At 49.1% G+C, this 144179-nt stretch overlaps 1 protein-coding gene across 1 annotated transcript; it reads left to right on the top strand.

The window, feature by feature from the left end:
• Positions 1-48303: 48303 nt before the first annotated feature.
• On the top strand, positions 48304-137623 carry LOC142295484 (arylacetamide deacetylase-like). The gene is made up of 5 exons (XM_075338589.1): positions 48304-48606; positions 83236-83458; positions 89475-89544; positions 108389-108560; positions 136849-137623. Exons 1-5 carry the CDS (start codon positions 48469-48471, stop codon positions 137455-137457), a joined length of 1212 nt encoding a protein of 403 aa, XP_075194704.1. The 5' UTR covers positions 48304-48468; the 3' UTR covers positions 137458-137623.
• Positions 137624-144179: the final 6556 nt, after the last annotated feature.

The raw sequence follows: 144179 nt of genomic DNA, 5'->3' as shown, positions 1-144179 counted from the left end.
GGGCTGTTGTCCACACCAGGGGGTGGAGCCAGGTGGTTGATCTCCACCCACCAAGCAGTTCACAGTCCTGGAGGAGGGAAAACACAGGCAGTGAGAGTTAAGCTAAGGAAGTGGAAGGAGGAAAGTAGTAGAGAGGAGAAAAGTGACAGCAAAGAGCCTGAAGTTGGTCCGGGTGTGTGGCCCGGACAGGACAGCGAGGTTGGCAGGATGTGGTGACCGTCTGCAGTGGAGGCCGATTGGAGTCTGCCGTAAGGACCGTGGACGGGTGGTGACCCGGCGGTACTGGACCGGTATACAAAGAGAAGCCAGCACCATTGGCAGAGGACTTTCGGATCCCGGCAAGGCTTGGTGTCGCCGTGAATTTGCCAAATCCGTTAGTGAAGGGGACCTCCGGGTTTCCAAACAGCCAAGTCCCGATAGAAGGCAACCGTCCAACCATGAAGGGGAGACACCGCCACCGCCAAGGGCAACCGTCTCCCAGGGCCAGCGCCTGTGGGCAAAAGGGGCTCCTCCGGCCCATATCCAGGTCGGGGAGCGGGTTACTGGTGGGAAACCATCACTACCAACACTGAACTTAGGTGCAGGGAAAGACAGTCATCACTAACCTACAGGGAGGAACAACCGCAGCCGTCCGAGGGACCCGTCCATCCAGCCGCTTGTTTTACCGTGAACTGTGTCATCATCATTGGGCTGAGTGAGTACCTCTGTGCCGTGCGGCACAGCGCTGCCCCTGCGACCCTGCACCTCATCAGGCCCCGCAACCCGCCTGTCATCCATCTCTACCCCATCACCGGGCCCCGGGACAACCAACCCCCCTACCCACGGAGGGGAGAAATAACAACAAAGCTGCTCCCTGTCACAGGCTCCCGGGATCCCCGTCCAGAGCAGCGGTGGTGTCCACACAATCACCACAACCGTGGGTGGCGTCACGGACAATATCCCCAAAACCCAAACCACCCCTTTTCACTCACGGGCGAGGAGCGCCACTCGAGTCCCCGGGATCCGGCCATCGCTCGAGCCACCGAGCAGCAGCAGCCATAGAGCAGCGGCAGCCGGACCCGAGCAGTTGGAGAGCGCAGCGTCCCCTCCTCCGCCCACGACACTTCCAGCTTGGGACTGGTGTGGAGGGTAAAGTGGATGAGGATGCGCAGGAGGAGGAGGAGGCTGAGGAGCATGACATTCCGGAGCTGTAGAGTGTGGGTGAAACCCTGACTGAGGTAGGGCCTGCAAAACTTGGTGTGGGAAGGACGTGTTCCGTCCCTCGCTCAGACTGGGTCCCAGCTTCCACAATATTAACCCAGTGTGCCATCAACGAGATGTAGCGGCCTTGCCCACAAGCACTTGTCCACGTGTCTGTGGTTAGGTGGACTTTGGCTGAAACAGCGTTGTTCAGGGCACGTGTGATGTTTTGTGACACGTGGTTATGCAATGTGGGGACGGCACACCGGGAGAAATAGTTGCGGCTGGGGACTGAGTAACGTGGGACAGCTGCCACCATCAGGTTGCGGAATGCTTCTGTCTCCACCAGCCTAAAAGGCAACATTTCCAGCGCAAGCAATCGCGAAATGTTAGCATTTAGAAGTGTGGCATGTGGGGCGTTGGCAGTATATTTGCGCCTGCGTTCAAAGGTTTGCTGAATGGATAACTGAATGCTGCGCTGGGACAAGGACATGCTTGATGATGGTGTTATTTCTGCATGGGCAACTGCAGGTGCAGGGCTGGAGGAGGCTTGTTCGCGGGCAGCATAGACAGGGGATTGGCTCGCATGCACAACAAGCGAAGACGTAGCAGTGACATCAGCAAGCACTGCTCCTCGACTCTGTTGTACATCCCACAAAGTCGGGTGCTTGGCTGACATGTGCCTGATCATGCTGGTGGTGGTCAGGCTGCTAGTTTTGGTACCCCTGCTGATGCTGGCATGGCAGGTGTTTCAAATGGCCTTTTTAGAATCATCTGGAGCCAACGTAAAAAACTGTCAGACTCGGGAAGACCTAACATTTGTACAGGCACCTTGTGTCGTGTTGTTGTTCCGGAGAACGGTTGCCTGACGTCTGCCTGGGGCCACCACCCTGCTTCTTGCTGCCTGTTGGGATGCTACGCCTCCCTCCCCCTGTGCACTGCTGTCCTCGCTCTGCATATCCTCCTGCCCGGTTGGATCAGTTACTGGATCATCCACCACGTCGTCTTCCTCTTCCGCACCCTGCTCCTCCTCCTGACTTCCTGACAATTGTGTCTCATCATCGTCCACCCCTTGTTGAGACACGTTGCCAACTTCGTGAGAACGTGGCTGCTCAAATATTTGGGCATCTGTACATACAATCTCGTCATGGCCCACTTCAACAGGAGCTGGCGAGAGGCCAGAATGTGTGAATGGAAACGTGAACAGCTCTTCCGAGTGTCCAAGTGTGGGATCAGTAATGTCCGTGGACGTGTACTCGGCCTGGTGGTAGGAAGGAGGATCAGGTTCTGAAATGTGCGGTGCAGTATCACGGCTACTGACACTTTACCGTGTGGAAGACAGAGTGTTTGTGGTGGTGCCAATCTGACTGGAAGCATTATCCGCTATCCAACTAACAACTTGTTGACACTGGTCTTGGTTCAAGAGCGGTGTACTGCTGCGGTCCCCAAGAATTTGGGACAGGACGTGCGAGCGAGTAGATGTGGCCCTTTGTTGTGGCGAAATTAGAGCTTGCACACGACCTCGGTCTCTGCCTGCACCACCATCACGTCCACTTCCTTGTTCGTTGCCAACGCCCTTGCGCATTTTGCAATGCTGTGCTGATGTGTATTCACTAGACTTGTGCGTTATATCCAAGTTTTTGCAAAACGCACACAAGTGCACCTGAACGCTGCCACCAACAGGCACACACTTGCGGTTTTTAAATGCAAGCACGGATGCACTAAGAACCTAACAGGTCTCTATCCAGGGACAATGTGGAGCCTCCCAATTTTTGGCTGCCCTACCAAAGGGCTATACTACAATAGACCCACTTCCTTACAATGGGCACTTCAGGTTTACAGGCCCTCATGCACGTCTCTATCGAGGGACAATGTGGAGCCTCCCAATTTTTGGCTGCCCTGCCAAAGGGCTATACTACAAAAGACCCACTTTCTTACAAGGGGCACTTCAGGTTTACAGGCCCTCATGCACGTCTCTATCCAGGGACAATGTGGAGCCTCCCAATTTTTGGCTGCCCTGCCTAAGGGCTATACTACAATAGACCCACTTCCTGACAATGGACACTTCAGGTTTACAGGCCCTCATGCACGTCTCTATCCAGGGACAATGTGGAGCCTCCCAATTTTTGGCTGCCCTGCCAAAGGGCTATACTACAATAGACCCACTTCCTTACAATGGGCACTTCAGGTTTACAGGCCCTCATGCACGTCTGTATGCAGGGGCATTGGTGAACCTCACAATTGTGGACTGCCCTGGCAAAGGAAAATACTACAAAGACTCACTTCCTCAAAATGGGCACATTAGACTCAAGAGGCCTTCATGTACGTCTCTTCTCAGGGACATCGGAGTGCCACACAATGTTTTACGTAAAATCTTTCATGTATTAATCTCAAAAAGTAACATACACCAGCTCTATCTCACTATTGGGTATGTGCCCTTAATATTTCCGCCATGAAAATTCATTTTGGTGTCATTTTGAAGGTTTTCTGGTGAGTCCGTAAAAATGGCGTAAAACGCGGACAAAATTGTTCACAGCTGTGACTTTTGAGTGATAAATGCTTCAAGGGGTCTTCCCCATGCTGTTGCCATGTCATTTGAGCACTCTTCTGAGACTTTTGTGACATTTTTAGGGTTTCTACATGCTGCCGGGGGTCATTTCATAAAAATACTCGGGTCTCCCATAGGATAACATTGGGCTCGGTGCTCGGGCCAAGTACACGAGTATCTTGGGATGCTCGGCCCGAGCCTCGAGCACCCGAGCTTTTTAGTACTCGCTCATCACTAGTGGTGATATGAATTGCAGTCAGTAGAGGGTTACCAATACGGTAATGTATTAAATATGTATTGTGAGAAACTCTTGATAATTCTTGGTAAGGTAAAGGTGGAGACAAGCATATCAGTTATACTGTGCATTACAATAAAAAAACGAGAACCTGCTATGGCAATGCGTGATGTCACTGCCATGCATACCAATGCCAAGCACGCCACTATCAGCTGCCAGCCTCTGATTGGCTGAAAATGTATATTGCGATGAAGGAATCTTATGGATCTCTGCACCGAATTACACTTCACCTAAATGAATGTTTGTAGACACACATCCATCTGATGTAAGCACTGGGGTTGACAGGCATTGTCTCCCACAAGTGGCTGGTGGTGGTTTTATTTAACAATGAGTCCAGCCGTCGTTTTGGAGACAGTAGCTGATAAATTGGTCTGGAGACAATGAGGACAATGGTATGGAGTAGAGATGAGCGAGTTCGGTTCGGTTCGTCGAACGGAGGCCGCGTTCGAGTTCGGTTTGGCGAACCGTTCGACAAACCTCTCGAACCCCATAGAAAACAATGGGAAGCAATCATAAACACATAAAAACACCTAGAAAACACCTTCAAAGGTGTCCAAAAGGTGACAAACAACTCCCAAGACACCACAAACACATGGGAAAGTTACAAGGACATATACTCATGTGAAAACAAAACAGCTGGACGAGGAAAAAGAGGAGGATGCACAGATCTATGAGTATATGCAAGTGAACATCGATGCCATTACTGTGCAACTTGAGCCTTGCTCATTTTAGGCTTCCAATCTGGATAAATTGCCTGAGCTCGCCACGTACCCCTTTCGTGATCTTTTCGTGTCACGCAGCCAGCGTTCTCTCGGAACGTGTCTTCAGTGCTGCTGGGGGTGTGCTGACAGATAAGCGCACGCATCTGTCCACTGACAATGTGGATAGACTAACGTTCATCAAGATGAACAAATCATGGATCACAGAGGACTTTTCTACCCCTGTGTCATCCAGGGGAGGCAAAAGGCTTGTGTATTTTTGAGAGTGCTTCATGCAAAGCATCTTTTTAACATTGCAACTGGGGGACAACTGATGCCAGTCAAGTGGTGTGTGTGTGTGTGTGTGTGTGTGTGTGGCCCAAGTTTTGGAAACGAGGGAGACTGTGGTTGGAGTCCCCTTGCTTTTGAAAAAAGAACAAAGATGAACAAGTCATGGATCACAGAGGACTTTTCTACCCCTGTGTCATCCAGGGGAGGCGAAAGGCTGGTGTATTTTTATGAGTGCTTCATGCAAAGCATCTTTTTAACATTGCAACTGGGGGACAACTGATGCCAGTCAAGTGGTGTGTGTGGCCCATTTTTTGGAAACGTGGGAGACTGTGGTTGGAGTCCCCTTGTTGTGTTTTACATGATTTTTGCAGGGCATGACATGGCTTACAGGTTTACTTTCAGCGTCTGAAAATGGTTGGGTACAGAAATGCTGCCTTTCCAACCATTTTTACAGAGGATTTTTGAGACCTTATGCCCATCGCAGTGCCCCAAGAGCCGATGCCCAGTCGCCATTCCTTCTCCAAGAAAGTTGTGCCCGCGCTATACCAGCATGTCGCACACAACATCACCACTTCCTTGAGAAAGTCTGTGTGTGACAGGGTGCATTTCACCACAGATACTTGGACCAGTAAGCATGGATAGGGGCGTTACATGTCGCTAACTGGGCACTGGGTAACTATGGTGAGAGATGGAGAAGGGTCTGCTGTACAAGTCTTTCTGTCCCCACGAGTAGTGTGTCAATCCTTCCTCTGTATGTAGAAGTTCCTCCACTGCTTCTGCCTCCTCAACCTCCACTCAAAACCTGTATTGTAAGGCCACCGGCGTTGTAACTGTGCACAAGGAATCACGCATACCTCCTTACTATGCTGGCCGCAGAGCTCAACGGCATCAGGTGGTAGACTCTTTACTTTGAAATGTCTGTGAAATGTGAGTCACACCGCTGATGAGTTGTGGACAGTAAGCTCTGGAGAGTGAGACTGAGTTTCATCAATGGTTGTCTCCACTCAACCAGCAGGCAGGGAAGGCCGGGTGCGACAATCATGCAAACCTGGGTGCAGCCCTTCGCCGTGACAATGTGACACACGTGCCTTGTATAGCTCACGTGTTGAACCTGGTTGCGATGTGCCGACAAGCTGGAATTTGAATCTGCACATGTTGCAGCGTCTGTGGCAGCATCGGCGAGCCCTGCTGCAATACGTTATGACGTATAGCCTGGGCTGAAAAGATCCAGAGGTGGGGCAGATCACGCTGCTGGAGTGGTCTCAGATCAAGGACTTATGTACCCTTCTTCGAAGTTTACAAATGGCGACAAAGATGTTTAGAGCTGACGTTGCCATCATCGGCATGACAATTCCGGTCATCTACATGCTGGAGCACACTATAAACAGCATTCATAGTCAGGTGATGGGACAAGAGGAGGGGGATGAAGTACAGGAGAATTCATATGCGGAAGGGATACCAAGATCTACAAGGTCCAGACGGTCAGCAGCACCAAGGCGGCAGGCATGGGATGGTGGGGGAGAGGGATTAACAAGGGCGCATGGTAGCAGCCAAACTCTTGAGGAAGGTGCAGGAGCCCAGGAAGAAATGGAGGTCGAACTGGCGATGGGCATGGAAGACTCAGCAGATGAGGGAGACCTTGATCACATTTCTGTTGTGCAAGGTTGGGGGGAGAGGGCAGAGGAAGGAAGCATGATTCTCACCGCCACCAACACAGCAAGGACTTGGTCCTCCTGGATGCGCAAGACACATGAGCGCCTTCTTGCTGCACTACCCACAACATGAACCTCTGATTGTCCTAATTCGAAGTAATGCTGACTAGTGGGTTGCCACTAGTGGGTTAGATTCCCCGGTACAAGACAAAATTTGGCAAAAGAAATCCTGCCATACAAAGGGACGCAAAGAAGGGAGGAGTATCAGCAGAAGCAGGTACGCAATCTTAGCTCGGCTTTTCCACTAAACACCAGTGCTGCACAGAGTGAATCACAACGCTTTGTCATGGCTAGTAGCAAAGGGTCTTTTACTTGTCTACATCTGAAGGACCGAGGGCTGGCTGCTGTGCTGAGATGGCGTTGACTATGGTGTCCCTGCAGAGTTGCAAATTAGTAAATATACAAAATGAGTGGCAAAAGGCCATATGCTGGTGGAAAGGGGAACAGGTGTGTTGAAAAGTAGAAAAAAGTTTGTGTCCGTGAGTTTGGTGGTTAAGCAACAGTAACATCTGCTGAAGAAACACCATCTGTTACGGGGGGAAATGCCAGATTAGGATAAGGTGTTATATATCCCAATCGCCAGTCATGGTCACCGTGGAAAAGGAGATGCTGGCAACATGAAGGTTAGGCGGAGGATACAGAGCTGGGTGGCTCTGAAACTAATAGTAGCCTGAACCGAGTTAGATGACACTCGGATCTGGAGACTGGGAGTCCTGTTAGCGTCACAGGGAAAACACACACCCACCCAGCCCAGGAACTCCCTTTTAACAACACAGGGGCCATTGGGTACGCTGTCCGTGTGCATAGGGGCCACACCTATGGAAACCAGGCGCATCAGCGGCAGCCGCCTAGTTAATGTCACTGGGCTGCACTAGCAGGACTGGTAGGACAGGAGCTGGTCTTAACCGTTCTGCGTTACCAACTGTGGTGGCAGCCTGCATCGACGCCCTATCCCTGCCTACCTGTGGCCTAAAGCCGCAATGGGTTCAACACCTGGAGATGTGCTCTTTCTGAGCATAATAGAAGACTGCGCACCTCCTTGTTGGCTCCAGCCCATTTTATAACCTGGGTCCGCCACAACCCAGGGTGGACCACAATATTCCTTTTGGAGACAAAAGCAGAGTGACACGTCATCAGGGGCATAACCAGCGACCTATTCTGAACCGCCACTTCAATGATGACCTCATGGCAGCCACGACCCAAACACCTCACCAGTCATCGTCTGACCAACAATAATGAGGTGACAAGTCATAGGGGCAGGCCTCTGCAAGCCAGTCCAGAGTGGCCTGGACACATCATCAGGACACTTGATGCCCTGTGGTTTATATGGGCCTGCCACGTCAGGGGCAGGGCCAAAGAGTTCATTACCGGACCTAGCCTCTGATGTACTAAGTGCCTGAGCATGCTCAGTAGCCTGAACAACAGTCTCATGCTGTCTAGGCACAAGACAGGACTGAAACACGACACGGAGTCTAAGTACCTGTGCAAAGTTTTTTTTCGCAGTAAGTGTGGGATCATGAGATGTTGCCCGAACTGAGGACTTAAGGCTACTTTACACACTGCGATATCGGTCCCGATATCGCTAGTGTGCGTACCCGCCCCCATCTGTTGCGCGACACGGGCATATCGCTGCCCGTGCCGCACAACATCGCCCAGAGCCGTCACACATACTTACCTGTCCGGCGACGTCGCTGTGACCGGCGAACCGCCTCCTTTCTAAGGGGGCGGTCCGTGCGACGTCACAGCGATGTCACTGAACCGCCGCCCAATCGCAGCGGAGGGGCGGAGATGAGCGGGACGTAACATCCCGCCCACCTCCTTCCTTCCGCATAGCGGCCGGGAGGCAGGTAGGGAGACGTTCATCGCTCCTGCGGCGTCACACGCAGCGATGTGTGATGCCGCAGGAACGAGGAACAACCTCGTTACTGCTGAAGTAACGATAATTGGGAATGGACCCCCGTGTCGCCGATTAGCGATTTTTCACTGTTTTGCAACGATGCAAAATCGCTAATCGATGTCACACGCAACGGCATCGCTAATGCGGCCGGATGTGCGTCACGAATTCCGTGACCCCAACGACTCCGCATTAGCGATGTCGTAGCGTGTAAAGCCCGCTTTAGCCTCAGTCAGGAATGGCACAGTCAGACTGAGCATACTCACTAGGTGAAACACTGGACTTAGGCTGCAGCTGGGGTAAATCAGCACAAGCATGTGTACTAGCCGCCTCTCCACACTTAGACGTGGAGGAGAAAGCAGCCAGCTGGATGACCCGAGGCCCAGCACAAAATGGCAGCTTACGCTTGGGCGCAACTGGAACGCAAGCAGGCTGCTTGCGTTTACGGTGGCACCGATTCGTAACACCAACTACCAGCCAAAATAACAGGTGTACTTCTTCCCGTGAATAATCTGATATGATCCCTTTTTTCCCGGACTCGACCATCGCTAACAAATGTAGATGAGCCAGCAAAACAGCAGCTGCTTCAATGGATCTCAAGTGCTCCATGAAGTGGCCTCTCCTCCACCTCAAGTTCAATATCCCAAATACTACATTCCTCTGTGGTGTCAACCCAATCGCACTTGCTTCCTAACAGCTCTCAAGTTTCCACCAGCCCTGCTGAGTATGGGGTAACAGAGATGGTTGAGTCTGCAGAGCTGTTCAGTCTCACTATAGCCTCGGAATCAGAGGTCCGCTCCAAAGCTGCTGTGAGTCCAGACAAGGAAATGATCTGCACTGATGCCCAGAAGCTTTGTGAGTCGGATCCAGGCCCCGATGAAGAAGGTGCAGAGCATAATGTGCACCCTCATTCCCAAACTGTAAATCCTCCTGGTGGAGACAATGGGGAACATGCTTAGAAGACTCAGATACCTGATTGGAACGACAACTTTACTATTTGGTCAGGGCAGGAAGAGGTTGTCTCGGAGAACTCAGGACGAGGGGAATGAAAACACACTGGGTGATGATGAGGTTGGAGACCCCACTTACTGTCAAACCAAAGTCACCCAGTCGATGAGGTCAGCAGAGGAGGTGGAGGAGGATGCGACTGATGATGATGTTACGTTGCATCTTCCTGGACACAGACAAAGTACTGGAAGCACGCCAACAACTGAATCCTCAGACACAACTCTGCCTATGAGCAGAAGTCGTGGTGGCTTTGCAGGTCGCATGGGCTGTAAGCCTTGCCTAGCCTGGGGCTTTTTTGACATCGCAAAGGATCACCCAAGTCATGTAATCTGTCAGATTAGTCACCAATCTCTAAGTAGAGCCGAAAAACTCACAACTTTCAGTACTTCATCCATGAAGTATCACATGGATATGAATTAATAGCGTGAGGGTGTATTGATCAGCTTTGATCATCCATTGTCTATGCAACATGCTTATTTGCCATTCATTGCATGCATTGTTGCAGACTACACACAAGGGGCTGCTGTTTTTTTGCATCTGCCTTTGTCTGTTTGGTCACTATAGCAATAGCAAAAGGTTATTCAGCTGTGGACTTGGAGAGCGGAGGAGATTCTGTGTATGAAAATAAGGAAAAGCTAAATGTGTGCATTACAGCAAGGAGCCACCGCGGAAACACTTTGGTCAATTGTGAGTGGAGTCGTGTTGGAGTTGAGTGAGGAGGACTGTAACGCCTGTGAGCAGCATCCTGGGCCAGAGACCAACATTCTTCCTGTGCTGTCTATACTGTTTACCGTGAGAGTAGCGTAAAGTCTGTATTTATGGCAACTGGACACCACAGTACCCAGGTACGGTAGGTTTGGCCCATACGGTAATGCGTGCATGCAACACTTTGTTTAATTAGCAAAACAAATATCTGATCTGGTTAGGCCGACTATATAGACAATAAGACTTGCTGCCTCACAGCAGTCACACATGCTTTTTCACGCTGACCTTCAAACCCTTTACCCGCAACAGGGAGTGTGATTGACAGGTCGTCAGTTGTTTTAGAAGTGGAAACAGCTGGTCGTGATGAGCTCTGTCAGACATCGAGAGAACCACCTTTGGATGAAGGCAACTTTATATCCACGCCTGCACCTTCGTCACAGATTGGATGGACTACCTGCAGTTAATAATTACGCAGCAGTAATGGAGAGGAGTGTAGAAGGCACATGTGGTGTACCTTGATTGGCAGCACAGCAACACTAAGGTGGTATCACAGACAACTGGAGTATGCCCCTAACAGTGGCCGCACTTAAATTGCGTAGCAGTAATGGAGAGGAGTGTAGAAGGCACATGTGGTGTACCTTGATTGGCAGCACAGGAACACTAAATTTGTATTCCAGACACTTTTAGGATGGCACAAAAAGTGTCAGCTCTTTGGGCAAATAAAAAAGCGTGGCAAAACTGGGCAGGTGGGTAGAGTGCCCTGGTTCTGTGGGTCAGTGGACAGGAAAGGAACACTAACTTAGTATTCCAGACACTTTTAGGATGGCACAAAAAGTGTCAGCTCTTTGGGCAAATAAAATAGCGTGGTAAAACTGGGCAGGTGGGTAGAGTGTCTTGTTCTGTGGGTACCAGAACAGGAAAGGAAGCCTCACTTTCCTATCCCTGCTAATGAAAAAATGCAGCAAGGAATTTCCTGAGCTGAGGTAGGCAGATGCCGTTATCTAAAGCTGTATACAACGTTTGCACGGACCTGCCTAGCAGCTATGGCTATGAACGCCTGTAAATCAGCCCTGAAAAGGGCTGAAATAACCAGCAGTCCCTAATCCCTACAGCGCGGTGTAGATTGCACTATGTCTATAGCGCACACAGCAAGAGCGGGAGCAGCAGCGGGAGCGGTGACTGTCACCCACACACAAAAGGCAGATAATGGCGGCGACGGGGAAAATGGCCGTATATTATAAGGCAAGGACATGTGACATGCACAGCCTATGATACATGCCTTTGCTTGTCTGGCAAAAATCCACTTAGCTGTGTGTGTGTCTGTGATTGGCTGACATCCTGGCCCGCCCCACTGCACACGTGGTTAGGAAAAAAAAAATGGCGATCGGCATTATATCAGCACTCAGCAGCAGCACAGATCTAAACCGCATCCCCCCCCGCACACTATACGCTGAAATTTGATTATATCATGAATCACAGTGACTCACACTATTACAGTGAAAAGCCAGCTAGTAACTAGCTAGGCTTTTTGTTGATCAAACCGTTTTCGAATGTAACTCGAACTGTCGAGCTTTTAGAAAAAAGCTCGAGTTCGATCTCGAGCACCCCCCAAAATCACTCGAACATGAAATTGGCGAACCTCGAACATCGCTCAACTCTAGTATGGAGAGATCTTTGACAGTTAAAAAGTCCCAGGAGTAGTTTTTCTACATCACTCCAGGCTGCAATTCACTTCTGCTACTGAGAGCAGCCTGTGTGGCTAAAATTTGCTAGCATAGCCTGCAGCATCTCTCATCAAACAACTTCTCTCCCATGGAGCGCATCTCTGATGTTATTGTTCAACATGGCAGACACTTGTATGCAGCAGATCTGGATGACTTGCTTGCCCAGTGCGAAAAAGTCCTGAGACAACCATTAAAATAACGTCATTGATTACATAACATGCAGAGGTCTATAAATGCACTTATACTTGATAATGAATAATGTGATGTTTTAAAAATTTGGTTTCCTTTTTTTATCAGTGGTATATAATTAACATGTCTACAGATCCTGTATTTTTCAACATTCTACTATTTATCTGTCTTGGTGTTGCAATTTAAATGTTAAGGAGTGAATTATTATGATACATATTGTTATAGATTAGATGCAGTAGTCTGTAGCACATCAAGTGGTTAAATGGAAAAAAAAACAAAACAGCACATACTTTAGTTAGAAGAAAATTAAAGCAGTTGCTGGTTTCTTATCTGATCTAGCAGAATATTTCCGAGGTATTGATGTCTGCAGCTGCTGCTCGGGTATAAGAAAAACATTAAATTGTGTAATTAAAATAATTTATTTCAAAGCTGATATGTTATTGTTTAGAATGAAAGCGTATACTACAGAGGATATTCATGGCATATGGCTAGCTTAAAGCAGACAGTAACACAGAGATATATGGCCTATTTTAATGTAATTTAGTCCTCCCTTAAATTATGCTGTCCTTTATTATCCAGTCTTCACATTCTGAAGAACTTATATATTATTGGTATTAAATATAATCCAAATTTTGCACTCACTGTTCTGTGTTCTGCAGAATTTGCACTCTGAATATACAGTTAGGTCCAGAAATATTTGGACAGTGACACAAGTTTTGTTATTTTAGCTGTTTACAAAAACATGTTCAGAAATACAATTATATATATATAATATGGGCTGAAAGTGCACACTCCCAGCTGCAATATGAGAGTTTTCACATCCAAATCGGAGAAAGGGTTTAGGAATCATAGCTCTGTAATACATAACCTCCTCTTTTTAAAGGGACCAAAAGTAATTGGACAAGGGACTCTAAGGGCTGCAATTAACTCTGAAGGCATCTCCCTCGTTAACCTGTAATCAATGAAGTAGTTAAAAGGTCTGGGGTTGATTACAGGTGTGTGGTTTTGCATTTGGAAGCTGTTGCTGTGACCAGACAACATGCGGTCTAAGGAACTCTCAATTGAGGTGAAGCAGAACATCCTGAGGCTGAAAAAAAAGAAAAAATCCATCAGAGAGATAGCAGACATGCTTGGAGTAGCAAAATCAACAGTCGGGTACATTCTGAGAAAAAAGGAATTGACTGGTGAGCTTGGGAACTCAAAAAGGCCTGGGCGTCCACGGATGACAACAGTGGTGGATGATCGCCGCATACGTTCTTTGGTGAAGAAGAACCCGTTCACAACATCAACTGAAGTCCAGGACACTCTCAGTGAAGTAGGTGTATCTGTCTCTAAGTCAACAGTAAAGAGAAGACTCCATGAAAGTAAATACAAAGGGTTCACATCTAGATGCAAACCATTCATCAATTCCAAAAATAGACAGGCCAGAGTTAAATTTGCTGAAAAACACCTCATGGAGCCAGCTCAGTTCTGGAAAAGTATTCTATGGACAGATGAGACAAAGATCAACCTGTACCAGAATGATGGGAAGAAAAAAGTTTGGAGAAGAAAGGGAACGGCACATGATCCAAGGCACACCACATCCTCTGTAAAACATGGTGGAGGCAACGTGATGGCATGGGCATGCATGGCTTTCAATGGCACTAGGTCACTTGTGTTTATTGATGACATAACAGCAGACAAGAGTAGCCGGATGAATTCTGAAGTGTACCGGGATATACTTTCAGCCCAAATTCAGCCAAATGCTGCAAAGTTGATCGGACGGCGCTTCATAGTACAGATAGACAATGACCCCAAGCATACAGCCAAAGCTACCCAGGAGTTCATGAGTGCAAAAAAGTGGAACATTCTGCAATGGCCAAGTCAATCACCAGATCTTAACCCAATTGAGCATGCATTTCACTTGCTCAAATCCAGACTTAAGACGGAAAGACCCACAAACAAGCAAGACCTGAAGGCTGCGGCTGTAAAGGCCTGGCAAAGCATTAAGAAGGAGGAAACCCAGCGTTTGGTGATGTCCATGGGTTCCAGACTTAAGGCAGTGATTGCCTCCAAAGGATTTGCAACAAAATATTGAAAATAAAAATATTTTGTTTGGGTTTGGTTTATTTGTCCAATTACTTTTGACCTCCTAAAATGTGGAGTGTTTGTAAAGAAATGTGTACTATTCCTACAATTTCTATCAGATATTTTTGTTCAAACCTTCAAATTAAACATTACAATCTGCACTTGAATTCTGTTGTAGAGGTTTCATTTCAAATCCAATGTGGTGGCATGCAGAGCCCAACTCGCGAAAATTGTGTCACTGTCCAAATATTTCTGGACCTAACTGTATGTTGTGTTGGACCTTGTGCAAAGTATGAGATGTCAACTCTTCATCGCTTGACCCCTATTATTTATGAATTCTCTTTACAAGTGCTGCATACAGTAGATTTTCAAATATACCCATCTACAAAAAGGACAGATCAACTGGAAAACTAATTACAAAGTCATGCTTTTGGAAATACTTTAGAGCTTATCTTTTTTAGTCTAATGGGTTTGAAAGAAGGTCTCAATTTTAAAATAAAGGTCTATGTAATTGGTTTTCCCCAGGGGTAGGAGAAGGGTTAACGTGGAGGCACGCGGCAATGAAGCAGTCCAAACAAAGAGGGCAGTTTGATGGTTTTTACTCACTGGGTTCACGCCCTGGGGACGTACTGGAACCCAGGTGCACCCGTGTCCCTGATGGCTGTGTTTGCCAACCTGGTGCCGCTCTCCACCTGTGAACTCTGGTGTATGTGCCAGGGTCCTCCCTGGCGTGGAGCACTTGGAGATCCTCCTAGTGTCTGGGTCCTGCCGCAGGCAGCTTGGACTATTTAAGGGAATATGTCCCGGTCCCCTCTTTGCTGCTGATGCCTCGGACGTTAGTGGTGTCAGATGATTCCAGAAAACCCACCTGCCTGGCAGACTGAACAGATGACTTGAAGTCCTGATCTGTTCTGGGATCTGCAACCCGTGCATGCAAAGTTATGTGAGCCCTGGCTGATCTTTCTCCTCAGGTCTTTGCAGTGTCTTTACTACCACTCCGCCGACTTTCTTACTCCTCACTTTCCTTTTTGGTTCCTTCCACTTTCTCTCTGTGTCTCAAGAGTCTCTGGTCTCTCTTGACACCTTTCTTACTACTCCTCTCCTCACAACCTACTACCCCCTCCTCTTAAACTCTTCTCACAACCTTCCACTTTCACTACCTTTCTCCGATTGACTAGCCACACTCCCCAGGTCATTTTCACCTCCCCCAGGTTTGGTCTCTTCCTCCTAGTTGGCTGCCTGTTATCTAACAGTGCCCAGCCTTGTCATCTGGCTAAGTGAGTCTCCCAGCTGGGTACAGCGAGTGTAAATGTCCTGGTGTGCTAGTGTGTGTGTGTGATGACTGGCACAGTCACGTTGGACCCGAGCTGTTGCCTTGTTGTTACCTTGTTTTGTGACACCTGGTTACCGCAGGGGCATTACAAGGGGCGGGCCGGCTCTGTGGAGGGGAGGGCCGGCTGTAGTCGGCTATTGCCATTCTTGCCCTGCACTAGCGGTACAATAGTGTTCTGCGAGTGCAGTGCGATTTTTCTCTCGCCCTATAGACTTGAATGGGTGCGAGACAAAGAGACTCGCATTACAAATGCAGCATGCTGCCATTGTTTTCTCGGTCTGATTAGGGCTGAGAAAATAATCGCTCATGGGTGCTGGCACATAGGCTAATATTGGCCGAGTGGAATGCGATGTTTTATCGCATTCCACTCGCTCTGATTTTCATACCATGTGTTTTAGGCATAACAATAGAACTGAGCGAACCTGTTTGACAAGGGTTCACCAATTTCAAATTTGGTACAAGCATTATCCTGTTCAGTTTGGGCTCGCTAACACAAGTATTTTCCCCAAAAGTCAGCAATGTTCCGTTTTATTTGATAACTTATCGCATTTTCCGAAAGTGCTTTTCTAATAACAGGTTATGCTTTTGGATAGGTTTGTGGTGCTGTAGGACGAATGGGGAATTGTTACGTGGGAACCGTCAGATTAGGACCAGGGGGTATATATCCCAATCGCCAGTCGGGGCCCACCGTGCTCCAGATGGCAATGGAGCTGCTGGCACCCTGTGGGTTAGGCGGAGACTATAGAGCTGATGACTCAGAGATAACCCAGGAGACCTGGGAACCGGTCACGTGTGTAGGGACACGTCAAACCAGATGACAACCCAGTTAGCGTTTTGGTGGAGCGGGCGCTACTCCGACCACGTGTGTAGGGAACACGTCAGGCCAGATGGTAACCAGTTAGCTTTGACCGAGAAGATCGCTGCGACAGCGCCCTGTCGGCCACGTGTGTAAGACACGTCAGGCCGAGCGGTCCTTCGATTAGCGTTTCTGGTCACCACTCGACTGGCCACATGTGTGAAGGACACGTCAGACCACGTAGTCACACCAGTAGCATTTGACTGGGAAGCCGAGGAGAGAAATAGGGTTCACACACCCAATCCAGGAACACCCTGTTAACTCCACAGGGGTTCTGGAATACGCTGTCTGTGCGCATAGAGGGAACAACCGGACAAGTGATGCAGCAGGTATGCTGTCCGTGTGCGTAGAGAACACAACCGGACAAGTAATGCAACAGATATGCTGTCCGTGTGCGTAGGAGGCACAAACGGACAGGTGACACAGCAGCCGCAGTCCAGTTAATGCCACTGGACTGCTATAGCACTACTGGAACGGCAGCAAGGAAGCACGGCGCCTGACCCTGATGTGCCGAGCCACGAATCTTGGCGTGACAGGCACCGTTCACCTAGCCCTACCTACCGCTTCCAACAAAGCTTATGCCACCATGAATTCTAAAAGAAGACTGCGCACCTCCATGTTGTCTCCAGCCCCTTTTATAACCTGGGTCCACCCCAAACCTAGGGTGGAACCACCAAGGTTCAATAGCAGAGTGCCATGTCAGCAGCGACGTCACCAGCGGCCTATCCGGAACCTCTACGTCATTGATGACCTCATGGCAGCCACGCCCCAAACACTTCACCAGTCATCGTCTGACGACCAATGGTGAGGTGCCAGATCATAGGGGCGGGCCTCTGCGAGCCAGTCCAGACTGGCCACATCATCAGGACACCTGACACCCTCTGCCTTGTCAGGGCCTGCCACCTCACGGACATGCTCAGTGAGGTCCTTACCGGACCTAGCCTCTGATGTACTAAGTGCCTGAGCATGCTCAGTAGCCTGAGCAACAGACTCAGAAATCAGACTATCTGCCTGAGCATGCTCAGTAGGAACATCCCAGAACTTAGACACAGCACGAAGTCCAAGTACCTGTGCAAAGAGGCTGTTAGGATTAATTGTGGGAGCATGCTCAGTAGCCTGAAATGAGGACTTAGTCTCAGAAATGACTCAATCAGGCTGAGCATGCTCAGTAGGCAAAACACCAGACTTAGACTCTGGCTGGGGTAAATCGGCGCACGCATGCGCACTAGCCGCCTCTCCACAATTAGACGTGATGGAAGGAGCAGCCAACTGGACGACCCGAGGCACGGCCAAGAACGGCAGCCGGCGCCTGGGCGCAACAGGAACCGCAGCAGGCTGCTTGCGGCTATGGCGGCGCCAGTTCGTAACAGGGATGTATTTAATGAGTGGAGGTGGTGGGGACTCAGGAGAAGCCGGAGGTTTGCAGTGCCTTTTTTTTCCCTCAACTTTATTTGCAGATGTTCCTGCAGCAAATCACGGAGCGCAAACATCCACAAGATTTTGACACAACGACTTGTGTCATTGGCTGCCTAAGTCACATGTCCCACTGCATATAAAATGATGACATGCATCAGTGCCATTTTGTGAATGTTAACTGAAGCCGGTTCTGCTACACAGTTAGCTTAGCTAGGGGTTTAATAGTAGGTAGTTGAGATAGGAGATCGATAGTGTAGAATAGGGATATTTTAAGGTTCAAAGTGTCGTATTGCTTCACACAATAGATATATACAGCCAAGCAATTGTAGTGTATGGACTGTGGTAACAATTAAAATATAACCTTTATTGGTTAGTAATTAAAAATATCAAACCACACAACAGTTACGGTTGTAAAAAACAACCCAATAAAATTGGAGCAGATGTAAAGCTCCTAGTATCACCAAGGAAGGACAAACTTCACACGGGGGGGGGTGGGGGGGGGAGTTTGTCCTTCCTTGGTGATACCAGGAGCTTTACATCTGCTCCAATTTTATTGGGTTTTTACAACCGTAACTGTTGTGTGGTTTGATATTTTTAATTACTAACCAATAAAGGTTATATTTTAATTGTTACCACAGTCCATACACTACAATTGCTTGGCTGTATATATAGAATAGGGACATGCAGTGGGTAAAAAGTGTGTGCCACAAATTGGCATTTCATGATATAAGGTTTTCTGGTTAGCCTATAAAGGTATCACTCCTAAAATACTTTTGTCATTCTTGAGACATAGTATTTCAATTGGCATTTCATGATAGAAATAGGGATTGCTACTTGTGAGGGCCTGCTAAAGAGTTGCCAGTTAACCATCTAAATAGGTATTGCTACCTATTACTTATTGATCCAAAATAGCCAGTGCTCTGCTTGTGGGCCTCTTCTGGACTGCGGGTTCCCAGGTGACATACATTCTGGGGATTGTGATGGTCAGCGCTTGATCCTCAGCGGGGGACGTCGGGCTCTCTTCATCCCAGCGGGAGTACGGTAGCATTTCTGTCTCTGGGACTCCCTCAATTCTGTAGGGTGCTGCATCCTCCTCTGGCTGTTCAGGAGCTTGCTCTTCAGCCTTCAGGCCTCTCCTCCCCCTTAGTGCTCTTGAGCACTCCTCCGGCAGCAGCGCTGTGGACAGGCTCTCATTAGAGGGCCAGGGTGGTGGGCTCACCTTAGCCAACATAGCTGCTGGGACCATGAAATGTCTGGGTAACTGCCTGGGGACGATGTACCAGTCCACCAGTTCCTTGGAGTAGCGGGCACTCAGCTCTTCTTTCAGCTGCAGAAAAACTGGGTCTTCTCCCAACGGGGACGTAGAACCTGATTTTCTGAGTGGTGGCTGGGGTGTGGCGGCTATTTCTGCCTTGCAGGCTGAGGTAGATGACCTTGCAGCCTGGTCTTGGCGGGCCAAGCCTGGCGTGCCTGCGGCCTGGTCTTGGCGGGCTGGGCGTCGCTGCTGCGGCTTGGTCTTGGCGGGCCGAGCCTAGAGTGGCTGCGGCCTGGTCTTGGTGGGCCGAGCCTGGCGTGGCTGTGGCCTGGTCTTGGCGGGCCGAGCCTGGCGTGGCTGCGGCCTGGTCTTGGCGAGCTGAGCCTGGCGTGGCGTGGCTGCGGCCTGGTCTTGGCGGGCTGGGCGTCATTGCTCCAGGCGTCTCTGCAGGGACCGCGGGCTTCTCAGCGTGGGTCGTAGCAGGCGTCGCCTCCGGGATCGCAGCAGGGATCTTCGTGGGCGTGGCAGCGTGGCACGCCGCGGGCATCGCAGAGGGGATCGGTGCACTTGTGCGGGCAGGAGCAACACAGGACTCACCCATCGGCAGCATCATCGGAGTCTGGGTGGTCGCTGCCCGGTGTGGCACTTGTCGCGCGGTCCACCTCTAGTAGGCCCGAACCACTATAGCCATCTCCCGGAGCTCGGTGCGTCCCTCTCTGATCTGCTGCATGATCCTGGCCTCCAGCCAGTCGCAGAACTGGGCAAGCTCCCAGTCCCACCAGGCAGCGAAGCCTGGCTCCGGATCGCTGTGTGCAGGCGCCATCCTCTCTTCTCTCTCTGCACGACCTTCCACCTTCACTTTCTGCAGCCGACTCGTGACTTCTTCTTCCCGCCATCTCTGGACAGATCCGCCACCATCACTTGCGAGGTCAGAACGCAGCAGGGGTTCTCTGGGTAGCCACACCTCTTCGTGGGTGGCTACTTCTTTTAGCGCAGGCTGCTTTTGTTTCTTGGCGGGCTTTTCATGGTGGCAATATGGCGGCGCTTCAAACTTTTTAAAAGGACCGTCAAGGCACATGGTCACCTGTCTGAACAGGTCTAGTCCTTATCCTGTTTCTGACACCAGAGTTGTGCCACCCCGTGGCCCCGTTACCTTCAAGTCGTCTCAGGGTCTTCAGGGATGGCGCGTCCTGGATTCTTCTTGTCACAGGTAGGTTGACTTCTATAGTATTCGTGACGCCACTCTTGGTATTGCGGTCAGGGCGACCGCCACTGCAGTTTAGGGGACACCTGGGGCTGATGGTAAGTGCAGTTAGATGTGGTGGCCTCCCAAGAGTGAGGCTGGCCCTAGGGCCCAGTGTAGATGTGTAGTACCACAGGTCGCAGAAGAACTCACACACAAAACGGCAATGTCTTTCAGGGTTTTACTTACTTCAGATGGCAGGGGTGAGTTAGCCCGGATGATGCTTCGGTAGACCAGGAAGAACCAGATATTCCTTTGGCTGTTATAGGGGTGACTGCTGACTCGCCTTCCTAGCCCCTTGTGTTTGTGGTGACCCAAACTTGAAGTCCTAAGGGGTCACCCAGGGAAGTTGCTTCTGCCTGTTCTCCCCTCTTCGGCCCGTTTGCTTGTAGCCAGGACCAGCAAATTCCGGCTGCTTGCCTCTTGTAACCTATGGGCCCTCTCGTTGCTACGTGGCTGCGGACTCTGTTGTGTTTTGGAGGAGGGTATGAAGTAACCCCACCTTCAGGTTGAGCAGGCCAACTGAATGGGCCCCTGCTCTGGGGACCTGTACCCTGTGCGGGCAGGGTCTACTGGCAGTCCCCGTACTCAGCCACCCCTCTGCACTCCGGCCTTAGGTGGTTTTTGAGCGGCACTACCAAGTAGCCCTTTCTCCCCCGCCAGCAGCCACGAACGGTGCAGTGTCTGTAAGGGCTCTGCTCTGTGCTCTGCCCTAAAGACGCGACTCCTCCACTCCACTTCCTCTGACTGACTGCCTCTGCACACCTCTTGTTCCCAGTGACACCACCCACCACTAGCTGAGAGGTGAGGGCCACACCCCCTCCCTGAGTCTGCTCAGGGGTCCCCTCTAGCTGTGTGTGTGTTACTAGTGTTACTAGTGTTCTGTGTGTCCACACCCTATTCAGCCTCTGGGATTACCTGTATTGTACTGACCCCAGCATGGGTGCAGTACTCAGTGGTGCCTGACCAGGTCAGGGGCGCCACAAGGTCATATAGTCAAAATCATTTATGTGGGAATTGATCCTACTTACTATATAATGATCTATTGTGTGGGCTTACATGGTTTCCAGATATTAATAAACTATATGGGCTAATGTTCGTTAATTATAAACAGGTGATACTTAAAAACTGTTTATTTATAATTAAAGATCTGAAGATATGGCTATTTATCCTATGGATTGTTAATGAATTGTATTAATTCCTTGTGAATATCTTAATTGTAAATCAACTTCATTGGTTGTTGTCCTGGGATCATGTGTCCCACTTGGTGGTTTCCTGTTTTAATTGTTTGCTAGAAATTAATGAATTAAAGTTTTTTTTACTTTTCTAAACAATTGAATGCACTTTCACTTCATATCCAACCAAGTATAAGAGGTTGGTTTTGGTAGTATCTGTATGGTTTGAAGTGTGTGCTATATAATAGGACAATTGGTATATAATCGAGTTTCTGCAATGGCTGTCTCCACTGAACCTAGAGCCAGGGAAGGCTGTGTGTGATAACCGTGCAAACCTGGTGACAGCACTACGTCTGTGCGACATCACACATGTGCTTTGCATGGTTGTACAGAAGTTTCTAGGACACTATTTCAGCCTGGATGCACTGCTGCAGAAGGCACAGTCGCTGTTTGCTCACATTAAAAATGTAAATACCAGGCCATATACTGTGTGTTTCATGGACTACATGTGGGAGCAAAAGGCCTAATCCTGTCCCTCATTCCCTTTTGATTTTCAAATTTGAAATGCCAGGCCACATCCTGTGTGTTGCATGAACCACACCTCACTGCTTTGCACAGACACTTAGGGGAAATAGGGGGGACACAATTGATTCCATTGTCCTGCTGTCTGTCTGTCAAGACTCCAAGATGGGTCTCCAATTTGTTTCTTGTCTGTACTGGCAGGGGTGTGGGAGCACCAGCTCTATACCTCTCTCTCATCCACCTCAATGTTTCTTATATCAGTCTAGGAAGCTAATGACTATGTGTGAATGTAGCATTTGTCTGGTAAGGCTCGGAGAACCAAACTTTGAAAGGTTCGCTCATCTCTAGTTAGCAATTACCTGTCTGTAAATTCTTAAGGTCCAGTCACACTAAACAACTTACCAGCGATCCCAACAACGATAGGGATCGCTGGTAAGTTGCTAGGAGGTTGCTGGTGAGATGTCACACTGCGACGCTCCAGCGATCCCACCAGCAACCTGACCTGGCAGGGATCGCTGGAGCGTCGCTACACGAGTTGCTGGTGAGCTCACCAGCAACCAGTGACCAGCCCCCAGCGCCGCGTGGAACATGCTGCGCTTGGTAACTAAGGTAAATATCGGGTAACCAACCCGATATTTACCTTGGTTACCAGCGCACGCAGCTACACGTGCAGAGAGCAGCGCACACTGAGCGCTGGCTCCCTGCTCTCCTAGTTACAGCACACATTGGGTTAATTACCCGATGTGTGCTGCAGCTACATGTGCACAGAGCAGGGAGCAGCGCACACCGGGTGCAGCTGCACAGGGTACATATATAGGGTATAGAGTACAGGGTGCAGCTGCACAGAGCAGGGAGCAGCGCACACCGCTTAGCGCTGGCTCCTTGCTCTCCTAGTTACAGCACACATCGGGTTAATTACCCGATGTGTACTGCAGCTAAATGTGCACAGAGCAGGGAGCAGCGCACAATGCTTAGCGCTGGCTCCCTGCTCTCCTAGCTACAGCACACATCGGGTTAATTAACCCGATGTGTCCTGCAGCTACATGTGCACAGAGCAGGAGACGGCACTGACAGTGAGAGTGGCGGAGGCTGGTAACAAAGGTAAATATCGGGTAACCAAGGACAGGGCTTCTTGGTTACCCGATGTTTACATTGGTTACCAGCCTCCGCAGAAGCCGGCTCCTGCTGCCTGCACATTTAGTTGTTGCTGTCTCGCTGTCACACACAGCGATCTGTGCTTCACAGCGGGACAGCAACAACTAAAAAATGGCCCAGGACATTCAGCAACAACCAACGACCTCACAGCAGGGGCCAGGTTGTTGCTGGATGTCACACACAACGACATCACTAGCAACATCGCTGCTACGTCACAAAAGTTGTTCGTTAGCAGCGATGTTGCTAGCGATGTTGCTTAGTGTGACGGGGCCTTTAGCCTCATAGGAAAAAAAAGAAACACAAAGTCTTGGATAATCCCTTGTTATCCCTCAGATTTTATCAGGTGGCCTCCTGTGATGTGCTGTTTCCCTCTCCACTGGACCATAGGCAGATGTGGTTGTTGTTTGGGTTATGAACGATTCATCTCATTTTTAACACGTTTTGTATTCATTGCCTTTCTTGCAAGTGTTTTATATTGCAATTTGGTTCACCCTATCAGTCGGCAAGTGTAACTATTTAAAGCTTCGCTAGGCTTCCATTCTCCACTGGTGATATTTGTCAATTGTATCCTGCTTGGAACTACAGCCTGCTGGTTTTCTGTTTCTTCTTAATTGTTGTTGTTTTTGATTTGCCTTTTTTTACTCTGCATCTTCCCCAGGTTTCATAAAGAGGTATAGTAAATGGAACCCTAGTTCATCATTTAGGGTGCTATTGGTCAAAGTGGTCATCTGAGTTCTTTGGATAGGGTTGTCTCAGTCTGCACAGGGGCCTTTAGGGTTTGCGCAGCTGGGACATTTAGTCTGTGCAAGAGCCAGACGGGTAAGGTGCAGTGTGCAGTAGTTAAAGTAAAACGCTATCTTGTCATTACTTGCACTTTTATGTGCTTAATACCCCTTTTACTGTGTATGAAACAATATTACATGGGGATTTATTTGTCAAAGAACATTGTTTAATAGACATGAATGATACTGAAAATTTGTTTAAAGGGGTTCTCAAAATTATATTATGGACGACATTTTCTCATTTTCTAACTGCAGCTCGTCCTAATCCCATTGCAGGATTAGTTGCAGACTGAAGATATACATCTCATGAGACCTGTGACACATATACCTTAAATTATCATTAGAACGGCTATGATATGTGAAGAAACATATCTTCTTCAGAGGTTATCTCCACCTTCATCCGCCTCTTCCTTCATCAGTCTTTCATCTTTAGTGTAGTGCACTGAGACTGATTGTACAATACAGGAAATCAAATAAACATTGAAGCGGATGAAAATGTGTCGGGGGCGGGGAGGAGGGTGTCGGCAAACCGCGCTCACCCCCTTCTGCTCGGGTCCGGCGGCCGCTGCTCAGTGGTGGCTCGAGCCGTAGGCCGGATCCCGGGGGTTTCTCGAGCGGCACTCCTCGCCCGTGAGTGAAAGGGGGTTGTTGGGTGCGGAGATGATTATTGTCCGTGACGCCACCCACGGTTGTGGTGATTGCACCACCGCTGCTCAATACGGGGATCCCGGGGATGGTGATGCGGAGCAGCCAGGTGTTGTGTTGCCCCTCCGTGGGCAGGGGTTGGTGATCCCGGGGCCCGGTGAAGGTTTGTGAGGTGCGGGGCCTGGTGGGCGCAGGGACGCGGGGGGCAGCGTTGTGCCTTGCGGCACTGTGGTACTCACTCAGCCTGAGACGTGGACACAGTTTTACGGTAAACCAAACGGCTGGTAGGACGGTCCCACAGACGGCTGCACCTGCACTCCCGATAGGTGACGGTGATGTCCCTCTTCCTTGCACCTATGGTTGACTTGTGGTAGCGGTGGATTCCCTCCGGTTACCCGCTCCCCGGCTTCAATCTGGGCCGGAGGAGCCCTACACTTTGCCCGCAGGCGCTGGCCCTGAGAAACTGGTGCCGTGGCGGTGGCGGTGTCTCTCCGATTCGGGTTGGGCTGTTGCCTTCAATCGGGACTTGGTTGTTGGGGGATCTACGTCCCCTTCACTGACGGATTCGGCAAATTTGGCGACTCCTAGCCTTGCCGGGGTCCGAGAGGCCCCTGCCCTGGTGCTGACTGTCCTTCGGAACACTGCTCCAGACCACCGGGCACACAGCCAACGGGGTCCTTCCAGGAACTTCCAAACGGTCCCCCTCCAGACAGTCACCGCCGTCGCTGACCTTGCTGATCTGGCCCTACACAAAGCTGGACCCTTCAGGCTTTCCTTCCTTCTTGTCACCTCACTTGCTTTTCTCCTTTTCACTTTTCTACTTTCACTCTTTTCACTTAGTTGTTTACTCCTTCACTCCCCTGTTCTTTACTCGAGCCCTGCCTGGGCTAATCTGCCTGGTTTCTCCCGCCTCCAGAGCTGTGTCCTCCTTGGTGGGCGGAGCCAACCACCTGGCCCACCCCCTGGTGTGAATCAGCAGCCTCTGGAGGAAGGCAACAAGGATTTGTAGTTTAGCTGTGATGTGCCTACCTGGGGTGTGGGGTGTGGTGATGTTGTGACCTGTGACCCCTGGCTTGCCCAGGGCGTCACAAATGCATAACCTTGTTGTGCTCAGCTAGGACATATATATTTCCATATATTTCTTCACATGTCACAGCCCTGCTCTAGGTCGAATGGGATATGTTTGATAAAGTGTTTGTCAGTTGAGACACAGGTCTCATGAGCTGTTGGTCTTTAATCTGTAGCCCATCCTAGCAGATGACTAGGATTGGCTGCCATTCTAATTATATCACAGATGCCATTTTGCCTCATTCTTGAAGAACTTTTTTAAGTCATGTATCTTTGAGCAGTCAACACAAATAGCTAAGTACCAATAACTAAAAACTATGTAAAGGGGTTTAAATAAGGTTTTTGGGGTTTTTGTTTTCAAAGAAAATGTGAATTTCAGATGTAAGAGTAGTTATTCAAACTTATTTACTAGAGGAGATTTAAATCAGAAGTATCAAGCCTATGCAGATTAAAAAAAATATATGTAATTGAATAACATACCACTTGCTATATTGGTTTGCAAAATTGATATCACATGTGGTTAGCACTAAGTCATTGCTTGAATCATTACATCATGTGTGCAACTAAAAGGTTGGATGGAAACTGATTTTGTTTGCAATGTGATTGCTTCCACCTGTCTGCTGCATGAGTTATTGCAGTGATTGCCCTTCCAAGTGATTGCCCTTCCTTGATCCAGCGTCTGGTAACTCCAATGCGACTCATGTACAATGGAAGTCAGTGAATGGGAAACTCAAGCATTTTCAAACTCAGATGCTCAAGGCTAGATCAAGTAACGAGCAGTGGCGAGCATGCTCGACGTTCACTAGTGCAGACACCAATCCAATAACTGGATGTCACATTAAAATATGGCCTTGGACCAGCACCAAATAGTATAATGGTAAAAAATCCTGATGGCAACTGATCCATTTTTACATCAGCTTTGGTACTTTGCAAGGAGTTGCATCTGGTTAAAACAAATAGCCTGATATAGAGGATATTGTTAGGGCCAGGTGGACGGGCAGACTCAGGAGGTGGATCCACTGGGCTGAACACCTCACCGAGGGCAAGGTGCCCGGTAGCCGGAGCACTACAGGTAGCAGGACAGTCCGTTCAGAGGAGTGTAGAAGTCCCTGGGACCACGGAGTCACTGAATGTAGTCCGGGTGACGGAGCTCAGGTTCGGAGGCCGAGATGACGTCAGGCAGAGTCTGGAACCGACGGAGCGAGAAGACGGGTCACCACAGGGATCGGAGATGGTATGAACTGACGGGATGGCAGACTGTCACCGTTCGGGGTTCGGGTATCGTCAGAACCGGTTGGCGAGGCAGGAGCGGCTCTAGGAGAGAGATAGGTAAGTATACCACAAAACACAAGGAGACCTGACTCCTAGCTTAGCAAAACACGAAGAACAGGCCCCGCCCACTTGGAAAGGATCTCCCTATATACCCTGTACCTGATTCTTCAATATCCTGTTGGAGGACACTGGCCCTTTAAGAGAGGGTCAATGACCGCGCGCGCACCCTAATGCGCATGCGCGAGGCCCGGGTGCCAGAAGCCAGAGCAGGGAGCGGTGAACAGGAGGCAGGAGAGCCGGGCTGGAGCAGAGTTGCCGACGGGCGCCGGGAGCGGGGACCAGGCTGCCTGGGGACCGCAGGTGATGGGGCATGGAGGCTGTGGAGCGGGGGACGCCTGGCACAGGAGCCGGGAAGCGAGGCAGGGGAACCGGGGAGCGTGGCAGGGGAGCCGGGGAGCTTGGCAGGGGAGCCGGAGAGCGTGGCCGGGGAGCCGGGGAGCGTGACAGTACCCCCTCCCCCACGCCCCCCTCCCCGCAACCGGGACAGGAAGGCACGTATCAGGGGAGTACCCACATTCTCCCGGGGTTCCCAGGACCTATCCTCAGGACCATACCCTGCCCAGTCCACCAGGAAGAACTGTCGGCCCCGCACGGTTTTCATGGCCACGACATCCCTTACCGCATAGATGTCATCATCAGCAATAGGAGGAGGAGCAGAACTGGCAGCAGCGGAGAAGGGACCAAGGACAACCGGCTTGAGCAGGGAGACGTGGAAGGAGTTGGGTATCCTCATCGTGGCCGGGAGCTGCAGCTTGTAGGAGACCTCATTTATTTTGCTGAGGACTTTAAACGGCCCGATGTAGCGAGGACCCAGCTTGTATGATGGTAGCTTCAATCGGACGTACTTGGAAGCAAGCCAGACCAGATCTCCTGGAGAAAAACACGGAGGATTCAGACGCCTCTTGTCTGCGTGTCTCTTCATCCGCAGGGAATCACGTCCAAGGGACGTCTTGACAGAGTCCCAAATTGTCGTAAAGTCACGGACTACAGCATCAGCAGCAGGGACATCCGAGGAAGAGGATACAGGTAAAGGGACGGAAGGCTGAAGTCCGTAAATGACGTGGAAGGGAGAGCTGGAGGAGGACTCACTGACGTGGTGGTTATGGGAGAATTCAGCCCAAGGAAGAAGCGTGGACCAGTCGTCGTGATGGGCGTTAACGTAGTGACGTAAGAAGGAGGTCAAGATCTGATTGACTCGTTCCACTTGGCCATTCGACTGAGGATGGTAGGCTGAAGAAAAGTCCAGAGTCACTCCCAGATGTTTGCAGAGGGCCCTCCAGAAGCGGGAGGTAAACTGAGTTCCTCTGTCGGACACAATGTGTGATGGAAAGCCATGCAACCGGAAGATGTGCTGTATGTAAGCGTCAGCGAGTTCCTGGGCAGAGGGCAGTCCAGCCATAGGGACGAAATGAGCCATTTTGGAGAACCGATCCACCACGACCCATATGACTGTGTGTCCGGAGGACAGGGGCAAGTCCGTAATAAAGTTCATTGCAATGTGTTGCCACGGAACGGAGGGTATAGGCAGAGGCAGAAGACGACCATATGGCAGGTGTTTGGGCGTCTTGTTCCTGGCACAAGAGGAGCAGGCTGAGACAAAAGAAGCGACGTCCGTGCGAAGGGATGGCCACCAGTAGTGACGTACAATTGTACTCCATGTTTTCTTCTAACCAGCATGGCCGGCTATTTTCGAGGCATGGCCCCAGTGCAACACTTTTTGTCTGTCAGTCTCAGAGACATAGGTCTTCCCGGGCGGTATCTGGGCCAGGGTGACAGGGGCCACCGGAATGATTTTACTAGGGCAGATGATGGGCTGGGATGTCTCCTCCTCCTGCTCCATGGGCATAAATGACCTGGACAAGGCATCTCCTCATACATTCTTGTCAGCGGGTCGAAAATGGAGCTGAAAATCGAACCTGGCAAAGAACAAGGACCACCTGGCTTGCTGTGGGTTCAGTCGCTGAGCGGACCGCAGGTATTCCAGGTTCTTGTGGTCCGTGTAAATGATCACGGGGTACACTGCTCCCTCCAGAAGGTAGCGCCATTCCTCCAGAGCCAGTTTGACTGCCAATAGCTCTCGGTCACCGATGGTATAGTTGCGTTCAGGCGCTGAGAAGCCCTTGGAGTAGAAACCGCAAGTAACCATCTTCCCGGAGGAGGACTTCTGCATGAGCACTGCTCCGGCTCCTGAGGAGGAGGCATCCACCTCCAAGGTGAACTGTTGGTTTAACTCAGGACGGTGGAGCACAGGGGAAGAAGCAAATGCCTGTTTCAGGGAGCCAAACGCGGCGTCGGCCGCAGGTGACCAGTCCTTTGGATTACCCCCCTTCTTAGTCAAGGCGGAGAGAGGTGCAGTCAGAGCAGAGAAGTGAGGGATGAACTGACGGTAATATTTTGCGAATCCCAGAAAGCGTTGGATTGCCTTCAGTCCGGAAGGAGGGGGCCAGTTGAGAATGGAAGAGACCTTCTCCGGGTCCATCTGCAGACCGGTATCGGAGATTACATAACCCAGGAAGGGAAGGGAAGACTGCTCAAAGACACACTTCTCATACTTGGCGTACAGACGATTCTCTCTCTCGTCTTTGTAGTACCAGCTGCACGTTCTCTCTGTGGGTCTGGAGGTCCGGAGAGAAGACCAGGATATCATCAAGATACACCACCACACAGACGTAGAGAAGGTCCCGGAACACGTCGTTCACCAATTCCTGAAAGACTGCTGGTGCGTTACACAGGCCGAAGGGCATCACACAGTATTCATAGTGCCCATCGCGAGTATTGAATGCGGTCTTCCATTCGTCCCCAGAGCGGATGCGGACCAGGTTGTAGGCACCCCGAAGATCCAATTTGGTAAACACACGAGCTCCTCTAAGCTGATCAAACAATTCGGGGATGAGCGGCAGGGGGTATTTATTTTTCACGGTGATTTTGGTTCAATCCCCGGTAGTCAATGCATGGGCGTAGGTCGCCCTCTTTCTTCTTAACGAAGAAGAAGCCTGCTCCCGCAGGAGAGGAGGATCTCCGAATGAATCCCCTTGCCAGGTTCTCCGTGATGTAGGCAGACATGGCCCTTGTTTCAGCAGGAGACAGCGGATATATCCGTCCTCGAGGTGGTGTAGTTCCCGGGAGTAGGTCGATGGCACAGTCATAAGGACGATGTGGCGGAAGTACCTCTGACTCCTTTTTATCAAAGACGTCCGCGAAGGACCAATAGGCCGAGGGCAGTCCCGGTAGGGACTCCGGAACCGGAGGTCGTCGGATGGGCTGTATAGTCTTCAGACAGTTCTCTTGGCAAGAGGAGCCCCATCGGGTGATTTCACCAGTACACCAGCTGACTGACGGTTCGTGTGTCCGTAACCAGGGGAGTCTCAGCAGGATTTGATGAGACATGTGTGGGAGGACGTAGAGAGCGATGTTCTCGGTGTGCAGGGCACCGATACGTAGTTCCACCGGCTTGGTGATCCACGAGATAGTGTCAGAGAGGGGTCTCCCATCTACAGAGGCAATCACGAGGGGTTTGTCGAGTGGAGTAACAGGCACCTGGTACTTGTCCACCGTGGCCTGCTGGATGAAATTGCCTGCTGCCCCGAAATCGAGGTACGCCTCGTCCGTGAACCGTGTCTCTCCCGTTGTCACTTGAACAGTCCACGTAACCGGGTCTGAGAGAGTCCCAGCACCTAGGGTGGCCTCTCCTACCAACCCTAGGCTTTGGAGTTTCCCGGCCTCTCTGGACAGGAGCGTAGAAGGTGTGTGCCCTCTCCGCAGTAGAAGCAGAGGCCCTTGGCGAGCCGTTCTGCTCGGCGTTGTTCGGACTGCCGCAAACGGTCAATCTGCATGGGCTCGTGGACAGAGACACCAGACGACGCTGACTGAAGTACGGCGGGCTTCTGCAGAGGAGAGGAATGCCGTATCGGACGTCTCTCACGGGACACCTCTTTGGATCGTTCCTGGAATCTGAGGTCAACGCGGGTGGCTAGTGCGATCAGGGCATCCAGGGTGGAAGGAACATCGCGGCCTGCCAGCTCGTCCTTAATACGGCTGGAGAGTCCTTCCCAGAAGGCGACGGTGAGGGCTTCATTGTTCCACCCCAATTCTGAGGCCAAAGTGCGGAAGCGGATGGCATACTGCCCCACCGTCATGGTCCCCTGATGTAGCCTGAGGAGTGATGAGGCGGATGCGGCGGCACGTCCGGGTTCGTCAAAGGTGGTTCTAAATGCCTGCAGGAAGTCCTGGATGTTAGTGGTCACAGGGTCCTCCTTCTCCCACAAGGGGTTCATCCAGGCCAGTGCCTCACCCTCTAGATGGGACATCACAAACGCCACCTTGGCTTGGTCGGAGGCAAACAATTGCGGAAGCAGCTTGAAATGGAGGGAGCACTGGTTTAAGAATCCTCTGCAGGTCTTGGGATCTCCGGCATATCGGGGTGGAGAGGCCAAGCGGAGTTTAGAAGCTTCCGAGGTAGCCGCCACGGGAACCGTGGCCGTGGACTGTGCAGTAGTAACCTGAGATGCCAGGGACGTGGCAGATGCTTGCAGCGTGTGCAGGCGGGTATCCACCGAGGACATGAAGGCCAGCATGCGGGACTGGGTCTCGCGCTGTCGTACGAGTTCCTGCTGCAAGGTGCCCAGCTGGGCCGCTAGTGCTTCAGCGGGATCCAAGGCCTGTTCTTACTGTTAGGGCCAGGTGGACGGGCAGACTCAGGAGGTGGATCCACTGGGCTGAACACCTCACCGAGGGCAAGGTGCCCGGTAGCCGGAGCACTACAGGTAGCAGGACAGTCCGTTCAGAGGAGTGTTGAAGTCCCTGGGACCACGGAGTCACTTAAGGTAGTCCGGGTGACGGAGCTCAGGTTCGGAGGCCGAGATGACGTCAGGCAGAGTCCGGAACCGACAGAGCGAGAAAACGGGTCACCACAGGGATCGGAGATGGTATGAACTGACGGGATGGCAGACCGTCACCGTTCGGGGTTCGAGTATCGTCAGAACCGGTTGGCGAGGCAAGGAGTGGCTCTAGGAGAGAGATAGGTAAGTATACCACAAAACACAAGGAGACCTGACTCCTAGCTTAGCAAAACACGAAGAACAGGCCCCGCCCACTTGGAAAGGATCTCCCTATATACCCTGTACCTGATTCTTCAATATCCTGTTGGAGGACACTTGCCCTTTAAGAGAGGGTCAATGACCGCGCGCGCCCTAATGTGCATGCGCGAGGCCCGGGTGCCAGAAGCCAGAGCAGGGAGCGGTGAACAGGAGGCAGGAGCAGAGCCGGGCTGGAGCAGAGTTGCCGACGGGCGCCGGGAGCGGGGACCAGGCTGCCTGGGGACCGCAGGTGATGGGGCATGGAGGCTGTGGAGCGGGGGACGCCTGGCAGAGGAGCCGGGAAGCGAGGCAGGGGAGGCGGGGAGCGTGGCAGGGGATCCGGGGATCGTGGCAGGGGAGCCGGAGAGCGTGGTCGGAGAGCCGGGGAGCATGACAGATATTTGTGAAACCAGACAAAAAGGAATTTATAAACCAAACACACTCACAGGTGATGCTCCCATAACTAGTTTTTGACACTAATTTAGCAAAAAAAATGCAGCATATTCAAATTCCAGTAAGGTGGATGGAATTGGTAGAAATCTCATGTCCTCTGCTATTTTTATACAGCGTAAATTAACCTCCGGTACGTTTTTGAAATCCACAGTATGTACGTTTTTCTAGCAAGTACACTAAGGTTTTCTCCATAGAATTATTGAAAAAACAAAATAAAAATGTATACTATGTTTATTGTGTGGATTCAAGCTCTTTGGTAGCCTCTAAGATCCACACAGGTATGAGTTTCTTGGTCAAAAAGGTTAAAGTTTATTTTCTTGCATAAACTTTGAACATAACATAAACTGCTTTTCTTGCTAGTCTCAGTTTGGTCACACAAAAATACTATTGTCCATTGTAACCACTAAGGCTAGTTTCACAGTTGCGTTGGACGGCATCCGTTGCATTGCGTTGTGTGACGGATGCAACGGATGTGTTGCATATAGTGGTAGCTGATCGCTCACAGCAGCCGGTCGCCGGGTGATCAGCTGATGGGTGGGCGGAGTGCGGGGTGGGTGGAGCCGAGCGGGGCCATGGCGCTGAGGACAGGTGAGTGTGTGTGCGCGCGTGTGTGTGTGTGCGCACGTGTGTACATGCGGAGTGGAGTGCGGGAGGGGGCGGAGCCAAGCGGGGAAGTGTCGAGCTCCCTGTATGCGTAGCCAGGGTAAATATCGGGTAACTAGGCGAAGCACTATGCTTGGTTACCTGATATATACCTTGGTTACCAGCGTACACCGCTTAGCACTGGCTCCTTGCACACATAGTCAGGGTACATATCGGGTAACTAGGCAAAGCACTTTGCTTGGTTACCCGATGTGTATCCTGGGTGCAGGGAGCCAGAGAGAGCATGCGGAGTGAAATCCTAAGGATTCCACTGCTCAAAAAAAGTTACATGCTGCGTCGCTTCCGCCCGGCGGAAGCAACGGAGTGTCGGTTAGCGGAAGCAACGCAGGTACTTTTGGCACAATCCATCCTCCATACAAGTCTATGGGAAACAGCAGAATCCGTTGACGGATTCCGCTGTTTTCCAAAAGGGCGGATTGTGACGGAAGGAAAACAACGCAAGTGTGAAAGTACCCTAATACTTGCAGTTTGGTGTACCCTGCCTGTGCAGTCTCTTTTAAGAGTGATTCTGGCTTGGATCTCTCCAGCACAACACACTACATTCTGCTCAGCTTATCTGACCAACCAATCCATTTATGGTTTGGTTGGTTCTAGTCATAGCTATCCAGGTGCACCTAATTAGGATCTGTAGTGCTAGAATTTAACTGTAGACTACCTGGCTTTCCTACAGCTTCAACACTAAAAACACATAAGCCACACATGACTGTATCAGTATAGTTTTGTCAAAACCAAGTACCAGGCAGTATCAAAAAGCAAAGCAACTTTATTTTTAAAAAAGACAAATATACAACGTAAAAAAAAATGTGATTAAACGTGTAAAAAAAACCTCTCTGCAATGAAAAACCCAAGTATCCTAATTTGGCTAGTAGGTGCAGAAATGTATAAAATCTGCAACCTCTAACAACTTACCAAATACCTTCATCATGGGAATTTAGCCATATTGAAATATATTGGTCAGACTAGAGTAAGATATGTGGCAAGACCTTTTAATCCCTGCTATCATTTTAGATTACTGTAATTAATGTCATACTTACAATGGTTACCAAATGTATTATTTTTTTTAATACTAGAAGTCCCAGAAATTTCAAGGTCCCCCCTGAAGTACCGAAAGAGGGTCAAATGACCCTTAGTCCAAACTGAATAGAACTAACTAGAAACTAAATGGCTAAATTCAATGGAAGACAACAACCTCCTGTGGTGCGACAGTAATGACCTTAATTACAGAACAAAAGACAGTGATTATAGGATGTTAGCTAAAATCCCTCAGGTCATTCGACCCGTCTCTGGGTTCCAAAGGTAGAAATGTTAAATGACCCATCTCTGGGACTTCTAGTGTTAAAACTGGAGAAAAATGACTCCAATATTATCCTCTAGACATGGGCAAATAGTAAAATATTCGGGTTTGGATTAACGAGCTGAATAATTTCTACTATTCGTGTATTAGTCACTAGAGATGAGTGAACTTCCCAATGTTCGATTTGGTTCATGTCAGTCCACTTCACCTGTGTTCCCTGAATGGCTCGACGAATGGTTGAACAAACATCCAAACCCAATTGAATTTAATGGGAAGCAAAAAAATAGCATAGACAACACCTTTAGGGGGGCCCAAAACCTGCCAAAACAACTCAAATCATTCTACAGTTGAGCCACACTGTTGTGGCCCAGCCATTTACTTCCTAGACCAAAAATATAAGAAATATTGAAGTGGATGAGCCCTCATACCTCATGCAACAACTCAAATTGCTTTTCTACTCAGCCACACTTAGGTGGCTGCAATATTAGCTTCATAGACTGTTACTGGTAGACACATTTAAAGAGGTGGTTAACTACCTAGCATAAGTGGCCACATAAATGTAAAATTCATAGGGAAGGCTTTCTTCAAATACCTTGTGTAGTAGAGTCTGCCTCTGAGCAATACTATTGCGGTTCACTCATCTCCATCAATTGACTCCTGGGCTCCATGACGTCTGAGATCCGATGATGTCACCTCAACTTCCAGTTGACCTGACATTACAGAGGTGGTCCCATTCTCCCTGAGTGACTGGGTTATGGGTGGAGTTTAACCACACATCACAGCCTAGCATTGCTCCTGCTTGTGGCACTTTGCAGCGAAGGAGAAAGTGTGCGAGGTGCTGGGCTGTGATGAGCAGTGAAACCTGAAAAACCTGCCTTGGTGATGTAGGGTCAACTGGAAGTTAACGTGACATCACCGGATCTCAGAGGTTACGGAGCCCAGGAGTCACGTGATGGGGATGAGCGGACCACAATAGCGCCGCTCAGAGGCAGAATGTACTACACAATATATTTGAGAAAAGCATTCCCTATGAGTTTTACAGCGATGGGGCCACTAATGTGGAGTAGTGAACCACCCCTTTAAGGATACTAAGAGAGGTAGATGAGTGAAAGGTAGCTGCATTCCTGTCAGTCTGGGAGCCCTACTGCTACATGCAACACACAACATGGAGACCCAATCAGCATTAGTGTGAGAATCTTATTACACTAAAATGAACAGTACATAAAGCACGAGTGGAAAATACCAAGGTCGTGGGGGAAGGGACAATAGGCATGGTGTTGTGATACTCTATTGACGCTATAGACAAATCTGTGAATTAAATAGATGGGTTGTTACATCAGGAGTAGTGGTGACATTCAAGGATGGTTATCATGGAATTACATTTCTGCTACACACGTAAGGAGCCACACTTCTAGAGACAAGCACAGACCTCGGGAAATCAAATGTTTGGAATACCATGGTCATGGTGGAATGGAAGGGGGAATAAGCATGGTGTATGTGGGGTAGGTGCTAATGTTGCTGAAACCTCTATGAGACCGCGAGACCCCCGGGTCCGGAGACCCTCGAGCCACCCACAGAAGGTCCGGATCCGAGCAGCCCGGCTGCTGAGAGCGGGGCGGTACACCAACATGGAGGCAGCCCTGCGCCGGGGCAACCTCAAACATGTGCCTTGTATATCTCACGCCCTCAACCTTGTTGTACAGGAATTTCTAGGACACTATCCTGGCCTGGATGTGCTGCTGCAAAGGCATGGTGGCTGTGTGCTCAAATCTGCCTTTCGCACCCAACAGCCCATCGACTTGCATTGTTTTTCTGCTTGCAATATCATGTCATGATTTCCAAATCTTCCTATATCTTTTGATAGAGGTAATAGCTCACTGGTAGAGCTGCTGCCTATGGACAATGTGTTCATGAGTTTGATTCCTGGTAAACCAGAGCAGATAAGAATTTAATTTATGCACTGAACTGAGTTAATTTATTTACTTCACTGAGTGGTGGAGCGGGACAACAGCTGTGAGCAGTGGGACCGCAGGAGAAAGCCCTCAAATCAGGACGGTTGGGAGGTAGGCATCTGCAAAGTTTCAAAAAGGCTACTAAGATGATCAGCATCACTATTCTGGTCATCTACATGCTCGAGCACACTTTAAATAGTCTGAGGGAGGAGGTAGTGGTCCCAGGGGAAGAGGAGAAAGCAGGGCAGAATACAGAAGGGATACCAATATCTCTAACGTCCGGACTGTCGTCGCACAGGTGGGTGGCAGGGAGGGTGGAGTACAGTGATCAAGTGGGGTTCATGGTACCAGACAAACTGTAAGTGAAGCTGCAGAAGCCGACGAATTAATGGAAGAGGATGAGGAGGAAAAGGTGATGGGTGCGTAACAGCCAGGAGATGAAGATATTGTTTCCCACTCTGTTGTCCATGGTTGGTGTGAGGGGACAGAGGAAGCAAGCTTGTGTAACCCCACCAATTAACACACCATGGACTTTGACCTCACGGAAGTGCCCGACACATGAACGCCTTCTTGTTGCACTATCTACAACATGATACCCGTATTGTTACGATTAGCAAAAGTGCTGACTGCTGGGTTGCCACTCTGTTTGTTCCACTGTACAAGAGTAAATTTTGTAAGATGCTTCCCACCCCAGAAAGGGATGTGCGTATGCTGCGGTATCTAAAGAAGCTTGTACACAATCTTAAGAGTGTTTGTTCCCCAAGGCAGGAATAAGGTACACAGTGTGCATGGCTGACTGCTGCTCCACAACACAATAAGTACTCTGGGGCAATTAATGCCACTTTCATGTTGCTGCCCCTAATGTTTGGAAAGATTACACTAGGCAACAAAATTTCAAAAGTTGTCTGGTTCAGAAATCAAATTAGCCATTTCTTAATGATTTTGATGTGTTGAATTCAAATATGACAAGGAAAAAAACTGTTATTTGGCTCAAGTTTCCATGGAATCGAAGACTTTGCATTTTACTGTTACATAAATTAATGAATAATTATAAGATGTGTAGTTATCACTTCTACAAATATAAAACTGCACATGTATTGTCAAAGAAATTTTATTAGCTGTATTCAGAGGAAACTGAAATGTATTTAAATCTACAGTACTATGTAATTAATTAATTCACATGTCGAAGCACTTTGAGCAATTATAATTTTAACTCTTAATATACGTTATTGCATAGTACAAAATATGTCCTTAGTCACTGGATACTCGTCTGCCTTTTACTTGTCTCTTGTATTCAAACATTGGATTATATCTCTGGTGATTGTCCAACAGTAGTCTGCAAGCATCCAAGGGTTCCAATTACCCTGATATCTTTTTTCCATAGTCATAATTTCCTGGTGATATTGTGACACCCTGGCAAAATCAGATAGTCACAGTTAGGCCCCTGCATAACACCTTCCCTTATTAGGAAACACACAGCCAACCATTACACCCTAGTCACCCCCCCTTAGGGAGAGAGAGAGACACCAGTGGGCATTACCAGGCAGTTGGGATACACCCATCCAGGGGTCCAGACAGCCCGGGGCGGGAAAAGCAGCAGATCAGTTTGAGAGTTCAAGGTCAGAGGAGTGGAGTGGACGTCAGGCCTGTGTGTCAGGCCTGAAGCTGACTGACAGGTATCAGGGTAGGAGCCCTGGTGCCGCTGGCTAGGAGGCAGACGGTGGTCTCCGTCATCAGGTGACAGGAAGATGGCTCGGTGGAACCGAGGTGGACCAGGACAGGATTGTAGCCCGCCGGTACCGACACGGGGAACTGACCCGGAAACCATAGCACAAAGGGGGGTACCCGGACCCTGAAACCAGGACCAGAACCTACTGGAGCTGGTTAATTAACCGATTGAGGCCAGGACTAGAGGTCCTGTCCCACCCAAAGTCCCTCATAGAAGACAACAGCCCACCGATTAGGGATAAGAGGTCACCACCAGGGCCCATAGATCCCACGGGCCAGCGTCTGCGGGCACGGCTCCTTAGGCCACATCCAGCCGGGAGCGGACTCCTGAGTTTCAAGCTAGGAAGTCTAATTCACACAAAAAGGGTGCAGTAAAAGGATAGAGACCACCAGCCGGGTGGGGGATCCCGAATGCAACCGGCCTCGGCACCGGCCACCACCACCTTGGTTTACCAGAGACTTGTGTGTTTTACTAACAGTGAGTACACCAGCACCCCCTATGGTAGTCATTTCCCTTGTACCGGAGCCATCGGGTCCCGGGGCCACCATCCCTGCTGACGGAGGGGTTAACAACTTGCTGTACAACATCTCCCCCAGGTGCCCCGTAACAGCAGCGGTGGTGTCCCACCACACCACACACCGTGGGTGGCGTCACAAACTTAATACGGCCCAGCCCATACATATACGTCTCCCCATTTATTCGGCGTGTCCGGAAGACCCCCGGGTCTGGAGACCCTCGAGCCACCACCCCTCAAGGTCCGGGCCTGAGCAGCGACCGGCTGCTGGCACGGGGGTGGAACAATATCGCTCACCATGCTCGTCACTCACTGCTCTGCAGTTTGGTGCAAAGAAGTCTAGATGAGAATGCAAAAGATGAATCTTTAATGACATGTTGCAGCCAAGATTATTATGATACGCCTGAAGAAGATTTTCCACCAGCTCTTTATAGTTGTCTGACTTGGTGACTTCAAGGAAATTTGTTACCACTAACTGGAATGCTACCCATTCAGCCTTTTCCTTGCCATGCAGTAAGCATTGAAACTCCTCATCTTGCAGAAGCACATGAATCTGAGGAGGACCAATGAAGACTCCTTCCTTTATCTTTGCTTCATTCAACCTTGGAAATTTACAAATGAGATACTTGAATGCTTCTGCATTTTTGTCCATTGCTTTTATGAAGTTCTTCATAAGACCCAACTTGATATGCAATGGAGGTAACAGAATTTTCTGTGGTTTGACAAGTGCTGGATGAAAAACATTTTTAGTTCCTGGCTGCAGTGCATTTCTGAGGGGCCAGTCTCTTTTCTTGTAGTGTTCTTGTCTTTCTCGACTGTCCCATTTACATAGGAAACAACAGTACTTTGTGTAACCAACCTGGAGATCAAGCTCGAGGGCAATCATCTTTAAGTCACCACAGAGGCACTGATCCAGATCCTTGTCCTGATCTCCTATTTTACAACCAAAATACAGGTTGTAAGTAGTGTTGAGCGGACCCGGATCCGCAAAATCTGGATCCGCACGGTTTGAGTGCCCGATCCGAGTTTGTTGGGGTTTTTTTTCTCTCCCACCCCCCCCCCGCCGGACCCAGATTATGACCGATCCACTCAACTCTAGTTGTAAGCTTTCTTAACCGTATGTCAAGTTTAGCTTTTGTTCATATTTGACACTATTTAGACATTGAAATAGCAATGTTAAGCTGGAGAACAGATTTTGCACTATTGAGATGATGAAATAGCAATTTAGAGCCGGTGAACAGAATTTTCACTATATAGGTGCTGAAATAGCAATTTGGACCTGGAGAACAGATTTTGCACTATTTAGATGCTAAAATAGCATTTTAGAGCTGTAGAACAGATTATGCACTATTTAGATGCTGAAATAGCAATTTGGAGCTGGAGAACAGAATTTGAAAAATGTAGATGCTGAAGTAGCAATGTTGAGCTGGACAACAGATTTTGCACTAATTTGATGCTGAAATAGCAATTTTAATAGTGCCAAATAAAAACTGCTTGTGTGCTTATAAAAATCAAAATAGATGGAATAAGAGTGTACAGTCAATATCCTTAAGTCATTGTGGTTTCACTAATAATATAATAGAAAATACACAGAACCATATTGCTTTTGGAGATTACGACTATAAAATAACTCGTCCGCAATCGGATAAATCATAGTTTTGTTATTGGCCTAGAATAAAGAGGTACTTAGCCAGCAAAGCCCTCAAACTGATCACGACACATTTCTCCTTCTTTTTGTCACTGGGGTTCATCAGGGGATTTATAAACAACTAAGGATTAGTCCATTAGATATTGGCCGTCTATAAAAGAAACAAGAAGAAAAGACCAGATCAGCTCATGCTCATGCTTAATTATAAGTAACTGCCACTTAAGACAAGTAGTAAAATTAAGACACTGTCATAATATATTATCCTGTCGGTATATTGTCCATAGTATGGCTGTGTTAATAATAGGACATGTCATTTCCTAGACAAATCGTTGCTGTGGAGTGTGGCCCTCCTCCACGTGTGAATGAAACATGGAGAGAAGAGGTAGTGACGCCCTTAACATGCGATTTTTCTGACAGCGAATCCGAAATTTATTAATTGGAATGCAAACTCTACTCCACCGATCATTTGACTTTCTGGCCACGATCACGGACCTGAACTCCACAACAACTCCAAGCACCACACAATATAATCACCAGTAGGACTTGGACACAATTATGTCGCCCCTGCAGCAGTCGAACTGCTCAGATCCGAAGGTTTTGCGGTGGCTCGAGGGTCCCTGGACCCGGAACTCAGCGACCACTCAAATAAAAAGGGGGTAGTTATTTACAAGGGACAGTTTGCGACGCCACCCGTGGTGTGCGGTAAGGGAGTACTGCCACTGCCGATGGGATTACCCGGGGTGAATTTAGTGGGGCAGCGAGATGGTGGTCCCTCCACGGGTAGGGAAGGCCCCGGGGCTCCATAGGGATGGAGAATAGGATGGTGGCGGTGATTTGGGCAGGTCAGGAGCCGGGGAGGCAAGTGTACTCACTTAGGCGGTGCAGTTGTTAGTGCGGCCAATAAGCAGACTCTGACACCGAAGAAAACCAAGTCTCTGGGTTCCGCTGCCACTCTGGGGAGCCCATCCAGGTGTCCGTTCCCGCTGGTATTGCTTAGTAATCTGGAACCTGCTTCCATGCACAATTGTGTAGATGTTCCGGAGTGACCCTTCAGCCTGAAGCTGTCAGGGTCCTGCACCTTATAGTGAAATAGTGGAGCTGCGCTCTCGATGGCTGACACTTGGGATTTCAGTGGGCTGCATAAGTGGGAAAGCCCTATCCCCCTCGTTGTGTTGCTGCCTTTCGATCTCTGAGCTCTTGGGGAAAGTTCATAAAGAGACTATTGTCCACAGGTGAATTATCAGATTGCGTGAAGCTACTCCCTGATCTAGGGTCCTGTACCCCGCCATGCTCTGTACTGGTCCGGTTACTGGACTTCTGGTACCGACCGTTCTCTAAAACTAAGTTTGCTGCCCCTCCTTCAATACCCTGCGATCGGGTCTCCGACTCCACTGGTCCCAGACCACCGTCTGCAACCCAACTAAGGTCACACAGGGAGCTCCAACTCCTTTAGCTCCTCATTCTCTGAGGGCCACTGCTCAACTCAAGGGTGCTGCTACTCCCAGCTCTTCACTCTTTGGGAGCTACTGCTGAACTCACTATCTCCCTCCCACCAGTCTGTCTGACTCGTAGGTGGGTGGCCCTTTTCCTATTAGACCACCTACTGGTGTGCCTGACAGTGTGTGGTTTGAGGTGAGGTTAGGATTTGAGAGGTGATGGAAGCAATACCAGTAGTTAGGATCCCAGAACCATGGAGGGTGGTTTCTGCACTAAGAGAAAGGAAAGTGCAGTTCCCTGTGACACCCTGATAGAGTCAGAGGCGTCACACAACAGCACACAGATCAGCACAGTAATAAACTATAGTTGGCATGGTAGACAGATTCCACCATTTTTAAAAGGCAGAGAGGAAATGTGATAGAATTCCAACAACATGTGATCCCAGAGGTAAGGTCGGAGTCACACAAAGCTACATGAGCCACCCCCCAGAGCTGTAAGGGCCCCCTAGAGCTGTATGAGCTGCCCTCAGAGCTGTATAGGCTCCCCCAGAGTTGTACATCCCCCACCCCAGTAATATGTATGTGCCCCGGTAAGTGCATGTGACCACAACAACGTCTATGCCCTTCAGTAATGTCTATGCCCCTCAAGTAATGTCTATGCCTACAGTAAAGCCTATGCCACCCAGTAACATCTATGCCTCCCAGTAATGTCTATGTCCCCTAGAAACATCCATGCCTTCTAGTAGCATCCATGCATCCCACTAATATATATGTCCCTCAGTAATGTGTATAGCCCCTAGTAATGTATATGCCCCCCAGTAATGTGTATGCCCCGCTATTAATGTGTATGCCCCCAGTAATGTGTATGCACCACTAGTAATATGGATACCCCCCAGTAGTGTGTATTCTCCCCAGTGATGTGTATGTCCCCAGTAATGTGTATGCCCCTCAGTAACGTGTATGCCCCTAGTAATGTCTATGCCCCCGCCTCCCTTGTGATGTATACACTATAGGCCCCAGCTACCCCTGTGATGTATATACTGTAGCCCACAGCCTCCCCTGTGATGAATATACTGTAGCCCCCAGTCCCCCTGTGATGTCTATACTGCAGCCCCCAGCCTCCACAGTTATTTATATACTGTAACCCCTCTCGTCATGTACAGTGGAACCTTGGTTTAAGAGTAACTTGGTTTGAGAGCATTTTGCAAGACAAGCAAATCTTTTTAAAAATTTGTAACTTGGTTTAAGAGCAATGCTTTGCAATAAGAGCAAATTCCCACCGTGCACACTTGCGGTTCTATCCTTTCATCGCACTCTGACCCGCTCTGGAGGTAATTTTCTGTCCATATGTACTGTATACAGTATACAGTATACCATGGCACAGTATAGTATATACTATATAGCATTTCTATCAATTTGCATTTTTGGATACAGTATTGTACTCTCTTTCGGCTTACAAGTACAGCACATTGCTTATACTGTACCTCCCGCACACCAACAATTCTATTGGAAGCTAATATGCAGTTTAATTTGTTTCTATTTTTTTTACTGTACAGTGCTTTGTAATAGTGTACTGTAATAATTTTATATGAATACAGTACATTATTTTGTATTACTGTAATAAGTTTGTATAAATACTGTAAATATTGTTGGGTTGTGGAACAAATTGTCTGCATTTCAATTATTTACTATGGGAAAATTTGCTTTGATATAAAAGTAACTTGGTTTAAGAGCACACTCCCGTAACCAATTATGCTCATAATCCAAGGTTCCACTGTATATCCCTTTCACAACCGTCGGCCATACTGGTACATCCTAAATCATGTCCGGGTAATCACTGCCGGCTGCTGGGATGAGCCTGTAGCAATCCCGGCACATGCCTACTGATTTGATGTAGACATGTGTACCTTGCAGGTGCAAGTTAACCCTATTCTGTCAAAATGTGACAGTGCAATTTAAATGCCCGCCGTGGTAAACATGCACTTACCTCCATCGGTGGCACCATGACATGATCACTGTGAGACGATGGTTGCCATGGTAGTACAGGATCATGCGATGACTCCTGTAGCTCAAATGACTCACTTCCTGTAACAGGCGGCCGAGTGCTGTCTGTTACAAGACATGAGCATTTCTGGTTATACACAGGAACTCTGCATATAGGGTATAGTAAACAGGTTATACAGTGATCACAAGTGACGACATACACAGGAGCTCTGTATATAGTGTATAAGTGTTTAGTGTGTGTACATGTAATACACCCGTGACATCTCTAGCTGAAGTTATTCATCTTTGCTTTTTCTCTTCGTCCACCACTGACCGCTATCACTTCTTCCTGCCATGACTCGACTTTTGGTCCCCCATTGAAGACAGTATCCTCAAAATTAACTTATATTCCATCAGTAATAATGTCTCCTAATTTGCCCGTACAGTAATTATGTCCCTACTTGCCACCATAAACCAATAATGTATGACCCTCATTCTGGCCCCATATAGTAATAATGTCTCTAATCCTGGCCCCCTTTATTTAACCCCTTCAGCCCCCGGGCACTTTCCGTTTTTGCATTTTTGTTATTTGCTCCCCTTCTTCCGAGAGCCGTAACTTTTTTATTTTTCCCTCAATCTTGCCATATGGGGGCTTGTTTTTTGTGGGACAAGTTGTACTTTTAAATGAAATCATAAGTTTTACCATATGGTGTACTGAAAAACAGAAAACAAATTCTAAGTGTGGAAAAACTGCAAAAAAAGTGTGATGGCACAATAGTTTTTGGGATGTTTTATTCACCATGTTCACTATATGGTAAAACAGATGTATGGGTGTGATGTCTGAGATCGGTGCGAGTTTGTAGACACCAAATATGTATAGGTTTACTTGTATCTAAGGGGTTAAAAAAATTCACAAGCTTGTCCAATAAAAGGGGCGTACGTTTTGCGCCATTTTCCGAAACCCATAGCGTTCTCATTTTTTGGGATCTATGGCTTAGTGATGGCTTATTTTTTGCGTCTCGGGCTGATGTTTCTAATGGTACCATTTTTGCGCAGATGCTACGTTTTGCTAGCTTGTTATTGCATTTTGCGTAAAACTTGCGGCGACCAAAAAAGGTAATTTTGGAGTTTGGAATTTTTTTGCCACTACGCCGTTTACCAATCAGATTAATTGATTTTATATTTTGATAGATCAGGCATTTCTGAACGCGGCGATACCAAATATGTGTATATTTTTTTTAACTCTTTAATTTTCAATCGGGTGAAAGGGGGGTGATTTGAACTTTTAGGTTTTTTTTTTATTTTTATTTTTTAAAACTTTTTAACTTTTTTTTATTTTACTAGTTCCCCTAGGGTGCTATAGCAATCAGCAATCCCATTGCTCTGCACTATCTGCTGATCACAGCTATACAGCTGTAAACAGCAGATTTTATCACTTCCTGATTCATTCGACTTCGGGCCGAGTGAAAACGAAAGTGATTTGCCATAGCTGCAGGCATCATCACATGACCCTTTGCTACCATGGTACCCACCGAAAGTCACGTGATCACTCACGTGACTTCCGGTAGGGGCGGCGGTAAGTGAAAATCATCACCGTGCGTATATACATCTCGCTGCCAGACTTTGGCAGCGAGATGTAAGGGGTTAATGTACGGGGGGAATGCAATTCCACTCGTAACATGCAGGAACACATGTCAGCTGTTGAAAACAACTGATATGTGTGCTGATTGCCACATCCTGCCTGCGGCAGGGGGCGGGGCTTAACCTCACACTATCCATGACGGAAAGATCCGTCAAAGGTCGTGAAGGGGTTAATAATGTCTGCACAAAATATCCCCCCACAGTGCTTCTCTCCAAAAAAGCCCCACAAAGTGACCCTTTCTATAATGTATCCCCAAAACTTGCTCTTTCTATAATATCCCCCTATACTATATCTCTGCATAAAGTCCCCCCCGCTCCTCATTATAGTATTTCCACCTTTTACAATCCCCTTCCTAATTTACTCATAATAACCCTCATTGCCCCATAATGTCCCCATTTCCTTCATAATTTCCTCCATTGCCCCATAATGTCCCCCATTACCGCATAATGCCCCATAATCTTCCTAATTAATTTGCTCCATAATGTTTCCATTACCTCTAAATGTACCAATTTACTCTATAATGTCCCTCACTGCCCCATAATGTTCTCATTTTCTTCATAATGTTTCCCATTTTTCCATAATGCCCCAATATGCTTCATAATGTCAATTTCAACTTAATATCCCAATTTGCTTCATAATGTCCCACACTGCTCCATCATGTCCCAATTTGTTCCATAATGTGTCCATATTGCCCTATAAAGTCCCCCACTGTCCCATAATGTCCCTTGTAAAGTAATACTGTTATGGACATGCATCACCGTAAAATTATGCCCCCCTTAACAATACTCCTCCTCCCCTACCATGGCCCCCCTAATCTAAAATTATCCTACATGTCATCTTCAGCTCCTACTGGAGCGCTTACCGGTGCCTGTGCCTTCTCTTCTTCTCTGCAGCTGATGATGGTATGTTGGTGCGGAGCTGAGGAGCGCTCCTCTGGCTCAGTCCTGTCACCGCACTGTTCAAATTTATGTGCATCTAAAAGACCTGTTCAGACTGTATGTTTGGAAAGCCATCAGTTTTTGTCTAGATTATGGAGTCATGTCCTCTGACTGTCCACCCCTCCCTCATTAGCCACAGGGGATTTTATTCTCTAGTAGCAGGTTCCTACTTGCTCATAAACAGGAGGTTATTAACCTAGAGAGAGGCATTAGAGTAGGTACCCAGTATACGAACTATGCCTGGACGTGGCAACTGGGCAGATATAGAAATGGCCATTTTTGTATGCTAAATATCTAAATTTTTCCTAGATTTCCTTAACCCCTTAACGACCGCGGGCCGTAAAATTACGTCCTAAATGACATAATCTTACTGCCCGCGGTCCTCCGGCGGCAGCATGCCGCGATCGGCACACATCTCAGCTGATTTTCACAGCTGAGATGTGTGCCTGCTAGGCACGAGCAGAATCGTTATCTGCTCGTGCCGATTAACCCCTTATAATGGCGCTGTCAATACATGACAGCGCCATTATAAGCGCAATCGCGGTAAAGTTTTACTTACCGCCGAAACCGGAAGTCACGTGACGCGATCACGTGACTCCCGATAGTTGTCATGGTAGTACAGGGTCATGTGATGACTCCTGTACTACACATGAATTGGTTTCACTTTCGCTGTGCCCGGGGCACAGCAAAAGAGAAAGACAGCGTATCTGCTGTTTACAGCCTTCCAGCTGTGATCAGCAGATACTGCAAAGCGATCGGAATGCTGATCGCAATAGCCCCCTAGGGGGACTAGTAAAATAAAAAAAAAAAGTAAAAAAATAAGTTTTAAAAAATTAAAAAAAAACAAAAAAACCTAAAAGTTCAAATCACCCCCCATTCGCCCCATTGAAAATTAAAGGGTTAAAAAAATAAAAAATATACACACATTTGGTATCGCCGCGTTCAGAAACGCCCGATCTATCAAAATATAAAATCAATTAATCTGATCAGTAAACGGCGTAGCGGCAAAAAAATTCCAAACGCCAAAACGACGTTTTTTTGTCGCCACAACTTTTGCGCAAAATGCAATAAGAGGCGATCAAAACGTAGCATCTGCGCAAAAATGGTACCGTTAAAAACGTCAGCTCGAGACGCAAAAAATAAGCCGTCATTGAGCCTAAGATCCCGAAAAATGAGAACGCTACGGGTCACGGAATATGGCGTAAAACGTGCGCCACTTTTTTCGGACAAACTTCCGATTTTTTTTTAACCCCTTATATAAAAGTAAACCTATACATGTTTGGTGTCTACGAACTCGCACTGACCTGAGGCATCACACCCACACATCAGTTTTACCATATAGTGAACACAGTGAATAAAATATCTCAAAAATCATAGTGCTATCGCACTTTTTTTGCAATTTTTCAGCATTTGGAATTTTTTTGCCATTTTCTAGTACACAATATGGTAAAACTGATGGTTTCATTTAAAAGTACAGCTCGTTCCGCAAAAAATGAGCCCTCACATGACCATATTGACTGAAAAATAAAAAAGTTACGTCTCTCAGAAAAAGAATGGCGAAAAAAAAAAACGGAAAGCGAAAAATCGGCCGGTCGTGAAAGGGTTAAGCAGTAATGAATGTATATATCCTTACATTCATGGTTTGCATGCTTTAGCATTTCAGAGTGCAACTGTCTTTCTTTGTTATATGTAGTCATGTATAGTCAAGTCATATATAGTTATGTAATGTTATTAAGTCATTTAATGATCTATGTAATTACATATTATTAAACTATTTGACATATTCCCACATTGTACACTTCTTGCATTATCTTACTTTGGCTCCTTTCCAGGAAAAGGATTAAGATTGTATTTTCCTGTTTGAGGTAAGCGTATAGGAGAAACACAACTGCATGTTTCAGTTCCACTGACGACTGCATAGGAGATCAGATGACGACTAGGCTCGGGTCCAACATTAACTTCGGGCTATCGGTGTCTGCAGCTGACTTGTATCACAGTGGGTGCGAGGGAGCTATAATCACTTGAGAGAAGACGGTTCTCCTGGTAGACATGGCAATGAAATCCCTGTGCTTCGTGCTTCTATCTGTGCTAGTGGCATATTATGTATATAAACCTTTACCAGATAACATGGAAGAAAAATGGAAAATTATGTTGATTGATGCCACTTTTAGAAGTCTTGGACATTTGGTAAGATAAATATTTACTTTTTTTTTAATTCTTGTTTAATTGCTTTCTTGATCATGATATTCTATATGCATTCAGAAGCTGTTGAAAATACAAAGTATAAGGACGTATATATAGGATGATTTAGAAAAGCCTGCAGACTTGTTTCATGCATATGAGTTGGTGGTAGGAAATCTGTTTACTATGTTGTATCAATAAATACCAAGAGACGCACAGGTATTTACACGCTAGTCTATGAATAATTATCCATAGTGAACTTATGTTACAAAGGTAATCTATGTAAACTGTAGCTGCCACTCCTCTTTATGTACTGAGCTAAAATGTAAAAGAATGCAACATACTCATGGCCAGATCTAGAAACCGTAAAAGCTATTTCAGAGTCACCTAATAAGTTATCGTATAACACTAGACCTAGACTCATTAAATCTTGATATTATTAATTTAAATAATAATAATATAATATAATATTCCCTTGACATGAGGATTGTTGTCATACTTCAGAGTTGCAAAGATTTTTAATAGTGGAAAATGCAAAAAGCCTCGCCAACTCTGCTACTATGTCTAGGATACTTATAGAAAAAAAACCTTCTCAGATCTTCTACGATGAGCTTGCAGATTTCCCAGAGACTCTATGTTCTGATAAAACCTCAGCTCTCCACATTACAGTGCTCCTTGCTTCAGGACACTACAAGATTATATGCACGCGTTGCATTTTTACTGCTTTTTTCATGCGTTTTTCCTTGCAGATTTTAATCAATACGGCAAGGAAAAACACATCCCAGCAAAGTCTATGAGAATCCTGACTTGCTGTGCACGTTACTTCTTTTTTTTTTTCTTTGCAGATTTTGTTGTTGAAAAAAAGAAGCAGCATGTCAATTCTTTTAGCATTTTCCCCCCTGCATTTATATAATCCATTGCAGTGCTGGACCACTACAGTTACTTGCAGCACTAACACTTTGCCTCATGGTCTGTGAGGCGATTCGTAGCTCAGTTACCCGGGATTGTCATGGTAAAGACCTAGGGTTGCCATGGCAGCGATCAGGTCCTTGTGATCGCATTACAGGGACCTGATCACCAGGGGGAGATAAGCAATTCCTCTCCCTGCCTTATGAATGCTGCATTGACTGCAGCATTCAGGGGGTTAAACCGCTGGGAGTGACATGGGCACCATTCCGGGCAGTAAGAGCTGGGTCCCGGGTGTAACATCAGCTATCAGGAGTTATGGTGCAGGAACCCTTGCGATTGCCATGACTAAAAAAAAAAAGTATAAAAACTCGAAAATTAAATAAAAATGCGCGTTTTTCCTGCCAAAACATGCAGAAAATCTGCACACAAATCTGCTGTGTGAACATTCCCTTACAGACAATGTCCTGACATTGGAGCCAGCATTATGATTTTGTCTACATAGGTGCCAAGTAGCAAAGAATTATAATCTACAGAGAAATTAGAGTTAGGGCTCTTTTCCACTTGCGTACCGCTTCCGATGCGGGAGCATCGGAAGCGATATGCTAATGACCCTCTGCTTGCGGGTGTCAGCCGAGGGTCATGCGACTGTGATGTGATCTTGAGATCACATCACATCACAGGAGCAGAGAAGATGGAGGGTGCACTTTCTCCCATCTCTTCTGTTGTCTGTCTCTGCGTGCACCGCACTGCCATCACGTAACATGCGAGTGCAGTGCAATTTTACACACACGTGAGCTGAGACTCGGTGCAAAATGCAGCATGCTGCGATTGTACCGAGAGTCCTATTTGTGTGGAGAAAAAACGGGACAGGGGAAGCTGCCTCATTGATTAACACTGGTGCGAGTGCAATCAGATTTTTTTTTTTATCAGATCGCACTCGCACCAGGAGATCACAGATGGAAAAGCGCCCTTAAGGCGGCATCACACGCAATCTAACAATATACAGTGCCTACAAGTAGTATTCAACCCCCTGCAGAATTAGCAGGTTTACACATTCGGAATTAACTTGCCATTGTGACATTTGGACTGTAGATCAGCCTGGAAGTGTGAAATGCACTACAGCAAAAAAGAATGTTATTTCTTTTTTTATTTTTTTTTTTTTTAAATTGTGAAAAGTTTATTCAGAGGGTCATTTATTATTCAACCCCTCAAACCACAAGAATTCTGTTTGGTTCCCCTAAAGTATTAAGAAGTATTTCAGGCACAAAGAACAATGAGCTTCACATGTTTGGATTAATTATCTCTTTTTCCAGCCTTTTCTGACTAATTAAGACCCTCCCCAAACTTGTGAACAGCACTCATACTTGGTCAACTTGGGAAAGACAAAGGAGCATTTCAAGGCCATCAGAGACAAGATCGTGGAGGGTCACAAGGCTGGCAAGGGGTACAAAACCCTTTCCAAGGAGTTGGGCCTACCTGTCTCCACTGTTGGGAGCATCATCCGGAAGTGGAAGGCTTATGGAACTACTGTTAGCCTTCCACGGCCTGGACAGCCTTTGAAAGTTTCCACCCGTGCCGAGGCCAGGCTTGTCCGAAGAGTCAAGGCTAACCCACGGACAACAAGGAAGGAGCTCCGGGAAGATCTCATGGCAGTGGGGACATTGGTTTCAGTCAATACCATAAGTAACGTACTCCACCGCAATGGTCTCCATTCCAGACGAGCCCGTAAGGTACTTTCAAAGCGTCATGTCAAGGCTCGTCTACAGTTTGCTCATGATCACTTGGAGGACTCTGAGACAGACTGGTTCAAGGTTCTCTGGTCTGATGAGAACAAGATCGAGATCTTTGGTGCCAACCACACACGTGACATTTAGAGACTGGATGGCACTGCATACAACCCCAAGAATACCATCCCTACAGTCAAGGATGGTGGTGGCAGCATCATGCTGTGGGGCTGTTTCTCAGCCAAGGGGCCTGGCCATCTGGTCCGCATCCATGGGAAGATGGATAGCACGGCCTACCTGGAGAGTTTGGCCAAGAACCTCCGCTCCTCCATCAAGGATCTTAAGATGGGTCGTCATTTCATCTTCCAACAAGACAACGACCCAAAGCACACAGCCAAGAAAACCAAGGCCTGGTTCAAGAGGGAAAAAATCAAGGTGTTACAGTGGCCTAGTCAGTCTCCTGACCTTAACCCAATTGAAAACTTGTGGAAGGAGCTCAAGATTAAAGTCCACATGAGACACCCAAAGAACCTAGATAACTTGGAGAAGATCTGCATGGAGGAGTGGGCCAAGATAACTCCAGAGACCTGTGCCGGCCTGATCAGGTCTTATAAAAGACGATTATTAGCTGTAATTGCAAACAAGGGTTATTCCACAAAATATTAAACCTAGGGGTTGAATAATAATTGACCCACACTTTTATGTTGAAAATTTATTAAAATTTAACTGAGCAACATAACTTGTTGGTTTGTAAGATTTATGCATCTGTTAATAAATTCTGCTCTTGTTTGAAGTTTGCAGGCTCTAACTTATTTGCATCTTATCAAACCTGCTAAATCTGCAGGGGTTGAATACTACTTGTAGGCACTGTATCGCCAGGGTCACGGATTCCGTGACGCTCATTAGGCAACGTTAGCGTCGTCGTTGCGTGTGACAGCAAGGAAACCGTTAACGATGGAAAATACTCACCTTATCGTCCATTGTTGACACATCGTTCCTTTTCAAAATATCGTTGATTGTAGAGGACGTACGTTGTTCGTCGTTCCCAAGGCAGCACACATCGCTACGTGCGACACCTCGGGAGCGACGAAGTACAGCTTACCTGCGGCCGCCGGCAATGAGGAAGGAAGGAGGTGGGCAAGATGTTAAGGCCGCTCATCTCCGCCCCTCCGCTTCTATTGGGCGGCCGCTTAGTGACGCCGCTGTGACGCTGCATGGACTGCCTCCTTAGAAAGTGGGCGGTTCGCCGGCAATAGCGACGTCGCAGGGAAGGTAAGTATGTGTGACGGCTTCAACCGATTTTGTGCACCACAGGCAGCGATTTGCCCGTGATGCACAAACGATGGGGGTGGGTGCTTACACCAGCGATATCGCTGCGTGTAACACCCCCTTTAAACTGGTGCTGTGAGACCAACATTGACTTAATACTAAATGTCTAATATTAAACCAATCGCTTTTGTAATATATGTTAATTAAACCCCCCCCACCATTGCCTCTATTTTTTTTCCCTACTTCTAGTTTGATAACAGATACCAACCCTGCCTCAAAGCGACATCTGTTTTGGGGCAGGACTGGTTTTTGTTTTTCCTGCTCTCCAGGTTCTTCCTTTACAATAACTCAATGTTAGTTTCAGACCACTCCTTTAAATACCTGCCTTTTAAAGTTTGTACTTACATTATTTTAGTGGTCTCAACTAGAGTCTGGAGACAAGTCTTAAAGGGAATCTGTCACCAGGTTTTTGCTCCTCCATCTGAGAGCAGCATAATGTAGAGACAGAGACCCTAATTCCAGTGCTATGTCACTTATTGAGCGGTTTGCTGTAATTTTGATAAAATCACTGTTTGCTGCTACAGTTATTTGAATGTAGAGCAGGGTTATAACGAGCTCATTCAGCTGCTGGATTACCTGGCAGCATGCCAAGTAGTCCTCTAATGGTAATCTCCTGCTAATTAAATAGTAATTTTTATAAAAGCTACACTACGCAGCCCAGTAAGTGAAACATCCATGGATTCACGGTCTCTTTTTCCTTCATCCTGCTGCTCTGAGATTAGGTGGCAAAAACCTGGTGACAGATTCCCTTTAAATTTGTATTAAAAAGGTCTGGTCTTGGCTATATACATTTAGAGGGTCTTTTCTGAGCCTATATTTTTACTAAAGAAGCCATGATTTTTCTGGAGCTTCTATTATTAGTGAAATTGAAAAGCCCTATAGCCTCACCTAAAACTAAAAAGCTTCTACCACACACCATGAGTAAAAGGAACGTGTCCCAAATTATTATTATTATTTATATTGAGTCTGTAATGCTAAGTAAATCCATGTTTTTATTTAAGAGACATCGCTCATCTTATTTTTATGCTAATGACGCTGCTCCTACAGATCTCCAGACGGTCTCCCTACCAGACACCGACTTCCCTTCGCTAACTGACAGCTCCCTCTTCTCTCAGTGACCTGCTTTCCAGCCCGAAATCTTGTGCAAGCGCCATCATTCCTGGGGCAGCGTATGCCGAAAGTTCCTTAAGATATTGCTAAAGCCGGACAATAAATTTGTGCATGCGCCACCCCACAGGAATGACCATGCTTGTGCCAGATAGCGGGTGGGGGAGCAGGTTACCGAGAAAAGTGACCCGTTAGTTATATATGGAGGCCACAGGCAGACAAAAGGGACGAGAGGCCGGAGTGATGTAAACGCAGGGCCAATGCCCCCCTGCAGTTTCAGGTCAGTAGCATAAAACTTGGATAAGGCATTTCTTCTAAACAGAAATAGGAATTGCTAAAGCAAAGGTATGGATTTATTCAGCATTACAGCAACTAACATGGATGATATTAGTTTGGGGTTCACAAACCTGCTGACAGGATCCATAAGTTGGCCATATACAACAAATGGATGAAATTGGTCAAATAATTGCTTTTTTATATACCACTGAAACATTATGGGCTCACACTAGCCTGTAGCTAGCATATAAGTCAGACAAGTGCTATCTGATGTTTTATTGGGTAGCACTCACTCCAATGTTATGCTATGGGGCAGTGCTGACTAGTGTTTTTTTTTCTCATGCCAATACAGTATGATAAACAAATCGCTGCATTCTGCGTTTGGCAGTGTATATTGGATAACAGGCACCCATACAAGTCTGTAAGTGCATGCAAAACTTCGGATTGCACTCGGAGGACCTTTCAGTGTGTGGAGCCGAGCCCAGGTGTAGCGGTGCATTACCTTCAGGGACTCCACGTGGAGGGACAGTCTGGTCATGGGTAAGTTGACTTCAATAGGAATCGTGACGCCACTCTCGGTGTTGCGGTCAGGGCGACCGCCACTGCAGTTTGAGGGACACCTGGGGCTGATGGTGGGTGCAATCAGTTGTAATAGCCTCCCGAGAGTGAGGCAGGCCCCAGGGCCCTGTGTAAGTGTGTGGAACCACAGGTCGCAGAATGACTCACACACACAACCAGAATGTCTTTCAAGGTTTTTACTCACATCAGATGGCAGGGTGCGTAACCCGGGCGTAGCTGTGGTAGACCAGGAAGAGCCAGGTATCCCTTTGGCTGAAACAGGGGTGACTGCTGACTCGCCTTCCTAGCCCTCGTGTTTTGAGGTGACCTTGATTTGCAGTCCTGCTGGGATCACCCAGGGAAGTCGCATTCGCCGTTCTCCCCTTTATGGCCCGTTTGCAGCGTGGACCAGATGATTCTATCTGCTGCTTTGTCGCCTATGGGCCCCCTCGTTGCTGCGTGACTCCGGACTCTGTGGTGTTATGGTGAGGGTCTGAAGTGCCCCCACCGGCAGGTTGAGCAGGCCAACTGAATGGGCCCCTGCTCTGGGAACCTGTAACCCATACGGGCAGGGTCTCCTGGCAGTCCCCGTACTCAGCCACCTCTCTGCGCTCCGGCCTTAGGTGGTTTTCGGGCGGCACTACCAGGTAGCCCTTTCTCCCCCATCAGTAGCCATGAACTGGTGCAGTGTCTGGAAGGGCTCTGCTCCACTTTGCTCTGCCCTCACCAGACGCGACTTCTCTCCTTCATTTCATCTCACTGACTCTCTGCCTCTGCACACTCCCTGTTCCCAGTGACACCACCCACCACTAGCTGGGAGGCGAGGGCCACGCCCCCTCCCTGAGTCTGCTCTAGCATTGTGCATGTCCCTGGTTACTGAGTGTGTGTCAACACCCTATTCAGCCTCTGGGAATACCTGTATTGTACTGCCCCCAGAATGGCTGCAGTATTCAGTGGCGTCTGACCAGGTCAGGGGCGCCACAAGTGCAGTCCATACATGCACAGAGAATGGAGAAGATGGAGACATTAATCTCTCCATCTTCTCTACACATGTGATCAGATTCCCATTTGCGAGAGAATTGGATCTCAGTAGAATGACCCTCGGGTCACGATCTCAGCAGTTTGAGACGTGTCATTACCATATTGCATCTGATTCACTTTCATGCAGCAATCATCAGAAGCTATACGCCAGTATGAGCGTACCGTGCAGGACCGGGTACGCAGCTGCAAAACCTTGTCAAAAACTCAGTGAGAACTTAAACCATGCTATCTAATATATGTAATTGTCCATGTGTTCTGTCATTATTTTGCATGTTAATACTGGGTTGATATGTAGAACTGCGAAAATTGCCTAGTTTGGCTAATAGTTATCATCTTTTTTAAGTAAATATAGAAACTAAGAAGTTTGATCGCATAAAAATCCCATCTGGGCCATCTAGTCTGCCCTTACATTTTGTTTTTCCTTTTATTCTTAGAATAGATATAGGATTTGCTTAGGCATGATCAACTTGCTATAAATGTTTCTGGAATACTATTTACTTTTCTGGCTTTTTCTGGTATTTACTATATTTGCAAATAATATTCTCTAAAATTGCTTCCAATCTTCCCTCAACTATTTCAGATTTGCAAAGTTTATACTGCATAGGAACATGGGCGAAAGGGAAAGGCATGGGAATTTTTACGTACACGCACACACACACACACACACACACACGCACACGCACACACACGCACACACACATACACGCACACACGCACGCACACACACACGGCTCAACAACAAAAAGGATAAAAACTTCAATAATACAGGTGGCAGCAGCATAAGTATTGATATAGATTTGATTATTTGACATGAAAAGCATTCAGGTGCTGTTTGCACTGCTTTATATTCCTCTGAAGTGAGTCTCTGCTGTATACAGTTGAGCCGGGGGAATTACACAGAGCAAAACATGTAATCAACACCTCGTTTAGCTCATAATAAACATTTGATTTGTGGAACTTGTGAATTTGGACTTCGTAACGAGTTATTTGAATACATAACTTTGCCTTAAATGTCTATTTCAGCAAGAAAGAACGCTGCTCAGCAAAAATAACTAACATATTGAGGACAGATGGTATCACCAGAGAGTCTACGTTTAATGAGTATAATAAAAGCATGTAATATTACTGTATGAAGATTGGCCGTTAAGGACAATTACACTTTAAATTAAAGAATAATGACAGAAAAAAAACCCTTGTTGTTTAATGCAGCATAAATGAGTAGATAAAAACCTGTTTAGTGTGCTTAGGACTTGTGTACGGTTACAAAAACTTGGCAGATTTATTCCAGAAACCTTTATTCCAGTAACTCTTGTACATAGGTTATGCCTGCTATTGTATTAGATCTTATTACAAGTGGGTTTACAATTAACACACCTATAATAATACAGTATATACTATTAACAATAGAGAATGGATAAATGTCACCTCCTCCCCCACCATGCTTTGTCACCTCTACATAGGCAAGAGAGCATGTATATGCAACACCTTGGGGTAACAGGTGCCGCAGAGGACTGCATTACACCGAGTTCCTGGAAAACCATTCCTGGTAACTGCACTACACACACATAAACTACCCTCTTCCCAGGCTGAGCAACAGGCTAGCAACGGGTTTAGAGGGGTAGCTGCCCATTGGCTTGGACCTGCCCAATCCGGTAGCCGGAAGCTGAGGGCAGGGGTGAGGTCAGTTTTGACAGTTGAGAGTAGTCTGAGAGGATGGTAGGAGGCGAAGGAAGTGTCGGTTGGAGAAGATGGTCGGTGTGTGTGGGGTCAGAAGGAGACCCCAGTGAACTAAAGAGGAGACCAGTCGCCTAAAGGGGAATAGAGCCAGTACCCTAAGGGACCGAGCACGGCAGAGTACAGGACCCTAGTTCGGACGGAAGCTCTGGGCCCATCTGATAATCCTGCAGGTGATTGGGTACTTTCACGGTCCATCACCAAGAAAGAGTACGGGGCACAGTAGCAAAGTGGGAACCCGGGAACAGGGACAGGAGTCCAGCCCTTAAATTGGTTCAAGCTGCCTGCCAGACGTACTCGGGGAAGAGACAGACGGAAAGACCAGGGAGGGACCCTAAGACACTCAAGGCCACAGGGACCCGCAACTTAATAAAGTTCAAAGGAGGGAGAGTTCATTGGGTCACCACACCAGTACTGGGACTAAGGGAACCTGGGACCCAAAGAACCAACACAAACCGGGTTGCTGTACCAGGCAACTGTAAGTAAAGAACAAGTTGCACCGCAGTCCCTGTGTACATCTGAATTCTTTCTGCACCCCTACAACAGTCAACATCCACACTGGGGCTCAGCCCTACTTGTTGAGAGCCTTGTCCTCTAAGCTGCTTATTAACACCAGCCCCAGCCCTGTGATACTATGCAGTGGCGGCTTCTAGACATTGCCGCATACCGCAAGTGGCGTCACGGACATTAAAAACTATCTGTCCCTTGTAAATATATCCTCTTTTACAGGGGCCCCTGGGGTCATGGAACCGGTCACTGGCCACTTCTGTCATAGACTCTGGGAACCGGACGTCCGGGTCTGATCAGCTCCCCTGCAAGCCCTGGGGCGTGGCATATACACAACTCCAAAAGGAGTCAGAAAACAAAAACAGAATATGCTGGTATCTGATTTTAGTATTTTACTAATGCCATACACAGAGAATGGACAGCATACCTCAGTAAAACAGTCTTATGGGAGTAAACACTGATTCAGAGTTCGCTCATGAAAGCTTATGAATATTCACCGCTTCCTCAACCCACCCTCTGTGACAGCATCTGTGATTGGTTGCAGTCAGTCTGCTGGCATGCCGACATCTGTGATTGGTTGCACTCATACTAGCTGTCTGGGTACCCGGACGGGAGTGTACAAATAAATAATTGGAAAAAATGATGTAGGGTCCCCCATATTTTGATACTCAATGCAATTATTTAAATATATTTTCAAAAGCGGCGTACGGTCCTTTACATTTTTGATACCCAGCCAAGATGAAGCGGATGGTGCAGTGGCAATCAAGGTAATAGAAGGGGTTAATGACAGCTGTGATTTTGTTTGACAAATCCCAGCTGCTATGAAGCCTTGGATTAGTATTGGGAAGAGGTGTATAAGACCCCTCCATTACTAATTGTGTAAGTAAAAAGAAATAAACACAAAACACAGAAAAAAAAATTAAAAACCCCCAAAACAACCCTGCAGGTCAGACATTATCCAGACATGACATCCCGTGATGATTTGGCTCTGCTACACCTGAGGTCAGAGTCCTCGATCACATTAGAAAATGTAACTGACCACTGAGGCCAGCGGGACACACTGATGGAGCCGCAGCTGAGAGTTATGACATCAATGAGTTCACCTGAGGTCACAGCTGGTGGATTCCACAGTATCCCAGCTGTAACCTCAGGTGAACTCAGTAAACTCTATCAACTCACCTGAGGTAAACTTAATTAACTCACTGCTTGATTATTGGCTTAGGCTATGTGCGCACATTGAGTATTTGGTTACACCGAAACCGTATCTCCTGGCAAAAAAATGCATCAAAACCGCTTCACTTTTTTTTTTTTTTGCTGCATTTTTCTTTGAGCAGATGCAAGTCTCTGCAACACATTTCTGCATCAAATCAACATCTCCTGGTATAAAGACGTATCAAAACTGCATTGCGTTTTTGGTACATTTTTCTGATGAGGAGATGGAGATTTTCTGCAACCAAATACTTAACATGCAAACATAGCCTAAGCCAGTAATCTGATATTGAGTTCACCTGAGGTGAGTTCACAGAGTTAATTTAGTTTACCTGAGGTCACAGCTGTGATCTCAGGTAAACTCACTGACGTCACAGCTCCAGCTGTATCAGTGTGTCCCTGACGCTGCAGTGCTAGGTCAAGTTTTGTAATGTGACCGCACACTGTGACCTTAGATGTGGCAGAATTAATATTATCATGGGGCATCATAGTGTTGATTACGTTAGGCCTGCAGGGGTGTTTGCGTATTAATATATTGAAAAAAGAGGGTGTGGTTTTTTTGCTTTTTAATAAAGTATTTTTCTCCTGTTTTATTTTTTACTTTTGCACAATTAGTAATGGGGGGTCTCAGACTCCTAGCCACTACTAACCTCAGGCTTGATAGCAGCGATGATTTTTTAGACAACGAACAGCTGTCATTAACCTCTTTTATTACCCAGAATAATTTTGGGCCTCCCTAGCCTGAAGATACCAGTCCCCAGCTGTCTGCACTGTCTTGGCTGGGTATCAAAATTGGGGGGAACCAATGCAGTGCTATTTGTTTATTTAAATAATTAAAAATAGAGCCCTCTAGCGCTTACTAACACCATTTTACAGCACACAAGTTTGGGTTTCCATAGACTAATATGGGGTTGGGGGTAGGGGGTCAAGTTCGGGTTCAAGTCCAGTCCTGAACCAGACAAAAAAAAAAACAAGTCTGACCGGACCCTTTGAACTCGAACATCTGCGAGTTCACTGATTTCTTATCATGACTTGTTGAACAGTAAAAAGGTACTGTATATTCCAACTCAACAGACTTGTATAACTTTCATAACTGAATTTTTTCCCTAGGAAAAAAAATGAAAAGTAAAAAGAAGCACCAAAACGAACAAATCCTGGAACATCCAAAATATAAGAATCAATTTTTATTCGTATCAAAAATATATATTAATGTGTGTATGTGCCTGAATTTATGGCTTGTGTGGATGTGCAATGTACATGTGTGACGTTTAAGACGTGTGCACTACGTGTGTCAAGTGTCTGATTTGTACACTGTGTGCAGTGTGCTAATGTGACGTATGCGCACTGATTGTTGGAGGTGTGCTTTGTACTCATATGACCACTGTGATTTTCTGATGTGTGTAATGTTTTCTGCTGAAATAATGGTGCTTAAAAATTATTTCCCTATTTAATTCTATTCATTTCCGCAGCCTTGGGCTAGGGGAACAATGATAAAATCAGGTTACTCATCCCCTCTGGGCCAGCTACTTCTCTTTGCTACTGTTCTGGATTGATTTCACGCTGCAGCTGTAATGTCACGACTAAAATGCACTTGACTGCTGGAGCCAATCACTGAGTTCAGTAGTGATGCCAAGGTAGACGGTACAAGCTTCTGAACCCTGTGATTGGTTGAAATTGTGACATGTGAAATTACCGTTGCAGCCTTTAAAACATAGATGGATAATAGCAGAGAAAGATCACCAGACTAGGAGGGAGGGGAATAACTAACTCAGAGCTTGTTATTTTCTCCTTAGCACAAGTCTTAGAGCAAAAAAAAAATCTAAGATATAAAGCTGTGTGTGTGTGTGTGTGTGTGTGTGTGTTTGTGTCCATGTCCGCTAAAGGAATCCGAAACATCGCATTCAGGGCTCATGCACACATAACTGCTGAATATTCTGCAGCGATTTGATAGCACATGTGTGTGGCGCCCTGGACAAGCCAGGGGCCACAGGTAACAACACACACACACCCCCACCCCCAGCAGTAAACAGCAGTCATCCCCAGTGAGACCTGATTTCTTCCTCGGGTTCAGACAGACACACCAGGTGGGCAGAGTCAGGCAGATGGGCACACCCACCGAGGAGTTTAGCTGGCCTGAGGCAGGAAACAAGTTCAGACAAGTCCAGGCAGAGGAAGAGAGAGGAGGTCTGCAGAGAGGCAGACGCAGACTGGGGCCTAGGTTGGAGCCTAGGGCCCTCGTGCAGCAGTCAGGCAGACGGTAGTGGCCGTCTGCGAGAGCCGGGAAGACAGTCTGGTGGAACCGTAGGTAGCCGGGGCTGGGCGGTGGACCACCGGTACCGAACCGGGGAGCCAGCTGGAAACCGGAGCGCAGGAGGAGCGTACGGAAGGTGCAGGAAAGGACTTACATTACCAACCTGGGGTCAGGGGAAAAACACCGCAGCCGTCTGTGGGACCCGTCCATCCAGCCGTTTGTTTGACCAGAGACTCTGTGTGAATTACTGGCTGAGTGAGTACCACCGTGCCGTGCTGCACATAGCTGCCCCCACGACCCTGTGTCGCGGGCGAAGGAGGGGACGCTGCCCTCTCCCACTGCTCGGGTCCGGCTGCTGCTGCTGCTGCCGCTGCTCGGTGGTGGCTCGAGCGGTGGGCCGGATCCCGGGGACTCGAGCGGCGCTCCTCGCCCGTGAGTGAAAAGGGGATTTTGATTGTGGGGATTTGATTATTGTCCGTGACGCCACCCTTGGTTGGGGTGATATTGGTGACACCACCGCTGCTCTAGACGGGGATCCCGGGAGCGGTGACAGGAAGCAGCCTTGTTGTTAGTTCTCCCCTCCATGGGTAGGGGGTTGGTTGTCCCGGGGCCCGGTGATGGGGGTAGGGATGGATGACAGGTGGGTTACAGGGCCTGGTGAGGTGCAGGGTCGCGGGGGCAGCGCTGTGCCGCACGGCACGGTGGTACTCACTCAGCCAATGATGAGGACACAGTTCTCGGTAAAACACACAGCTGGATGGATGGGTCCCACAGACGGCTGCGGTGTTGTTTCTTCCAGCAAGTTGATGGTCACTGCCTTTCCCTGCACCTATATACGGTAGATGGTTCCAATGGGTTCCCACCGGTAACTCGCTCCCCAGCTTGGATATGGGCTGGAGGAGCCCCTTTTGCCCGCAGGCTCTGGCCCTGGGAAACGGTTGCCTTGGCGGTGGCGGTGTCTCCCTCTCTTGGTTGGACTGTTGCCTTCTGTCGGGACTTGGCTGCTGGGAAACCCAGGAGGTTCCCTTCACTAATGAATTCGGCAAATTCACGGCGACTCCTAGCCTTGCCGGGGTCCGCAAGCCCCTGCCAGATGGTGCTGACTTCTCTTTGTGTACCGGTCCGGTACCGCCGGGCCACCGCCCGTCCACGGTCCTTACGGTAGACTCTGATAGGCCACTCCTGCAGACGGTCACCACCGTCTGCCAACCTTGCTGCTCCGTCCGGGCCACACACCCGGACCAACTTCAGTCTGCTCAGCTGCCACTTCGCTCCTCTCCCTTTCGCTTCCTAAACTGATCTCTTCTGCACTCAAAACTGAACTGCTCTCTTTTCCCGCCTCCAGGACTGTGAACTCCTCGGTGGGCGGGGCCAACCGCCTGGCCCACCCCCTGGTGTGGACATCAGCCCCTGGAAGAAGGCAACAAGGGTTTTGTGTCTGACTTCGGTGTGCCTGACCGGGAGTGTGGGGTGTGTGGGTGTTGTGCTCTGTGACCCCTGGCTTGTCCAGGGCGCCACACCTGCACCTCGCCAGGCCCCGTAACCCGCCTGCCATCCATCCCTACCCCATCACTGGGCCCCGGGACAACCAACCCCCTACCCACGGAGGGGAGAACTAACAACCAGGCTGCTCCCTGTCATCGCTCCCGGGATCCCCGTCCAGAGCAGCGGTGGTGTCACCAATATCACCACAACCGTGGGTGGCGTCACGGACAATATCCCTAAACCAAACCACCCCCTTTCACTCACGGGCGAGGAGCGCCGCTCGAGTCCCCGGAATCTGGCCCACCGCTTAAGCCACCGAGCGAGCAGCAGCAGCAGCCGGACCCGAGCAGTGGGAGAGCGCAGCGTCCCCTCCTCCGCCTGCGACATGTGCGCGTCAAATCGCTGCAGAAACACTGCATAATGGATGCAGTTTTTCTGTACAAAAGGAGCCGATTTTATGCACTCGGGATGCTGCCCCCACCATAGACAGAGTGGGAGCTGCATCCATAGCGCACGGAATAATTGACATGCTCATTTTATGAACGCAATGATTTGGGTCAAAATTTTAGCAGCATTCATAAAAACAACGTGCGCACGTCTCATGCACAATCTACATAGATTGTGCTGGGGACGCAGGACGCATGCATTTACACTGCAGTGCAATACGCAGCGTAAATGCATGCAATTACGCAACATGCGCATGAGCCCTTACAATCACGAAATTTTGCACAGACACCTCATTTGACTCAGGGATTGTTATAGATTCGACTCTGTTTTGAGGGGAAAACCTAACCCAACGCTTTACAGTTATTTGCCAAAAAACCTGCTTACATTAAAGTGAATTGAGCTGGGAGCTACAGGTCATTAATAGGAGCTCTGATTGGTTGCTATAGGAAACAAAGGACATTCATAGTATAAGAAGCTTATGTGTGAGGTAATATTTCTGTGGAGAGATGGACACAGACAGACAGACAGAGACACAGAGAGAAACAGAGAAACAGAGAGAGACACAGAGAGAGAAACAGAGAGAGACAGAGAAACAGAGAGAGAAAAACAGAGGCAGACAGAGACAGACAGATACAGAGAGACAAAGAGAGAGGGATAAAGAGACAGACAGAGACAGACAGAGACACAGAGAGAAATAGAGAGAGAAACAGAGAGAGACAGAGAAACAGAGAGAGAAAAACAGAGGCAGACAGAGACAGACAGATACAGAGAGACAAAGAGAGAGGGATAAAGAGACAGACAGAGACAGACAGAGACAGACAGAGACACAGAGAGAAATAGAGAGAGAAACAGAGAGAGACAGAGAAACAGAGAGAGAAAAACAGAGGCAGACACAGACAGACAGATACAGAGAGACAAAGAGAGAGGGATAAAGAGACACAGACAAAGAGACAGACCAAGCGAGACAGAGAGAAAAATGGAGAGAGATTGCAAAAGGCAGACAGGAAGAGAGACAGAGCGAGACGGATAAAGAGAGACAAAGAGGGGGAGAGGCAGAGAGGGAGAGTGGGAGAGAGACGGATAGACAGACAGAAAGAGAGACAGACTGAGAAAGAGAGAGAAAGAGAGAGGGAAGAGAGAGAGACAGATACAGACAGAGAGGGAGGGAGGGAGAGAGAGACAGAGAAGGAAACAGAGAGTGAGAGACAGAATGACATTGTTACTATCCCGGGTGACGCCAGGTACTACAGCTTGTAAATAAATTTGAAGACTCCTTTAAGAGAGGGCGCCCCAGATATAATTGTGCACACAGGCCCTTTGCGCTCAGTCTCTGCTCCTGGTTATAACTGTATTATCGTCTTAGCCTTTTAACACACAAGTCATATATTTACAGCTAAATAAGATACAAAGGTTTTGCCCTTTGTGCTCAGCTATCATATTATATTGATAACACCTGTAATCTAAGCCAGCCATTTGCAATAAAGTGTTTAAAGTAGAACAAGGGCTCTCAACTTCTTTTATGCCATGGAGCAGGGGTGAACCCTCACAGCCAAGGTCCCCTGTACAGATTGTATGTCTGGACCTCCCACCTACATGCCCCTTCTGCAAATACACACATACTCCTATGAAAATCTCACGTACACATGCTCATACACACATGTAACAATTGCAAAAACATTTTCTATCAAAAAACACCAACATATAGGAAAAAAACATTATTTTATTTTTTTTAACTTCCTCACCGTCATAGCCATAACTTATCATTACATTGATAGCAACTTTTAATAAGAGTTAAAGCATGACTGCCAACCATCCTGAACCCAGTGGGACAGTCTCAAATCCAGGCAAGCTTCACCATGTCAGCTATGAGGTCCTGAAATGATAAAATCAGAAGATTCCCGGCACTCAAACGTCTTTTATCTTGGTCTTTTATTGTCAAACACGTTTCAGGCCATACTCACTGTTGAAACTCTGGATTGGCAGAAATGCGTCCTGTTTTGACAATAATAGAACTAAAATAAAAATCCTATGTGAGTGCCATGATTCCTATAATTGTATACTCCCTACCTTCTACTACCATTACCTATAGTGGTGTGCATATAATTTTTGGATCTTTAAAGGTCCTGAAAGGACCATCAGGGTGATCTTAGAATGTCACATGACTGACATCTTAGACTTTCAGGCCCTACCTAGATTGGTAACAGAGCAAAAGCACGGAAGCAGCATAAGGCTATGTGCGCACGTCGCGTAAAAACATGCAGTTACGCTGCGCTTTGTAGCGCAGCGTAACTGCATGCGTCCTGCGTCCCCTGCACAGTCTATGGAGATTGTGCAGGAGCCGTGCGCACGTGGCGTTTAAGAGCGCAGCGCTTCGGCTACTGCCGAAGCGCTGCGCAAAAAGAAGTGACATGTCACTTCTTTCCTGCGCTTTGCCGGCAGCTCCTGCTCTGTCTATGGCAGGAGCTGCAGGCAGAGCGCATGGAATCGGCGCTCACTACGGACATTTCTGCAGCGATCTAAAGCGCACATGTGCTCTTCAGATCGCTGCAGAAATTTCTGCAGGGCTTGTACGCAACGTGCGCACATAGCCTAAGGGTATGTGCACACGTCTCTACGTTCTGTTCCACAGCATTTAAGCCACTGCATGTGCATTTCAAAACACAGCAGAAAAGCTGCATTTTAAAAGCATTGTGCATGCGGAATTCATACGATCTGGATGCTTGCTCTGCCATAGAGTGGAAAAGTATCTAGAACATACAAAAGAAGTGACATGTTGCTTTTTAGAACGCAGCGTTTTGGCAAAATATTTCAGCAGCCGAAACGCTGCGTTTTAAAACGCAACATGTGAATGGAATTTGCACAATCTTCATAGATTGTGCTGGGGATGCAGGATGCAGGCTGGTTTCAGATGTCCTTGTTTCAGGTACGTGTGACATCCGTTTTTAAAACGAATGCCACACATACCCATGTTATTATTAGCTGTTACTCACACATCCCGTGTTTTCACATGAACCGTGTGACCTCTCATGACCCTGCACTCACACACGCAGACATGTCCGTTTTTTCTCCAGCAGCACGGGTGTCACACGGATTGCACACTGATGTGATCCATGTGACATCAGTGTGACACATACCGGGGAAAACACGGGTCTTTTTAATAAAAAGATTTTCTATACTTACCTGTATCCAGCAATGCTGTCTCTGGCTCTGCTGCCTCCTGTTCCTAACCCCCGCTCATCATACTCACTGAATATTCAGTGCCCTGTGGAGCTGGAAGCTGGAACAGCGCTGAGGATTTCAGTGCCAGGGACCACATCGCTGGGTCAGAACACAGCAGTGTGTGTGTGTGTGTGTGTTTTCAGTGTATACATGCATGTGCGCTATGTGTGTGCATGTACTCTCCTGTACCTGCGGTACTGTCCTCTGCAGTGCTGTCCTCAGCGGTGCTGTCCCCGCGATGCTCCTGCTTCCAGGTCCTGAGTGCGGTGAATAATCGATGAATATAATGAGCGGCGGTCAGGAGTGGGAGGCAGCAGAGCCGAAGAAAGCAGGTAAATATGGACAATCTTTTTATTTCACAGACCCGTGTTTACTCTGGTACCCGTCACACATATGCAAACATGCATGTCACACGTGTGACACACGTATGACCATAACCATGCGTGGGACTGGTGCCTGATTAAACACGGGCGTCTGAAACCAGCCTAAGGGAACAATGGTATGGGGAGATAAGGTATGCACACCAGTGACTATGTAAGGGGAATACATGAAATAGCAGAAACTGCTGTGTGAATACTGACTTGAAAAATCCAATAGCTATATGCAAGAGTGAATATGTGAAAAATGGAATCTGCATTACTGCCATGAACATATGAATCAAGAGAAATTTAGCTACTGAATTGATCAATGCAATAGAGCCCCAACACTACGCCAAAGTATTTCTCTACGTTGGGGTCCCTAGCTTGTGTGTGTCCTCTCATGCAGTTAAAAAACTTACCGTGTATAGGAAGCTGAGACCCAGGCTATTTATGTGTCGCGGGCGGGGAGGAGGGTGTCAGCACACTATGCTCACCCCCTTCTGCTCGGGTCCGGCGGCTGCTGCTCAGTGGTGGCTCGAGCGGTGGGCCGGATCCCGGGGGTTTCTCGAGCGGCACTCCTCGCCCGTGAGTGATAGGGAGTTGTTGGGTGTGGGGATGATTATTGTCCGTGACGCCACCCACGGTTGTGGTGATTTCACCACCGCTGCTTTATACGGGGCTCCCGGGGATGGTGATGCGGAGCAGCCAGGTGTTGTGTTGCCCCTCCGTGGGTAGGGGTTGGTGATCCCGGGGCCCGGTGATGGAGATGGAGGTGCAGGGCCTGGTGGGCGCAGGGACGCGGGGGCAGCGCTGTGCCTTGCGGCACTGTGGTACTCACTCAGCCTGAGACGTGACACAGTTTTTACGGTAAACCAAACGGCTGGATAGACGGTCCCACGGACGGCTGCACTTGCTCTCCCAGTAGGTGACGGTGATGTCCCTTTTCCTTGCACCTTGGTGTACTTGTTGGTTGCGATGGGTCCCCACCGGTAACCCGCTCCCCGGCTTCAAGCTGGACCGGGGGAGCTCTACTCTTTGCCCGCAGGCGCTGGCCCTAAGAAACGGGTGCCTTGGCGGTGGCGGTGTCTTTTCTATACTGGCTGGGCTGTTGCCTTCAATCGGGACTTGGTTGTTGGGGGATCTACATCCCCTTCACTGACGGATTCGGCAAATTGTGGCGACTCCAAGCCTTGCCGGGGTCCGAGAGGCCCCTGCCCTGGTGCTGACTGTCCTTCGGAACACTGCTCCAGACCGCCGGGCACACAGCCAACGGGGGCCTTCCAGGAACTTCCAAACGGTCCCCCTCCAGACACTCACCGCCGTTGCTGACCTTGCTGACCTGGCCCTACACAAAGCTGGACCCTTCAGGCTTTCCTTCTTTCTTGTCACCTCACTTGCTTTCCTCCTTTACCACTTTTCTACTTTCACTTCTTGTTTACTCCTCTACTTAGCTCCTCACTCCTGCTCCTCCCTGAGCTATCTCCTCTCTAGCTCTTAGCTAGACTTCAACAGCCTGGTTTCTCCCGCCTCCAGAGCTGTGTCCTCCTTGGTGGGCGGAGCCAACCGCCTGGCCCACCCCCTGGTGTGAATCATCATCCTCTGGAGGAAGGCAACAAGGATTTCTGGTTAGCTGTGGTGTTCCTAACTGGGATGTAGGGTGTGGTGGTGTGTGACCTGTGTCTCCTGGCTTGCCCAGGGCGACACATTTGCGTATGATATGGATTGGCAATAGGTGTGGTTGGGGAGGGTTCACAAACGAAAAAATACTAACAAATAGGAATAACGTTTGGAACACCATTCTAAGTCCGAACTGGGTGCAAAAACCTAAAAAAACATCACTATGGGGAGATAAGGTATGCACACCAGTGACTATGTAAGCGGAATACATGAAATAGCAGAAACTGCTGTGTGAATAGACTTGAAAAATCCAATAGCTATATGCAAGAGTGAATATGTGAAAAATGGAATCTGCATTACTGCCATGAACATATGAATCAAGAGAAATTTAGCTACTGAATTGATCAATGCAATAGAGCCCCAACACTACGCCAAAGTATTTCTCTACGTTGGGGTCCCTAGCTTGTGTGTGTCCTCTCATGCAGTTAAAAACCATTCTAAGTCTGAACTGGGTGCAAAAACAAAAAAAAACATCACTATGGGGAGATAAGGTATGCACACCAGTGACTATGTAAGGGGAATACATGAAATAGCAGAAACTGCTGTGTTTTTTTAGGTTTTTGCACCCAGTTCGGACTTAGAATGGTGTTCCAAACGTTATTCCTATTTTTGTTAGTATTTTTTCGTTTGTGAACCCTCCCCAACCACACCTATTGCCAATCCATATCATACGCATAAATAGCCTGGGTCTCAGCTTCCCATACACGGTAAGTTTTTTAACTGCATGAGAGGACACACGCAAGCTAGGGACCCCAACGTAGAGAAATACTTTGGCGTAGTGTTGGGGCTCTATTGCATTGATCAATTCAGTAGCTAAATTTCTCTTGATTCATATGTTCATGGAAGTAATGCAGATTCCATTTTTCACATATTCACTCTTGCATATAGCTATTGGATTTTTCAAGTCAGTATTCACACAGCAGTATCTGCTATTTCATGTATTCCCCTTACATAGTCACTGGTGTACATACCTTATCTCCCCATAGTGATGTTTTTTTAGGTTTTTGCACCCAGTTCGGACTTAGAATGGTGTCCCAAACGTTATTCCTATTTGTTAAGGGAACAATGGGACTGGGAGCATCAGTGTGTGGAGGTTCTGCTCCAGAAAGTCGATACTATGTACCTGTAGATTACTAAATCTGCAGGTAAATAACGTTGGAGGTGGAAATTTCCATTGGCCTCTTTCACACGTTCGTGAAAATAACGCACGTTTTTGTGGATAACACACAGAGAACGGGAACCTTCTGCTCACCTGTCCCTGGCGTTGCTGTCCGAGGTGCTGATCTACAGTCTCCGGTCCTGCCGACTCCCCGCTGCTGCTGCTTCCGGCCGCAGTGAAGTGAATACTCAATGAGCATAATGAGCGGCGGTCGGAAGCAAATGACAGCAGCGCAGAGGCAGAGTAAAGTTTTTTTTTTTCTTCTCAGACCCGTGTGTTTTCTCCGGCGTGTGTCACATGGAACACCTCCGTGTGGTCCATTTGCGTTCTGTGTGACACTCGTGATGCCGGAGAAAAACGGACATGTTAACGTGTGAAACACATGGACACACGTATGCTCCACACGGTCCATGGCAGAGCATGCACGTGAGCTCAGACCCATTGATTTTAATGGGTCTACGTGTGCCCGTGTCTCCGGTACGTGAGGAAAAGGATGGACGTGTGAAAGAGGCCTTTAAGGGTGAAGCCAGCTGTAGTGCCACGAATGAGATTGGAAAAGAGCAGATTGACAACATGAAAATGCCTGTAATGTCTTACAGGGTATAGAAAGGTCTATAGCTCTTTTAGCCGTCCCCAATCAAAAATTTCAATCACTGCAATGAGCTAATTTCACAGGATTTGCAAGTCATACTAACTGCTATGTGAAATAACATGCATCCAGCTTATTTTCAGCAGGTAAACTTATAATAAAAAATTCATCTCATTGTTTAGTAAACCACACAAATGCAAATGTTAGAATTGTGGCTCCACAATAGCAATGATTACTAGGAGACTGTTTCCTTTGCTAAGTAGTCACCCTAAACCCTTTGCAGAAGTAAACAATAAAAAGAGCTGTAGAGTTTTGCTATTGACACACATTACTTCTTTAGCAAATATAAGAAAGAAAATCATTGTTCAGCCTCTTTATTCTCCAAGTTCTTATCAGGGAGGCTCCTGTACAAGCACAGAATGCTGGCAAAGGATCCGATGCAGATTAGCCAATCCGATAAAATAATGGTAGACTTAAGGCCGCTTTACACGCTGCGACATTGCTCAAGCGAACTCGTTGGGGTCACGGAATTTGTGACGCACATCTGGCCGCATTAGCGATGTCGTTGCGTGTGACACCTTTGAGCGATTTTGCATCATTGCAAAAACGTGCAAAATCGCTCATCGGTAACATGGGGGTCCATTCTCTAATATCGTTGCTGCAGCAGTAACGAAGTTGTTCCTCGTTCCTGCGGCAGCACACATCGGTATGTGTGACACCACAGGAACGAGGAACCTCTCCTTACCTGCCTCCCGCCCGCAATGCGGAAGGAAGGAGGTTACGACCCGCTCATCTCCGCCTCTCCGCTTCTATTGGGCGGCGGATCAGTGACGCAGCTGTGACGCTGAAAGAACCACCCCCTTAGAAAAGAGGAGGTTCGCCGGTCACAGCGACGTCGCCGGGCAGGTAAGTAGTGTGACGGGTCTGGGCGATGTTGTGCGCCACGGGCAGCGATTTGCCCATGTCGCACAACCGATGGGGGCGGGTACCCACGCTAGCGATATCGGTCACGATATCACAGCGTGTAAAGCGGCCTTTAAGTAAGAAATTTCCAAAAAAGTGAAAGTCAGTCTACAAAGAATATATTCTTATGATTGGGACTGAATTGATGTCTAATTTGTAAAGTCCAGACATTTGTATAATATTGAGTCCTCCAAACCATCCCAGTGCCAATGGAATAAAGATTAAGTCACTATTCACTAAATGGGAGATATGGATTGATAGTACCGGTCGGGTGAGGCCAAACTGTCCATAGTGTGGGGTGAGGTAAATGACAATCACAGCCGCACTATTTCAATTGCTTCTCAAATAATCACTTGATTTTGTGGGAAGTTTCAGTTTCCCTTGAAAAACTCCCACTCTGCCTTACCCTAATGAGTAGCCTTAAAGGGAATCTGTCAGCAGGTTTTTGCTATGTAATCTGGGGACAGCATGCTGTAGGGGTTAAAAAGCAAACATCAATTTTGCTTCTCTTTTCAGGCTGTGTGCTGTTGTTTACTTAACCACTTAACGACCAAAGGTAGTAAAATTCTGTCATAGCAGTTATAGTGTTAATCTCCCCCTGCTGCTGCTGGCAGCCAGGGGAGATTAGTGCACATCTCAGCTGATGTGTGCCTGCCAGGCACAAGGGGAATCGCGTTTCGCTCGTGCCTTTTAACCCCTTAAGTGGCGCTGTCAATATGTGACAGCGCCATTATAATAGCAATCACACTATAACTTTACTTACAGGCTGATACCGTAAGTCACGTGATGTAATCACATTGATCCGGTGGCTGTCATGGTAGCACAGGGTCATGTGATGACTCCTGTGCTCAAATGACTCAGTTCCTGTAAAAAACAGCCGACTGCTGCTTGTTACAAGAGATGATAATTTCTCCAGGTCTGAGCGGTGCTGCTCTGATTGGGATAAATGAATAAGCGATCAGACTGCTGATCGTTGTAGCCTCCTAGGAGGACTAGTAAAATAAAAAAAATAAAAAGTTTAAAAAAAAGTTTAGAAAAATTCGCCCCATTGAAAATTAAAGGGTTATAAAAATAAAAACTATACACACATTTGATATTGCCACGTTCATAAATGCCCTATCAAAATATAAAATCAATTAATCTGATCGGTAAACAGCGTAGCGGCAACAAATTTCCAAACGTTAAAATTATGTTTTTTGGTCGCCACAAATTTTGCGCAAAATGCAATAACAGGCAATCAAAACGTAGCATCTGTTAAAAAATGGTACGGTTAAAAACATCAGCTCAAGACGCAATAAAAATAAGACATAACTGAGCCATAGATTCCGAAAAATGAGAATGCTACGGGTCATGGAAAATGGCGCAAAACGTGTGCCACTTATTCGGACATACTTCTGTTTTTTTCATCCCTTTAGATAAAAGTAAACCAATTCATGTTTGGTGTCTACGAACTTGCACCGACCTCAGGCATCACAATGACACATCAGTTTTACCATATAGTGAACACTGTGAATAAAATCTCAAAAACAATAGTGCAATTGCACTTTTTGTTTCAATTTTTCCCGCATTTGGAATTTTTTTTGCTGTTTTCCTGTACACTATAAGGTAAAACTCATTATTTCATTTAAAAGTACAGCTCGTTCTGCAAAAAACGAGCCCTCACATGACCATACTGACTAAAAAATAAAAAAGTTATGTCTCTCGGAAGAAGAATAGCGAAAAAAAAACGGAAAGCACAAAATCTGCCAGTCGTGAATGGGTTAAACTAAAGACTTTATCACCTAGTGATTATCATTGCTGGACTACGAAATCATGAGCATGGCAGTCTGACAAACCACTAAGTGATACATTTTTGGAGTCAATGTCTTTTTACCTACAATGTGTTCTCAGATGAGATAGAGAAAAACCTACTGACAGAACCCTTTAATTGTGTTTTTTTTTCTATTACAAACCCACTTTTTTTCAATGACCCTTAAGGTACCGTCACACTAAGCGACGCTCCAGCGATCCCACCAGCGACCTGAACTGGCAGGGATCGCTGGAGCGTCGCTACATGGTCGCTGGTAAGCTGTCAAACAGGCAGATCTCACCAGCGACCAGTGACCAACCCCCAGCCAGCAGCGACGCGTGGAAGCGATGCTGTGCTTTGTAACTAAGGTAAATATCGGGTAACCAAGGAAAGCCTTCGCTAGTTACCCGATATTTACCCTGGTTACCAGCACACACTGCTTAGCGCTGGCTCCCTGCACTCCTAGCCAGAGTATACATCGGGTTAATAAGCCAACCGCTGTGCTTATTTACACAATGTGTAGTCTGGCTACTCCTGCAGGGAACAGGGAGCCGGCATTGGCAGTGTGAGAGCGGCGGATGCTAGTAACTAAGGTAAATATCGGGTAACCAGCGAAGCCGATGTTTACCGTGGTTACCAGCGTCCGCAGAAGCCGGCTCCCTGCACATTCAGTTGTAGCTCTCTCGCTGTCACACACAGCGATCTGTGCTTCACAGCGGGAGAGCAACAACTAAAAAATGGTCCAGGACATTCAGAAACAACCAGCGACCTCACAGCAGGGGCCAGGTTGTTGCTGGATGTCACACACAGCGACATCACTAGCAACATCGCTGCTACGTCAGAAAAGTCGTGCCTCAGCAGCGATGTTGCTAGCGATAAGCTTAGTGAGACGTGGTCTTTAGTAACAGATTTGGCCTACCCTTTCCCTCTCTTTTATTTGAGCCATATTTTTTTCTGTATTACCATTCTTCTTGTAATTTTCAGTAATACAGTATTATTGCATTTCCTTTGTCTTCATGTGTGAACTTGTCACATTAGGGACAGTGAACCATTGTAAGACCTCTTATTGACCTGTTCGTGTGTGCACATTCATATCTGCTTTTTAATTGATCTTATATTGTTAGTCCATATTTGGCTCTGAGTCAACAGAGATTTGAAAGTTTTTGACCCATGTAAGTGTGCCCATCCTTGTTTCATGTTATCTGTGTGTATTGTTTTTCAATGTATGTGATGCAGCTCCTTTACTTGTAGGGGTTACACAAGGTTCTCTGCTGTGAGTTGGGTATTAAAGCCCCCCCTTACATATTATGGTACGTATAAACTGAAAAATAAGGAGCGCTGATAGTGTAATACCAACAGATCAGTGAGGTAGATCAGGAAAAATACACTCACCTGAAAAGGTTGTGAGATAGTCACAACCACTGATAGAGCATAGGATGAAGGCGTCTGCTGCAGCCCCACAAGGATGTGCATACAAATCAGAGTGAAGAGGGGGTTAATGCCGCGCATCAGCCAAAATGAAGATGTAGCACGTTGATGTTATAAACGTATTCTTTTATTCCATCGGTCTACGCGTTTCGAGGATACACCTCTTCTTCAGGACCAGTGCATCAACATAGTAACCTATTACTATGTTGATGCACTGGTCCTGAAGAAGAGGTGTATCCTCGAAACGCGTAGACCGATGGAATAAAAGAATACGTTTATAACATCAACGTGCTACATCTTCATTTTGGCTGATGCGCGGCATTAACCCCCTCTTCACTCTGATTTGTATGCATATTATGGTACTTAAAGGCCTCATACAGCCCTAATACATAAAGTTAAAGGGGTTGTCCGACATTAGCTTAACAAAAATGTTTGAGTTTATCTGTGCTGTATTGTCATATAAATCACACCTACATTGTTATTTTTTGTTTTCTAACTTTTGTTCCTCTTGAATTATACCTTTATTCTCTGCAGCTTCTTGTTTACATTCAGCTCTAGCAAACTGACCACTTCCTGTGCAAAACCTCCCAGTCACAGCTGTCACCGCCCAGCCTCAGTGTCCAGCCCCACCCCAGTGTCCAGCCGCACCCTCTGCCCGCCCCCTGCACACATTCCCTGTCAGTATATTCTTCCCCAGCACCTGACCTGGTATCACTACAGCATTGCAAATAACAGCCCCACATCGGACTCTGCACCGTACACGCACACACATGGCTCTGCACCGTACACGCACACACATGGCTCTGCACCGTACACGCACACACATGGCTCTGCACCGTACACGCACACACATGGCTCTGCACCGTACACGCACACACATGGCTCTGCACCGTAAACGCACACACATGGCTCTGCACCGTACACGCACACACATGGCTCTGCACCGTACACGCACACACATGGCTCTGCACACGCACACATATGGCTCTGTACCTCACACGCACACATATGGCTCTGCACCGTACACGCACACACATGGCTCTGCACCGTACACGCACACACATGGCTCTGCACCGTAAACGCACACACATGGCTCTGCACCGTACACGCACACACATGGCTCTGCACCGTACACGCACACACATGGCTCTGCACACGCACACATATGGCTCTGTACCTCACACGCACACATATGGCTCTGCACCGTACACGCACACACATGGCTCTGCACCGTAAACGCACACACATGGCTCTGCACCGTACACGCACACACATGGCTCTGCACACGCACACATATGGCTCTGTACCTCACACGCACACATATGGCTCTGCACCGTACACGCACACACATGGCTCTGCACCGTACACGCACACACATGGCTCTGCACCGTAAACGCACACACATGGCTCTGCACTGTACACGCACACACATGGCTCTGCACCGTACACATATGGCTCTGTACCTCACACGCACACACATGGCTCTGCACCGTACACGCACACACATGGCTCTTCACCGTACACGCACACACATGGCTCTGCACACGCACACATATGGCTCTGTACCTCACACGCACACATATGGCTCTGCACCGTACACGCACACACATGGCTCTGCACCGTACACGCACACACATGGCTCTGCACCGTACACGCACACACATGGCTCTGCACCGTAAACGCACACATATGGCTCTGCACCGTACACGCACACACATGGCTCTGCACCGTAAACGCACACACATGGCTCTGCACCGTACACGCACACACATGGCTCTGCACCGTACACGCACACACATGGCTCTGCACACGCACACATATGGCTCTGTACCTCACATGCACACATATGGCTCTGCACCGTACACGCACACACATGGCTCTGCACCGTACACGCACACACATGGCTCTGCACCGTACACGCACACACATGGCTCTGCACACGCACACATATGGCTCTGCCAGCCCCCCCATCCCCATCCCCATAGGGAACACATGTGGAGTACATACTCACCGGTCCTCGGTCCCCGCCGCTCCTGCACATTCGTGCGCTGTCTGTACTCTGTTCAGCACAGTAGTGACGTCACCGCTGTGCTGCAGATTGCACAGACAGCCGGAGGGACAGTGATGAGAAGCAGCGCTGCGCTGCTTCTCATCAGCACTTTCAAATGTACCGGCATCGGTGATCTGTGATGCCGGTACATTTGAATGTGCGATCCTGGGCAGGGGGCCCGGTGCTGGAGCTGACACCACGGCAGCTGCCGCCAGGCCCCGCCCCCAGGTCACGGACCCCCACAGCAGTGCAGGGGGAGGTTACTGGAGGTGCGGGGGAATGTGTGGGAAGGTGCAGGGAAGGGGGCGGTGACTCCTCGCACTGTAGACACCCAGCAGGGAGGTGACATGCTGCTCCACATTTGCATGTCAACATGGCCCTGCCCATGTAGATGTGCAAAGACCGGAAGCAGCAAAATCGCGGCAGGAGCGGTCACATGACCGCTCTGAGCCGGGGGAGAGGGGCTGACAGCGGGGCAGGTAAGTGGTCTCTATCTACTTACCTGCCCCAATGTAGCCCAAAAGGGAGATAAAAAAAAAAAGTCAAAGAAGCCGGATAACCCCTTTAAGATAAAAACCTATAAAAGAAGGAAATCCCAAACTTGGAGACAAAATATCTAATGGCCCCTGAACACCAAAAAAATATATAATCTCCAAAAAATATATATTCAATCAGAGGCAAAAAAAGTACAAGTCACATAAAATTTATTGATTGAGAGTTAACCAAGACATCAATAAAAAAAAAACAAAAAAGAAAAGACATGGACAAGATTTAAGCATGAAAAAAAAATCTAAAAAAAAAGACAAGCGCAGTGGAAATTATGACATTAAATATGCAAATGCCGACACAATATGTAATAAAAGATGATTTTATACACTTTTAACCATATAGTATATTTGCCAATATAAAGAAAAAGTATACTAGAATTAATGCAATAAAAGTCTAGTGACCACAACGCTCCCCGCAGCCATGTTAAAAACGTAAGGACAATGAAGGGATAGTGCTAACAAATACAGGTTGCCTGACTATAATAGTGGCACATGATAGGGGTTCATTAAAGCACATGGACCAGTGTATAAGGTGAGGTGCATGAATTATAAGCTCAGGTTACAAGGGGCTATAATAGCGTCACAAAATAGGATTTAAATAAAGCACAAGAGTGAAAAAGATAAGTGCAAAATGACAAGTCACAGTAGCGGCAAATAAACATTAACTACAAAGGTGTATAATCTAATTTTTTGGAGATTATACCCATACACAAAGTTGGCTGAAGCCGCCTATTATCAATGGATTTGACTAGAAGTCTAATGTGGGGCCAATTAGGATCCTCATGTCTGACTTGGGACTGTTGATCCTTATACTCTATAAGATAAAAACAGAAATGTTTGGCAGAACTGCTCAGCAAAGCAAGTGCTCCTGGTATGGGAGAGTCAAGCGTCATAGCTGCCAGCCAAAGGATCGGATTAAACATTATTTGTCCAACTGCTTTATAAACTGTATTTGCAGCTTTAGTTACAGTTTTATAGCATGTGCTTCTGTGGCGCCCTGGACAAGCCAGGGGCCACAGGTAACAACACACACACACCCCCACCCCCAGCAGTTCACAGCAGACATCCCCAGTGAGACCTGATTCCTTTCCTTGGATTCAGACAGACACACTAGGTGGGCGGAGTCAAGCAGATAGGCACGCCCACCAAAGAGTCTAGCTGGCCTGAGGCAGGAAGCAGGTCCAGACAAGTCCAGGAGAGGAAGAGAGAGGAGGTCTGCAGAGAGGCAGACGCAGACTGGGGCCTAGGTTGGAGCCTAGGGCCCTCGTGCAGAGAGTGAGGCAGACGGTAGTGGCCGTCTGCAGGGAGCCGGGGAGACAGTTGGTGGAACCGTAGGTAGCCGGGTCTGGGCGGTGGCCCACCGGTACCGAACCGGGGAGCCAACTGAAAACCGGAGCGCAGAAGGAGCGTACAGAAGGTGCAGGAAAGGACTTACATTACCAACCTGGGGTCAGGGGAAAAACACCGCAGCCATCGGTGGGACCCGTCCATCCAGCCGTTTGTTTCATCAGAGACTCCGTGTGTGTTACGGGCTGAGTGAGTACCACCGTGCCGTGCGGCACAGCGCTGCCCCCGCGACCCTGCACCTCACCAGGCCCTGTAACCCGCCTGTCATCCATCCCTACCCCCATCACCGGGCCCCGGGACAACCAACCCCCTACCCATGGAGGGGAGAACTAACAACAAGGCTGCTCCCTGTCACCGCTCCCGGGATCCCCGTCTAGAGCAGCGGTGGTGTCACCAATATCACCACAACCGTGGGTGGCGTCACGGACAATAATCAAATCCCCACAATCAAAATCCTCTTTTCACTCACGGGCGAGGAACGCCGCTCGAGTCCCCAGGATCCGGCCTACCGCTCGAGCCACCACCGAGTAGCAGCCGCAGCAGCAGCGGCCGGACCCGAGCAGTGGGAGAGCGCAGCGTCCCCTCCTCTGCCCGCGACACTTCTGTGCCGCCCCGTGCTCGGCAGCAGCCGGGCCACTCGGATCCGGACCTTCAGTGGGTGGCTCGAGGGTCTCCGGACTCGGGGGTCCTGCGGTCACGTCGATCAAAAGGGGTTTGGTGGTTTGGGAACGTAGGTGTACGGCCAGAGCCGTGTTTGAGTTTGTGACGCCACCAACGGGATGTGGTGAAGATGGACACCACCACTGCAGTTATGGGGCACCCGGGGGAGATGTTATGCAGCAAGTTGTTAACCCCTCCGTGGGCAGGGATGGTGGCCCCGGGACCCGCTGGGGGTGGTTGGCGGTGCAGGGAGATGGGCGGCCAGAGGGCACTGATGTACTCACTATTAGTAAACACACGAGTCTTTGGTAAACCAAGGTGATGGTGGTCGGTGCCCACAGCCGGCTGCAGTCTGGTCACCCACCCGGTTGGTGGTCCCTGCCTTTCTCCTGCACCTGTTTGTGATAGTGGACTACCTGCGCTTGCAACATCAGGAGTCTGCTCCCCGGCTTGTGGTTGCCTGAGGAGCCCTTTGCCCGCAAACGCTGGCCCATGGGATCTCTCTGCCGTGGCGGTGGCTTTCTATCCCCCTCGTTGGGCTGTTGCCTTCAGTCGGGACTTTGGGTGGGACAGGACCTATAGTCCTGGCCGCAATCAGTTAATTAGCTAGCCCCCAGTAGCTTCTGGACCTAGCTTCAGGGTCTGAGTACCCCCCTTTGTGCTCCGGTTTCCGAGTTGGTTCCCCGGGTCGGTACCGGTGGGCCACTACCCTGTCCCGGTCCACCTCGGTTCCACCGAGCCGTCTTCCCGGCTCCTGCAGACAGAGGCCTCCATCTGCCTCCTAGCCAGCAGTACCAGGGCTCCTACCCTGGCACTGGTTCAGTTTACTTCAGGCCTGTCACACACAGGCCTGACCTCCACTTCTGCTCAACACTCAAACTGATCTGAACTTTTCCGTCCCAGGCTGTCTGAGACTCCTCGGTGGGCGTCTTCCAACCACCTGGTTCTGCCCCCTGGTGTGTCCATCAAGCACTGAGGGGGGGTGACTAGGGTTTTAATGTTTGGCTGCTGTCCTCTTGTGAGGGGACTGGTGTAGTACGGGGCCCTATCTGTGACTACCTGGCCTGGCCAGGGTGTCACACTTCTACAGTACCAAAGTAGGCGTATTGTGTATCAGAGCCCATAACTGTTAAAGGGACTCTGTCAACAGGTTTTTGCTATGCAATCTGACGACCGCATGCTGTAAGGCTAGGGACTCACTTTGCGTTTTTACCTGCGTTTCAGGTGCTTTTTAGGTCCGTTTTGGGAAGCACCTTTTTCATGCCAAAAGGCATGCGTTTTGATTTACCAGCAAAGTCTATGGTAAAAGTGGATTTTCTAACCCCACTTTGCGTTTCTAAATGCTGCGTTTAATTTGCATATATTGTGACAAAAAACATGCGTTCAAAGAAGCAGCATGTCAGTTGTTTTTGCCATTTTCATTGCGTTTTGCTAACATTGAAGTCAATGAGACGTGGCAAAAGCCAAGATTCCTTAAAATGTCTGCGTTTTACCTGCTTTTTCAGTGCAGAAAACATGCGTTTTGGACTTCCAAAACGCATGTTTTTTGAACATCAAAATAATGAATTCATATGTCCCTTTACACACACACATAGTCCGACAATTTAAATTAAGGAAAGTAATACTTTTTTGCTATTTTTACATAAAATATCATATTACCGCAATAATTTAATGAATACAATTTAATTTAATGATTTATTCTATGAATATAGATTTGATTCTTTTCTTCCCATTTTTTCAAAAAATTTGACTATCTAAACTTTATTAAGCAGTGTCTTGATGTTCAAAACGCAACTATCAGAACGTAGGTGAAAACGCATCAAATACGCGACAAATACACATGCGTTTTCAGCGCTAAATTTCTGAAAAAGGCAACTTTGGTCAAATCAATTAAGTCCAAAACGAGCGTTCTAAACTGCAAGTAGGTGAACGCAAAGTGGGTCCCTAGCCTAAGAGCTAATACACAGAATTCAGCGATGCCTTTCTTGTCAAGGTCTGTGGTGTTGCTTATTTGCAATGTTAGTTATAGCAGCAGGACTTTATCATTGCTTTGACTTGTTGGCTTGTGCCAGGTTGTCTGACGTGCCACATCCTCTGATCGGCACTGCACTGTCAATGTACAATGTTTATAGAGAGACAGGTGTGGGCGGGGACAGCTTTTTCCGCTCTGCTACATTGTAAATCTAAAAACTCTGTGTTAGACTGGCAGCGCCCCGTAAGTGATACATTGTTGGATTCAGGGTCTCTTTGCCTACACCATTGTGCCCTCAGGTGAGGTAGCAAAATCCTGCAGATGAATCTCTTTAACCTATTTAAAAGAAATATAGCATATGTAGTGAAGGTAAATGTTAACAATTTTTCAATAAGTTGACTTTTAGACCTCATTCAGATGACTGTAATTTTCCATGTATTCAAAATCCGGTCCGAGTTTCAGTGATTTTTCACTTGTGAAAAAAATATATATAGTTAAAATTACAAAGATTCTCCTATACATTACAATGTTAATCATGAAATGCACACAATTAACATTTTTATTTGTGATCTTACTGGACCCATAGGTTTGTATAGAGGATTTTCATCTAACATGTCAATAATAAAAACTGTCTTCATGTTTGCTTTACGTACAAACACTTCACAAAAAGGCATGGGCATGACTATAGTGGTATCTGTTCTATACCATGAAAACCTCAGAGAGCACGTGCATAAAACACGGACATCTGAATAAAGCCTTATCCTGTGTCTAAGTGTTTCCCAATAGGACCTTAAAAATGCATAGTATATAATGTACCTTACAATAAAAGTTAAAGTAATGGCATTTTGGCTTTGCATTGCAGGCACCGTGTTATAGAGCAAGAGGAGTAGAGTACACTGATATATAGATTTGTTACATAAACGTCAGTACAACCTGTGTTAATTACTGAATCTGCTGCTCCTTCTGTGATTTTTTTTGGCCCAGTGGGCAGTCGTAACAGCGATTGACAGCTTTTGTTTAAGCAAAGATTTAAAATTAGCTGTCAATCATTGATAGAACCACTCACTGGACCAAAAATCCCACAAAGAACAATTAAATGATGAAAACCTGAGTTATATAAGTTTTGAAAAAAGATTATTGTATATCACACTGCTCAGTGCTTCCTGCTCTATTACATTATTCCTGGAAATCAGACTCCATTCTCATGGTGACAGGTTCCTTTTAAGATGTTTGATATAATCTTACCGTATATATTTTAAAAACAGTCAATTAGAGCATAAAGGCCGCTTTACGCGCAACGACATCGCTGACACGATGTCGTTGCGGTCACGGAATTTGTGACGCACATCCGGCCTTGTTAGCGACGTCGTTGCGTGTGAAACATACGAGCGACTGCTAACGAGCAAAAATACTCACCTTATCGTTGATCGTTGACACGCTCCTCCATTCCCAAATATCGTTGCTGCTGCAAACGTCCTCCAAAGTGGTGAAAATCGTTCTCCATGGAGAGGTCGTCCTAAAACCAAAAATTGTTAATGGTTGTTTATAGATGTTGTTCCTCGTTCCTGCGGCAGCACACATCACTATGTGTGACACCGCAGGCACGAGGAACCTTACCTTACCTGCGGCCGCCCGCAATGAGGAAGGAAGAATGTGGGCGAGATGTTTGTCCCGCTCATCTCCGCCCCTCCGCTTCGATTGGACGCCCGCTTAGTGAAATCGCTGTGACGCCGAATGAACCGCCACCTTAGAAAGGAGGCGGTTCGCCGGTCACAGCGCCGCCGCCAGGCAGGTAAATAGTGTGTCGGGTCCGAGTGATGTTGGGCACCAGGGGCAGCGATTTGCCCGTGACCCACAAACGACGGGGACAGGTACGCACGCTAGCGATCTCGCTAGCGAGATCGCAGCGTGTAAAGCAGCCTTAAGTCATAAATGGGCGAGCTTCAGAAGCAAACAGTTTTTGGGGGACAAAAAGTCTTTAAAAATGTTATTATCTAAAAGGAAGCAATATATCTTATTAACTCCAGTCATCCATTCCCTAGCTCTGGTGAAGAGTAGACTCAGTGAAAACGTCTGCCGCTGTGTATGGCCTTTATCATATGCCACAGTTCTTGTGCTAGTGTTTTTACCCTGTTATTATATTAGATCTTGCTTATTCTATATGAAAAAATTGTTTAAAAGAACTATTAGTTATAAACTTTTAGTTCTTTTAAACAATTTTTTTTTATCTCTACTGGCTAACACGGTACAAAGATATATTTTACTTATTCTGTATGGGCATTTGTATCTCCATCACAGGGTAATTTGGCTGAGATGTTCGGGGTGAAGCATTACATGGATGTTATGATGCTTCTAACTTATGCTGAACACACAGAGCCCACATCTGATGACCACGTTACTGTGACTGACACATTGTTCAGTGATGTTCCAGTTCGATTGTATATACCTAAAGGAAAATCAAATGCATTGAAAAGAGCAATTATCTACATCCATGGTGGGGGATGGTGCGTTGGAAGTGCAGGTAAGCAACAATATTTAGAAAGATACTGTAGAAAATGTTGTATCCGTGTATCTTTTTCTCAGGAAAAAAAGGAAACTCTTAAAACCACTTTAGTACATACTAAATCAGAGCAATTGCTGAATATTGCTTGATAGTTTGAGGTATGCGTGTGTGTGTGTGTGTGTGTGTGTGTGTGTGTGTGTACAGTGTGTCCACCCATATCCTGTCCACCACCATTAACTTGAGAATGGCGGCAGCTATAGGCATAGAAGTGGTGTCTAGGTATAGTAAAGTAGCCATGCGCTACGTAATGAAATCACCTATAGCGCCACCTGGTGGAAAACAACGAAGTTAGCATTTTTATCTCGAAAACGTAACGAGATAGAGAAAAAAGTGACCCTCCCCCCCAAAACATTGAATGCTGGTCACGCATATGGCGCTCATATCACTTTGATGCTCAAAGTGGCCACCGTCAGCTGCAATGCACATCTGGACTCTGGACAGCATACTGTATCTTGCTGCACGTTGTGCAATATGGTAGGTGACACGTTTGCACAAGCATCTGCGATATGTCGTCGTAGGTCCTGCAATGTTGGTGGAGGGGTCGCATACACCTGCTGTTTGTTGTGACCTCACAGAAAGAAGTCCAATGGGGTCAGCTCAGGTGAGCGTGGAGGCCACTCCACGCAGCCACCGTACCTAATGACTTGTAGGAAGGTCACCATGAGGTATCGCTTCACGTCCGCAGCCTTGTGAGTTTTACATATTCTAATCATAGCATTTCTGTATGCAAGGTGCCGATTCGTATTGAATTGATGATGCCCTACAACTTTGTAATTCACTTTTTTCTCTATCTTGTTCCATTTTCGAGATAAAAATGCTAACGCCGTTGTTTTCCAACAGATGGCGCTATAGGTGGTTTCATTGCGTAGTGCATGGCTACTTTACTATACCTAGACACCACTTCTATGCCTATAGCTGCCGCCATTCTCAAGTTAATGGCGGTGGACAGGATATGGGTGGACACACTGTATACAATATCTATATATATAATTGCCTTATTCTGTCTGTCTGTCTGTCTGTCATGCTCCAAAATTGTGTCACCGTGACAGTGTCACCGTGACATGTCCTTACGGTGACACAAAGCTGATTGGCCGCTGGGCTCGCCATGGCCCCGCCCCCCCACACCGATTGGCCGCTCGCCCAGGCTGCGCCCCCACACGGATTGGCCAGCCGCTCGCCCAGGCTCCGCCCCCCCCACAGATTGGCCTCTCGCCCCGACACCCTGCAGGCATTGGCAATTCCGCCACGCCCCGCCCCCGTCACGCAATGCACGTTAGCTCTGGCCCCACCCCCTCCCTCCTCCCGCGCATTTCTCGAACTGACACCGCTGTCACGGAGGTGAGTACGGTACTCCCTGCCCACCCCCCCCCCCCCCCCCCGCCCCCGCTCGCACAGGACTGGTGTGGATACGTTGCTAACCATGCTCGCATGGTTACAAGCGCTGTCACGGAGGTGAGTACTGTACTCCCTCCCCCCCCCCCCCCCCCCGGCCCCCGCTCGCACGGCAGTGGTGGGAGTGGTGTGGATACGTTCGTATCAAGCCCATCAAGGTCCTGCTGCGCCAGAAGATCCACACACAAACATACACACACATCAGATCACACTCACACTCACTCTTACACACACCTCACACATACCTCACACACACCTCACATCGCATCCACATACTCACAACATCCTGGGATATCGCTTGCTTCTCGGCGGCGAAAATGTGCTGTTGTGATCTTCCAGGACCTGACGGAGGATCACATGGCCAGAAGCATGTGATATCCCCGGATGTTGTGAGTATGAGCGCGTAAGTGCGATATCGTCAGTGTCTGTGTGTGTGAGTGGATGCGATCGGGTGTGTGTGAGTGGATGCGATCGGGTGTGTGTGTGAGTGGATGCGATCGGGTGTGTGTGTGAGTGGATGCGATCGGGTGTGTGTGTGAGTGGATGCGATCGGGTGTGTGTGTGAGTGGATGCGATCGGGTGTGTGTGTGAGTGGATGCCATCGGGTGTGTGTGTGAGTGGATGCGATCGGGTGTGTGAGTGTCGGCAGAGGACCAGGCCGTGCTGGAGGAGGCTGGGAACAGAGAGGCTGATCATGGGGAAGAGGGGAATGCTGATGCTGAAGGAGGCTGGGATAGGAAGGCTGGGAGGAAGGAGGCTGGGACGAGAGAGGCTGATCCTGAGGAAGGCTGGGGACCGGAGGCTGATGCTGAGGGAGGCTGGAAAGACAGACGCTGAGCAAACGTGGTCCATCCGCCATACTGCGCACTCCCAAACGTGGTCCATCCGCCATGCTGCGCACTCCCAAACGTGCTCCATCCGCCATGCTGCGCACTCCCAAACGTGCTCCATCCGCCATACTGCGCACTCCCCATCGTGCACCATCCGGCATGCTGCGCACTCCCAAGCGGATGGAGCATGATGGGGGGTGCGCAGCATGGCGGATGGAGCACGTTTCGGAGTGCGCAGCATGGCGGATGGAGCACGTTTGGGAGTGCGCAGCATGACGGATGGAGCACGTTTGGGAGTGCGCAGCATGACGGATGGAGCACGTTTGGGAGTGCGCAGCATGCCGGATGGTGCACGATGGGGAGTGCGCAGTATGGCGGATGGAGCACGTTTAGGAGTGCGCAGTATGGCGGATGGAGCACGTTTGGGAGTGCGCAGCATGGCGGATGGAGCACGTTTGGCAGTGCGCAGCATGGCGGATGGAGCACGTTTAGGAGTGCGCAGCATGGCGGATGGAGCACGTTTGAGAGTACGCAGCATGGCGGATGGAGCACGTTTGGGACTGCGCAGCATGGCGGATGGAGCACGTTTCGGAGTGCGCAGCATGGCGGATGGAGCACGTTTCGGAGTGCGCAGCATGCCGGATGGTGCACGATGGGGAGTGCGCAGCATGGCGGATGGAGCACGTTTGGGAGTGCGCAGCATGGCGGATGGAGCACGTTTGGGAGTGCGCAGCATGGCGGATGGACCACGTTTGAGAGTGCGCAGCATGGCGGATGGAGCACGTTTGAGAGTGCGCAGCATAGCGGATGGAGCACGTTTGGGAGTGCGCAGCATAGCGGGTGGAGCACGATAGGACGTGCACACCTCCCCCCAACACACACACACACGCGCACTGCACAACACACACACACTAGGAATCACAAACAACGCCCTACACAGACACCCACACACACAGACAACGCTGCACACACAAATATACGCACATACTGCACAACACACACATTGCTCAAAACATACCTCCCCCCAAAACACACCACACCCACACAAACCGCACAACACACACACACACACAACGCTACAGACACACAGCGCTCCACAAACAACGCAACACACGCAACACACATACAACACCGCTCTCACCCCCCGCGACACTCAGAACATGTACAGCGCCCTACACAAACACTTGGTAACTACACACAACAACATCTATATATATATATAACAAAAATCATACATTAACTACACAATACGTAAATTCTAGAATACCCGATGCGTAGAATCGGGCCACCTTCTAGTATATATATATATATATATATATACACACACACACACACACACACTGAGTTTCAACAAATTTAATGGGAAGATCAGTCAATAATTCCCAACTGTATATATACTGTATGTGTGTAAGCTTCTGAAACCATCTAGTTCAGAGGAACCTAGGTTACATATTTTATTAGATTTGATTGAAATAAATTGTGTAAAGACTCGGTAGACTGCCATGTAAAGGGTTAGCTGCTGTTAGCGTTTGTCACATGCCGATCATTTTTGTAATGATCCTGTTATAATAAATAACAGTAGATGCTTATTGGAAAATATAAAGAAGTGAAAAGAATGATCAATTTTAAATATTTAATATCATACAAACTATCTAGCATTCAAATAGAAATCTCTGCATTCAATGTTTTAATGATACTAGAATATGCATTAGCAGCATTATATACTAAACACAAGGGGATAACTCCAGGTAACATTTTAAATCACATGATGCCAATTTCTAATTTTGGGAAGCCCTGTGGGCAGGGGTGCCCAGTGGGACCAATTAGCAATTTGTAAAGCACTTTCCTTATCTCCAATAAGTTAAATTCTCAGCAGATTTGTTTACTTTCATTCTATGTTTTTTCTGGTAAGTTGTTATATATATCTGTAGCATATCTGCCAGTAAATGTTTAATCTCCTCGTAGCACTAAATGCTATGTCAACATTGAAAATGAGGCCAAAATGCTATTTCAGTATGTTCTATTTTTAATAAAGAGTAATAGTGTATTAAAGGGGTTGTCCATAACTTGGACAACCCCTTCTCAATCCCCACTTTGCCAAGATAAAATAAAAAAGCTTATACTCCCCTGCCATGCTGGCGTCATTCCAGCAGTGCCAGAACTTGCTGTCCCCAGGTTCATATTGAGGTTTTACATCACCACTGGCTTCACTATCTCTATCATCAGACAAATCGGACACCTTGATTACTTATTTGTCTGAAGGTGGGGACAGTGAAGCTGGCGGTGATTGGGCACGGAGCTTGAGTGATGTAAAAACCCAACATTCAGATGGTTACTAGGGAACTCAGTAATGTCTTAGTCATCTCAAAGATTCCCATTGTACAGAGGACTTGGAGTCATAAAATGCATCTTCTCTGCACGTCTGTCTGCACAGATGCCTGGCTGATAACAGTGATTCAGTGGGTTGTTACTGGAGATGAGTAAATCTTTTGAAATTGTAGTTTGACAGCTTCTTTGATTTCCCACCCCATAAATTTTAATCTAAATACTGCTAAGCCTCTAACAGCCCAGATAATATGTATAGCACTGTGAGGTCTCCAAGGATTAATTGAAACCCTTTTAAACTCTAACATGAACCCAAAATTAGGCCAGAAGTGTAGGGGTTTTACACTACACTCTTAATTTGCAATGTATTTAAAAACAGGAAAAAAAGCAAAAAACAGTGGTGTTGTACTGTTGTACAGGACCTTAATATCGTGGATCAACAATATCACAGTCTGACACTGCAAATCCTACATGTCCCCTTCACCTGAATTTTTGTATTAATTACAGGATGATACTTAAGGCCCAGTCACACACAACGACTTACCAGTGATCCCGAAAACGATTCGACCTGATAGGGATCGTAGGTAAGTCGCTGGGAGGTCGCTAGTGAGATGTCACAGTCAGATCTTACAAGCGATGCAGGAACAATACAGGTCGCAGTAGTGACCTGTATAACGATGTCAGCAGTCACTGTGACCCTGTCACACAGTGTCAAACAGAGCGATGTGTCCTGCCCAGCAGGACATCGCCTTTGAAGAAAATGGCCTGGACCATTCTGCAAGGACTAGAGATCTCACAGCAGGGGCCTGATCGCTGGTAGGTGTCACACATAACAAGATCGCTAACGGGATCGCTACTGCGTCACGGAAACCGTGCCTCAGCTGCGATCTCGCTAGCGATCTCGTTATGTGTGACGGTACCTTAAAATACCATTTTCTAGCACTGCCGTACTACACCACGCTATGGTTTAGACCTTTTCTATCTCTGTGTGTAATAAGTTGTGCACTCTGAATGCCTATCTCTAGATTATGAAGTCCTAAAATAGCCACTGCGTTCCCTGCCCTTATCTTTTATAGTGCCTGTGATAGTCCCCCTTCATTGACTGTGCATGTAATGCCATAGCTGCAAAACATTATGGGATTCCCACATAGCCACACCTGACATGAAGAGTCCATTCTATGGCTGCTGCAATCTCTTATATTGCCAATCAAATTTCAGTTTGCTAAAATTTGTCAGGACTAGAGAAATTGTGTTTTCACAGTGGAGCGATCTGTTCATCTCTATCACATTGCTGTATACTAAAATACTTATTCTGTAATGAATCCTGAAGATGACTTTAGAGTTTTAATGTCTACAAATATATCGAAATGTTATGCATTTCTTTCATATGAAGAATTAATCCGGTTACTTGTTTGAATGTCCTGCAGCTATGAAGCCATATGATCATCTATCAAAACAATCTGCACATACGCTGAATGCAGTAATTGTGTCAATCAAGTAAGTACTGTCCACTGTTCTAAAGCTGCTATTGTTAGTTTTGTGCTTTGCTGAATACTATGACCTCGTGCCCGAATCAAATATGTGCAAAAGACTTTAGATCCTGGATCACGCTGCAGTACAAACAAAGTCGCCAATGATTAACTTACCAAATGTGTAAATATCATTCAGCATTGAAGAATAAAAGCAAAATCTGATAGGGTAAAATATCTAAAACACTGTAACATTTTGTACTAAAATGAATGCATTTTTGAAGTAAAAGATTAGAAGACTAGACATTTAATTTTGTTTAACCTATTCAAACACAAACTTTAGATTACCTCATTATGTTTTGGGCGGCAACACATACCTCCCTCCTTAGGATAAAAAAAAAATGTCTAGCCTTCTAGTCTTTTACTTGAGAAATTAAAAAAAAATAAATATATATATATATATATATATATATGGCATGTGGTGGCTCATGCTGTATTTAGGAGGCTACGTGGGGGCTCACACTGTATTTACAGAGGCTATGTGGGGCTCATGCTGTATATAGGATGCTATTTGAAGGCTCATGTTTTGTGTAAGGTCATGTGTGAGGGCTCATAATGTATATAGGGCCACATGTGGGGGCTCATACTATATATAGTAAGGCTATGTCAGGGCTACTGCTCTATATAGGAGGAAAAAAGAGATTTCGAGCTCACCACACAGAGATATTGAAGTGACGGTGCAGGGAGGGTAGGTAAGTCCAAATTCAGCACAAATGAAGAACTCCAGCATCGATGTCTTTGTAAAAATAAAACTTTGCCTTTATTTTAATAAAATTTAAAATTCCATAAAACAGTCCATCAATGAACAAGAAAGATGCGTTTCGAACGCTGGAGCGTTCTTAATCATCTGCTCACATCATATACATCGAGGGTTTAAAAAGAGGAACAACCGGATATACCACATAACAAGACACATCTGAACAGGGTAATTAACATAATGCAATTTAGATACACAGCATACAAGGGGTTAATGAGGGGTTAAAAAATGCCAAAGGTAAAAAAAAAAAAAGAGGAGGGCATTCCCTCAATAAATATTATTTAACTCGTTCTTTAAATTCATACCAGAAGGTGCTCTCGTGTTCAGTACAAAAATTCATGTTGCTTTTTAAACCCTCGATGTATATGATGTAAGCAGATGATTAAGAATGCTCCAGCGTTCGAAACACATCTTTCTTGTTCATTCATGGACTTTTTTATGGAATTTAAAATTTTTATTAAAATAAAGGCGAAGTTTTATGTTTACAAAGACATGGATGCTGGAGTTTTTCCTTTGTGCTCTATATAGGAGTATGATGTATATGGGAGACTATGTGGGGGCTCATGGATATAGGAGGATGTGTGGTGACTAGAGATGAGCGAACCGGTCCCGGTTCGGCTCGAGGTCGGTTCGCCGAACGGAGGTCCCGTTCGAGTTCGGCTCGTCGAACGTTCGACGAACCGAACTCGAACTGCATAGGAAACAATGGCAGGCAATCACAAACACAGAAAAACACCTAGAAAACACCCTCAAAGGTGTCCAAAAGGTGACAAACAACTCACAACACATGGGAAAGTGACAAGGACATATACTCATGCGAAAACAAAAGAGCTGGACAAGGAAAAAGAGGAGGACACACAGATATATGAGTATATGCAAGGAAACATCGATTCCATTAATGTGCAACTTGAGCCCTGCTCATTTTAGGCTTCCAATCTGGATAAATTGCCTGAGCTCGCCACGTACGCCTTGGGGATCTTGTCGTGTCCTGCAGCCAGCGTTCTCTCGGAACCTGTCTTCAATGCTGCTGGGGGTCTGCTGGCAGATAAGCACACGTGTCTGTCCACTGACAATGTGGACATGGCTCTCAGAGGACTTTTCTTCCCCTGGGTCAGCCAGGGGACGGGAAAGGCGCGCGTATTTTTGAGAGTGCTTCATGCAAAGCATCTTTTTCATTTTGAAAAGGGGCATCAACTGATGTCAGTCAAGAGGGGTGTGTGTGGCCCAGTTAGTGGAAACGAGGGAGACTGTGGTTGGAGTCCCCTCGCTATGTCTCTAAAAGAACCAAGATGAACAAGTCATGGCTCTCAGAGGACTTTTCTTCCCCTGGGTCAGCCAGGGGACGGGAAAGGCACGCGTATTTTTGAGAGTGCTTCATGCAAAGCATCTTTTTCTTTTTCAAAAGGGGGCTCAACCGATGCCAGTCAAGTGGGGTGTGTGTGGCCCAGTTAGTGGAAACGAGGGAGACTGTGGTTGGAGTCCCCTCGCTGTGTCTCTAAAAGAACCAAGATGAACAAGTCATGGCTCTCAGAGGACTTTTCTTCCCCTGGGTCAGCCAGGGGACGGGAAAGGCACGCGTATTTTTGAGAGTGCTTCATGCAAAGCATCTTTTTCTTTTTCAAAAGGGGGCTCAACCGATGCCAGTCAAGTGGGGTGTGTGTGGCCCAGTTAGTGGAAACGAGGGAGACTGTGGTTGGAGTCCCCTCGCTGTGTCTCTAAAAGAACCAAGATGAACAAGTCATGGCTCTCAGAGGACTTTTCTTCCCCTGGGTCAGCCAGGGGCCGGAAAGGCACGCGTATTTTTGAGAGTGCTTCATGCAAAGCATCTTTTTCTTTTTCAAAAGGGGGCTCAACCGATGCCAGTCAAGTGGGGTGTGTGTGGCCCAGTTAGTGGAAACGAGGGAGACTGTGGTTGGAGTCCCCTCGCTGTGTCTCTAAAAGAACCAAGATGAACAAGTCATGGCTCTCAGAGGACTTTTCTTCCCCTGGGTCAGCCAGGGGACGGGAAAGGCACGCGTATTTTTGAGAGTGCTTCATGCAAAGCATCTTTTTCTTTTTCAAAAGGGGGCTCAACCGATGCCAGTCAAGTGGGGTGTGTGTGGCCCAGTTAGTGGAAACGAGGGAGACTGTGGCTGGAGTCCCCTCGCTGTGTTTTACATGCTTTTAGAAGGGCATGACATGGCTTGGAGGTTGACTTTCATCATCTGCAATCTGTTGGCTACCAAAATGCTGCCTTTCCAACAACTGTGGTTATAGACAATGAGGAACATACTGATGAAGATGAGACGCAGATACCCGATTGGGATGACAACTTAAATATTCGGTCAGGGCAAGAAGAGGCTCGGTCTGAGGGGGAGGGGAGTGCAAATACAACAATTGATGATGAAGTTCTAGATCCCACCTACTGTCAACCCACAGTCAGACACTCGAGGAGGTCAACAGAGGCGGTGGAGGAGGATGCAACCGACGTCGAAGTAACCTTGCGCCTTCCTGGACACAGTCGGAGCACTGGTAGCACGTCTACAACTGCATCCTCAGCCACCACTCTGCCTCTGAGCATTATTCGGGGTGGATCAACAGGTCGCATGGCCTCTAAGCCTTGCCTAGCCTGGTCCTTTTTTGACATAAAAAAAGATCGCCCAAATTATGTGATCTGTAACATTTGGCATGGTTATCTTAGTAGAGGTCAAAACCTCAGCAGTTTGACAACTTCTTCCATGAATCGTCACATGAATAAATATCATATGGCCTGGTGGGAAGCTCACCGTGCTGCAATGCGGCCTAGCGGAGCCAACCATCCACCGCCTGCCCCTTCCAGTGCATCCGCGCGCTCGTCATCTTCTAGGACTGTGGGGACAGCTGTCACACCTGTTTTTCCACCCACAACTTCCACCACTGTAACCGCAACAGGCAGTTTGCTTGGTAGGTCGTCAGTTGGTTTGGAAGGGGAAACAAGTGATTGTGTACAGCTCTCTCAAACATCGATAGCACCAACGTTGGATGAAGGCAACATCATGTCTCCGCCTGCACTTTCCTCACAAACCTGCATTTTTCCAGGGACACCCTACTCAACACCGTCTACACACAGCAGCCAGATCTCTGTCCCTCAGATGTGGTCAAATAAAAGGCCACTTCCTGCGACCCATGACAAAGCTAAGAGGTTGACTCTATCCCTCTGTAAGCTGTTGGCTACCGAAATGCTGCCTTTCCGCCTGGTGGACACACAGGATTTTAGAGACCTTATGTCTGTCGCTGTGCCCCAGTACCAGATGCCTAGTCGCCACTACTTCTCTAAGAAAGGTGTGCCCGCGCTACACCAGCATGTCGCACACAACATCACCGCTTCCTTGAGAAACTCTGTGTGTCAACGGGTGCATTTCACCACCGATACTTGGACCAGTAAGCATGGACAGGGACGTTACATGTCACTGACTGGCCACTGGGTAACTATGGTGATAGATGGTGAAGGGTCTGCTGCACAAGTCTTGCCGTCCCCACGACTTGTGTGTCAATCCTCTGTCTGTCCAAGTTCCGCCACTGCTTCTGCATCCTCCACCTCATCTGGGTCCTCCACCTCCGCCCCAAGCCTGCCTGGTCAGGCCACCAGCGTTCTCACTGCGCAGAAGGAATCACGCACCCCTCATTACTATGCTGGCAGCAGAGCGCAACGGCATCAGGCGGTCTTTAGCTTGACATGTCTTGGGAATAAGAGTCACACAGCTGAGGAGTTGTGGTCAGCTCTGCGGTCCGAGTTTAATAAATGGTTGTCTCCACTCAACCTGCAGCCTGGTAAGGCCGTGTGCGACAATGCTGCAAACCTGGGTGTGGCCCTTCGCCTGGGCAAGGTGACACACGTACCTTGTATGGCTCACGTGTTGAACCTTGTCGTGCAGCAATTTTTAACACACTATCCCGGCCTAGATGGCCTTCTGAACAGGGCACGAAAACTGTCTGCTCACTTCCGCCGTTCAAGCGCCGCAGCTGAGCGACTTGCATCGCTCCAGAAGTCTTTCGGCCTGCCGGTTCATCGCCTGAAATGCGATGTGGCGACACGCTGGAATTCAACTCTCCACATGTTACAGCGACTGTGGCAGCACCGCCGTGCCCTGGTGCAATACGTCATGACGTATAGCCTGGGCCAACGAGATGCAGAGGTGGGGCAGATCACCCTGATGGTGTGGTCTCAGATCAAGGACCTATGCACCCTTCTGCACAGTTTCGACATGGCGACGAATATGTTTAGCGCTGACAATGCCATTATCAGCATGATGATTCCAGTCATTTACATGCTGGAGCACACGCTAAACACTATTCGGAGTCAGGGGGTGGGACAACAGGAAGGGGAGGAACTACAGGAGGATTCATATGCGCAAGCCACAACAACATCACCAAGGTCCAGACGTTCATCATCACCAACGCGGCAGGCATGGGACCATGGGGGACAGGGATCAACAAGGGCGCATGGTAGCAGGCGAGATGTTGAGGAAGGTGCAGGAGGACATGAAGATATGGAGGACGAACTGTCCATGGACATGGAAGACTCAGCAGATGAGGGGGACCTTGGTCAAATTTCAGTTGAAAGAGGTTGGGGGGAGATGTCAGAGGAAGAAAGAACAGTTAGCACCTCTATGCCACAAACACAGCGTGGACTTGGTCCGCATGGCTGCGCAAGACACATGAGTGCCTTCTTGTTGCACTACCTCCAACATGACCCTCGTATTGTCAAAATTAGAAGTGATGATGACTACTGGCTTGCCACACTATTAGATCCCCGGTACAAGTCCAAATTTTGTGACATAATTCCAGCCATAGAAAGGGACGCACTTATGCAGGAGTATCAGCAGAAGCTGTTACTCGATCTTAGATCCGCTTTTCCACCAAACAACCGTGCAGGTGCAGGGAGTGAATCTCCCAGTTGTAACTTGACAAACATGGGACGGTCTCGTCATCTTCAACAGTCTACACGTACCAGTAGGACCGTATCTGGTGCTGTTAACAGCAATTTAATGGAATCTTTTCATAATTTTTTTAGACCCTCCTTTGCAAGGCCACCAGAGACAACAAGTCTGACACATAGTCAACGGCTGGAGAGGATGATACAGGAGTATCTACAAATGAACATCGATGCCATGACTTTGCAAATAGAGCTTGCTCATTTTGGGCTTTAAATCTAGAAAAATGGCCAGAGCCAGTTACGCCTTGGAGATTTTGTCGTGTACAGCTGCCAGCGTTGTCTCTGAACGTGTCTTGGACAGACAGACTGACGTTCATCAAAATGAACAAGTCATGGATCCAGAAGGAATTTACAACCTCTGTGTCATCCTGGGGAGAGTAAATGCTTGTGGATTTGGAATGTGCTTGATGCAAATCTAGCTGTGAAGTGTACAACTATGGCACAACTGCTGCCACTGAATGGGTGGGTGTGTGTGGGGCACAATTTTTGGAAAAAAGGGAGGCTCCGCTTGGAGTAACCCTTGCTTACATTGTTTTTAAAAGGAGCCAAGATGACCAAGTCATGGTTCAGCAAAGACTTTATCTACCTACCCCGGTGTCATGCTGGGGACGGTTAATTATGGCGTATTTTTGAATGTGCTTGATGCAAATCAAAACATCCTGTTTGCAACTAGGGCACAAGTGCTGCCACTGATGGGGTGTCTGTGTGCCCAATTTTTGGAAAAAAGGTAGACTCCGCTTGGAGTAACCCTTGCTTGCTGTGTTTTTTAAAAATGATACAAGATGAACAGATCTGAAGGCAAGATGAAGGCAACATCATGTCTCCGCCTGCACTTTCCTCACAAACCTGCATTTTTCCAGGGACACCCTACTCAACACCGTCTACAGACAGCAGCCAGATCTCTGTCCCTCACATGTGGTCAAATAAAAGGCCACTTACTGCGACCCATGACAAAGCTAAGTGGTTGACTCTATCCCTCAGTAAGCTGTTGGCTACCAAAATGCTGCCTTTATGCCTAGTGGACACACAGGATTTTACAGACCTTATGTCTGTCGCTGTGCCCCAGTACCAGATGCCCAATCACCACTGCTTCTCCAAGAAAAGCATGCCCGCGCTGCACCAGCATGTCGCACACAACATCACCACTTCCTTGAGAAAATCTGTGTGCGACAGGGTGCATTTCAACACAGATACTTGGACCAGTAAGCATAGACAGGGTCATTACATGTCACTGACTGGGCACTGGCAAACTATGGTGAGAGATGGAGAAGGGTCTGCTGTACAAGCCTTGCCGTCCCCACGAGTTGTTTCAATCCTTCTTCTGTATGTAGAAGTTAATACACTGCTTCTGCCTCTTCAACCTCGTGTGGGTCCTCCACCTTGGCGCAAACCCTGTGTGGTCAGGCCACCCTTCCTTGCAACTGCGCACAAGGACTACCACACACCTCCTTACTATGTTGGCAGCAGAGCTCAATGCCATCAGGCGGTCAAAGTTTTACTTTGAAATGTATGGGAAATGTGAGTCACACCGCTATTCCAGAGAATAGTAGTCAGGCAGGGTCAAAACATTAATTGAGGAACAGGAACAGAATGGGACGGCCAGGACTTAATCAGAAAACAAGCAGAGGTGAAATGCGGATCGGCCAACAAGGTACATAAACAGCAAGCAGGAAAAGTAGTCAGGTAACAAGCACACAAAATCATAAAACTGAACTGGGGGTAAAATTAACCAGAGGTTCATAGCTATGTCTGGCAGTGGTCTGCAGACAGGATGGGCATAAAAAAGGGTGTGGTGTCTTCCCATTGGTTGTAGCTGAATGATGGTATTTCATCTGTGAGATACCCACCAGTTACATTCAGCCAGAGATTCTGCATCTGTCAAGGTAATGCAGCCCAGTGGGTGAGCATAACCTGCGTCCACCTGCGCCGCTGGCATCGACTACTCTCCCATCATCAGCACTATTCATGAAAGGAACACGTTGTCACCTGGCGACCGGAGTACAAATTGACGGAGCGGACTCCGTTGGTGACTTAACAGCCGTGTGCGGCAATGATGCAAACCTGGCTGCGGGCCATCCTCAGGGCAATGTGACACACGTGCCTTGTATGGCTCACGTGTTGAACCGAATTCTCCAGCAATTTTTAAAACACCATCACGGCCTATATGGCCTTGTGCAGCGGGCACGCTCGCTATGTGCTCACTTCCATCGTGCGCACACAGCAGCTCAACAACTTTCATCACTCCGGAAGTCTTAGGGTCTGGCAGTTAAACGCCGGAAATGCGATGTTCCGACACGCAGGAATTGGAATCTGCACATGTTGCAGCGTGTGTGGCAGCACCGCAGAGCCCTGCTGAAATACGGTATGACATATATCCTGGGATAACTTGATCAAGAGGTGGTGCAGATCACGCTGCTGGAGTGGTGTCAGATCAAGGACCTATGCACCCTGCTACACAGTTCACAAATGTCGACGAAGATGTTTAGCACTGGCAATGTCATTCTCAGCGTGACAATTCTGGTCATCTACATGATGGAGCACACTGTAATTATTATTCGGAGTCAGGTGTTGGGACAAGAGGAAGGGGAGGAAGTACAGGAGGAGTCATATGCGGAAGGGATAACAAGATCTACGAGGTCCAGATGGTCAGCGGCACCTATGCGGCAGTCATCGTGAGGGAGAGGGATTAACAAGGGCGCATAGTATCAGCAAAAAGTGTTGATGAAAGTGCAGGAGCCCATGAAGAAATGGAGGACGAACTGGCGATGGGCATGGAAGACTCAGCAGATGAGTGAGAGCTTGCTCACATTTCGGTTGTGCGAGGTTGTGGGGAGAGGGCAGAGGAAGGATGCACGATTCTCACCTCTCTGCCACCAACACACCAAGGACTTGGTCCTCCTGGATGCACAAGACACATGAGCGCCTTCTTGCTGCACTACCTACATGACCCTCGGATTGTATAAATTTGAAGTAATCCAGAATACTGGGTTGCCACACTGTTAGATCCCCGGTACAAGACAAAATTTGGCGAACTAATTCCTGCCATAGAAATGGACGCACGTATACAGGAGTATCTGCAGAATGTGGTACGCAATCTTAGATCTACTTTTCCACTAAACACCAGTGCTGCACAGAGTGAATCTCAACGCTTTGTCATGGATAGGAGGAAATGGTCTTTTACTTGTCCACATCGGAGGGACCGAGGGATGGCTGCTGTGCTGAGATGGCGTTGAGTACGGTGTCCCTGCACAGTTGCACTTTTGGTCATATCCCAAAATGAGTTGAAAAAGGACAGATGCTGTTGGAAAGGGGAACAGGTGTGTTGGAAAGGGGAAAAAAGTTTTGGTCCGTGGATTTGGTGGTTAAGCAACTGTAACATTTGCTGAAGAAACACCATCTGTTACAGTGGGACTGGCAGATTTGGATAAAGTGGTATATAATCTGTGACCGCTATATAACGAAAATTAATAAGAAAAGAAAGAGAAAGGTATATATCCCCATCAGCAGTCAGTGTCCACCGTGCTCCCAGTTGGAAAAGGAGAGGTTGGCAACTGGAAGGTTTGGTGGAGGATACAGAGCTGTGTGGCTATGAAACTAATAGTAGCCTGAACCGAGTTAGACGCCATTCGGATCTGGAGACTGTGAGCCCTGTTAGCGTCACAGGGTCCACATGCCCACCCAGCCCAGGAACTCCCTGTTAACAACACAGGGGCCATTGAGTACGCTGACCGTGTGCGTAGGGGCACACCTGTGGACAGCAGGCGCATCAGCAGCAGCAGGAAGCCTGTTAATGCCACTGGGCTGCACAAGCAGGACTGGTAGGACAGGAGCTGGTCTTAACCGTTCTGCGTTACCAACTGTGGTGGTGGCCTGCATCGACACCCTATCCCTGCCTACCTCTGTCCTAAAGCCGCAATGGGTTCAACACATGGAGGTGTGCTCTTTCGGAGCATAATAGAAGACTGCGCACCTCCTTGTTGGCTCCAGCCCCTTTTATAACCTGGGTCCGCCCCAAACCAGGGTGAACCACAATGCACCTCCTGGAGACAAAAGTAGAGTGACACGTCATCATGAGTGGCATAACTAGCGTCCTATTTGGAACCGCAACTTCAATGATGACCTCATGGCTGCCATGACCCAAACACCTCACCAGTCATCGTCTGACCATCAATAATGCGGTGACAAGTCAAAGGTGTGGGCCTCTGCAAGCCATTTGGGAGGACACCTGATGCCCTGTGGTCTATATGGGACCCCCACATCAGGGCCAGGGCCAAAGAGTTCATTACCGGACCTAGTCTCTGATGCAGGAAGTGCCTGAGCATGCTCAGTAGCATGAAATACAGTCTCTGAAAAAAGACTATCAGCTTTAGCATGGTGTCTAGGCACAAAACAGGACTTAGACCCGGCACGGAATGCAAGCACCTGTGCAAAGAGGCTTTTCACACTTAGTGTGGGAGCATGCGCTGTATCCCGAAAAGAAGACTTAGCGTCAGGAATAACACAGTCAGGCTGAGCATACTCACTACGCGAAACACTGTAATTATGCTGCAGCTGGGGTACATCGGCACACGCATGCGCACTAGCTGCCTCTCCACACTTAGACGTGGAGGGGAAATTGCTCTTGGAGATGCTGTCTATGAACAGAAGGAAAAGCTAAAGGAAGCCTGACTTTCTATCCCTCCGAATTATGAAATGCAGCAATGAATTCCATGAGTTTGCTATAACATTAGCGTAGCAAAATGTGCATGAGGGTGTGATGTAGAGGTGCTAGAAATAGCTTGTCACCAGTGGTGCACTAATGGAATACAACAGCCAGTTCTATGATGCCACTAAATGGCAGTATTTTGTGCTATCATTATAGCTTATTAAAAACAGAGCAGGAGGTTGTCATGCAGAGGTGCTGCACGTAGATTTGCAGTAGTGTGAATAGACAAAAGTACAATAGCCACGTTTAGGATGCCACTAGGTACACTGAGTGTTTGCTAGTATAATGGCTTAGTTATAATGAGTTGGAGTGTGCAGAGGACAAGAGGGTACAGTGGCAGGATTGTGGTGCTCTGGGTAGAGGAATGGAAGCCTGCCTTTCTATTCCCTCCTAATGGTGAAATGCAGGGAGGAAATCCCTGACCTTGGCTACACAGACGCTGTTGCTGTTTTCAGGACCTGTCACCTATGGCTCTCTGACCCTGCCGGTTTGAGCCCTTAAAAGGACTGCTATAAAGTGCTCTCCCTAAGCTGTCTAACGCTGTGTATGGAGCGCATACAGCTGTATCGGCGATAGGACTCAGGAGGACGGAGCTGCGACAGTGATGTCTGACACCAAAGACGCAGAAGGCAGATAATGGCGTCCTGGAAGAAAATGTCCGGTTTTATAATGCAGGGACATGTGACATGGACATCCTATCACACATGCCGTTGCTTCTCTGGCTCAAAGTCCACTTAGCTGTGTGTGTGTCTGGGATTGGCTGACATGCTGGCCCGCCCCACAAGACGCGCGCGCTTAGGGAAGGAAGACAAGAAAAAAAAAAAAAAATGGCGATCGCCATTATAGAAACAGCAGTGATCTGAAGGCGCTGTTCACGCACACTATACACTGAAATGTCATAATAGTGTGATTCACAGAGTGACTTACACTATTACAGCAGAAACCAAGCTAGGATTTAGCTGGTTTTTTGCTGCTAGAACCGTTCTCGAACGTTTCTAGAACTATCGAGCTTTTGCAAAAAGCTCGAGTTCTAGTTCGATCTAGAACAGGCCCCAAAATCACTCGAGCCTAGAACTGGAGAACCACGAACCACGAACCGCGCTCAACTCTAGTGGTGACCCATACTGTAGATAGGATGCTGTGTGAGGGGCTCATGAGAGATATATATATATATATATATATATATATATATATATATATATATATATATATATAGAGATATAGATATATATATATACATAGAGATAGAGATATATATAGAGATAGAGATAGAGATATATATATATACATATGCTCATATTGTGTGTATAGGAGGCTGTGTTTGGGCTCATTCAGTATATAGGGGGATGTCAGCATTCTTAATTCTGCTTAATAAAGTGATCAAATTATTATTTTATAGTAAATATTAATTGTAAGTAGAATGTTAATACTAATATTGAGGAGAATTATTTTCAGCCTTTTGGTTAAGCCCTCCCCAACAGTCACGTGGCCCATCGGGAAAGTAAATTTCCCACCCCTGCTGTATTCTGTACAGCACTATGTAATGTATAGCGCTGTACATAAGAGGAATAAAAAAAAATTGTGCAGCATGATACGCAGCAGTCTTTCAAATTGTGTGTCTGCAGATGGGCACCTATGTGTTAATCACATGACCTATGACATGATTTTTTAAGGGGATCGTGTAGCATGTCAAATGATCCATCGGGCTGGGGGGGAGTGTTCTAAACTTCCCTGACCCTGGCTACTCTTAAGGCCACATTACACGCTGCGATATCGCTAGCGTGGGTACCCGCCCCCATTGGTTGTGCGACACGGGCAAATCGCTGCCCATGGCGCACAACATCGCCCGGAACCGTCACACTACTTACCTGCCCTGCGACGTCGCTGTGACCGGCGAACAACCTCCTTTCTAAGGGGGCGGTCCGTGCAGCGTCACAGCGACGTCACTAAGCGGCCGCCCAATCAAAGCGGAGATGAGCGGGACGTAACATCCCACCCACCTTCTTCCTTCCACATTGCGGGCAGTGGCGGATAAGGTGAGGTTCCTCGTTCCTGCGGCATCACACGGAGCGATGTGTGCTGCCGCAGGAGCGTCGAACTACATCGTACACGCTGCAGCAGCGATATTTGAGAAGGGACCCCCATGTCACCGATGAGCGATTTTGAACATATTCGCGACAATTCAAAATCGCTCATAGGTGTCACACGCAACGACATCGCTAATGCAGCCGGATGTGCGTCACAAATTCCATGACCCCAACGACATCGTATTAGCAATGTCGTAGCGTGTAAAGCGGCCTTTAATCCGCCCCTGTCTCTAGTACTCACTGAATACAAAAAGTAAAGGGATTGATGGCCTTATTTATGATCACTCTGCTCTCTACTGTATATTCACATAATGAAAAAAAAACACATTTTGTTTATGTTTCAATATTTTATTTTTTGTGATGATCCATAAAAAAGAAAAACTTCTAAAATATTCTAATGTAGCAGAACTAGGAGGATATTAGTGGTTTGATTTTAGTTCTCAGCTTTACTGTATAGACTGAGTCAGGGTCAGCATAGGGTTTGTTTAGAACTGTTGGCGGCTTCGATAATGTAGCAGATTTATAAGCATTAGAGGTTCTTTTTTCAGGTTTTCTGTCACTGAGCTCTGGCATAAGGGTACTTTACACGCTGCGATATCGGTACCGATATCGCTAGTGAGCGTACCTGCCCCCGTCGGTTGTGCATAACGGATAAATCGCTGCCCGTGGCACACAACATCGCTAACACCCGTCACACGGACTTACCTTCCCTGTGACGTCGATCTGGCCGGCTTCACAGCGACGTCACACGGCAGCCGTCCAATAGAAGCGGAGGGGTGGAGATGAGCGGGACGAACAAACCGCCCACCTCCTTCCTTCCTAATTGCGGCCGGCCGCAGGTGCGAGGTTGTTGCTCGTTCCTGCGGTGTCACACATAGCGATGTGTGCTGCCGCAGGTACGACAAAAACCTCGCTACTGAATAGACAATGATTTTTGGTAAGTGAACGATGTCTCACATACCAACGATTTTTGCCTCTTTTGCGATCGTTTAAGGTCGCACATACGTGTTACACGCTGCTACGTCACTAACGACGCCGGATGTGCGTCACAAACACCGTGACCCCAACGATATATCATTAGTGATGTTGCAGCGTGTAAATGGCCCTTTAAGGGTACTTTACATGCTGCAATATCGGTACCAATATCGCTAGCGAGCGTACCCGCCCCCGTCGGTTGTGCGTCACGAGCAAATCGCTGCCGGTGGCACACATCGCTAACACCCGTCACACGGACTTACCTTCCCTGCGACGTCGCTGTGACGCCGCACGAACCGCCTCCTTAGAAAGGAGGCGGTTCGCCAGCAACAGCGACGTCGCAGGGAAGGTAAGTCCGTGTGACGGGTGTCACACGGCAACCATCCAATAGCAGAGGAGGGGCAGAGATGAGCGGCTGGAACATGCCGCCCACCTCCTTCCTTCCACATTGCCGGTGGACAGAGGTATGGAGATATTCGTCGCTCCTGCGGTGTCACACATAGCGATGTGTGATGCTGCAGGAACGAGGAACAACATCGCTACTGACCAGACAACGATTTTTCATAAACAACCTCTCTCAGACAAACGATTCTTGCCTCTTTTGCGACAACTATTTTTCATAAATAAATGTGATATCATAGCGTGTGACAGCTATGAACGAGCAGAAATACTCACCTTCTCGTTCATCGCTAACACGTCGATCATTTTCTAAAAATCGAACGTCCTGTTCATCGTTCCCGAGGCAGCATACGTCGCTCCGCGTGACACCCCGGGAACGATGAACAGAGCTTACCTGCGGCCGCCGGCAATGCTGAAGGAAGGAGGTGGGCGGGATGTTTACGTCCCGCTTATCTCCGCTTCTATTGGCCGGCCGCTGTATGACGTCGCTATGACGCCAAACGTCCCTCCCCATTCAGGAAGTGGATTTTCGACGCCCACAGCGAGGTCGTTTGGAAGGTAAGTACGTGTGATGGGGGGTTACAACATTGTGCGACACGGGCAAGAAATTGCCTGTGCTGCACAAACAATGGGGGCGGGTGCGATCGCAAATGCGATCGCACGTGAAATCGAAACGTGTAAAGCAGGCTTTATATACTAAAATTTGTATTGATTGCATGACACCGGACATGAATTCAAATTGATTAACCAATTGCAAAGATTAACCAAAAACATTCAGGGCCAAACACACACACCTATTGCTAATCTCCAGTTTGGAAGTGAATAGCTCTGAAGGACCCCAAATAACCAGCTAAAGGACCGTTTTAATTCCTTATCATAAATCAATAGTACTCAAACATAAGAAACTTTATATCAATCTCTCAGAAAAATCCACTTTCACCTCCATGTCTAATCTCACATTCGAAATTCATGAGTAAAATATGTCTGAATACAGATTCTCCCATTACTAAGATAGGAATTGGCAGTTGGTGCTTAAAAAGTTCTATCGAGAACTGTAAAGGGTGCTTTACATGCTGCAACATTGCTAGCGATAGCACCCGCCCCCGTCGTTCGTGCGACATTTGGTCATCGCTGCCGTAGCGAACATTATTGCTACAGCAGCGTTAGACGCACAGACCTTTTCAGCGGCGTCGCTGTGACCGCCGAACGATCCCTCCTTCAAGGGGGAGTTGCGTTCGGCGTCATAGTGACGTCACTGCGGCGTCACTACCTTCCTTGCGACGTCGCTGTTGCCAGCGAACCGCCTCCTTTCTAAGGAGGCGTTTTGTGCGGCGTCACAGCGACATCCCACGGCAGCCATCCAATAGCAGAGGAGGGGCGGAGATGAGCGGCCGGAACACCTACTTCCTTCCTCATTGCCAGTGGACGCAGGTAAGGAGATGTTAGTCACTCCTGCGGTGTCACACATAGCAATGTGTGATGCCGCATGAACGAGGAACAACATCGCTACTGACCAGACAACGATTTTTCATAAATAAACAACCTCTCTCAGAAGATATTTGCCTCTTTTGCGATCATTTAAGGTCACTCCAGCCTGTCACATGCTGCAATGTCGCTAATGGCGCTGGATGTGCATCACAAACACTGTGATCCTGACGATATATCGTTAGCGATGTCGCAGCGTGTAACCAGCGGCATGCACCACCAACGATATTATGAAAAGGAGCGATGTGTCAACGATCATTGACACTTTTGCGATCATTGATCATTGCTCCTTGGTGTCGCACGCTGCGACATCGCTAACAGCGCCGGATGTGCGTCACTAACGACGTGACCCCGATGACATATCGTTAGCGATGTCGCAGCGTGTAAAGCACCCTTTCAGGACAACTTGCAACAGAATGTCTGTGTCTTCCTCTAGCTCCTCACTCCTCCTCTCTATAGAATTTTAAAAGCACCAACTGTCATCTTTATAGTAATGGGAAAATCTGTCCTGACTTAAAGGGAACTTGTCAGGTCCAATATGCACCCAGAACCACGAGCGAGCAGTTCTTGATGCATATTGCTAAACCCTGCTTAACCACCCCTGTATACACTAGCATAGATAAAGAGATCTTTAGATAAAGTATTTCTAAAGATATTTTATCGTATGCTAATGAGCACAGGGACTAGTCCCAAGGGTGTTGCTACCCTTGCTAGTCAGCCCAATAAGCATGTTAGTACACTCCTGTGGGTGTGCTAATGAATGTGCAGCGTCAGAGGAGGATCTCACTCACCTCTCTGCTGACTTCGCCGCCAGATGCTGGTGTTCCGCCCCTGAGGCTTCAGTCACCACAGGGTACTGCATCTCACTTAAGGTGCGGTACTCATCCTGGATCCAGAGGAGGTCGGTACCGGTTCCACAACACACCAACTCATACACACAACCAGATTGGCCTCCCCACTGGGGACCAGCTAGGGTTGGGTCTTAAGGCAGTCACCAAACATCTGGGGCTGACACCCACTAGCGATAGGAAACCGGGGGAATAACATCCACCAGGGGGAGTGAGGAGCAACACAACTGTCATGATCCAGGTCGGCTTTTCCTTGCTGCTGGTTACACCCAGCTCTGGCCTGGTCATGTCAGGGGTTAACTTCCCTTGCCTTGTTCTGGATCCCAGGACGCTATATATTGCCTCTCTACCTGTGGCTCAGTGCCAGTGATATTTCTGCCTTGCAGCTTGTATACTGGTTCTGGTGAGTGGTCCTTATCTGTTCTGCTTCCCTGCTACAGGGTACTGACTTTCACCCTCCCCCGTTAATCTGCCTGTCCCGGTCCCTGATTTCCCTCTTCTGTTTGTTTGTGTTTCCCTCTGGATATCTGATCTCCCGGCTTCCAACTTGGTTCTGTTTTCTGACTTTGATATTGATCCTCCCCTTGCAGTGACTCAACTTTCCTGGCTAGACTCTGACTGTTTGACTACTCTATTGCCCCCTGGTGGTTTGTGCCTGTTAACTGCCTGCTGAAGCTACTCTGCTGTACTTCAGTTGCCTTTCCGTTAGTGTTTCTTTGTCTCTCCTTCCCTACTCTGCTGCCACCTAGTAGGGATTACGCTGTACTACGTCTTACTAGCCTTTGTACAGCGTGACAACAACAGTTAGGAGTTTTCCAGCAGGAGAGGAAGAGGGCAGTTGGGTTGTACCAGTGGCACTGGTGGGATGCAGGAGTGAATACGGTCACCGAGAGGAGAGTTTCACTGCTCCCTTGGGACCGGCACAGTGCAGGGTGCAGAATCCTAGGGTGGATTATACTTTAGGTTGTCCACCAAAATCTGCAGGCCAGGGGGATTGCAGGTCTCTCCGGCCCCAACAGTTCCCAGAGCACAGTGCTACATAAGGACCGGGGTTGTGTTCTAAGGCAGGCCCCACAACCGACCCGCGAAACCTGCACACGGGACAGGAGTAAAACACTTTTCAAGAACCGGGGTCCCAAAGAGCTTCAAGCCAAGGGGATCCACCTCAAGAAGCACAAGGAGGAAGGGACCACCATCCACTGTACCAGTTCTGACATCCAACAGATCCAGGATCAACTGGGGCCTATCACGGCGGTGACTGGCATCTCCTGGGTACACCAGGACTGTGAGTAAAGAAAACCTTGAACTCACAGAGACTGTGTCCACCAGTCCATGCTGGCACCCCACGATTTGGTGCCTGCCATTACTACTCCCCTCATCATCCTCCACCTGTGGGGAGCAGAAACATCTTAGCTGCTACTACCATCGGACAGCGACAGCAGCTGTGGCTATTCCCTGGCCGCATCGTGCAGGTGGCATCACGAGATAATTCCTCCACCATTATCACCCTTCTTTATTGTACACCGCGGGGCCACAAAACTGGGCAAAAGGGCCACCCGTGACTTCCTCGGACCCAACATCACCAGGCCCGGCGACGAGTATTTAACCCCTTGCCCCTTGGGTGCTACATTGGATTTCGGCTCAGTGCGCATGATCCCGGACTTTTGGTCATATGCACGACTTCAGTTTGAAGCAGGGACGCCAATACCCGGCTTCATAGTGCGCATGACTGAAACACTAGGGTCATGCGCACTGAGCCAAAATCCAGCATTGGGCGGCGATGGCAGCAGAGAGGTGAGTGAGATGCTGTGCATTCATTAGCATGTTAGTACGCCCACAGGGGTGTACTAACATGCTAATGGAGCCGACTAGCAAGGGAAGTAACTCCCTTGGGACTAGTCCCCTCGCTCATTAGCATACCATAAAAGAGCTTTAGAAATACTTTTTCTAAAGATCTCTTTATCTATGCTAGTGTATACAGGGACGGTTAGGCAGGGAATTGAAATATGCACCCAGAACTGCTCGTGGATCTGGGGGGCATATTGGACCTGACAAGTTCCCTTTAATATAAATATTACTCAAGAATTAAAAATCCGCTTCACCTTGTCCTAAAAGAAAGATGTTCTTCTAGTAAAAGGAGTTTCATGCTCTCTTCTTCCTCATGCATACACAGCAGTATCTTGGATATGTTGCACAACATGTACTCACTATGTGAAATTCCCAACCCCCCACTCATCTTGGATCCCATATTATCTACTTTTTTTCAATGTAATTTTGTATATTTTTGCATATTAGATGCCCTTGAAAGAAGACCATTATACCGGTGGAAACATTGAAGTTCATTGCCAGATCCTAACAAATCTAATCTCTTACTGCAGTGTTGTTGATTGCTTTAGCATTTGTGAAATGTTTGAAATTTGTGTAGTTAATATAGCCCATATACTAAACATTAATGACATTACAGCTGATTCAGCGTCATTTGTATATCTCTAGATTTGTATTTCAACAAACATAAATATGAGAATGCCTTTTTTTCACCTTTTCACCTTTATATTTTGAAGGTGCAATGACAGTGTATGTAATATGAATTTTCTTTCCACAGCTACCGTCTAGCACCAAAGTATCACTTCCCAAACCAGTTTGATGATGTGTACAACGCAGCAAAGTTTTTTCTGCAAGAGAAAGTTCTAGAAAAGTATTCTGTAGATCCTAATCGAATAGCTGCATCTGGAGACAGTGCCGGAGGAAACCTAGCTGCTGCTTTGGCACAAATGGTATGACTGCTAGTATACTATGATTATATACAAATTTATAAATTGCTCATTTCCAGTCTTATATATACAGCATATTATATATATATATATATATATATATATATACTAGAAGGTGGCCCGATTCTACGCACCGGGTATTCTAGAATTTACGTATTGTGTAGTTCATGTATGATTTTTGTTATATATATAGAGATGTTGTTGTGTGTAGTTACCAAGTGTTTGTGTAGGCGCTGTACATGTTCTGGGTGTGGCGGGGGGTGAGAGCGGTGTTGTATGTGTGTTGTGTGTGTTGCGTTGTTTGTGGAGCGCTGTGTGTCTGTTGCGCGGTTTGTGTGTGTGTGGTGTGTTTTGGGGGGAGGTATGTTTTGTGCAATGTGTGTGTTGTGCGGTATGTGCATATATTTGTGTGTGCCACGGTGTTTGTGTGTTGGGTGTTGTGTGTGTGCAGCGTTGTCTGTGTGTGTGGGTGTCTGTGTAGGGCAGTTGTTTGTGGTTCCCAGTGTGTGTGTGTGTGTGGTGTGTTGTGCAGTGCGCGCGCGTGTGTGTGTGTGTGTGTGTGTGCATCAGCCTCTCTTCTCTCAGCCTACCTCTCCCAGCCTCCCCAAGCATCAGCCTCCACCAGCATCAGCCTCTCTCCTTCCAGCCTCTTCCAGCATCAGCCTCCGCCAGCATCAGCCTCTCTCCTTCCAGCCTCCTCCAGCATCAGCCTCCCTCTCCCAGCCTTCCCCAGGATCAGCCTCTCTCCTCCCAGCCTCCGTCCTCCCAGCCTTCCCCAGCATCAGCTTTCCCCTCCCAGCCTCCCTCAGCATCAGCCTTCCCCAGCATCAGCCTCTCTCCTCCCAGCCTCAGCCTCTCTCCTTCCAGCCTCCCCCAGCATCAGCCTCTCTCCTTCCAGCCTCCCTCAGCATCAGCCTCCTCTTCCCAGCCTTCCCCAGGATCAGCCTCTCTCCTCCCAGCCTCCTTCTTCCCAGCCTCCCCCTCCCAGCCTCCCTCAGCATCAGCCTTCCGCTCCCAGTCTCCACCAGCATCAGCCTCCCCAAGCATCAGCCTCTCTCCTTCCAGCCTCCCTCAGCATCAGCCTCCCGTTCCTGTTACATCTCGTGGCTCTCCTGAGGCAAGGACTGAGGCAGTCTCCCATTCCTTGCCTGCCACGAGCATTCCTGCTCAGCAGCGCCAAAGGTCTGCCAGACTGCGCAGTGTGCAGGAGATACCTTCTCAGAGAGGCAGCAGAAGGGTGACACCTAGTGGTTCTCCTGTTACAAGGAGTGAAGCGGTCTCCCATTCCTGGCCTGCCGCAGACTCTCCTGCTCAGCGGCCCCGAAGGTCTGCGAGGCTGCGCAATGTGCAGAGGTTTACTGCTCAGGGAAGCAGTGAGATTCCCGTTATCTCTGCACATTGTGAGACCGAGGATCCCGCCTCTATTTCCCAGAGGCAGGAGGGTGAGCATGTGCAATGCGTGGTGGGTCCTGATTCGCTCACTGACGTCACACGGCTTGATGACAAGGCTGGTGACGTGGTGAATCCTGACTGGCCAGGCTGGGACGTCGTGGACCCTGATTGGGTCAAGTCCGTCATCTCCGCCTCGCGCCCGCCCTCGGGTGGAGCTGCACCTCCTTAAAAGCTCCCCCTGCCATCATGGCGGCGCGCGACCGTCCTTCTATGTTTGGATGTCTGGCAGCGTGCTGCCACGCCACTGCTCAGGAATTACTGTCTCTTGTGGGCTTGGCCCTTGCTGCTCCGGCAGTACCTCGTTTGCAGGCCGTGTTCCTGCCTTGCTGCTCCGGCAGTACCCCCGTCAACAGGCCGTGTTCCTGTCCCAGGTGAGCTCCTCAAGTCTCCTTTGGACTCACCTGGTTATTGAAAGCACACGTGCGTGGGCACCTCTGTGCTACCCTCGTGCCATATTCTCGTGACTTCCACTGGCACACGTGCGTGGGCACCTCTGTGCTTCCCCGTGCAACAGGTACACCGAGCCGTGAGATCTGTGCCATACAACCCTCACGGGTTAGGGCAGATCGGTGTACATAGATCGTCTGTGATATTCCAGACGATCGCTAGCAGCAACCCGCTCACTCTTCACCCACCATAGCGGCGGTCCCTTACACCGCACAGTGGACCTTGACCGGCGGAAGCAGTCCATTTCCCATCTTGGCACGCTTCCCCGGGTCCCCCTCGTAACACGTTCCCAGCCTTCCCCAGGATCAGCCTCTCTCCTCCCAGCCTCCTTCCTCCCAGCCTCCCCCTCCCAGCCTCCCTCAGCATCAGCCTTCCCCTCCCAGTCTCCTCCAGCATCAACCATCCCCAAGCATCAGCCTCCACCAGCATTAGCCTCTCTCCTTCCAGCCTCCCCGAGCATCAGCCTCCCCAAGCATCAGCCTCCACCAGCATCAGCGTCCCTGGTCCCAGCCTCCCCCAGCATCAGCCTCCCCCTCCCAGCCTCCCCCAGCATCAGCCTCTCTCCTCCCAGCATCAGCCTCTCTCCTCCCAGCATCAGCCTCTCTCATCCCAGATCAGCCTCTCTCCTCCCAGCATCAGCCTCTCTCATCCCAGATCAGCCTCTCTCCTCCCAGCATCAGCCTCTCCTCTCTGTCCCCAGCATCAGCCTCTCTCCTCCCAGCCTTCCCCAGCATCAGCCTCTCTCCTCCCAGCCTCCCCCAGCATCAGCCTCCCCCAGCATCAGCCTCTCTTCTTCCAGCCTCCCCCAGCATCAGCCTCTCTCCTTCCAGCCTCCCCCAGCATCAGCCTCCCTCTCCCAGACTTCCCCAGGATCAGCCTCTCTCCTCCCAGCCTCCGTCCTCCCAGCCTTCCCCAGCATCAGCTTTCCCCTCCCAGCCTCCCTTAGCATCAGCCTTCCCCAGCATCAGCCTCTCTCCTCCCAGCCTCAGCCTCTCTCCTTCCAGCCTCCCCCAGCATCAGCCTCTCTCTTTCCAGCCTCCCTCAGCATCAGCCTCCCCTTCCCAGCCTTCCCCAGGATCAGCCTCTCTCCTCCCAGCCTCCTTCAGCATCAGCCTTCCCCTCCCAGTCTCCCCCAGCATCAGCCTCCCCCTCCCAGCCTTCCCCATGATCAGCCTCTCTGCTCCCAGCCTCCTCCAGCACGCCGTGCTCCTCTGCCGACACTCACACACCCGATCGCATCCACTCACACACACCCGATCGCATCCACTCACACACACCCGATCGCATCCACTCACACACACCCGATCGCATCCACTCACACACACCCGATCGCATCCACTCACACACACAGACACTGACGATATCGCACATACGCGCTGATACTCACAACATCCGGAGATATCACATGCCTCTGGCCATGTGATCCTCCGTCAGGTCCTGGAAGGTCAAAACAGCACAGTATCGAGGGCGAGAAGCAAGCGATATCGCCGGATGCTGTGAGTGTGTGGATGCGATGTGAGGTGTGTGTGAGGTGTGTGTGAGGTGTGTGTGAGGTGTGTGTGAGGTGTGTGTGTGAGAGTGAGTGTGATCTGATGTGTGTGTATGTTTGTGTGTGTGCTGTTATGTGTGTGCGTGTGCAGTGAGATTCCCGTTATCTCTGCACATTGTGAGACCGAGGATCCCGCCTCTATTTCCCAGAGGCAGGAGGGTGAGCATGTGCAATGCGTGGTGGGTCCTGATTCGCTCACTGACGTCACACGGCTTGATGACAAGGCTGGTGACGTGGTGAATCCTGACTGGCCAGGCTGGGACGTCGTGGACCCTGATTGGGTCAAGTCCGTCATCTCCGCCTCGCGCCCGCCCTCGGGTGGAGCTGCACCTCCTTAAAAGCTCCCCCTGCCATCATGGCGGCGCGCGACCGTCCTTCTATGTTTGGATGTCTGGCAGCGTGCTGCCACGCCACTGCTCAGGCATTACTGTCTCTTGTGGGCTTGGCCCTTGCTGCTCCGGCAGTACCTCGTTTGCAGGCCGTGTTCCTGCCTTGCTGCTCCGGCAGTACCCCCGTCAACAGGCCGTGTTCCTGTCCCAGGTGAGCTCCTCAAGTCTCCTTTGGACTCACCTGGTTATTGAAAGCACACGTGCGTGGGCACCTCTGTGCTACCCTCGTGCCATATTCTCGTGACTTCCACTGGCACACGTGCGTGGGCACCTCTGTGCTTCCCCGTGCAACAGGTACACCGAGCCGTGAGATCTGTGCCATACAACCCTCACGGGTTAGGGCAGATCGGTGTACATAGATCGTCTGTGACATTCCAGACGATCGCTAGCTGCAACCCGCTCACTCTTCACCCACCATAGCGGCGGTCCCTTACACCGCACAGTGGACCTTGACCGGCGGAAGCAGTCCATTTCCCATCTTGGCACGCTTCCCCGGGTCCCCCTCGTAACATTACGGTCGCGCCAAAGGTCTGGCTATGGCTGAAGAGCAGCAGCAGTTGCTGCGTTATGTGCAGCAGTTGGAGTCACGATTGGCAGCAGTGGAGCAGTCTTCCTCCGATAAGACTACTCTGACGACAGTCGCCACCCAGGCGGCTACCCAGGCTGTGCTATTGGGGGAAGGTCTCCTCGCCTTGCGCTTCCAGAGCGCTTTAGCGGCAACAGCTCTGAGTGCCGTGGTTTTATAAACCAGGTTACCACCTACTTAGAGCTGTCCGCGACTCTTTACGCTACCGAGAAGGCGAAGGTAGCCTTCGTCCAGTCCCTGCTCACAGGGAGAGCGCTGAAGTGGTCCACGCCGTTGTGGGAGCACGGAGATTGTGTGGTGAATAACTTAGCAGCTTATCTTGGGGCCATGAGAATGGTGTTCCTCGGGCCTCAAGTCACCCACGATTCCGCGCTGCGCCTCCTACGACTTCGGCAAGGGTCTGCTTCAGTCGGGGACTTTGCTGTACATTTTAGGACACTGGCCGCAGAGCTGGACTGGCCGGATAAGGTCCTTGTCCCTGTGTTTTGGGAGGGCCTGGCAGGGTTTGTCAAAGACGCACTGGCCACACGTGAGGTGCCTGCCACTTTAGAGTCCTTGATTCAGGTTGCCTCTCGCATAGACATCCGCCAGGCGGAGCGAAGGCTCGAGGTCTCTTCAGCACCCACGTCTTCTCAGCCTAAAAAGCGTCTGACTCCCGTCTTCAATCAGACAGGGCCCCCAGCCAGTCCTGTAGGCGACTCCGTGGAGTCAATGGAGGTGTCCAAGATGGTCTCCTCTGCCCCAGGTTCTCGGTCTTGTGTCATCTGCTTTTCCTGTGGGCAGAGGGGACACATAGCTACCCGATGTCCCAAACCGTCGGGAAAAGACAGCGTCTAGTTTCTATCAGAGGGGGGACTCTAGACGCTACTTCTCCCTCTAGGTTGACTATCAGCGCCCAGTTGCAGTTCGGCACTACTCTCTTCTCTGCCCTGGCTTGCTTGGACTCAGGCGCTGAAGGCAATTTCATCTCGACCTCCCTGGCAACCCGATACTCAGTTCCCCTGGTTCTGTTGCCCAAGCCACTCAGGGTCCGGGTAGTCGACGGGTCCATACTACTCGATCCTATCACCCAGATCACCATCCCTCTCAGGATGGATGTACCACCGGGACACCATGAGCAGGTGTCCTTCCTGGTGCTTCCAGGGGGGACGGATGAGATCCTACTGGGTCTTCCCTGGTTGAGACAGCATGCTCCTATACTCAACTGGGCAACAGGGGAGATCTCATCCTGGGCAGGATCCTGTAGAGAGCACCTCGTGACTACCGAACCACCCGCTACCATTAGGTCGGTTGGGTCCTCAGGGAATACTGAGGGGCCGGGTTTACCGACACCTTATGAGGCCTACAGGGATGTCTTTTCCAAAAGGGCCGCAGATACTCTTCCTCCCCACCGGCCATATGATTGCCGAATAGACCTGAAGCCAGGCTCCGAGCCCCCCAGGGGCAGAGTGTATCCACTCTCTGCTCCAGAGACGGAGGCTATGTCCAAATATATTCAGGACAGCCTGGCGAAGGGGTTCATTCGCAAGTCTATTTCACCGGCTGGTGCAGGGTTCTTTTTTGTGCAGAAGAAGGAAGGGGATCTGCGCCCCTGTATCGATTACAGGGGATTAAATGCAATCACAATCAAGAACAAATACCCTTTGCCCCTCATTACTGAGCTATTTGATCGATTCCGCGGGGCAAAGGTCTTCACAAAGCTGGATCTACGCGGGGCGTATAATCTAGTGCGAGTCCGAAAGGGCGATGAGTGGAAGACCGCCTTTAACACCAGGGACGGTCACTACGAGTATCTAGTAATGCCCTTCGGACTCTGCAATGCCCCCGCCGTATTTCAAGACTTTGTGAATGACATTTTCCGGGATTTGTATCTTTCCGTGGTTGCATACCTGGATGACATTCTTATCTTCTCCCCCGATCTTACCACCCATCGAAGGGATGTCATCCGAGTACTTAAGAGGCTCCGCACCCATTCGTTATATGCTAAGCTGGAAAAGTGCGTTTTTGAACAGGAATCCTTGCCGTTCCTGGGGTACATAGTGTCCAGTCAGGGGTTAGCAATGGATCCGGGGAAGTTGGAGACAGTGATGAACTGGCCTGAGCCCCGCTCGCTGAAGGCGATCCAGCGATTCTTGGGGTTTATCAATTATTATCGCCAGTTCATTCCCAACTTCTCGACGGTGGCAGCACCCATCATTGCCCTTACCCGCAAGGGCGCTAATCCCAAAGCATGGACACGGGAAACGGTAGAGGCATTTCACACTCTCAAAACTCACTTCTCCAGAGCTCCCATCCTTCATCGTCCAGACATCTCCAAACCCTTCCTACTGGAGGTAGACGCCTCTTCGGTCGGTGCAGGTGCAGTCCTGTACCAGAAAAACGAACGAGGAAGGAAACATCCGTGTTTCTTTTTCTCCAAGACCTTTTCTCCGGCCGAGAGGAACTACTCCATAGGGGATAGGGAGTTACTGGCGATGAAACTAGCATTCCAGGAATGGCGGCATCTCCTGGAGGGTGCGAAGCATCCATTTGAGGTTTTTTCTGACCACAAAAACCTCACATACCTCCAGACAGCACAACGCCTGAACCCAAGGCAGGCCCATTGGTCTTTATTCTTCTCCCGGTTCCGCTTTATTATCCGCCACCTGGCCGGTGAGAAGAACGTACGGGCCGATGCCTTGTCACGTTGTATGGTTGTGTTGGAGGAGGACGAGGAGGAGCCTCGTCTTATACTACCCCCGGACAGCTTGAGGATGGTCACTCCCACTTCTTTAGACCAGGTGCCACCTGGCAAAACCCTCGTTCCCCCTGAACTACGGAACGAGGTGCTATCGTGGGCCCATGCCTCCAAGGTCGGGGGTCACTTCGGGGTCAAAAGGACCAGAGACCTGGTGACCAGGCATTATTGGTGGCCGAGACTACCCCAGGACATACAGGAATATGTGGGAGCCTGTATGTCGTGTGCTCGGAATAAGCCGTCCCGGCAGAGACCGGCAGGTCTTCTTCACCCACTGCCAGTGCCGGATCGTCCCTGGGAAGTGGTAGGGATGGACTTCCTGGGAGATCTGCCCAAGTCAGCAGGGCACAGGGTCGTATGGGTCATCACGGACCACTTCTCTAAAATGGTCCACTTGGTGCCTCTCCCACGACTCCCGACGTCACGTGCTCTCGCCACCTTGTTCATTCGGCATGTATTTAGGTTGCATGGCATGCCTGACAAGGTGGTGAGTGACCGGGGTCCCCAGTTCGCGTCTCGCTTCTGGAGAGAGCTCTGTAAGCTCCTGCAGATAGAGCTGAACATCTCCTCCGCATACCATCCTGAGACCAATGGACTAGTGGAGAGGACTAATCAGACCTTGGTAACTTACCTCCGCCATTTTATCTCCGCGCATCACGACAACTGGGCTAACCTCCTTCCTTGGGCCGAATTTGCCATTAACAATTCGGTCCATGAATCCTCTGGCCAGACTCCGTTCCTACTCAATAACGGACAACATCCCAGAATCCCGGTTCCGATGCCCATTACGTCACCCGATACTAGAGTGGAGGATTGGGCGACCAAGGCCCGGGAGATCTGGGATGACACCCAAGAAGCTCTTAAAAGGGCTAAAGACCGGATGGTGACTACGGCTGATGTTCGCCGCCGCCCTGCACCATCCTTCGCCCCTGGTGACCTAGTATGGCTGTCCTCTAAAAATGTTAACCTACGGGTACAGGCAGCCAAATTCGCCCCTAGGTATCTGGGTCCGTTTAAAGTACTACAGCAGGTAAACCCAGTGGCATATCGACTCCAGCTCCCTCCACGCTGGGCTATAGCCAACACCTTTCACGTGTCCCTCCTGAAACCCGTACGACTTAATAAATTCTCGGGGTCCCTGCCGGCTCAAACCGACTCCCCGTCCGACGACCCTGAGGTGGCAAAACTTGTGGAGACAAAAGTCATACAGGGCAAGAGGTACTACCTCGTGGAGTGGGCCGGAGCATAGATCCTGGGAGTTGGAGGATCATATCCGCGCCCCGGGTTTGATAGCGGCCTTCGAGCACGGACAGGGGGGGGCCTAGACGGGGGGGTAATGTTACATCTCGTGGCTCTCCTGAGGCAAGGACTGAGGCAGTCTCCCATTCCTTGCCTGCCACGAGCATTCCTGCTCAGCAGCGCCAAAGGTCTGCCAGACTGCGCAGTGTGCAGGAGATACCTTCTCAGAGAGGCAGCAGAAGGGTGACACCTAGTGGTTCTCCTGTTACAAGGAGTGAAGCGGTCTCCCATTCCTGGCCTGCCGCAGACTCTCCTGCTCAGCGGCCCCGAAGGTCTGCGAGGCTGCGCAATGTGCAGAAGTTTACTGCTCAGGGAAGCAGTGAGATTCCCGTTATCTCTGCACATTGTGAGACCGAGGATCCCGCCTCTATTTCCCAGAGGCAGGAGGGTGAGCATGTGCAATGCGTGGTGGGTCCTGATTCGCTCACTGACGTCACACGGCTTGATGACAAGGCTGGTGACGTGGTGAATCCTGACTGGCCAGGCTGGGACGTCGTGGACCCTGATTGGGTCAAGTCCGTCATCTCCGCCTCGTGCCCGCCCTCGGGTGGAGCTGCACCTCCTTAAAAGCTCCCCCTGCCATCATGGTGGCGCGCGACCGTCCTTCTATGTTTGGATGTCTGGCAGTGTGCTGCCACGCCACTGCTCAGGCATTACTGTCTCTTGTGGGCTTGGCCCTTGCTGCTCCGGCAGTACCTCGTTTGCAGGCCGTGTTCCTGCCTTGCTGCTCCGGCAGTACCCCCGTCAACAGGCCGTGTTCCTGTCCCAGGTGAGCTCCTCAAGTCTCCTTTGGACTCACCTGGTTATTGAAAGCACACGTGCGTGGGCACCTCTGTGCTACCCTCGTGCCATATTCTCGTGACTTCCACTGGCACACGTGCGTGGGCACCTCTGTGCTTCCCCGTGCAACAGGTACACCGAGCCGTGAGATCTGTGCCATACAACCCTCACGGGTTAGGGCAGATCGGTGTACATAGATCGTCTGTGACATTCCAGACGATCGCTAGCTGCAACCCGCTCACTCTTCACCCACCATAGCGGCGGTCCCTTACACCGCACAGTGGACCTTGACCGGCGGAAGCAGTCCATTTCCCATCTTGGCACGCTTCCCCGGGTCCCCCTCGTAACACGTTCCCAGCCTTCCCCAGGATCAGCCTCTCTCCTCCCAGCCTCCTTCCTCCCAGCCTCCCCCTCCCAGCCTCCCTCAGCATCAGCCTTCCCCTCCCAGTCTCCTCCAGCATCAACCATCCCCAAGCATCAGCCTCCACCAGCATTAGCCTCTCTCCTTCCAGCCTCCCCGAGCATCAGCCTCCCCAAGCATCAGCCTCCACCAGCATCAGCGTCCCTCGTCCCAGCCTCCCCCAGCATCAGCCTCCCCCTCCCAGCCTCCCCCAGCATCAGCCTCTCTCCTCCCAGCATCAGCCTCTCTCCTCCCAGATCAGCCTCTCTCCTCCCAGCATCAGCCTCTCTCATCCCAGATCAGCCTCTCTCCTCCCAGCATCAGCCTCTCCTCTCTGTCCCCAGCATCAGCCTCTCTCCTCCCAGCCTTCCCCAGCATCAGCCTCTCTCCTCCCAGCCTCCCCCAGCATCAGCCTCCCCCAGCATCAGCCTCTCTTCTTCCAGCCTCCCCCAGCATCAGCCTCTCTCCTTCCAGCCTCCCCCAGCATCAGCCTCCCTCTCCCAGACTTCCCCAGGATCAGCCTCTCTCCTCCCAGCCTCCGTCCTCCCAGCCTTCCCCAGCATCAGCTTTCCCCTCCCAGCCTCCCTCAGCATCAGCCTTCCCCAGCATCAGCCTCTCTCCTCCCAGCCTCAGCCTCTCTCCTTCCAGCCTCCCCCAGCATCAGCCTCTCTCTTTCCAGCCTCCCTCAGCATCAGCCTCCCCTTCCCAGCCTTCCCCAGGATCAGCCTCTCTCCTCCCAGCCTCCTTCAGCATCAGCCTTCCCCTCCCAGTCTCCCCCAGCATCAGCCTCCCCCTCCCAGCCTTCCCCATGATCAGCCTCTCTGCTCCCAGCCTCCTCCAGCACGCCGTGCTCCTCTGCCGACACTCACACACCCGATCGCATCCACTCACACACACCCGATCGCATCCACTCACACACACCCGATCGCATCCACTCACACACACCCGATCGCATCCACTCACACACACCCGATCGCATCCACTCACACACACCCGATCGCATCCACTCACACACACCCGATCGCATCCACTCACACACACAGACACTGACGATATCGCACATACGCGCTGATACTCACAACATCCGGAGATATCACATGCCTCTGGCCATGTGATCCTCCGTCAGGTCCTGGAAGGTCACAACAGCACAGTATCGAGGGCGAGAAGCAAGCGATATCGCCGGATGCTGTGAGTGTGTGGATGCGATGTGAGGTGTGTGTGAGGTGTGTGTGAGGTGTGTGTGAGGTGTGTGTGTGAGAGTGAGTGTGATCTGATGTGTGTGTATGTTTGTGTGTGTGCTGTTATGTGTGTGCGTGTGGATCTTCCGCCGCAGCAGGACCTTGATGCGCTCGTAACCATGCGAGCATGGTTACCAACGTATCCACACCACTCCCGTGCGAGCGGCGGGGGCCGGGGTGGGGGTGGGGTTGGGGGGGGGGGAGTACAGTACTCACCTCCGTGACAGCCGTGTCAGTTCGGGGAATGCGCGGGGGGGGGGGGGGGGAGTACAGTACTCACCTCCGTGACAGCCGTGTCAGTTCGGGGAATGTACTCACCTCCGTGACAGCCGTGTCAGTTCGGGGAATGCGCGGGGGGAGGGAGGGGGCGGGGCCAGAGCTAGCGTGCATTGCGTGAGGGGGGCGGGGCGTGGCGTGGCCGAATTGCCAATGCCTGCAGGGTGCCGGGGCGAGAGGCCAATCTGTGGGGGGGGCGGAGCCTGGGTGAGCGGCTGGCCAATCCGTGTGGGGGCGCAGCCTGGGCGAGCGGCCAATCTGTGTGGGGGGCGGGGCCATGGCGAGCCCAGCGGCCAATCAGCTTTGTGTCACCGTAAGGACACAATTTTGGAGCATGACAGACAGACAGACAGAATAAGGCAATTATATATATATATTTATTTTTTTTTTTTTATTTACGGTACTTAACTACTACCTTATGCACACTGTTGAACAGTTAAGCGGGCTTTACACGCTACGAGATCGCTACAGCGATCTCGTTGGGGTCACGGATTTTGTGACGCACGTCTGGCCGCTGTAGCGATGCCGTTGCGTGTGACACCTATGAGCGATTTTGCATCGTCGCAAAAATGTGCAAAATCGCTCATTGGCAACATGGGGGTCCATTACTGCAGCAGTAACGAAGTTGTTCCTCGTTCCTGCGGCAGCACACATCGCTCCGTGTGACACCGCAGGAACGAGGAAGCTCTCCTTACCTGCCTCCCGGCCACAATGCGGAAGGAAGGAGGTGGGCGGGATGTTACGTCCCGCTCATCTCCGCCCCTCCGCTTCTATTGGGCGGCGGTTCAGTGATGCTGCAGTGACGTTGCTGTGACGCTGAACGAAATGCCCCCTTAGAAAGGAGGTGGTTCGCCGGTCACAGCGACGTCGCAGGGAAGGTAAGTAGTGTGACGGGTCCGGGCGATGTTGTGTGACATGGGCAGCGATTTGCCCGTGTCGCACAACAGATGGGGGCGGGTACGCACGATGGCGATATCGGTACTGATATGGCAGTGTGTAAAGTGGCCTTTAGGTTGTGTTCACAAGTTGCACTTTTGCTGTCTTTGTTTTCTGCAGCAAAACCTGCTCTCTTGGCAGTAAAAAAGCAGTTTTTTTTGCTGCGTTTTTTGCGTTATCATTTGTCTCCAGTACATGTTTTAATAACGTTTGTTTCATTCAAGACAAAAACAGCAAAAATTAAGCAAAAAAAAAAAAAAAAAAAAACGCAGCAAAAATATACAGCTGTGTTTTTCCACTATCATTGCTGTCAATGGTGAAAAAAGCAGGAAAACCGCTGAAATAATTGACACGCTGATTCTTTCAAAAACACATCAGTTTTCCATTTCAGTCAGGGAAAAAAAGTGTTTGTGTGGGCATGAGATTTCTGGAACTATAAAAAGCATAAAACCAATTAAATATATAAATGAATAAAATTATTATATTAATTATTAAATAAACATGCAAAAAAAAAAATGCAGCAAAAACACGATGGGTGAACATAGCATTGCCAATCTGTGAGGATCCTGTTAAGCTACGAGCGTGGCGAGCGTGATCAAACCAACAAATATCTGAAGCACAACAAAAAACACTCTACAATAACACCACAAACAAAAGGAAACACCAGGAACACTAAGGAAGAAAAAATCCCTACTATAGTCCTAGCTGTGGCAGTGCAGCTGACTAGGCCCACCACTGCACTAATACAAGAGGGTAGGTGTGACAAACAGGGGATAAATAACCAAAATGGAGGCTACAACTCCTGGAGATTCCACAGCAGCTTCCTTTCACCAAGGCGGCTCTTACAATTGGCTTTGTATAGTCAGCAAAGCTTGCTGGGATACCTGGCTATTTAGGCACAGGGGGGTATGGTTACGTGCAGGTGACCTTAAGTGCTAGCAGAAAAACTGGCATTTAACTACTTCGGTACCAAAAGGAAATAAAACATCATTTAAATGCAGAGTCTCAAGGGGCTCCAGTCCTCAAGCTGCCCCTAGTCTCCACAAACAAGGAGACGACCGTGACAGATCCATAGTGATGTTTGTGTGACTTTGTGAAGCCATGTAGCAGTTATTTTCCATTGGAGCTCCCCACAAATTTTCATGCAGAATCCATCACCATCACTTACACTATTTCTGATTTGCAGTCTGTAGCAGTAATGTGATGTTTTGGTTTAAAGGGGTTATCCGGTATAAATCTATGTCTATGCACTGTGTGTTGTGAGGATTCGCCAGTGTCAGAGCCAGGAATGGTGGTCACATGGTTGCCATTATGCAATAAAAAGACTCCTGGCCACATACCGACTAGAAGTGTATTGATCGAGGTCACACCCATCTAGTCACATTCTGGCTGGGAACATGCATATTGCATTTTAGCAGCCACATGGCTGCCATTCTCGGCTCTGACACTGGAGAATCCTCAAAGCTCATGTTGCGGGCGGGGAAGGACGCCGCTGCGCTCGCTAACACTCGGGTCCGGCGCTGCGGCGATGGCGGCTCGGTGGCTACAGCGGTGGGCCCGGATCCGGGGACTCGAGCGGCGCTCCTCGCCCGTGAGTGAAAAGGGGGTGGTTTGGTTTGGGGATTTAGTCCGTGACACCACCCACGGGTTGTGGTGAGGTTGGGCACCACCGCTGCTGGTGACGGGGATCCCGAGAGCGATGGCAGGGAGCAGCTTGCATGTTGTTTTCCCCCTCCGTGGGTAGGGGTTGGTGGTCCCGGGGCCCGGTGAGATGACGGGGAGGCAGGGTTGGATGGGTGCAGGGTCGCCTGGACTGCGCAACGCGGTGCCGGATGGCACGGTTGTACTCACTCAGCCACAAAGGTACGCTAAGTCTCTGGTAAACCAAATAGCTGGATGGACGGGTCCCGCAGCCGGCTGCTGTAGTCTCTCACGGAAGGTTAGTGGTGGCTGCCTTTCCCTGCACCTTTGTGAATGTTCGGTCCCGATGGATTCCCACCGGTAACTTGCTCCCCAGCGTATATATGTGCCGGAGGAGCCCTTTTGCCCGCAGGCTCTGGCCCTTGGAACTCTAGCTGTGGCGGTAGCTGTATTTCCTTTTGCTGGCCGGACGGTTGCCTTCAATCGGGTCTTGGCTGTTAGGAAACCCCTGGGGTTCCGGTCACTGACGGATTTGACCTCTAATGGCGACTCCAAGCCTGGTCGGGGTCCGCAGGCCCTGCCTGTGTGTGCTGGCTTCACTTCGCTCCCCGGTTCGGTACCGGCGGGCCACCGCCCGACCCCGGTCCTACGGTTCCGCGTTGATCTGCTTCTTCTGCAGACAGCCACCACCATCTGCCAACCTTGCTCTAAGTACTCCTTCTTACTCCTCACTTCACTCCTCTCCATTGCACTTCCCTAACTCCACTCTACTCTCAACTAACTTCATTCTCCCGCCTCCAGGACTGTGAACCGCCTGGCTCCACCCCACCTGGTGTGGACATCAGCCCCTGGAGGGAGGCAACAAGGATTTTGTGTCTGGCTGATGTGCCTGTCTCAGGGTGGGGGTGTGTGTTGTAGTACCTCTGATGACCTGGCTAGTCCAGGGCGCCACACTCACAGTGTGTGCAATGTGAGGAATCACAAGTCTACAGTTATATATCGTAAGTGTAGACATGGATTTAGACCGGACAACCCCTTAACGACCTTGGATGTACATATACATCCCAGGTCGCCTCCCTCATTTTGATATGGACTCACGTGGCGAGCAAACACTTTTCTCCACACATGTGTGCCGCCTCCATGCCAGCAGCCGCTACTGCTTGGGCCCGGACCTTCTGGGGGGTGGCTTGAGGGTCTCCGGACCCAGGGGTCTCACGGACATGACGAATAAAAGGGGGGATGTAGATGTACGGGCTAGGCCATATTAAGTTTGTGATGCCACCCACGGAGTGTGGTGAGGTGGGACACCACCGCTGCTGTTATGGGGCACCCGGGGGAGATGTTGTGGCAGCTGGATGTTAACCTCTCCGTGGGTAGGGATGGTTGCCCCGGGACCCAGTGTCTTTGTGCAGGGTATAGCGATGGCAAGGGACGGTGTGCCGGACGTGCAGGGGGATATTTGGTTACTCACAATAAATGAATCACACGAGTCTTTTGATAAACCAAGGTGCTGGTGGCTGACCGTCAAGGCCGGTTGCATTCGGGTCCCCCACCCAAGCTGGTAGTCACTGTCCTTTCCTCTGCACTTGTTTGTGTATGGTGGACTGCCTGGTCTGAAACTCAGGAGTCCGCTCCTGGCTGGATGTGGCCTGAGGAGCCATGCCCACAGACGCTGACCCGTGAGATCTATGGGCCCTGGCGGTGGCCTTCTATCCCTAATGGTGGGCTGTTGTCTTCTTTCGGGACTTTGGGTGGGACAGGACCTATAATCCTGCCCTCAATTGGTTAATTAGCTAGGCCGCTTGTTTCCGGCCCTGGCTTCAGGGTCCGAGTACCCCCTCTGTGCTATGGTTTCCGGGTCGGTTCCCCGTGTCGGTACCGGCAGGCTACAACCCTGTCCCGGTCCACCTCGGTTCTGCTGAGCCGTCTTTCCATCTCCTGCTGACGGAGACCACCGTCTGCCTCCTAGCCAAGGCACCAGGGCTCCAACCCTGATACCGTTCAACTTGAACCTCCTCTGCTGGAGCTACACCTCACTCCAGCCCACACTCCTCTCAACTTGAACTACTCAACTGAACTGTTTATTTTCCTGCCCCAGGCTGTCTAGACCCCGGGGTGGGCGTGTCCAACTGCCTGGTCCCGGACACTGGTATGTCTATCTCTCCCTAAGGGGGGGTGAGTAGGGTTTCAGGTTGGCTGTGTGTTACCTGTGTGAGGGAAGGTGTTATGCGGGGGCTATCTGTGACTACCTGTTTTTGCCAGGGCGTCACACATGGCGGCTGATCTGATTTGATTAACCCATGCCTGTTAACCTTTTAGATTATGCTGTCAAACTCTGACAGCGCGATCTAATGCTCTTCTGTGAGGATCACGTGTTCCCGCTGCCATTTAAAAGTACAGCTCGCCTTGCAAAAAACAGGCCATCATATGGCTACATTAATGAAAAAATAAAAAATTGTGGCTTTTGGAACAAGGGGAGATAAAAAAGGGAAACAAAAAAATGGAAAATGCCCAAGTGGTGAATGGGTTAAAAGGAGAGCTGAAGCAAAAGGTTTTTCCATAAATACATAGGTAAAAATGGATTTGTAAAATGTATGAGTTGTCAGGATACCGGACTACCCCATCTGCTAATATAGTGGTGTGCATGAGGATTATTTGCAAATAAGGGGTGCTTCACACACAGCGAGCTCGCTGCCGAGATCGCTGCTGAGTCACGCTTTTTGTGACGCAGCAGTGACCTCATTAGCGATCTCGCTGTGTGTGACAATGAGCAGCGATCTGGCCCCTGCTGCGAGATCGCTGCTCGTTACACACAGCCCTGGTTCGTTTTCTTCAAAGCCGCTCTCCCGCTGTGACACACAGATCGCTGTGTGTGACAGCGAGAGAGCGACAAATGAAGCGAGCAGGAGCCGGCATCTGACAGCTGAGGTAAGCTGTATCCAAGATAAACATCGGGTAACCAAGGTGGTTACCCGATATTTACCTTAGTTACGAGCCTCTGCAGCTCTCACGCTGCCTGTGCTGCCGGCTCCGGCTCTCTGCACATGTAGCTGCTGTACACATCGGGTTAATTAACCCGATGTGTACAGCAGCTAGGAGAGCAAGGAGCCAGCACTAAGCAGTGTGCGCGGCTCCCTGCTCTCTGAACATGTAGCTGCATTACACATCGGGTTAATTAACCCGATGTGTACTGTAGCTATGGTAGGAGAGCAAGGAGCCAGCGCTCAGTGTGCGCGGCTCCCTGCTCCCTGCACACACAGCTGTGCGCTGGTAACTAATGTAAACATCGGGTAACCATACCCGATGTTTACCTTAGTTACCAGTCTCCGCAGGTCCAGACGGCAGCTCCGTGCAAGCGCAGCGTCGCTTGCACGTCGCTGCTGGCTGGGGGGCTGTTCACTGGTCGCTGGTGAGATCTGCCTGTTTGACAGCTCACCAGCGACCATGTAGCGATGCAGCAGCGATCCTGACCAGGTCAGATCGCTGGTCGGATCGCTGCTGCATCGCTAAGTGTGAAGGTACCCTAAGTTAGGTCTTTTCATAGGACTAGATCTGCCTCAGATCTTCTCACATCCTCTGATGATTAACAACCTGGATAACAGTCTTAGGCGGGCTTTGCACACTACGACATCGCAGGTGCGATGTCGGTGGGGTCAAATTGAAAATGACGTACTTCCGGCATCGCATGCGACATCGTAGTGTGTAAAGGCTTGATTATACGATTAATGAGCGCAAAAGCGTCGTAATCGTATCATCGGTGTAGCGTCGGCGAAATCCATAATTACGCTGACGCAACGGTCCGATGTTGTTCCTCGCTCCTGCGGCAGCACACATCGCTGTGTGTGAAGTTGCAGGAGCGAGGAACATCTCCTACCGGCGTCAACGCGGCTTCCGTAGGATATGCGGAAGGAAGGAGGTGGGCGGGATGTTTACATCCTGCTCATCTCCGCCCCTCCGCTCCTATTGGCCGCCTGCCGTGTGACATCGCAGTGACGCCGCACGACCCGCCCCCTTAATAAGGAGGCGGGTCGCCGGCCAGAGCGACGGTCGCAGGACAGGTGAGTCCATGTGAAGCTGTCGTAGCGTTAATGTTTGCTATGGCAGCTATCACAAGGATATCGCAGTTGCGACGGGGGCGGGGACTATCGTGCTCGGCATCGCAGCATCGGCTTGCGATGTCTTAGTGTGCAAAGTGCCCCCTAGGCCGGTGTCACACTTGCAAGTGCCTTGCATGTATCTCGCTTGAGTCTCGCGGTGCATCACCCGGCACGTACTCACTCTCCTCTAGAGTTGAGCGCGGTTCGCGGTTCAAGGTTCTCCAGTTCTAGGCTCGAGTGATTTTGGGGCCTGTTCTAGATCGAACTAGAACTCGAGCTTTTTGCAAAAGCTCGATAGTTCTAGAAACGTTCGAGAACGGTTCTAGCAGCAAAAAAACAGCTAATTCCTAGCTGGCTTTCCGCTGTACTAGTGTAAGTCACTCTGTGACTCACACTATTATGAATTTTCAGTGTATAGTGTGCGGGAACAGCGCCTTCAGATCACTGCTGTTTGTATAATGGCGATCGCCATTTTTTTTTTTTCCTTGTCTTCCTTCCCTAAGCGCGCACGTCTAGTGGGGAGGGCCATTATGGCAGCCAATCCCAGACACACACACAGCTAAGTGGACTTTTAGCCAGAGAAGCAACGGCATGTGTGATAGGATGTCCATGTCACATGTCCCTGCATTATAAAAACGAGTATCTGCCCGTCCGGACGCCATTATCTCTTCTGCGTCCTTGGTGTCAGACATCACTGGCGCAGCTCTGTCCTTTGTCCTATCGCCGATACTGCTGTATGCGCTCCATACACAGCGCTGGACAGCTTAGGGATAGCACTTTCTATCAGTCCTTTTAAGGGCTCGTACCGGCAGGGTCAGAGCCATAGGTGACAGGTCCTGAAAACAGAGACAGCGTCTGTGTAGCTAAGGTCAGGGATTTCGTCGCTGCATTTCCCCATTAGGAGGGAATAGAAAGGCAGGCTTCCATTCCTCTACCCAGAGCCCCACAACCCTGGCACTGTACCCTCCTGTCCTCTGCACACTCCAACTCATTATAACTAAGCCATTATACTAGCAAATACTGAGTGTACCTAGTGGCATCCTAAACGTGGCTATTGGACTTTTGTATAGTCCCACTAGTGCAAAGATATTTGCAGCACGTCTGCCTGCATTGCACACTCCAACTCATTATAACTAAGCCATTATACTAGCAAACACTGAGTGTACCTAGTGGCATCCTAAACGTGGCTATTGGACTTTTGTATAGTCCCACTAGTGCAAAGATATTTGCAGCACGTCTGCCTGCATTGCACACTCAAACTCATTATAACTAAGCCATTATACTAGCAAACACTGAGTGTACCTAGTGGCATCCTAAACGTGGCTATTGGACTTCTGTATAGTCCCTCTAGTCCCATTGCACACTCAAACTGATATTTACTAATCCATTATACTAGCAATTATGCTGCCAGTTTAAGGGCCGTAGTTGCATTGTCAGGGATATTTATTCTTTATTATTCTGCTGTTAATAAAGCTAGACCACCGCTGCAATCTACACCACCTCTCAATTTTTACTACCACATTTTCAGTGCACAATCTTGTCGCAATCAACATGAGTGGCAAAATGACAGCTGCTGGTGGAAAGGGGAAGAGGCGTGGTGGAAAAGGAAAAAAAGGGTTTGTCCGTGGGGAAGGTGGCAAAGCTCCATTATCATCTGCTGAAGATAGACCATCTACCAGCAAAAGTAAGATGTCTACTACTTACCGTGGACAATCCGATGTGCTCCCTTTTTTACTGACACGAACAACAGGAACAAAGGTAGATGATGGCCAAAAAAGGAAAATGCTTGAATGGATCTCAAGTGGTCCAACAAGTGCCCTCTCAGCCACCTCAAGTACCGCATCCAAAAAACACCAGTCCTCTGAGTTGTCATCCCAATCAAACTTGCTTTCTCCCAGCTCTGAAGTCTCCATCAGCCCTGCACAGTATGGTGGAACTGAGATGGCTGAGTCTGCAGAGCTGTTCAGTCACACTATAGCCTGGGAATCATAGGTCTGCTCCCAAGCTACAGTGAGTACAGAACAGGAAATGGTCTGCAGTGATGCCCAGAACCTTTTGTGACTCTGATTCAGGCCGTGAGGACCAAGTTTCGGAGCATAATGTTGACCCTTTGTCACAAACTGAAACACCTGTGGTTATAGACAATGAGGAACATACTGATGAAGATGAGACGCAGATACCCGATTGGGATGACAACTTAAATATTCGGTCAGGGCAAGAAGAGGCTCGGTCTGAGGGGGAGGGGAGTGCAAACACAACAATTGATGATGAAGTTCTAGATCCCACCTACTGTCAACCCACAGTCAGGCACTCGAGGAGGTCAACAGAGGTGGTGGAGGAGGATGCAACTGATGACAAAGTTACCTTGCGCCTTCCTGGACAGAGTCGGAGTACTGGTAGCACGTCTACAACTGCATCCTCAGCCACCACTCTGCCTCTGAGCACTAGTCGGGGTGGATCAACAGGTCGCATGCCCTCTAAGCCTTGCCTAGCCTGGTCCTTTTTTGACATAGCAAAAGATCGCCCAAATTATGTGATCTGTAAAATTTGTCATGGTTCTATTAGTAGAGGTCAAAACCTCAGCAGTTTGACAACTTCTTCCATGAATCGTCACATGAATAAATATTATATGTCCCGTTGGGAAGCTCACCGTGCTGCAATGCGGCCTAGCGGAGCGAACCATCCACCGCCTGCCCCTTCCAGTGCATCCGCGCGCTCTTCATCTTCTAGGACTGTGGGGACAGCTGTCACACCTGTTTTTCCACGCACAACTTCCACCACTGTAACCGCAACAGGCAGTTTGCTTGGTAGGTCGTCAGTTGTTTTGGAAGGGGCAACAAGTGAGTGTGTACAGCTCTCTCAGACATCGATAGCACCAACGTTGGATGAAGGCAACATCATGTCTCCGCCTGCACTTTCCTCACAAACCTGCATTTTTCCAGGGACACCCTACTCAACACCGTCTACACACAGCAGCCAGATCTCTGTCCCTCAGATGTGGTCAAATAAAAGGCCACTTTCTGCGACCCATGACAAAGCTAAGAGGTTGACTCTATCCCTCTGTAAGCTCTTGGCTACCGAAATGCTGCCTTTCCGCCTAGTGGACACACAGGATTTTAGAGACCTTATGTCTGTCGCTGTGCCCCAGTACCAGATGCCTAGTCGCCACTACTTCTCTAAGAAAGGTGTGCCCGCGCTACACCAGCATGTCGCACACAACATCACCGCTTCCTTGAGAAACTCTGTGTGTGAACGGGTGCATTTCACCACCGATACTTTGACCAGTAAGCATGGACAGGGACGTTACATGTCGCTGACTGGGCACTGGGTAACTATGGTGATAGATGGTGAAGGGTCTGCTGCACAAGTCTTGCCGTCCCCATGACTTGTGTGTCAATCCTCTGTCTGTCCAAGTTTCGCCACTGCTTCTGCCTCCTCCACCTCATCTGGGTCCTCCACCTGCGCCCCAAGCCTGCCTGGTCAGGCCACCAGCGTTCTCACTGCGCAGAAGGAATCACACACCCCTCATTACTATGCTGGCAGCAGAGCGCAACGGCATCAGGTGGTCTTTAGCTTGACATGTCTTGGGAATAAGAGTCACACAGCTGAGGAGTTGTGGTCAGCTCTGCGGTCCGAGTTTAATAAATGGTTGTCTCCACTCAACCTGCAGCCTGGTAAGGCCGTGTGCGACAATGCTGCAAACCTGGGTGCGGCCCTTCACCTGGGCAAGGTGACACACGTACCTTGTATGGCTCACGTGTTGAACCTTGTCGTCCAGCAATTTTTAACACACTATCCCGGCCTAGATGGCCTTCTGAACAGGGCACAAAAACTGTCTGCTCACTTCTGCCGTTCAAGCGCCGCAGCTGAGCGACTTGCATCCCTCCAGAAGTCTTTCGGCCTGCCGGTTCATCGCCTGAAATGCGATGTGGCGACACGCTGGAATTCAACTCTCCACATGTTACAGCGACTGTGGCAGCACCGCCGAGCCCTGGTGCAATACGTCATGACGTATAGCCTGGGCCAACGAGATGCAGAGGTGGGTCAGATCACCCTGATGGAGTGGTCTCAGATCAAGGACCTATGCACCCTTCTGCACAGTTTCGACATGGTGACGAATATGTTTAGCGCTGACAATGCCATTATCAGCATGACAATTCCAGTCATTTACATGCTGGAGCACACGCTAAACACTATTCGGAGTCAGGGGGTGGGACAACAGGAAGGGGAGGAACTACAGGAGGATTCATATGCGCAAGACACAACAACATCACCAAGGTCCAGACGTTCATCATCACCAACGCGGCAGGCATGGGACCATGGGGGACAGGGATCAACAAGGGCGCATGGTAGCAGGCGAAATGTTGAGGAAGGTGCAGGAGAACATGAAGAAATGGAGGACGAACTGTCCATGGACATGGAAGACTCAGCGGATGAGGGAGACCTTGGTCAAATTTATGTTCAAAGAGGTTGGGGGGAGATGTCAGAGGAAGAAAGCACCTCTATGCCACAAACACAGCGTGGACTTGGTCCGCATGGCTGCGCAAGACACATGAGTGCCTTCTTGTTGCACTACCTCCAACATGACCCTCGTATTGTCAAAATTAGAAGTGATGATGACTACTGGATTGCCACACTATTAGATCCCCGGTACAAGTCCAAATTTTGTGACATAATTCCAGCCATAGAAAGGGACGCACGTATGCAGGAGTATCAGCAGAAGCTGTTACTCGATCTTAGCTCGGCTTTTCCACCAAACAACTGTGCAGGTGCAGGGAGTGATTCTCCCAGTTGTAACTTGACAAACATGGGACAGTCTCGTCATCTTCAACAGTCTACCCGTACCAGTAGGACTGTATCTGGTGCTGGTAACAGCAATTTTATGGAATCTTTTCATAATTTTTTTAGACCCTCCTTTGCAAGGCCACCAGAGACCACAAGTCTGACACATAGTCAACGGCTGGAGAGGATGATACAAGAGTATCTCCAAATGAACATTGATGCCATGACTTTGCAAATGGAGCCTTGCTCCTTTTGGGCTTCAAATCTAGAAAAATGGCCAGAGCTCTCCAGTTACGCATTGGAGATTTTGTCGTGTCCAGCTGCCAGCGTTGTCTCTGAACGTGTCGTCAGTGCTGCTGGGTGTGTGCTGACAGATAAGCGCACGCGTCTGTCCGGTGACAATGTGGACAGACTGACGTTCATCAAAATGAACAAGTCATGGATCCAGAAGGAATTTACTACCCCTGTACCATCCTGGGAAGAGTAAATGCTTGGAGTAACCCTTGCTTGCTGTGTCTTTTATAAATGATCCAAGATGAACAGAGCTGGGATCAGGAAAGACTTTGCTACCTACCCCGGAGTCATCCTGGGGACGGTTAAGTATGGCTTATTTTTGAATGTGCTTGATGCAAATCTAGCTGTGAAGTGTATAACTAGGGCACAAGTGCTGCCACTGAATGGGTGGGTGTGTGTGGGCCCCAATTTTTGGAAAAAAGGGATACTCCGCTTGGAGTCACCTTGCGGTGTTTTACATGATTTTAGAAGGGCGTGCCATGCCTATATCTGTGTGTCCTCCACTTTTTCCTTGTCCTGCTCTTTTGTTTTCGCATGAGTATATGTCCTTGTCACTTTCCCATGTGTTTGTGTTGTGTTGTGAGTTGTTTGTCACCTTTTGGACACCTTTGAGGGTGTTTTCTAGGTGTTTTTATGTGTTTGTGAATGCCTGCCATTGTTTCCTATGCAGTTCGAGTTCGGTTCGTCGAACGTTCGACGAACCGAACTCGAACGGGACCTCCGTTCGGCGAACCGACCTCGAGCCGAACCGGGACCGGTTCGCTCATCTCTACTCTCCTCACAGGAGCGTCTCAGCTGCATAGAGACTCTCCTGTGAGGAGAGAGTGAGTCCGTGCTGGGTGATGCAGCATGAGAATCTCGCAAGATGCACGCAAGGCACTCGCAATGACACCGGCCTTACCATGTAAGTGGGATTAGAAGATCTGAGGAAGGACTAGTTTGAGGCAAGAGATACCCACTGGACTACATATTACTTATTTAATTACTTTAACACTACAGGATTCAGCTTTTAACCCCTTCACGACCATGGACGGAAAGATCCGTCCTTGTGCCCTGGATCTTTCTGTCATGGCGGAATCGCGGCACCGGAGCGTCCGGTGACTGACATATGTTAACAAAAACCGCAGATTCGGGGAGGAGGGGACCTGTTCCTGACCTTAGGAGGGGTGGTGCCTCCTCCCCGGACCTACGGAGGCTGTGATTGGCTGACGAACGCCGCTCAACCAATCACAGCCACTGTAATGTTCCAGCCATTTAAAATGACTGAAACATTGAAATCCAGCCCTGGCCAGTGCAGCTGTAGCACTGGCCATTGGCTGGAGCTGGGTGACCTCACTGGATCACCCTTCCCCAGCTCCACTGCTCTGATTGGAGAGATCGGCCTTGTGACCGATTTCTCCAATCACAGTGGACCTGTTGCCGGTGACCGCCCCCATCAGCTTCACTTGTCCCTGCAGCACACTGAGCACAGTGAGTGTACACACACAGTGCAATGGCAGGGCGACAAGCTCCGGTCCCATGCTGTTATGAGACTGGAGCATGGGACCCGGAAGTTGCCGCGCTGCCATTGCACTGTACGAAAAGCGTCCCGATCCGCCGCCGCCGCTGCCCTCCGCGATCTGCCACCTGTCTCCCTGATCTCCTGCCCGCACCCTCACCCCCACACCTCCCGATCCGCTGCCGCCGCCACCCTCCATCTGCCACAGTGCCACCGTTCCCCCCAATCTGCTGCCCGGCCCCTCACCTCCGTGCAGCAGATCGGAGGGAGCGGTGGCACTATGACAGATGGAGGACAGGGATCGTGCACCCTGTCCTCCTCCATCTGTCATAGTGCCACCGCTCCCTCCGATCTGCTGCCCGGCCCCTCCTCCTCGTGATCGGTGCTTGCCCCCTCCCCTCCGTGATGTGCTGCTCGCCCCCTCCCCTCCGTGATGTGCTGCTCGCCCCCTCCCCTCCCCTCCGTGATGTGCTGCTCGCCCCCTCCCCTCCCCTCCGTGATGCGCTGCTCGCCCCCTCCCCTCCCCTCCGTGATGTGCTGCTCGCCCCCTCCCCTCCGTGATGTGCTGCTCGCCCCCTCCCCTCCGTGATGTGCTGCTCATCCCCTCCCCTCCCCTCCGTGATGTGCTGCTCGCCCCCTCCCCTCCCCTCCGTGATGTGCTGCTCGCCCCCTCCCCTCCCCTCCGTGATGTGCTGCTCGCCCCCCTCCCCTCCCCTCCATGATGTGCTGCTCGCCCCCTCCCCTCCGTGATGTGCTGCTTGCCCCCTCCCCTCCGTGATGTGCTGCTCGCCCCGTCCCCTCCGTGATGTGCTGCTCGCCCCCTCCCCTCCATGATGTGCTGCTCGCCCCCTCCCCTCCGTGATGTGCTGCTCGCCCCCTCCCCTCCGTGATATGCTGCTCGCCCTCTCCCCTCCGTGATGTGCTGCTCGCCCCCTCCCCTTCGTGATGTGCTGCACGCTCCCCCCACCTCTCACCCCCGTGGTCAGCTACCCGCCCCCTCCCCTGTCACCGCCGTGATGTGCGCTCCCTCCCCTGTCACCGCCGTGATGTGCGCTCCCTCCCCTCTCACCGCCGTGATGTGCGCTCCCTCCCCTGTCACCGCCGTGATGTGCGCTCCCTCCCCTGTCACCGCCGTGATGTGCGCTCCCTCCCCTGTCACCGCCGTGATGTGCGCTCCCTCCCCTGTCACCGCCGTGATGTGCGCTCCCTCCCCTGTCACCGCCGTGATGTGCGCTCCCTCCCCTGTCACTGCCGTGATGTGCGCTCCCTCCCCTGTCACCGCCGTGATGTGCGCTCCCTCCCCTGTCACCGCCGTGATGTGCGCTCCCTCCCCTGTCACCGCCGTGATGTGCGCTCCCTCGCCTGTCACCGCCGTGATGTGCGCTCCCTCCCCTGTCACCGCCGTGATGTGCGCTCTCTCCCCTGTCACCACCGTGATCTGTGCTCCCTCCCCTGTCACCGCCGTGATCTGCTGTCCACTCTCCCTCCACCTCTCACCCCCGTGATCTGCGTTCTGCTCACCTGTCTCCCCCGTGATCTGCTCTCTCTCACCTCTCACCCCCGTGATCTGTGCTCCCTCCCCTGTCACCCCCGTGATCTGCTGTCCACTCTCCCTCCACCTCTCACCCCCGTGATCTGTGCTCCCTCACCTGTCACCCCGTGATCTGTGCTCCCTCACCTGTCACCCCCGTGATCTGCTGTCCGCTCTCCCTCACCTCTCACCCCCGTGATCTGTGCTCTGCTCACCTGTCTCCTCCGTGATCTGCGCTGCGCTCCCTCCCCCACCTCTCACCCTCCCCGATCTGCTGCCTCCTTCATCTCCTGTGATCCAGCTTCCTAGATCCATCCTGTAGGGTAACTATCCCCAATCTCACCTCCCACTCGCCTTCCCACCCATCCCCCCCACCCGCCCCCCTCCCCCCATTCTCTGCCGCTCCTGCATCCACTGCGCCCTCTCCCATCCGCCCCCACCCTATCCCAACCGCCGTCTCACAATCACAGATGCTCCCTTTATATGCCGCTGCCCCCCATCTGCTGCCGCCCCATCTGCCGCCCCCCCCCATCTTCCGCTGTTTTTTTTTTCTATGCCATGGGGGTCTAGTTTCCAAAATGGGGTCACATGTGGGGGAGCTCCACTGTTTCGGCACCTCAGGGGGTCTCCAAACGCAACATGGAATACGCTAATTATCCCAGACAATTTTGCGTTTGAAACGTCAAATGACGCTCCTTGCCTTCCGAGCCCTGCTGTGCGCCCAAACATTTTATTTCCACCACATATGAGGTGTCTGTGTACTCAGGAGAAATTGCACAATACATTTTATGGTGCAATTTTTCCTGATACCCTTGTGAAAAAAAAGCTACCTGGTTGAAGTAACAATTTTGTGGTAAATTTATTTTTTTTTATTTTCACAGCTCAACTCTATTAACTTTTGTGAATCCCCCAGAGGCTCAAAGTGCTCAATAAACATCTAGATAAATTCCATGAGGGGTCTAGTTTCCAAAATGGGGTCACATGTGGGGGAGCTCCACTGTTTCGGCACCTCAGGGGCTCTCCAAACGCAACATGGTGCGGCTAACGATTCCAGCTAATTTTCTGTTCAAAAAAGTCAAATGGCGCTCCTTCCCTTCCGAGTCCTGCCGTGCGCCCAAACAGTGGTTTTTCGCCACATATGAGGTATCTGCGTGTTCAGTAGAAATTGCCCAACAAATTTTGGGGGTTCATTTAATCCTGCTACCCTTGTGAATATGCAATATTTGAGGCTAAATTAACATTTTTGTTGCAAAAAGTAAAATGTTCATTTTTTCCTTCCACATTGCTTTAGTTACTGTGAAGCACCTGAAGGGTTAATAACCTTCTTGAATGTGGTTTTGAGTAGCCTGAGGGGTGCCGTTTTTGGAATGGTGTCACTTTTGGGTGTTCTGTGTCATGTAGACCTTTCAAAATTGCTTCAAATGTGATGTGGTCCCTAAAAAAAGTGGCTTTGTATATTTTGTTGTAAAAATGAGAAATTGCTCATAAACTTTGAACCCCTATAACTTCCTTAAATTTTTTTTTTTTTCCCAAAATTGTTCTGATGTAAAATAGACATGTGGGAAATGTTATTTATTAATTATTTTGTGTCATATGTCTCGTTGGTTTTAGAGCATAAAAATTCAAAGTTTGAAAATTACAAAATTTTCAAAATTTTCGCGAAATTTCCGTTTTTTTCACAAAGAAATGCAAAAAATATCGGCCTAAATTTACCACTAACATGAAGCCCAATATGTCACGAAAAAACAATCTCAGAATCACCGGGATCCGCTGAAGCGTTCCAGAGTTATAACCTCATAAAGTGACACTGGTCAGAATTGCAAAAAATGGCCTGGTCTTTAGGGTCAAAATAGGCTTGGGGCTGAAGGGGTTAAAACACTACAATATTAGGACTCACAAGAAACATTATCAGAATACATAAAACCCCACAGTGGAAACATTTTAAAAGGTGTAAAATCATGAAGCCTTCAAGGACACAGACAAAGGACGCGGTTTAAAGATTTAATCCCCTTTCTTTGGGTTCACACTAGAGTTTTGCATATCAGAAAAATCACTAACATTTGAATGAGGCTTTACAAGAAGCTTTTTTTTTAATGCTGCTTTGGAAACATTTTCACAAACTTTTACTGCTGGCCTTCATATGTACAAAATAGACTACATAATTGCCTGTTATATAGGTTTTTATTATAGCTTTTCGGTGCAAAAAGATTTGAACCATTTCTATGAAATTTACAGCTCCTAAAAGTATCTCAATGTCCTTCACAAAAATAAACATGTTGACTCCACATGTCATGAAATAGTTGCTGACTCCTATGCAGAAACTAATTTGTTTATTAAAACATTGATTTGATTTTTACAGCTGCTTCATGACCCAGAAGTCAAAGTGAAACTGAAGATTCAAGTTTTAGTATATCCAGTTCTCCAAGGCCTTGATTTAAATACTCCGTCTTACAAAGAAAATGCCTACATGCCTTTGCTGTCCAGGACCCTGATGGTCCGCTTCTGGAGTGAATACTACACCACGGATCGATCGCTGTTTGAAGCAATGATGTCTAACACACATATATCATCTCAAGATGCCCACTTATATAAATATGTAAACTGGAGCACTTTATTACCAGGAGATCTAAAAAAGAATCATGTCTACAAGATACCTGACAACCAGAATACGGCGTTTGTGAAGAAATATCCAGGACTCTTAGATGTAAGAGCATCTCCGTTGTTGGCAGAAGATGAAAAGTTAGCGGGTCTGCCGTTGGCATACGTAATTACATGTATGTATGATGTTCTGAGAGATGACGGCTTTATGTATGTGTCCAGACTTAGAAAAGCTGGTGTACACGTAGTACATGAACACTATGACAACACGTTCCATGGTGTACTATTAATGAACAGTGGGCCATTCCCTCTTTCTCTAGCAGATCGAATGGTGGATAAGTATTTAAACTGGCTTGATACTAACCTGTGACAAGTCTTTTCAGAAAAAAATTCAACTTTTTGGATGTATTAGGTGTCACTTGTCATACCTAGTGAAACCTGAGAGCTATATATATTACAATGGCTTCTCTTTCAATCTGTCTATGAAAATGTAATGACTGTTCATTCAATTGCCATTAAATTGTTTTTCACATAAATTATTTTGATTTCAAGTGGATAATAATCAAATTTCATATGATGGGTAGCGTGGTTGGCTTCCAACTATATTTGGAGACTACTAGAATGGATCAATCCTCAGTTGCTTAAGAAACCCGAGAAGCTTTATGACCAAGAACACAAGGGTATATACATTTGTACATTGGCATGTAAGTTTAGTGTGTACTAGTATTATAAAGTAGTATCTTCTATTGGCGTACATTGGTTGCATGTGATGAAAGAGAAGACACAAGTTTTTGAGAATAACGTCACACTGACAAAGATAGTGTCGTGCATAGTGCTCGGTTATCTTTGGATATTGTCATGAATTAAGTTATAATTATACCACTTAGTGGTTGGGGGCCTAACTGTCATCAGAACTAAAGGAGTCAACCCTATTGCTAAAGGCTCATGTTTACTTTGATTGATGTGCAGGGAGGGGATTGAAGGAAGAGAAGGTTTGGAGAAATGTCCTGGGTACTGATCTGAGATAATTCATATGACAGAATGTTGCCGATGACCCTCCAAACTCTGGGGTAATGCATAATGATGATGATCATCTAATCTGTTCCCCTCTTGACTGTGCCAAAGCCTGTTCTACTGTAAAAATGCTTGGAGATGTTCGGAATTGGTCCCCAGGTAGAACCTGGTAAAGTTGTGAAATTGTTTGATAAGTTGACAAGTAATAGCTTATGACCCCCAATAGGCTTGGTTACTTGAACAGCAACTCATTGTGCCCTACCCGTTCCAGAGCAAATGTTCAGGATTGCAGATGAGATTCCTCTTTCTGGACAGTTAGGGATGCTTAAAATGAAATCAAGACTCTCCCATAACTTTAATTGGCCTAAAATGTGTACAGCTATAGCCAACTGCTGGTATTCGTGTATCACTTTCCAAAAAGTGGAAAAATATAGGCTTATGCCCAAGACCCCATTAATCCCCTTACCTATTTTGATGAGACCTTCCAGAGAAATATTTTTTACATTAATGGACCTTTGGCCGTACCCAGGAGGTTTGGGAAGCACATCATCCTCACTGTGGGGGATTATGCTACTCTGAACCCAGTGTTGTAAACATTAGACTCACAAAGGTTGCTGATGTACTGATATCATAGTATATTTTAATGTGTAGGTTTTTCCAAGAGAATACTCACCAATCAAAGGACCCAATTAATGACCAACTTGATGCAATGTCTCTGTGGTCTGTGTGAGCAATTTAATGAGACTTTAAAGCAGATGTTCAAAATGTTGGTTGAATCTCAGACTGGGAGCATCATTTCCCACACCTGTTATTTTCTTTCCAAAAGGTACCACATGCCTACGTCAGGTTTCCCTGTTTGACCCCTCAACCCCTCAATCTGATTAGTGAATCAAAGAAAATGAGACATTCTTGTAAAATCTGTTGTGGACTATGGTATGCAATTCTGGGAGAAAATGCAAACATTGTCTGAATTTGGTGCAGGAGAATATGATTCAGACCAAAGCTAGCCAGAAGCAGTTGAATGACAGAAATTTCCAAAGTGAGTCTATTAAGGTATTGGTGCTAGTCCCCATGACCCAAAGTAAACCACAGGCTGCTTGGTAGGGCCCATATCATCCATCAATGCCTCAATGTCATCAATTATGTGGTCACTGTAGACCAGGATTTCCCAAACTCCAGTCCTCATGGCCCCCAACAAGTCATGTTTTCAGGATTTTCTTACTATTCAACAGGTGATGGAATCATTATCAAAGCATCATGTGTCCTATATTAAGGAAATTTTGAAAACATGACCAGTTGGGAGTCGTAAGGACTGGAGTTTGGGAACCACTGCTGTAGATCATGCCAGTGGCTCGTTTGCTTCGTAATAGTGAGATCAGAAATGTCCATGCAAGTACCAAGTGATGCATGTTACACAAATCTGGAATGGCAGCCCGAAAAAAAGGGAAAAAGCCTTGACTACAATAGCTTCATAAGAAGCGCTGGCTCCAGTTTGCAAAGAAGTACAAAAAGGGGACAATAGAAGATTGGAAATGGTTGATTTGGAAAGGTGAGATGAAAGCCAAAAGACTAGGCTCTGAACGGGCAAATGAGTCTAAAAGAAAAAAAGAGGCAAAAGGTGTTAATGGATCAAGAAACTGAAGGAACTGTTAATTTTGGTGGAGAAAACTTAATGATATGGAGTTGTTTCACAGTTAAAGGTATTAAATACTTGACCAGGATGGGTGGTGGTCTCAGTGCTGAGCTAAATGTGAGTATCCTGCAAGACGAGTTACTTCATACACTTGAGTACTATGGGTATGAAAACGGCAATTCTGGTGTTTAGATGTTATTCTCATTACTCTATTTACTGATCAGATTAATTTATTTTATTTTTTGATGGATCAGACTTTTATAAACGCAGCAACACCAAATATAAATATTTGTAAAAAAAAAAAATTATATATATATATATATATATATTCTTAATTTTTAATGTGGTAGAAAAGATAGAAAATTAGAGAACAATCAAATTCTAAATGTTAAGGTCATTGTGTAGTCATATGTGACTATATCATAACATGAGTTACCTAGCAGTATTTTAAGCTTATTTCATAAATTGTATCTTTCCAAAAGAACATAATAAAAATTTAGATGAGATAAATGAAAAAGAACACCGATCAAAATTATAGAACACTTTCAGATACCTGCAAGTTATTGATGTTGATCTGGCACCTGATGCTAATCACCTGATGCTAATTTCCTTAATTATATGATAAACCCTATTTAACTGGCAGCAAAACTTTCGAGTTTACACCAAAAATGGTGTGTCGTTCCAAAGTGACTGAAACCCTCCGGCAGCAGGATGACCAGATGAAGGCCAAAGGGGTGACCCTGTCAGCCATAGCAAGAGAAGTTGGTCGTTCCAAGTCTGTGATTTTGAAAATATTGCATATTTACAACAACTGAAACTCTTTCAAATCCCCAAGAAGGCTTCTCGAAAGACAAATGCAAGACAGGACAGGATAATAATTCTCCATTGGTTATCATTTCAACAGTGCAGCTGGAATTGTTCACCAGTTCAGCACTGAACGAGGTAAAGATCTGTCTCATCTTACAGTGTCACAACGTTTAAGAGCATTCGGACTGAAAGCTCACTCTGCAATGACCAAACGTCTTATTAGAAAAAAGAATCAAAAGGCTAGACTCACCTTTGATGAGGATCATGTTGTGTGAACAGGGGAAAAGTGCTCCACAGTTCAAGAAAGCCATGGAACCCATAGGGTGGAGGGGCAACATGACTAGAGGGAAGGGAAGGAGTGATGGGGTTAATGGAAACAGGAATGGTTTGTTTATAAGGCAGAGTAAAGGGATTGGTGGGTAGGAGGAGTTCCCTGGAGGAAGAGGTGGGACAGTTGAGGGGTGTAAGTAAAGGACTTTGACTTACCCCCTCTCTCTTGACTTCCGGATATGGAACGATCTGACTGGAGAGGTTCCTATAAGGTGTCAGGACGTCACCTTCTATTTCTCCATGGAGGAGTGGGAGTATTTAGAAGGACACAAAGATCTGTACAAGGACGTCATGATGGAGGTTCCCCAGCCCCTCACATCACCAGACTTCCGGATATGGAACGATCCGGACGTGCGACAGGATGGCTGCTACCCGGAAGCAGCGGATTCATCATGGCAGTGCACGGGCCCCTGGCAGCGCAGTCCCACGTCTTGGCTGCTGGGGGTTAACCCGTTGGCACTTTCCCCTCGCTCCCCTGTCAGCTGCGGGCGGCGTCCCCCCTCCCTCATATCTCAGGTACTTGCCGTGTGCGGGGGGAGCGAGGAGGAGATGCGAGAGCCCCTTCGGGGACCCTCCGCGGTAGGACGTGGGCAGGGCAGTACTCAGCTGCTGCTCCGGCCGCGGGAGGAATCTCCGTCCGGGCCGCGGCAGCCGGGAGGGGGGCGTGGCTTGGCTGCGGCCTACTTCCGGTCCGAGCCGCGGCCTGGATTGCTGGATGCGGCGGCTCCCGGACGGGGAGAGCGCCCGGCGGTGACAGAGGCCAGCTTTACCCCTCGCGGAAGGCGGGGGGGGGGCCGCGGAGCTGCAGCCAGTGGTGGGTCCGGCACCAGGGCAGGCGGGCCTGGGGCGACGGGTGCCCAGGAAGCGTCGGTGAGTGGGGGTGACGGCAGGGGCCCTGCAGTTCCTGCTTGGTCACCCAGATCAGGTTGCAGCTCCCGGCCGCGGCGGTCTCCCCCAGGAGGGGGAGGGCCCAGCGGACAGAGGCTTTCATGGGGCCCAGGAGGGCTGGATGCGGCGGCTCCTGGCCAGGAGAGCGCCCGGCGAGGACGGAGGCCAGCGTTACCCCCCCCCCCGCGGGTGGAGGGGGGGGGGGCCGGGGGGCTGCAGCCAGCAAGGGGTCCGGCACCAGGGCAGGCGAGCATGGTGCGACGGATGCCCGGGAGGCGTCGGTATGTGGGGGTGACGGCGTGGGCCCTGCGGTCCCCGCCTGGTCACCCAGAGCAGGCGTGCAGCTCCCGGCAGCGGCGGTCTCCCCCAAGGGGGGGAGGGCCCGGCGGACGGATGCCTTCTGGGCCCAGGAGGGCAGGAGGCTGGCGGCTCTGGATGGGAGTCTGCTGGCAGCGGGTCGGGCCACAGGTAACCCCTGTACTTGCAGGTAGCAAGGGGGGGTCAGGCCAGAAGATAAGGCCCGCGGTGGCAGCCCGTAGGACGGGACGGTTTCCGGGGTTGTCGCCGCGGGACAGAAGATGGAGCTTGGAGGATGGTGCCCACGCGGCGTACCAGGAGGACGGCCGTGGTGGTGGCAGCGCTTTGGCGGCGTCTGCATTACATGAGCCAGAGGCGGTCGGCTCCAGCGAGGAGGAGGAGGAAGCAGCGACGGATGAATCAGACGTCCGGATGGCGTGATTTTTATTCCAGGATATGCCGGGTCGCGGTCGGGTGAGACGGCCGTGGATTTGGCAGGGCTGGGGGGGGGCGGCTGCGGACACGGCAGCGCCGAGTGGGTTGGTGTTTTGACCAGGTATGGGGTTTACTGAAGTGGTGTATACGGTTGTGGAGAGTGCGCATGCACCGCCGGCGGCATGGACGGGATCGGTGGTTAGTAGGCGCAGGTGCGGCAGGCAGAGTGAGGGCGCATGAGGCGGCAGGGGAGCATTTTCGGGCAGAGGCGGCAAGGGCTGTGACAGAGTGAGTGGTGAGGAACGAAGAGGGGGATGAGGTGGTGCGTCTGGCTGACAGACAGTGGCCAAGTGTGAGAGGTATGGGTGCTTCAAAGGCCCGCTGGGGGGGCTCACTTGCTGGAGGATGTGAGGGATAAGGTTTGAATGGGGAAACGTGTAGCAATAGTTTCGCTGCTCCCCCGGGAACAGTTTCACCTGGATTAGGTTAAGCCAAGTGATTCCAGGAAGGATAAGTAGAGGGAGGGGAGCGCCGGTGGAGGCTCACCCTCGTACATTTGCAACGTGGCTGCGGGCATTTGCGTTTTTTGGCAAGGGTATCGGGGGAAGGAATTGGGTAATTGGTTCGGCATGGTTCGGTTATATGGATCCATTTGGGGTGGCTTGTTAGGTCATATGGCGGTTTAGTCTGGCTTCAGTACGCCGAGTAATTTCAGCAAGGGAAGGTGTTGCGTGCCAGTATGCGGTAGGATCATACGGGCACATCCTTATGGCTGCAGTGGATGGCGGCTCCTAGTCAGCCCCCCCCCCCTTTTTGGGGGGTAGTTGGCTGTTCGGGGCTTGGAACCCCGGCGACACGGACGATGAGGGTTTTTTGGGGGGAATAGAAGGATGGGTGGTGCAGATTTGGCGCGGACGGTTGTCTTAAGCATAAGTGTTGGGTTGTGGTAAGGAACATAGTAATTCTGCGTCATTCTATTTATATTGGTGGATCTTTGCCTCCTTATTGGAAGTTTGCGCTGGGCTAGGGGACACCTGGTGGTTGTCAGTGGAAAGAGGGGTCAGGAAGTGGTGTTGGGCAGGATGGGTGGGCCATTCGGGGCCCTCCTTGTCACGATTGGGTTTCTCTGTTGGGGGGTAGTGCCGGAAATGAGCCGTATATAGATGTATATATTTCGGCTTGTTCAAAACGTATCTTATCTGGAGGAGTCATCGGTGTATGCCTGCTTGGCTCCAGAATTGTCGGCGGTTTATTATGTGTCGTTTGACAGAGGGTGGGATTTGGTAAAGGCGGTGAGCCGGGGAGCATTGATGGCAAAGGCGAATTTGGAGGCGGCATTTAGGTTGTTACTGGTCCACCCTGCTAGCTAGCAGTTCTGGTGCTGCGGTGGGGAGGGGAGTTATTATTATGTTGATCGGTGGGTGCTAATGGGTTGTTGTCCCATTTTATGTTCCTTTGGAGGCGGTTATTTCTTGGTGGAGTGGTTTGTGCGTGGTGTGTCCCAGCTTACACCTCTTATTTATTATAGGTTGATTCTCTTTACATCGGGTTGGCGGGTTGATGATTCGTTGAGGTTGATTGTTTTATTACAGATGGTGGTGGATACTCTTTTGGGCCTGTTGGCGCAGGCGAAGACTGAGGGTCCAACGCCAGTGATACGGTTTGTGGGGATAAAGTTTGATGTTATG

The sequence above is a fragment of the Anomaloglossus baeobatrachus genome, chromosome 3 (genome assembly GCF_048569485.1).
Source record: "Anomaloglossus baeobatrachus isolate aAnoBae1 chromosome 3, aAnoBae1.hap1, whole genome shotgun sequence".
NCBI classification, from domain to species: domain Eukaryota; kingdom Metazoa; phylum Chordata; class Amphibia; order Anura; family Aromobatidae; genus Anomaloglossus; species Anomaloglossus baeobatrachus.
The sequence above is the reverse complement of the archived record's forward strand: the minus strand, read 5'-3'. Positions and strand labels throughout refer to the sequence as shown.

Coding starts and splice junctions, on each gene's coding strand:
- LOC142295484 (XM_075338589.1), top strand. CDS start 48,469: ATGGCAATGAAATCCCTGTGCTTCGTGCTTCTATCTGTGCTAGTGGCA. Junction 83,459..89,474: donor ATGGTGCGTTGGAAGTGCAG/GTAAGCAACAAT, acceptor AATGTCCTGCAG/CTATGAAGCCATATGATCAT. Junction 89,545..108,388: donor GCAGTAATTGTGTCAATCAA/GTAAGTACTGTC, acceptor TTCTTTCCACAG/CTACCGTCTAGCACCAAAGT.